The sequence below is a fragment of the Coregonus clupeaformis genome, chromosome 9 (assembly GCF_020615455.1).
Source record: "Coregonus clupeaformis isolate EN_2021a chromosome 9, ASM2061545v1, whole genome shotgun sequence".
Lineage (NCBI taxonomy): Eukaryota > Metazoa > Chordata > Actinopteri > Salmoniformes > Salmonidae > Coregonus > Coregonus clupeaformis.
The window spans coordinates 7,316,610-7,460,788 of NC_059200.1; the positions used below are offsets into that span (position 1 = coordinate 7,316,610).

At 43.1% G+C, this 144,179-nt stretch overlaps 3 protein-coding genes across 6 annotated transcripts; all 3 read left to right on the forward strand.

Moving 5' to 3' along the window:
* The first annotated feature begins 29,893 nt into the window (after positions 1-29,893).
* On the forward strand, positions 29,894-89,296 carry LOC121573647 (neurite extension and migration factor-like). Of its 2 annotated transcripts, XM_045222477.1 has the most exons (4): positions 29,894-30,308; positions 80,653-80,727; positions 82,786-82,910; positions 83,968-89,296. In XM_045222477.1, the coding sequence occupies exons 3-4, from the start codon at positions 82,835-82,837 to the stop codon at positions 87,963-87,965; spliced, it is 4,074 nt and encodes a 1,357-aa protein (XP_045078412.1). In that variant the 5' UTR covers positions 29,894-30,308; positions 80,653-80,727; positions 82,786-82,834; the 3' UTR covers positions 87,966-89,296. The 2 variants fall into 2 exon arrangements, with proteins under 2 accessions (XP_045078412.1, XP_041741713.2); XM_041885779.2 differs by lacking the exon at positions 80,653-80,727.
* A 17,831-nt stretch (positions 89,297-107,127) lies between these two features.
* LOC121573648 (ribose-phosphate pyrophosphokinase 1) lies at positions 107,128-117,934 on the forward strand. 2 transcript variants are annotated; one of them, XM_041885781.2, is made up of 7 exons: positions 107,128-107,543; positions 109,586-109,769; positions 111,805-111,903; positions 112,134-112,258; positions 112,597-112,770; positions 112,989-113,148; positions 117,332-117,934. In XM_041885781.2, exons 1-7 carry the CDS (start codon positions 107,422-107,424, stop codon positions 117,422-117,424), a joined length of 957 nt encoding a protein of 318 aa, XP_041741715.1. In that variant the 5' UTR covers positions 107,128-107,421; the 3' UTR covers positions 117,425-117,934. The 2 variants fall into 2 exon arrangements, with proteins under 2 accessions (XP_041741715.1, XP_041741714.1); XM_041885780.2 differs by having other exon boundaries at positions 107,129-107,543; positions 109,586-109,775.
* An 18,876-nt stretch (positions 117,935-136,810) lies between these two features.
* LOC121573649 (zinc finger protein 711) lies at positions 136,811-144,148 on the forward strand. 2 transcript variants are annotated; one of them, XM_041885782.1, is made up of 8 exons: positions 136,811-137,543; positions 139,422-139,519; positions 139,638-140,093; positions 140,881-141,045; positions 141,146-141,283; positions 141,424-141,558; positions 141,699-141,842; positions 141,965-144,148. In XM_041885782.1, exons 2-8 carry the CDS (start codon positions 139,441-139,443, stop codon positions 143,140-143,142), a joined length of 2,295 nt encoding a protein of 764 aa, XP_041741716.1. In that variant the 5' UTR covers positions 136,811-137,543; positions 139,422-139,440; the 3' UTR covers positions 143,143-144,148. The 2 variants fall into 2 exon arrangements, with proteins under 2 accessions (XP_041741716.1, XP_041741717.1); XM_041885783.1 differs by having other exon boundaries at positions 139,425-139,519.
* Positions 144,149-144,179: the final 31 nt, after the last annotated feature.

The following is a 144,179-nucleotide window of genomic DNA, read 5'->3' on the forward strand; positions in this document are numbered from 1 at the left end:
ATTGTAAATCCGGAACTCGGGCCTCTTTCTAGAGCTACGACCTGAAGATCAATGACACATCATGATTCAACCTTGTTTTTTTCAGAGTTCCCAGTTGTCTTGAAAGCACCATAAATCCAGAGAATGCCAGACTTTGACCGCCATGCCACCTTCCTGTTCAAGTGAGCACAGCACAACAAGGTGAGTCCAAAAATGTCTTGTATGCTGCTGCATAAATGATGTAATATGCCAGGGAGATATGTATACTGTAGCTAAGAAAGTAATACTAAGTGTATGTTGTATAGTAAGCTGTTAGTGTGCCTCACCCTAATAATTTGGTCTATTTACCCCTCTTAATTTCGCCTACTGTTCTGACTTGGTGGTGCACATGTAGCCTATAACCTATTTTAGAGAAATGTAATCATCGAATATTGTAAGAGCTTTCATTTTCTGCTTATATGCCCCCTTTATTTATCCTACAGAACACTGTAAGAACGGCCCATGTTCTGAATTCTGTCGCTGTACATTTCAAAAGTGCTAAACAAATAGTTATATTGACTACGTCCGTCCTAACTCGCTCATTAATGTCTTAATCGAAATTACGGATTGCCTCTTACCGCATGTCGTCCCCTTATGCCATAGTTTGTACATCTCAATTGTCAGTAGAAACCACATTTGTTTAAGCAAGTCAGCCATATCAGCTATGTTTTTTTTAAAGGCAGTAAATGAGGCTGAATGAACTGTTTCGCTGCCAGACAAGGCTCCGCTGATAGCCAGGTGTAGCAGTGGTAAAATGTTGGGACTGCTGTATATAGGCCCTAACAGTTTGTGGGCACCATTCTACATTTTAGTCATTTAGCAGACGCTCTTATCCAGAGCGACTTACAGTTAGTGAGTGCATACATTTTCATACTGGCCCCCCGTGGGAATCGAACCCACAACCCTGGCGTTGCAAACGCCATGCTCTACCAACTGAGCTACACAGGACTAGTTCTAGTGCAATTATTGTATTGTTGAGTGTTGTGTAGTGTAGTGGCTTTGCTGGCATGCATCACACTGTTTTTGTTTTGTTTTCCCCACCAAGATTTACATGCTAAAATCGCCACTGTCTGTGTTGAGTTTTGGTGTCCTATCCTCTGTCGCCGGATCATACCGGTCAAACAAAGGTGGTGGCAGCGTCACGCTGGTGGTCTAGCGAGCGTTGTTACAATAGCAACAGTTTAAGATATTATGCAACGCTGAATCATCGATTTCAAGGTGATTCCTATTTATGAAAACATTTCTGGGAAGTCGATGTGTTGGAGTATGCACAAAGCAGATGTATTAACCAAAATGAGGAGGATTTCAATACAACTGAATCAGTTGGTGATTCACATTGAAATCCGAGGCCTTTGAGGACCAACATCATCAACCAGTAGCTTTCCTTTGCTCCACACATTGATCCAAGACCCTTTAATTTTTTTCAAATGTAATTTGAATTAATCATTTAAAAAAAATATTTGCCTTGAATGTGCTAAAGAAATGGGGGACCCCTAAGATGAGCATTCAGTAGGACTAATATATTAATGTATTGTCATCATAAAATAGGATACAAGGGATCTGCACAATATATTTTGTTATCCTCAAACTGTCACTGCAGGTTATCAGAACTGCCAGTTCAGTTCTGTTATTTTTATAAAATATGTCTCATGTGGTTATAGTGAGTGAGGCATCATTGATGAGGAGAGCTCAGTTGCATTGTTCATTCATATGATCTCTCAAGGATATCTGGGAAAAAGGCTGCTCAAAGGAAAGGTTGGTAGCTAGAGGAAAGGTTGGAATGGAGTGCTATTATGTGACAAATTAAATACATTTATAGTTCGCTTAACTCAAGCGGATCCTGCAGCCTCTGCAAACACAATCCTAATTGCAGGTCTAGGTGTTTGACAATTATCGTCTGAGTTGAGGGTGCCCAGTCCAGGGGTTTATTTCCTCTTCTTTCCAGAAGAGGAAGAACTTATCCCAGCCATGAAAGCTGCCAGAGCATGTGGGGACATTGCTTACATCCGCTATGACAGGCTCATTGTCCACCCTCCTTCCCAAAAGCCTGGAAGGGATGAGAAAGCCAAGCCTGTTGGTTCGTAATGTCAACCTCGCAACACACACACAGACTTACACACACCAACTGGTTGATGGACTGCTGAAATTTTTATTTTCTTGCTTTGTTTATTCTTTTCCATATGTCTATCTCTAAGCTACCCAGGAAAGGGCTAAAAATAGCATATATTAATATATGTCGCCTTAGAAACAGTGGCGGTCGGTGACGTTTAAGATGAGGGAGGACAATACTTTTTTATAAGCATGGCCTTATTTCTATTACAGCATATTGGATGACTGTCATTCATATTCCATTCACCCAGCTCAATGTAACATCGATAGGTTTAGGTTACTACATGAGACTCACATTTTCCCTATACCCATCATGAAGTTGCTACAACCTAGCCTATGAATGAAAGTTTACAACGCAGGTGCACAGGTCAAGAGAAAAATTTGAGTAATCGAGGTGACAGACAGTGACACATTCAATACCGCCTTGCACACTCTTGCATCTAGCTGATCTAGGGTGTAATCATTAGTCCAACAGATGCAAATGAGAGTTTCTATTGGACAAATTCAGATATGTTTATCACTGTTTTTTCCGTTTTGCTTCCGTTTAAGAAATGTTCCAGTGCACAACACATCAGCTGTCTGTGACCAGGTGAAAAAACCTTCATATCATAACCGCTAACCGCTACACACAGCCCACATCGTTGTCACCATATTAGCTAACAACATTAGTAATGTCATAGTCAACATAGCTACTAGAACTAACATGTTAGTAAACCTTCTACAATCATGCAGTACAGTCAGCAAGCAGTTTAGCAGTTACACCGGCGGGCTCCGGTTGCAATAAATAAAACCAAAAGCTTACCTTGACTTGAAAGAGTTCCAGTGTTGGATAGCCATAGCCAGCTAGCTAACATAGTATCCCTCTCTGTTTGAGCTGGGTGTTTGAGTAGGCTAAACTAGCTAGCTGCATTCGCTTGCTAAGTCAAAGTGAAAATAAAAAAATACCACTACATATAGCTATCTCTTTCTCACTCTCTATCTCTTGCTTATCCTTCAATTTTAAAGAAATTAATTTGTTCAAAGCTGTTCAACTATTGTATTTTTCTCTCTGCTAGCTAGCTGTAGCTTATGCTTTCAGTATAAATTCATTTTCTCGTCCTTTGATTGGGTGGACAACATGTCATTTAATGCTGCAAGAGCCCTAATAGGTTGGAGGACGTCATCTGGAAGTTGTCATAATCTTATTATTATTTTTTTTCTTTCACCTTTATTTAACCAGGTAAGCCAGTTGAGAACAAGTTCTCATTTACAACTGCGACCTGGCCAAGATAAAGCAAAGCAGTGCAATTAAAAACAACAACAACACAGAGTTACACATGGGATAAAACAAAACATACAGTCAATAACACAATAGAAAATCTATATACAGTGTGTACAAATGTAGTAAGTTATGGAGGTAAGGCAATAAATAGGCCATAGTGCAAAATAATTACAATTTAGTATTAACACTGGAGTGATAGATGTGCAGAAGAAGATGGGCAAATAGAGATACTGGGGTGCAAATGAGCAAAATAAATAACAATATGGGGATGAGATAGTTGGGTGGGCTAATTACAGATGGGCTGTGTACAGGTGCAGTGATCGGTAAGCTGCTCTGACAACTGATGCTTAAAGTTAGTGAGGGAGATAAGAGGCTCCAGCTTCAGAGATTTTTGCAGTTCGTTACAGTCATTAGCAGCAGAGAACTGGAAGGAATGGCGGCCAAAGGAGGTGTTGGCTTTGGGGATGACCCGTGAGATATACCTGCTGGAGCGCATACTACGGGTGGGTGTTGCTATGGTGACCAATGAGCTAAGATAAGGCAGGGATTTGCCTAGCAGTGATTTACAGATGACCTGGAGCCAGTGGGTTTGGCGACGAATATGTAGTGAGGGCCAGCCAACGAGAGCGTACAGCTCACAATGGTGGGTAGTATATGGGGCTTTGGTGACAAAACGGATGGCACTGTGCTAAATCAAGGATCAGTAGGATAGTCAGTTTTACGAGGGCATGTTTGGCAGCATGAGTGAAGGAGGCTTTGTTGCGAAATAGGAAGCCAATTCTAGATTTAACTTTGGATTGGAGATGCTTAATGTGAGTCTGGAAGGAGAGTTTACGGTCTAACCAGACACCTAGGTATTCTAAGTCAGACCCGCCGAGAGTAGTGATTCTAGTCGGGCAGGCGGGTGCAAGCAGCGTTCGATTGAAGAGCATGCATTTAGTTTTACTAGCGTTTAAGAGCAGTTGTAGGCTACGGAAGGAGTGTGTCACGGTTTCGGCCGAGGCTGCCTCTCTTCCTTGTTCGGGAAGGCTTCGGCGTTCGTTGTCTCCGGAATACTAGCTGCCACCGTTGTATGTTTCATGTTCGTTTGCTTTTGTCTGATTGTTTTCACACCTGTTATCATTTAGTGTCATTAGTGTCCTATTTAGTTCTCGTTGTGTTTGTCAGGTGTTGTGTGTTATTGTTTCGTGTACTGTCGTATTTGCTGGTCGTTTGACTATTTCGCTCGGTTGAGCTTACTACTCCACTGCGCTGGAGCGTATTTACGCACCTGTTTTCGTGCGCCTTTATTTTGGTCGCCTACGTGCGTCGTTCCGCCTTCGGGCGAGTTTTCCTGTTTGCCTTATTGGTAATTTTGACTAAAGTCTTTTGGATTATTGACTTCGGTGTCCTTGCGCTTGATTCCACCCATACACCCACCTACAGCCAACCTTGACAGAATAACACACCCAGTATGGAATCAGCAGGAGCCGCTGCAGCCCAGGCGACGCTGGAGGACAGGGTCCTCCAACAAGGCGACCAGATCCAGCAGATGGGGACCGCACTGCAGGAGGTGATCACTACCATCAGAGGCTGGGGAACGCCGCCACCATCACCCTCCCTGCCAGCACCATCGGCGAGTCAGCCCATTCCCCGCACCGGAACCTCGAGAGTCCGACTCTCGCTCCCGAGGGCTTACGATGGGACCGCGGCCGGGTGCCAGGGTTTCCTTCTCCAGGTGGAGCTGTACCTGGCCACCGTGCACCCGGCGCCCTCGGGACATGAGAGCGTGTCCGCCCTGATCTCCTGCCTGTCCGGGAAGGCGTTGGCATGGGCCAACGCGGAGTGGAGGAGGATCGACGCGGACACTATAACCTACGACGAGTTCTCCCGCCGCTTCAAGGCGGTGTTTGACCATCCCCGGAGAGCGCGGCGGGGAGCGTCTGGTCTTCCTCCGGCAGGGGAGGAGGAGTGCCCAGGAGTTCGCTCTCGAATTTCGTACTCTAGCGGCGGATGCAGGGTGGAATGATCGGGCTCTCGTCGATCACTACAGATGTAGTCTACGAGAGGACGTCCGTCGGGAGCTGGCCTGTAGGGACACCAGCCTCACGTTCGACCAGTTGGTCGACATGTCCATCAGGCTGGATAACCTGCTAGCTACCCGCGGACGTCCCGAGGGGGTCCGTCCATTTCACCCTCCAGCGCCTCCGAGCCGTGCCCCATGGAGCTCGGGGCGCTGGCGCTAGAGAGAGGAGGGGTCGGCTTACTAGGGGGTCCATCCCCTGCACCAACTGTGGTCGGGAGGACACACCGCGGCTAGGTGCTGGGGATGGCCTCCTAAGGGAGAGGACGACAGGTCCCGCACTGGGGATTCCTTCCAGGTGAGTAGGCGCCCCACTCACCCAGAGCTCTCTGCTACACATTTCTGTATGCCTGTGAGTTTTCCACAGGTAGCACCTCATTCCCAGCATAAGGCGCTGGTAGATTCAGGCGCGGCTGGGAATTTTATTGATAAGAAGTTTTGTTTAGCTTTAGGGATTCCCCTTCTTCCTGTTGATGTCCCTTTCCCCGTTCATGCCCTAGATAGCCGTCCGTTGGGGGCGGGCTTGATCAGGGAGGTCACTGCGCCACTTAGGATGTGTGCGCAGGGGGTCATCAGGAGATGATTCAGCTATTTCTGATTGCCTCTCCTGCGTATCCGGTGGTGCTGGGCCTGCCCTGGTTGAGTACCCATAACCCATCTATTTCGTGGCAGGAGAGGGCTCTGATGGAGTGGTCTGCCCAGTGTGTGGGTAGATGTTTAGGCGTTTCCGTAGGGGCTACCTCGGTGGAGAGTCCAAACCAGGTGCCCGCATTGCACATTCCCCTGAGTATGGGGATTTGGCTATTGCGTTTAGTAAGTCGAGGGCGACGCAGTTGCCGCCCCATAGGCAGGGAGATTGTGCGATAGACCTCCAGGCAGGAGCTGCGCTCCCGCTGAGTCATGTGTATCCTCTGTCTCAGGAGGAGAAGAAAGCTATGGAGACTTACATAGACGAATCTCTGAGACAAGGATACATACGGCCTTCCACTTCCCCTGCGTCCTCGAAGTTTCTTTTTGTGAAGAAGAAGGATGGTGGTTTGCGCCCGTGCATCGATTACCGTGGTCTCAATCAGATCACGGTGAAGTATAGTTATCCACTCCCGCTGATTGCGACCATGACTGAGTCCTTGCATGGGGCGCGTTTCTTCACGAAATTAGATCTCAGGAGCGCGTACAACTTGGTGCGCATCAGGGGGGCGATGAATGGAAGACAGCCTTTAGTACCACCTCGGGCCATTACGAGTATCTTGTCATGCCATACGGGTTGATGAACGCTCCGTCAGTTTTCCAATCATTCGTGGATGAGATCTTCAGGGACATGCAGGGGCAGGGGGTCGTTGTGTACATTGATGACATTCTCGTGTACTCGCCTACCCGTGTCGAGCATGTGGCCCTGGTGCGCAGAGTGTTGCGGAGGCTGGTGGAGCACGACCTGTATGTTAAGGCAGAGAAGTGTCTGTTTTTCCAGGAGTCGGTCTCCTTTTTGGGGTATCAGTTGTCTGCGTCAGGGGTGAAGATGGAGGTAGACCGTGTGTCGGCCGTGCGTAATTGGCAAACACCAACCACTGTGAAGGAGGTGCAGCAGTTTTTGGGGTTTGCGAATTACTACCGGAGGTTTATCCGGGGTTTTGGACAGGTGGCAGCTCCCATCACGTCTCTCCTGAAGGGGGGTCCGGTGCGTCTGCAGTGGTCGGCCGAGGCGGACAGGGCGTTTGGGAGGCTGAAGGACCTGTTTACCTCGGCTCCGGTGCTGGCGCATCCGGATCCCTCTTTACCATTTCAGGTAGAGGTTGACGCGTCTGAGGCCGGTATAGGAGCCGTGCTTTCACAACGGTCAGGTGCGCCACCTAAACTCCGCCCCTGTGCTTTTTATTCAAAAAAGCTCAGTCCGGCGGAGCGAAACTATGACATAGGGGACAGGGAGCTGTTAGCCGTGGTACAGGCCCTAAAGGTGTGGAGGCACTGGCTTGAGGGGGCTCAACACCCTTTCCTCATTTTGACGGACCACCGTAACCTGGAGTACATCCAGGCAGCGAGGAGGCTAAACCCTCGGCAGGCTAGATGGAGTATGTTTTTGACCCGGTTTACGTTTAAGATCACGTACATCCCTGGGTCCCAGAACGGTAAGGCAGATGCGCTGTCTCGGCGGTATGACACGGAGGAGAGGTCCGTGGAGCCCACTCCCCATACTGCCGGAGTCGTGTCTGGTGGCACCGGTAGTGTGGGAGGTCGATGCTGAGCTCGAGCGGGCGTTACGCACCGACCCTAGTCCGCCACAGTGCCCGGAGGGTCGGAAGTACGTTCCGCTCGAGGTTCGGGATCGATTGATCTATTGGGCTCACACGTCACCTCCTCTGGACATCCGGGTATCGGCCGGACAGTGCACTGTCTTAGTACCAAGTACTGGTGGCCCACGTTGGCAAGGGATGTGAGGGTTTATGTTTCCTCCTGCTCGGTGTGCGCCCAGTGTAAGGCGCCTAGACATCTGCCTAGGGGTAAGTTACTACCCCTGCCCGTGCCACAACGACCATGGTCCCACCTCTCGGTGGATTTCCTTACTGACCTTCCTCCGTCACAGGGGAATACCACTATACTGGTCGTTGTGGACCGGTTTTCTAAGGCCTGTCGTTTGCTCCCCATGCCGGGCCTTCCTACCGCCCCTGCAAACTGCCGAAGCCTTATTCACCCATGTGTTCCGGCACTCACGGGGTACCCGAGGATATTGTGTCTGATCGAGGTCCCCAATTTACCTCCAGAGTCTGGAGGGCCTTTATGGAGCGGTTGGGGGTCTCGGTGAGCCTCACCTCGGGTTACCACCCGGAGAGTAATGGGCAGGTGGAACGTGTAAACCAGGATGTGGGTAGGTTTCTAAGAACATACTGCCAGGACCGGCCGGAGGAGTGGGCAAGGTACGTTCCCTGGGCCGAAATGGCCCAGAATTCCCTCACGCCATTCCTCCACTAACCTAACCCCTTTCCAATGTGTGTTAGGTTACCAGCCGGTTCTGGCACCCTGGCAGCAGAGCCAGATCGAGGCTCCTGCGGTGGATGAGTGGGCGAGGCGCTCGGAGGAGACATGGAACGCTGCACACGTCCACCTGCAGCGGGCCCTCCGACGTCATAAGGCGAGCGCCGATCTCCACCGCAGTGAGGGACCGGTGTACGCACCTGGTGATCGAGTCTGGCTCTCTACCAGAAACCTGCCCCTCCGCCTGCCCTGTCAGAAGCTGGGTCGGCGGTTTGTAGGGCCATTTAAAGTCCTGGGAAGGTTGAACGAGGTGTATTATAAATTACAGCTACCTGTTGAATATAAAAGTATTAACCCCTCGTTCCATGTGTCCCTTCTCAGGCCGGTGGTAGCTGGCCCACTCCAGGAAAGTGAGATCAGGGAGACTCCTCCGCCCCCATTGGACATCGAGGGGGCACCGGCGTACTCCGTGAGGTCCATCTTGGATTCGAGACGTCGGATGGGGGTCTCCAGTATCTGGTGGAGTGGGAGGGTGCGGTCCGGAGGAGCGGTGCTGGGTGCCGAGGAGAGACATTTTGGACCCGTCTCTCCTGACGGAATTCCATCGTGGGCACCCGACGCACCCTGCTCCGCGTCCTCCGGGTCGTCCCCGAGGCCGGAGTCGGTGCACGTCTGGAGCCGCGCGTCAAGGGGGGGGCACTGTCACGGTTTCGGCCGAGGCTGCCTCTCTTCCTTGTTCGGGAAGGCTTCGGCGTTCGTTGTCTCCGGAATACTAGCTGCCACCGTTGTATGTTTCATGTTCGTTTGCTTTTGTCTGATTGTTTTCACACCTGTTATCATTTAGTGTCATTAGTGTCCTATTTAGTTCTCGTTGTGTTTGTCAGGTGTTGTGTGTTATTGTTTCGTGTACTGTCGTATTTGCTGGTCGTTTGACTATTTCGCTCGGTTGAGCTTACTACTCCACTGCGCTGGAGCGTATTTACGCACCTGTTTTCGTGCGCCTTTATTTTGGTCGCCTACGTGCGTCGTTCCGCCTTCGGGCGAGTTTTCCTGTTTGCCTTATTGGTAATTTTGACTAAAGTCTTTTGGATTATTGACTTCGGTGTCCTTGCGCTTGATTCCACCCATACACCCACCTACAGCCAACCTTGACAGAGTGTTGTATGGCATGGTCGAAAAGCCTTGGCCAGGTCGATGAAGACGGCTGCACAGTACTGTCCTTTATCGATCGCGGTTATAATATCGTTTAGGACCTTTAGCGTGGCTGAGGTGCACACATGACCAGCTCGGAAACCAGGTTGCATAGCGGAGAAGGTACGGTGGGATTCGAAATGGACGGTGATCTGTTTAACTTGGCTTTCAAATACTTTCGAAAGGCAGGGCAGGATGGATATAGGTCTGTAACAGTTTGGATCTAGTGTGTCACCCCCTTTGAAGAGGGGGATGACTGCGGCAGCTTTCCAATCTCTGGGGATCTCAGATGATACGAAAGAGAGGTTGAACAGGCTAGTAATAGGGGTTGCTACAATTTCGGCGGCTAATTTTAGAAAAAAAGGTTCCAGATGATCTAGCCCAGCTGATTTGTAGGAGTTCAGATTTTGCAGCTCTTTCAGAACATCAGCTATCTGAATTTGGGTGAAGGAGAAGAGGGGGGGGGGTTATGGGCAAGTTGCAGTGGGGAGGGGGGGGGCAGCAGGGGGGCAGAGTTGGTGGCCGGGGTAGGGGTAGCCAGGTGGAAAGCATGGCCAGCCATAGCAAAATGTTTATTGAAATTCTCGATTATCGTAGATTTATTGGTAGTGACAGTGTTTCCTAGCCTCAGTGCAGTGGGCAGCTGGGAGGAGGTGCTCTTATTCTCCATGGACTTTACAGTGTCCCAAAACTTTTTGGAGTTAGTGCTACAGGATGCAAATTTCTGTTTGAAAAAGCTAGCCTTTGCTTTCCTAACTGATTGTGTATATTGGTTCCTGACTTCCCTGAAAAGTTGCATATCGCGGGGGCTGTTTCGATGCTAATGCAGTACGCCACAGGATGTTTTTGTGCTGGTCAAGGGCAGTCAAGTCTGGGGTGAACCAGGGGCTATATCTGTTCTTAGTTCTGAATTTTTTGCACGGGGCATGGTTATTTAAGATGGAGAGAAAAGCACTTTTAAAGAACAACCAGGCATCCTCTACTGACGGAATGAGGTCAATATCCATCCAGGATACCCGGGCCAGGTCAATTAGAAAGGCCTGCTCGCTGAAGTGTTTTAGGGAGCGTTTGATAGTGATGAGGGGTGGTCGTTTGACCGCGGACCCATTACGGACGCAGGCAATGAGGCAGTGATCGCTGAGATCCTGGTTGAAGACAGCAGAGGTGTATTTAGAGGGTAACTTAGTCAGGATGATATCTATGAGGGTGCCCATGTTTACGGATTTAGGGTGGCACGGATTGGTAGGTTCCTTAATAATTTGTGTGAGATTGAGGGCATCTAGTTTAGATTGTAGGACGGCCGGGGTGTTAAGCATATCCTAGTTTAGGTCACCAAGCAGTACGAACTCTGAGGATAGATGGGGGGCAATCAATTCACATATGGTGTCCAGGGCTCAGCTGGGGGCTGAGGGGGGTTTGTAGCAAGTGGCAACAGTGATAGACTTATTTCTGGAGAGGTGGATTTTTAGAAGTAGAAGCTCAAACTGTTTGGGCACAGACCTGGATAGTATGATACAGTAGATTGCAACTCCGCCCCCTTTGGCAATTCTATCTAAACGGAAAATGTTGTAGTTGGGGATGGAAATGTCAGAGTTTTTGGTGGTCTTCATAAGCCAGGATTCAGACACTGTTAGAACATCAGGGTTGGCGGAGTGTGCTAACGCAGTGAGTAAATCAAACTTAGGGAGGAGGCTTCTGATGTTAACATGCAAAAAAACAAGGCTTTTACGGTTACAGAAGTCAACAAATGATAGCGCCTGTGGAGTAGGTGATACTGGGGGCTACAGGGCCTGGGTTAACCTCTACATCACCAGAGGAACAGAGGAGGAGTAGAATAAGGATACGGCTAAAGGCTTTAAGAACTGGTCTTCTAGTGCGTTGGGTACAGAGAATAAAAGGGACAGATTTCCGGGAGTTGTAGAATAGATTCAGGGCATTATGTACAGACAAGGATATGGAAGGATATGAGTACAGTGGAGGTAAACCTAAGCGTTGGGTAACGATGAAAGAGATGGCATCACCGGAGGCACCGATTGAGCCGGTCTCCGCGTGTATGGGGGGTGGGACAAAGGAGCTCTCTGAGGCTGGTTGAGCGGGACTGGGGGCTCTACAGTGAAATTGTATAATAAGAACTAACCGGAACAGCAATAGGCAAGGCATATTGACATGGGAGAGAAGCATAAAGCAATCACAGGTGTTATTCGAGAGAGCTAAGACAACGAAAATTAATGTGTAAATCTATGGAAGGGGGTGAGAACCATAAGCCTCCTAGGTTTTGTATTGAAGTCAATGTACCCAGAGGAGGACGGAAACTAGCTGTCCTCCGGCTACACCCTGGTGCTACCCTACAATGCTGTTGAGGCTACTGTCGACCTTCATTGCAAAACAGTGTGTTTTAATCAATTATTTGGTGACGTGAATATATTTAGTATATAGTTTTATACTTTTTTTTGTATATACTTTATACATTTTTATTAAATTCACTGAAGAGGATGGTCCTCCCCCTCTCAGGAGCCTCCACTGCTTAGAAATAAGGTTAATGAAATCAACAACTTGCTAACGTCAGATAACATTCATATACAGTGCCTTCAGAAAGTATTCACACTCCTTGACTTTTTCCACATTTTGTTGTTACAGCCTGAATTTAAAATACATTAAATTGAGATTTTGTCACTGGCCTACACACAATACCCCATAATGTCAAAGTGGAATTATGTTTTTAGAAATGTTTTCTAATTAATTAAAAATGAAAAGCTGAAATGTCTTGAGTCAATAACTATTCAACCCCTTTGTTATGGTAAGTCTAAATACACTGAACACAAATAGAAATGGTTGCATGTTGCTTTTCTAAGATTTTACTGAGTTACAGTTCACATAAGGAAATAAGTCAATTGAAATAATTTCATTAGGCCCTAATCTAGGGATTTCACATGACTGGGAATACAGATATGCATCTGTTGGCCAAAGATACCTTTAAATAAAAGTAGGGGCGTGGATCAGAAAACCAGTCAGTATCTGGTGTGACCACCATTTTCCTCATGCAGCGCGACACATCTCCTTCGCATAGCGTTGATCAGGCTGTTGATTGTGGCCTGTGGAATGTTGTCCCACTCCTCTTCAATGGCTTTGCAAAGTTGCTGGATATTGGCGTGAACTGGAACACGCTGTCGTACACGTCGATCCAGAGCATCCCAAATATGCTCAATGGGTAACATTTTTGGTGAGTATGCAGGCCATGGAAGAACTGGGATATTTTCAGCTTCCAGGAATTGGGTACAGATCCTTGCGACATGGGGCTGTGCATTATCATGCTGAAACATGAGGTGATGGCGGCCGATGAATGTCATGACAATGGGCCTCAGGATCTCGTCACTGTATCTCTGTGCATTCAAATTGCCATCGATAAAATGCAATTGGGTTCGTTGTCCGTAGCTTATGCCTGCCCATACCATAACCCCACCGCCACCATGGGGCACTCTGTTCACAACGTTGACATCAACAAACTGCTCGCCCACATGATGCCATACGTCTGCCATCTGCCCAGTACAGTTGAAACCGGGATTCATCCGTGAAGAGCACACTTCTCCAGCGTGCCAGTGGCCATCGAAGGTAAGCATCTGAAGTCCGTTACAACGCCAAACTGCAATAAGGTCAAGACCCTGGTGAGGATGACGAGCACGCAGATGAGCTTCCCTGAGATTGTTTCTGACAGTTTGTGCAGAAATTCTTCGGTAGTGCAAACCCACAGTTTCATCAGCTGTCTGGGTGGCTGGTCTCAGATGATCCCGCAGGTGAAGAAGCGGGATGTGGAGGTCCTGGGCTGGCGTGATTACATGTGGTCTGCGGTTGTGAGGCCGGTTGGATGTACTACCAAATTCTCTAAAACGACGTTGGAGGCAGCTTATGGTAGAGAAATGAACTTTCAGTTCTCTGGCAACAGCTCTGGTGGACATTCCTGCACTCAGCATGCCAAATGCACGCTCCCTCAACTTGAGACATCTGTGGCATTGTGTTGTGTGACAAAACTGCACATTTTACAGTGGCCTTTTATTGTCCTCAGCACAAGGTGCACCTGTGTAATGATCATGCATGTCAAGAAGCTGATTAAACAGCCACACCTGTCAGTTGGATTGATTATCTTTGCAAATGAGAAATGCTCACTAACAGGGATGTAAACTAATTTGTGTACAACATTTTAGAGAAATAAGCTTTTTGTGAGAATGGAAAAGGTCTGGGATCTTTTATTTCAGCTCATAAAACATGGGACCAACACTTTACGTGGGTCCAGAGTGTTTGTGTCTCAGGTGAAGAGGGTGGATCTGATCTCCATCACCTAGGACTTGACATAGATTGAATAGATTAATTAAATCTCACATTGTTGTACATTTTTGCTCAATCTTGCATGCTTTCTCATACATCTGTAACTGTATATGCATTCGTAAATCAGGTCCTTTCTTGAGTTGGGCTCTGGGATGGAACAAACGTTGAGCATCTGATTTTATGGTTGATTGTGGAGGAAAGGGGTTGAGTGTGTTAGAGTGTGCGTGTGTGTTTATCCCACATCTGTTGCAAGAGGGGTAAGGATGTTAGGGAGAATATAGGATGAACCACAATAATTATTTGCTAAAATAATAATTGCTTGTCAAAAATGTAATGTAATACAATGGCAATCCGGGTTATAGGTTAAAATCCTACACATGAACTGCTGACATTATTACGCATATTAATTGATAATGCTGGAAAATAAGATATGCAAGATATTTGAATAGATATATATTTTTTAATAGATATATAGAGTTGAAGTCGGAAGTTTACATACACCTTAGCCAAATACATTTAAACACAGTTTTTCACAATTCCTGACATTTAATCCTAGTAAAAATTCCCTGTCTTAGGTCAGTTAGGATCACCACTTTATTTTAAGAATGTGAAATGTCAGAATAATAGTAGAGAGAATGATTTATTTCAGCTTTTATTTCTTTCATCACATTCCCAGTGGGTCAGAAGTTTACATACACTCAATTAGTATTTGGTAGCATTGCCTTTAAATTGTTTAACTTGAGTCAAACGTTTCAGGTAGCCTTCCACAAGCTTCCCACAATAAGTTGGGTGAAATTTTGGCCCATTCCTCGTGACAGAGCTGGTGTAACTGAGTCAGGTTTGTAGGCCTCCTTGCTCGCACACGCTTTTTCAGTTCTGCCCACAAATGTTCTATAGGATTGAGGTCAGGGCTTTGTGATGGCCACTCCAATACCTTGACTTTGTTGTCCTTAAGCCATTTTGCCACAACTTTGGAAGTATGCTTGGGGTCATAGTCCATTTGGAAGATCCATTTGCGACCAAGCTTTAACGTCATGACTGCTGTCTTGAGATGTTGCTTCAATATATCCACATAATTTTCCTTCCTCATGATGCCATCTATTTTGTGAAGTGCACCAGTCCCTCCTGCAGCAAAGCACCCCCACAGCATGATGCTGCCATGCTTCACGGTTGGGATGGTGTTCTTCGGCTTCCAAGCATTCCCCTTTTTCCTCCAAACATAATGATGGTCATTATGGCCAAACAATTCTATTTTTGTTTCATCAGACCAGAGGACAGTTCTCCAAAAAGTACGATCTTTGTCCCCATGTGCAGTTGCAAACCGTAGTCTGGCTTTTTTATGGCAGTTTTGGAGCATTAGCTTCTTCCTTGCTGAGCGGCCTTTCAGGTTATGTCGATATAGGACTCATTTTACTGTGGATATAGATACTTTTGTACCTGTTTCCTCCAGCATCTTCACAAGGTCCTTTGCTGTTGTTCTGGGATTGATTTGCACTTTTCGCACCAAAGTACGTTCATCTCTAGGAGACAGAACGTGTCTCCTTCCTGAGCGGTATGACGGCTGCGTGGTCCCATGGTGGGAGATTATAATACCATTTTAAATAGCTCAATGGACCGTAAAGGAAATCACACTACAAACAATCCCCCTCGTGCTCTTAAGGAAATCATGAATGTCATGGATACATTAGGACTAGTAGATATATGGAGGCTTAGATATCCTGATCTAGTGAGATATACAAGGCGGAGACTCAATCAAGCTGGTCGTCTTGACTTCTTTCTTATGTCATTCTTGTTGCCACCAAAAGTTTAACAAGTGTTGATAGGGGACAGAATGCGGTCGGTCCATCATATAATTGGCATATACATTACTCTTATTGAATTTCCACGTGGGAGAGGATATTGGAAATGTAATCAAAGCCTATTGGATGATAACTTGTTTTTAACTAGGACAGAGGAATTCATAACAGATTTTTTCCGACATAACATAGGTACAGCAAATCCCCTTATTGTATGGGACACCTTTAAATGTGCCTTTAGAGGCCATGCAATTCAGTACTCATCTCGAAAACAAAAGCAATTTAGGTCAAAAGAGTCCATACTAACAAAGGAAATAGAAGGTTCTAACAGAACAGATATATAGCAATAAAAACTGTAACATAGAGGCTCAGAATAAATTAGAGGAAAAACAAAAAGAAATGGAGAAACTTATTCAAGAAAGATTGTGTAATATATTATAAAAATAAAGCAAACTGGATGGAATATGGGGAAAAATGCACCAAATTATTTTTAAATATTCAGCATAGGAATGCTACCAAAAAGAATTTACTGAAACTGGTTACAAATGACGGAGTCAACCATGATTCACCAAATGATATTTTGAAGGAGGAAACAAAGTACTTAAAGCATATGTTTTCGTTTCAGTCACTTCCATCTCCTCTAACTGAAGCTAATTGTAGAGATTTCTTTTCTATTGATAATATAAAATTAACAGCCATACAGAAAGACTCATGTGAAGGTGAAATTACATTAAATATTTTAAGTCCAGGAAAACTCCAGGGTTGGGTGGCATACCAGTCGAGGTATACCAAACCTTTTTTTGATATACTCAGAGGACCGTTGTTAACATGTTTTAACCACTCCTATGTAAATGGTAGATTATCAGACACTCAAGAAGAAGGTCTGATTTAATTATTACTGAAACAGGATTCAAGTGGAAAATACAAAGATCCAGTCCATAAAAAATATTGGAGGCCCCTTACACTTCAGTGTTGTGATGCAAAAATTCTAGCAAAATGTATAGCTCATAGAATTAAAAAGGTATTGTCGGACATTATTCATTCTAATCAGACAGGTTTTTTACATGGAAGATACATTGGAGATAATATAAGGCAAGTACTGGAAACAATAGGACACTATGAAATATCTGGGAAACCAGGCCTGCTATTCATAGCAGACTTCAAAAAGGCATTTGATAAAGTACGACTGGGGTTTATATATAAATGCCTGGAGCATTTCAATTTTGGAGAATCTCTTATAAAATGAGTTAAAATCATGTATAGTAACCCTAGGTGTAAAATAGTAAATAATGGCTATTTCTCAGAAGGTTTTAAACTGTCGAGGAGTGAAACAAGGTTGTCCACTATCGGCATATCTATTTATTATGGCCATCGAGATGTTAGCTATTAAAATCAGATCCAACAATAATATCAAAGGATTAGAAATCCAGGGCTTAAAAACAAAGGTGTCATTGTACGCTGATGATTCATGTTTTTGTTTAAACCCACAACTAGAATCCCTCCACAACCTCATAGAGGATCTAGATACAGTGGGGGAAAAAAGTATTTAGTCAGCCACCAATTGTGCAAGTTCTCCCACTTAAAATGATGAGAGAGGCCTGTAATTTCATCATAGGTACACGTCAACTATGACAGACAAAATGAGGAAAAAAAATCCAGAAAATCACATTGTAGAATTTTTTATGAATTTATTTGCAAATTATGGTGGAAAATAAGTATTTGGTCAATAACAAAAGTTTCTCAATACTTTGTTATATACCCTTTGTTGGCAATGACACAGGTCAAACGTTTTCTGTAAGTCTTCACAAGGTTTTCACACACTGTTGCTGGTATTTTGGCCCATTCCTCCATGCAGATCTCCTCTAGAGCAGTGATGTTTTGGGGCTGTCGCTGGGCAACACGGACTTTCAACTCCCTCCAAAGATTTTCTATGGGGGTTGAGATCTGGAGACTGGCTAGGCCACTCCAGGACCTTGAAATGCTTCTTACAAAGCCACTCCTTCGTTGCCCGGGCGGTGTGTTTGGGATCATTGTCATGCTGAAAGACCCAGCCACGTTTCATCTTCAATGCCCTTGCTGATGGAAGGAGGTTTTCACTCAAAATCTCACGATACATGGCCCCATTCATTCTTTCCTTTACACGGATCAGTCGTCCTGGTCCCTTTGCAGAAAAACAGTCCCAAAGCATGATGTTTCCACCCCCATGCTTCACAGTAGGTATGGTGTTCTTTGGATGCAACTCAGCATTCTTTGTCCTCCAAACACGACGAGTTGAGTTTTTACCAAAAAGTTATATTTTGGTTTCATCTGACCATATGACATTCTCCCAATCCTCTTCTGGATCATCCAAATGCACTCTAGCAAACTTCAGACGGGCCTGGACATGTACTGGCTTAAGCAGAGGGACACGTCTGGCACTGCAGGATTTGAGTCCCTGGCGGCGTAGTGTGTTACTGATGGTAGGCTTTGTTACTTTGGTCCCAGCTCTCTGCAGGTCATTCACTAGGTCCCCCCGTGTGGTTCTGGGATTGTGATCATTTTGACCCCACGGGGTGAGATCTTGCGTGGAGCCCCAGATCGAGGGAGATTATCAGTGGTCTTGTATGTCTTCCATTTCCTAATAATTGCTCCCACAGTTGATTTCTTCAAACCAAGCTGCTTACCTATTGCAGATTCAGTCTTCCCAGCCTGGTGCAGGTCTACAATTTTATTTCTGGTGTCCTTTGACAGCTCTTTGGTCTTGGCCATAGTGGAGTTTGGAGTGTGACTGTTTGAGGTTGTGGACAGGTGTCTTTTATACTGATAACAAGTTCAAACAGGTGCCATTAATACAGGTAACGAGTGGAGGACAGAGGAGCCTCTTAAAGAAGAAGTTACAGGTCTGTGAGAGCCAGAAATCTTGCTTGTTTGTAGGTGACCAAATACTTATTTTCCACCATAATTTGCAAATAAATTTATTAAAAATCCTACAATGTGATTTTCTGGATTTTTTTTCTCAATTTGTCTGTCATAGTTGACGTGTACCTATGATGAAAATTACAGGCCTCTCTCATCTTTTTAAGTGGGAGAACTTGCACAATTGGTGGCTGACTAAATACTTTTTTCCCCCACTGTATAGGTTATAGGTTGAGAGCTTTTGTGAAAGAGCACAGTTAGAAAGATATGGCATATAGAAGCAAACCGGATGGACATCATGAAAATGATCGGAGAGGTTGAGGGTAGAGGAAGTTCAGGAGTAAAAACAAACAAAATAGAATTATTGTAAAATTGACTGTGTCCATAAAATGTATATAGTATGTATAAGCTGGAAGTGGAGGCCTAAGCATTGTTGTTCACTAGTTTACTCCAATTAGGGAAGGGGTGGTGGGGTTGGAAAATAATAAAGGTTTTTTTTTTTTTTTTAAGGAAATGTGAGGGGAAAAAAGTATTTGATCCCCTGCTGATTTTGTACGTTTGCCCACTGACAAAGACATGATCAGTCTATAATTTGAATGGTAGGTTTATTTGAACAGTGAGAGACAGAATAACAACAAAATAATCCAGAAAAACGCATGTCAAAACTGTTATAAATTGATTTGCATTTTAATGAGGGAAATAAGTATTTGACCCCTCTGCAAAACATGACTTAGTACTTGGTGGCAAAACCCTTGTTGGCAATCGCAGAGGTCAGACGTTTCTTGTAGTTGGCCACCAGGTTTGCACACATCTCAGGAGGGATTTTGTTCCACTCCTCTTTGCAGATCTTCTCCAAGTCATTAAGGTTTCGAGGCTGACGTTTGGCAACTCGAACCTTCAGCTCCCTCCACAGATTTTCTATGGGATTAAGGTCTGGAGACTGGCTAGGCCACTCCAGGACCGTAATGTGCTTCTTCTTGAGCCACTCCTTTGTTGCCTTGGCCGTGTGTTTTGGGTCATTGTCATGCTGGAATACCCATCCATGACCCATTTTCAATGCCCTGGCTGAGGGAAGGAGGTTCTCACCCATGATTTGACGGTACATGGCCCCGTCCATCGTCCCTTTGATGCAGTGAAGTTGTCCTGTCCCCTTAGCAGAAAAACACCCCCAAAGCATAATGTTTCCACCTCCATGTTTGACGGTGGGGATGGTGTTCTTGGGGTCATAGGCAGCATTCCTCCTCCTCCAAACACGGCGAGTTGAGTTGATGCCAAAGAGCTCGATTTTGGTCTCATCTGACCACAACACTTTGACCCAGTTCTCCTCTGAATCATTCAGATGTTCATTGGCAAACTTCAGATGGGCCTGTATATGTGCTTTCTTGAGCAGGGGGACCTTGCGGGTGCTGCAGGATTTCAGTCCTTCACGGCGTAGTGTGTTACCAATTGTTTTCTTGGTGACTATGGTCCCAGTTGCCTAGAGATCATTGACAAGATCCTCCTGTGTAGTTCTGGGCTGATTCCTCACCGTTCTCATTATCATTGCAACTCCACGAGGTGAGATCTTGCATGGAACCCCAGGCCGAGGGAGATTGACAGGTCTTTTGTGTTTCTTCCATTTGCGAATAATCGCACCAGCTGTTGTCACCTTCTCACCAAGCTGCTTGGCGATGGTCTTGTAGCCAACAATCTTGTCCCTGACATCCTTGGAGAGCTCTTTGTTCTTGGCCATGGTGGAGTGTTTGGAATCTGATTGATTGATTGCTTCTGTGGACAGGTGTCTTTTTATACAGGTAACAAAATGAGATTAGGAGCACTCCCTTTAAGACTGTGCTCCTAATCTCAGCTCGTTACCTGTATAAAAGACACCTGGGAGCCAGAAATCTTTCTGATTGAGAGGGGGTCAAATACTTATTTACCTCATTAAAATGCAAATCAATTTATAACATTTTTGACATGCGTTTGTCTGGATTTTGTTGTTGTTACTCTGTTTCTCACTGTTCAAATAAACCTACCATTAAAATTATAGACTGATCATTTCTTTGTCAGTGGACAAACGTACAAAATCAGCAGGGGATCAAATACTTTTTTCCCTCACTGTATGTATGTATGTATGTATATATGTACAGTGGGGAGAACAAGTATTTGATACACTGCTGATTTTGCAGGTTTTCCTACTTACAAAGCATGTAGAGGTCTGTAATTTTTATCATATGTAAACTTCAACTGTGAGAGACGGAATCTAAAACAAAAATCCAGAAAATCACATTGTATGATTTTTAAGTAATTAATTTGCATTTTATTGCATGACATACAGTGGGGGAAAAAAGTATTTAGTCAGCCACCAATTGTGCAAGTTCTCCTACTTAAAAAGATGAGAGAGGCCTGTAATTTTCATCATAGGTACACGTCAACTATGACAGACAAATTGAGATTTTTTTTTCCAGAAAATCACATTGTAGGATTTTTAATGAATTTATTTGCAAATTATGGTGGAAAATAAGTATTTGGTCACCTACAAACAAGCAAGATTTCTGGCTCTCACAGACCTGTAACTTCTTCTTTAAGAGGCTCCTCTGTCCTCCACTCGTTACCTGTATTAATGGCACCTGTTTGAACTTGTTATCAGTATAAAAGACACCTGTCCACAACCTCAAACAGTCACACTCCAAACTCCACTATGGCCAAGACCAAAGAGCTGTCAAAGGACACCAGAAACAAAATTGTAGACCTGCACCAGGCTGGGAAGACTGAATCTGCAATAGGTAAGCAGCTTGGTTAGAAGAAATCAACTGTGGGAGCAATTATTAGGAAATGGAAGACATACAAGACCACTGATAATCTCCCCTCGATCTGGGGCTCCACACAAGATCTCACCCCTTGGGGTCAAAATGATCACAAGAACGGTGAGCAAAAATCCCAGAACCACACGGGGGGGACCTAGTGAATGACCTGCAGAGAGCTGGGACCAAAGTAACAAAGCCTACCATCAGTAACACACTACGCCGCCAGGGACTCAAATCCTGCAGTGCAAGACGTGTCCCCCTGCTTAAGCCAGTACATGTCCAGGCCCGTCTGAAGTTTGCTAGAGTGCATTTGGATGATCCAGAAGAGGATTGGGAGAATGTCATATGGTCAGATTTGGAGGACAAAGAATGCTGAGTTGCATCCAAAGAACACCATACCTACTGTGAAGCATGGGGGTGGAAACATCATGCTTTGGGGCTGTTTTTCTGCAAAGGGACCAGGACGACTGATCCGTGTAAAGGAAAGAATGAATGGGGCCATGTATCGTGAGATTTTGAGTGAAAACCTCCTTCCATCAGCAAGGGCATTGAAGATGAAACGTGGCTGGGTCTTTCAGCATGACAATGATCCCAAACACACCGCCCGGGCAACGAAGGAGTGGCTTCGTAAGAAGCATTTCAAGGTCCTGGAGTGGCCTAGCCAGTCTCCAGATCTCAACCCCATAGAAAATGTTTGGAGGGGAGTTGAAAGTCCGTGTTGCCCAGCGACAGCCCCAAAACATCACTGCTCTAGAGGAGATCTGCATGGAGGAATGGGCCAAAATACCAGCAACAGTGTGTGAAAACCTTGTGAAGACTTACAGAAAACGTTTGACCTGTGTCATTGCCAACAAAGGGTATATAACAAAGTATTGAGAAACTTTTGTTATTGACCAAATAGTTATTTTCCACCATAATTTGCAAATAAATTCATAAAAATCCTACAATGTGATTTTCTGGAGAAAAAAAATCTCATTTTGTCTGTCATAGTTGACGTGTACCTATGATGAAAATTACAGGCCTCTCTCATCTTTTTTAAGTGGGAGAACATGCACAATTGGTGGCTGACTAAATACTTTTTTCCCCCCACTGTAAGTATTTGATCACCTACCAACCAGTAAGAATTCCGGCTCTCACAGACCTGTTAGTTTTTCTTTAAGAAGCCCTCCTGTTCTCCACTCATTACCTGTATTAACTGCACCTGTTTGAACTCGTTACCTGTATAAAAGACACCTGTCCACACACTCAATCAAACAGACTCCAACCTCTCCACAATGGCCAAGACCAGAGAGCTGTGTAAGGACATCAGGATAAAATTGTAGACCTGCACAAGGCTGGGATGGGCTACAGGACAATAGGCAAGCAGCTTGGTGAGAAGGCAACAACTGTTGGCGCAATTATTAGAAAATGGAAGAAGTTCAAGATGACGGTCAATCACCCTCGGTCTGGGGCTCCATGCAAGATCTCACCTCGTGGGGCATCAATGATCATGAGGAAGGTGAGGGATCAGCCCAGAACTACACGGCAGGACCTGGTCAATGACCTGAAGAGAGCTGGGACCACAGTCTCAAAGAAAACCATTAGTAACACACTATGCCGTCATGGATTAAAATCCTGCAGCGCACGCAAGGTCCCCCTGCTCAAACCAGCGTATGTCCAGGCCTGTCTGAAGTTTGCCAATGACCATCTGGATGATCCAGAGGAGGAATTGGAGAAGGTCATGTGGTCTGATGAGACAAAAATAGAGCTTTTTGGTCTAAACTCCACTCGCCGTGTTTGGAGGAAGAAGAAGGATGAGTACAACCCCAAGAATACCATCCCAACCGTGAAGCATGGAGGTGGAAACAACATTCTTTGAGGATGCTTTTCTGCAAAGGGGACAGGACGACTGCACCGTATTGAGGGGAGGATGGATGGAGCCATGTATCGTGAGATCTTGGCCAACAACCTCCTTCCCTCAGTATGAGCATTGAAGATGGGTCGTGGCTGGGTCTTCCAGCATGACAACGACCCGAAACACACAGCCAGGGCAACTAAGGAGTGGCTCCGTAAGAAGCATCTCAAGGTCCTGGAGTGGCCTAGCCAGTCTCCAGACCTGAACCCAATAGAATATCTTTGGAGGGAGCTGAAAGTCCGTATTGCCCAGCGACAGCCCCGAAACCTGAAGGATCTGGAGAAGGTCTGTATGGAGGAGTGGGCCAGCATCCCTGCTGCAGTGTGCAAACCTGGTCAAGACCTACAGGAAACGTATGATCTCTGTAATTGCAAACAAAGGTTTCTGTACCAAATATTAAGTTCTGCTTTTCTGATGTATCAAATACTTATGTCATGCAATAAAATGCAAATTAACTACTTAAAAATCATACAATGTGATTTTCTGGATTTTTGTTTTAGATTCCGTCTCTCACAGTTGAAGTGTACCTATGATAAAAATGACAGACCTCTACATGCTTTGTAAGTAGGAAAACCTGCAAAATTGGCAGTGTATCAAATACTTGTTCTCCCCACTGTATGTATATATGTATGTATGTGTGTGTATATATATATATATATATATATATATATATATATATATATATATATATGCGAGCAAAAAAACATATGGGGGATTGGAAGTGATGCAGACAATTACATTGATGGAAGTTACAATCTATCTGCAATATTAAAGCTGATCTACCCCCTAAAAATATATATAAATATATAAAAAATATATATATATATAAAAAAAACACTTTACATGTTGCGTTTATATTTTTGTTCAGTATATGTTCAGGAGTAGAAATGTGCTTAACAAGTCACATAATAGGTTGCATGGACTCACTCTGTGCAATAATAGTGTTTAACGTGATTTTTGAATGACTACCTCATCTCTGGACCCCACACATCTGTAAGGTACCTCAGTCGAGCAGCGAATTTCAAACACAGATTCAACCACAAAGACCAGGGAGGTTTTCCAATGCCTCGCAAAGAAGGGCACCTATTTGTAGATGGCTAAAAATAATGGCCCCCTGTGGGAATCGAACACACAACCCTGGCATTGCAAGCGCTATGCTCTACCAACTGAGCTACATGGGGCCCATGTTATGAGTATGCTTGTCATCGGCAAGGACTACAGATTTTTTTAGGATAAAAAGAAACAGAATACAGCTAAGCACAGGCAAAATCCTAGAGGAAAACCTGGTTCAGTCTGCTTTCCAAATGACACTGGGAGACAAATTCACCTTTCAGCAGGACAATAACCTAAAACACAAGGCCAAATATACACTGGAGTTGCTTACCAAGACGACATTGAATGTTCCTGAGTGGCCTAGTTACAGTTTTGACTTAAATCAGCTTGAAAGTCTGTGGCAAGACTTAAAAATGGCTGTCTAGCAATAATCAACAACCAACTTGACAGAGCTTTAAGAAAAAAAGAAAGGAAAAAAAGTGCTAATATTGTACAATCCAGGTGTGCAAAGCTCTTAGAGACTAATCCAGAAAGACTCCCAGCTCTAATCGCTGCCAAAGGTGATTCTAACCGGTATTGAAAAATACATATTTAATCCATTTTGAATTTTAACACAACAAAATGTGGATTAAGTCTCGGAAGCACTGTATTAGCCATTTCTGAGACTGAGATCTTTTTTGATACAGCAGTACCAATACAAGGATATACTGTAACATCTACAGAAGAGATAGGAATGCCTATGGGGGAGGTGTTGCTGTATATGTTCAGAGCCATATCCCTGTAATATGTAGAGAAGATCTCATCTCATGTCGTGTTATTAAAGTGTTGTGGTTGCAGGTTCACCTGCCTCATCTAAAGCCAATTATTGTAGGGTGTTTCTACAGGACACCAACTGCTAACAGTCAGTATCTATATAATGTGTGTGAAATGCTTGATAGTGTGTGTGATGTTAACAGAGGTCAATTTTTTGGGTGACCTGAACATTGACTGGTTAGCAACTAACTGTCCTAACTGTCCTCTCAAGCTTCTGACTGTGAGTAATGCCTGTAATATGACCCTGGTTATCACTCAACCAACTAGAGTGCATACCAATAGTGTTGGATCTGTGACATCCACTTGTATTGATCATATCTTCACTAATGCTGCAGAGCGTTGCTCCAAAGCGATATCAGTTCCCATTGGCTGTAGTTTCCATAACATTGTGGCAATAACAAGGAAAGCCAACGTGCCAAAGGTTGGGCCTAAAGTAATTTATAAGAGATCATACAAAATGTGTTCTCTTTTGTTGAAGTAAAAAATGTATGTTTGTCTGATGTGTATGAGGAAGTGAATCCAGATGCAGCACCGGAAGTATTTGTAAAATTATTCATGCCAATTGTTGACAAGCATGCACCTGCTAAGAAATTAACTGTGAGAACTGTTAGAGCCCTCTGGATTGATGATGAATTGAAAAATGGTATGGTTTAAATGAATGATGCAAAAGAGGTAGCAAACAAGTCAGGCTGCTCAGCTGATTGGTTGACATACTGTAAATTGAGATTTTCTTTACTAAACTTGAAATAAAAAAGAAATTACATGACCAAACCAAGATAAATGACATTAAACACATTGGAAAAAGACTTTGGAGTACCTTAAATGATATCATGGGCAGAAAACCCAATTAATCTCCAACGTTCATTAAAGTAGGTCATTTATAATAAAACCATTTGATATTGGCAATTATTTCAATGACTATTTCACTAGTAAAGTGGAAAAACTCAGAAGTGAAATGACAACATCGAACAGTGAACCATCATATTTTTGTATAAAATATCTATTAATGAAAGAGAAGAATTGCTGTTTTGAATTTGGTCATGTTCATGTGGGAGAGGTGGAAAAACGATTGGTTTCCATCAATAATGATAAGCCACCAGTTATAGACAACCTTGATGGGAAACTATTGAGAATGGTAGCAGACTGTATTACCACTCCTATTTCTTATATATTTTACCAAACCCTAAAGGAGTGTGTGTGTCCACAGGCGTGGAAGGAAACTTAAGTAATTCCACTGCCTAAAAATAGTAAAGCACCCTTTGCTGGCTCGAACAGCTGCCCTATCAGTTTGCTACCTGTTCTTAGTAAACTGAGGGAGAGAATTGTGTTTGACCAAATACAATGCTATTTTTCAGAGAACAAGTTAACTACTGACTTTCAGCATGCATATAGAGAAGGGCACTTAACTTGTACTGCACTGACTCAGATGACAGATGATTGGTTAAAAGAAATTGATAATAAGACGATAGTTGAAGCTGTATTGTTAGATTTCAGTGCAGCCTTTGATGCTATTGTTCATGAATTGTTATTGAAGAAACTCACTTGCTATGGCTTTACATCACCTGCCATCACATGGTTGGAGACTTATTTATCCAATAGAACCAAGTGTTCTTCAATGGAAGTTTCTCAGATATGTACAGTGCGGTGTCCCTCAGGTCAGTAGCCATGGGCTGTTACTATTTTATATTTTTTGCAAATGATTTGCCACTGGTCTTACACAAAGCTAGAATGACTATGTATACAGATGATTCCACACTCTACATGTCAGCGCCGAAAACCAGAGAGCTCCCTGAAATTCGAAATAAGGAGTCAGTATCAGAATGGGTGATTTAATAATAAACTGGTCTTAAATACATCTAAAACTAAAAGCATTGTATTTGGTTCAAAACATAATCTAAGACCTAACTTCAGCTGGAGTTGTGTATAAAGGGTGTGACCATTGAGCAAGTTAAGGAAGCTAAACTCTTAGGTATAACATTGGATGGGCAATTATCATGGTCAAGTCATATTGACAAAGTTGTGGTGAAGATGGGGAGGGGTATGTCTGTGTGTAAAAATATGTTCTGCGTTGTTGACACATCAACTGTACTAGTTGTTCAGGCTCTGGTCTTGTCCCATCTTGATTACTGTCCAGTAATATGATCAACTGCAGCAAAGAAAGAACTAGCAAAGCTGCAGCTGGCTCAAAACAGAGCAGCAGACTTTGCCCTTAACTGCACATATAGAATTAAAATCAACAACATGCATGCCAGTCTTTCCTGGTTGAGGGTTGACGAAAGATTAACTGCTTCTTCTAGTTTTTATGAGAAGTATTACTGTAGTGAAAATACCGGCTTTTCTGCATAATAAAATAACATTCAGCTCAGACACCCATACTGTACATACCCCACAAGACATTCCGCCAGGGGTCTCTTCACAGTCCCCAAGTCCAAAACGGGGGATATATTCAGTCATATATCGGTCCGATAATACAGGACTAGTAAAGTCCCAGTGCGCTACTTTTTTTAAGTACTTTTTTTTACCCCTTTCTCTCCCCAATTCCGTGATATCCAATTGGTAGTTACAGTCTTGTCCCATCGCTGCAACTCCCGTACGGACTCGGGAGAGGCAAAGGTCGAGAGCCATGCGTCCTCTGAAATACGACCCTGCCAAGCCACACTGCTTCTTGGCACTCTGCTCGCTTAACCCGGAAGCCAGCCGCACCAATGTGTCGGCGGAAACACCGTACAACTGGCGACCGAAGTCAGCGTGCATGCGCCCGACCACCAGTGCACTACTTTTATGAAAAAATAAAACGTTCATTGTTTTTTTTTAATATATACAGTACCAGTCAAAGGTTTGGACACACCTACTCATTCAAGGGTTTTTCTTAATTTTTTACTATTTTCTACATTGTAGAATAATAGTGAAGACATCAAAACTATGAAATAATGCATATGGAATCATTTAGTGACCAAAAAAGTGTTAAGATGCCAAGAGTGTGCAGAGCTGTCATCAAGGCAAAGGGTAGCTACTTTGAAGAATCTCAAATATAAAATATATTTTGATTTGTTTATCCCTTTTTTGGTTACTACATGATTCCATATGTGTTATTTCATAGTTTTGATGTCTTCACTATTATTCTACAATGTAGAAAATAGTAAAAATAAAGAAAAACCCTTGAATGAGTAGGTGTGTCCAAACTTTTGACTGGTACTGTATATATTTTTTTATTCCTGATATTTCAGGGGTGCTACAGCAACCTCAGCACCCCTACTTCCCTCAGCTATGGGTAAAGCTATAATAAATACACTGAACAAAAATATAAGCACAACATGTAAAGTGTTGGTCCCATGTTTCATGAACTAAAATAAAAGATCCCAGAAAATCTCCATATGCACAAAAAGCTTATTTCTCTCAAATTATTTATCTCAAACATCCCTGTTAGTGAGCATTTCTCCTTTGCCAAGATAATCCAACCACCTGGCAGGTGTGGCATATCAAGAAGCTAATTAAACAGCATGATCATTACACAGGTGCACCTTGTGCTGGGGACCAAAAAAGGTCATTCTAAAATGTGCAGTTGTGTCACACAACACAATGCCACAGATGTCTCAAGTTTTGAGCGAGCGTGCAATTGGCATGCTGACGGCAGGAATGTCCACCAGAACTGTTGCCAGATAATTTAATGTTAATTTCTCTACCATAAGCCTCCTCCAATGTAATTTTAGAGAATTTGACAGTACGTCCAACCGGCCTCACAACCGCAGACCACATGTATGGCGTTGTGTGGGCGAGCGGTTTGTTGATGTCAACGTTGTGAACGGAGTGCCCCGTGGTGGTGGGGTTATGGTATGGGCAGGCATAAGCTACGGACAACCAACACAATTGCATTTTATCAGTGGCAATTTGAATGCACAGAGATACCATGACGAGATCCTGAGGCCCATTGTCGTGCCATTCGTCCACGGCCATCACCTCATGTGTCAGCATAATATTGCACGGCCCCATGTCGCAAGGATCTGTACACAATTCCTAGAAGCTGAAAATGGCCCAGTTCTTCCATGGCTTGCATGCTCACCAGACATGTCACCAATTGAGCATGTTTGGGATGCTCTGGATCGACATGTACGACAGCATGTTCCAGTTCCTGCCAATATCCAGCAACTTCGCACAGACATTGAAGAGGAGTGGGACAACATTCCACAGGCCACAATCAACAGCCTGATCAACTCTATGCGAAGGACATGTCGTGCTGCATGAGGCAAATGGTGGTCACACCAGATACTGACTGGTTTGCTGATCCATGCCCCTACCATTTTTTTAAAGGTATCTGTGACCAACAGGTGCATATCTGTATTCCCAGTCATGTGAAATCTATAGATTAGGGCCTAATGAATTTATTTCAATTGACTGATTTCCTTATATGAACTGTAACTCAGTAAAATATTTGAAATTGTTTCATGTTACGTTTATATTTTTGTTCAGTATATAATCCATCCAATTTATAAAGGCCAAAAACTAGGCTCCGGGTTTACCTAAATATAAATTGTAAGAGAACAGAGCTCTGCTTGTCAATTAAAGTGTCAACTCGAGTGATGAAATTGTAATAGCTAATTTCCTTGAGAACCAAACTGCACATGTTAAACTGGGCGCGTCAACGATGGAGATGCGCGGTCCCGGGTGAAATTTGTGGGCGCGCTCTTTATGGCACGTCGCAAAAGAGGGGGAGCAAACTGGCACGAGCCTGCCGTCGTTGTCAGGGACGGGGTGCATCTGTGGAAAAAAAAGATAGGACATAACAATAGCATTATCCGGTATCGGTGTACATTAATCCAGGGAGCGTCATAGGAAACGAACACGACCATGGCGCTCCTTTATATAACATAATGTACACGACACATGGAATGGCCAATATATTTTTTGGTTTCCTGGATTACGAAGAAGAGTGTAGAATAAAATGGAGTGGTAGGGGGGCAGAGGCGCGCTGTCTCCATCATAGGGAGGCGCGTCCACCTGCTGATACAGGGAGTCCGGGCTTGGGAAAAACATGGTGAGGTCGCAGTCGCTGCATTGAGGAGAAGATACAGTTTCCATCTGTCAAATAAACAACTGTAAATGGAATGCTGGCGACGGGAAAAGCGCAGCCCGTGTGAAAAGAGAGGTAAGTTAAATGTTGTACAATGACGAATATGGTTTTCTCAGTGCAGGGCAACACACTCGCATAAAGAATATGCAACGTCAAATAGCCTACAATTTCTTCATATGGCTGCATTCGAGAGAAAAGGGGGGAGGGTATTTCATGTATCACATTATATCAACATTCATCTGTTGTGTTTGTGTATTTAAGAATGTATTTAATTTAATACAGTTACTTCACTTTTAAACTGTGCAGGAAACCAATTGTCATAAAATGCATTGAAAGGCAACATTCCTTATTAACAAAAAAGTGATACCCTACATTGGAGCATTAGAGGTACAGCAAACTGCTCCCCATATCCCATCCCCCAAAACACACAGACACACAACACACAACACACAGGCAATATGAGAATTGTCAGTCCAGGTCCTGGACAACCTTTGCACCTAAACAAGGTGCTTAAACTTGAACATTTGACTGAATAATGTGCCTTTAGCATGAAATCATCCATTGCTCTGTGCTCCCAGATTCATTTATTTTCAGCACTGAGTTCCCAGCTTTTCATCTTTCCCTGTGGTTAGATGTTGTGTTCAATTTCTGTTCACATTTGTATGTGACATAAGGTCAGACCTGTCCAACTCGCATAAATACACTCTTGGTGTTTACAAAAAGGACACAAAAATAAAAAGTCTCAACATTATTGTTATTACAGTATTATTATAATTGTAAGGTTTCATCTCTATCCTACTTCTCACATGGATGGCAATAACATATATGGAGCTCTGTGCCAAATTGAAGGGATAGATCAACTAAATCATTCACCCTCTTTCCAGAATAATGCCTGGTAAAGGTATCCTTCACAGGTGGTTGTCCCTAAGAGGCAGAGTTGAACTCAACAACATTCCTTTGTGAAAGGGCTGGGGAATTGTTTATCAAGCTTAATTATGTACAAGTGTTAATTTTAAATTGAAGGTCAATTTTTTTGGTTTAGTGTTTTGGAAAATACAGTAGATAAGAGGACCAAATAAACCCTCTTCATTTAGCCCAGTGTCCCCAATAATAGGCACTTAACATCCTTTAATTTGATCAGGTCTGTATATCAGCTCAAGCAGGGTTCCTGCTAAAGGCTACCCATCCCAGTGCCAGACCTACTAAGTTTCCTTTACTGTCCCAAGGTGTTGCTGGGTTGCCCCAGGTCGCTCCGTTGATGCAATAAGGTACTAAAGTGGTTTTGAAGAAATATGCTGTTTTTATCCCCTTGCATTAATTCCTCAGTCCTTTCCTGGGACTGGTAATTTAGTTGGCCCATCCCATCTCGCCTATTATGTTTGAAAGTGAATAGGATTACGCATGTTCAGGGTGAGACAACAACAATCCTCTTAATGTAGTCCTCTGTGCCTCAGTTCTATGGGTTTTGTCTTCCTTACTTCAGCAGCCCAAGGTTCTCAGCGAGAACTAGAGAGAGAGCAGGTCCTTGAAGGCTGGGCTGCACACAGAACTGCATTGTGTTTATCTGAAAGTAGTGCCAGAGAGGGAGGAGCGAGGCTGCCTGGGAGGTTGGGTGAAAGGTTGTACCAATACCTGGGCAGATGTCACACTGATTAACACATTTCAGTCTTCTATATAGGAGCCGGTATGTATGGTATGAACCTGTATTTCCCACCTGTAAAAATGACCATACAGAGCATGAACAGACATGTTTTCATATGATTTAACCTGTTGAATAGTGGGCAAATGGTATTGTGCCTGGTTGTCAGTCATTCATTCACTCAGAGTGAACCCCCTCCCCCCCTCAGTACTGCATTGTTGCGGTGACTGTGGCGCTGCTTGGCGTCGGAGGGAGTGGAGGTAGCATGCTGTAATTAACAGAAAGGTAACGACCCTGTGAGATGGGTGGCTCAGACCTTTTTGATTACTTTCATGACTGCAGGGAAAGAGTCTGAGCTGAGCTTCCTCTCTAGTGGGACAGACAGACATTAGAGCAGAGCAGAGTGCTGAGATCTTTAGCTGCCCATGCTTGGCCTGTTACATTCACAATGTTCCTAACCTCTATCCTCCTCACTGGCAGGCAGATACAAACACCAACCCCACTGCTGTGGTCCTGGAGGACTCTTGTCTGTTTTTATCATTTGGGCTGTTGTCTGTTTCTCTATGTCAGATTATGAAGGAACAATTGCTGTATTTCTTTATTGAAAAATACCATCTGTGAGACTTTTTCATAGGGTATTATACACTGAGTATACAAAACATTAAGAACACCTGCTCTTTCCATTACATAGATTATCCAGGTGAATGTTATGATCCCTTATTAATGTCACTTGTTAAACACTTCAATCAGTGTAGATGAAGGAGAGGAGACAGGTTAAAGAAATATTTTTAAGCCTTGAGACATGGATTGTGTATGTGTGCCATTCAGAGGGTGAATGGGCAAGACAAAAGATTGAAGTGCCTTTGAACAGGGTATGGTATTAGGTGCCAGGCATAGCGGTTTGTGTCAAGAACTGCAACGGGTTTTTGACGCTCAACAGTTTCGTGTGTGGATCAAGAATGGTCCACCACCCAAAGGACATCCAGCCAACTTGACACAACTGTGGGAAGCATTGGAGTTAACATAGGCCAGCATCCCTGTAGAACGCGTTCGACACCTTGTAGAGTCCATGCCACTACGAATTGAGGTTGTTCTGAGGGCAAAAGGGGGAGTGTAACTCAATATTAGGAAGATATTCCTAATGTTAGGTATACTCAGTTTATATGGACATAATTTAAATATATATATATATACAGTGGGGGAAAAAGTATTTAGTCAGCCACCAATTGTGCAAGTTCTCCCACTTAAAAAGATGAGAGAGGCCTGTAATTTTCATCATAGGTACACGTCAACTATGACAGACAAATTGAGAGAGAAAAAATCCAGAAAATCACATTGTAGGATTTTTAATGAATTTATTTGCAAATTATGGTGGAAAATAAGTATTTGGTCAATAAAAGTTTCTCAATACTTTGTTATATACCCTTTGTTGGCAATGACACAGGTCAAACGTTTTCTGTAAGTCTTCACAAGGTTTTCACACACTGTTGCTGGTATTTTGGCCCATTCCTCCATGCAGATCTCCTCTAGAGCAGTGATGTTTTGGGGCTGTCGCTGGGCAACACGGACTTTCAACTCCCCTCCAAAGATTTTCTATGGGGTTGAGATCTGGAGACTGGCTAGGCCACTCCAGGACCTTGAAATGCTTCTTACGAAGCCACTCCTTCGTTGCCCGGGTGGTGTGTTTGGGATCATTGTCATGCTGAAAGACCCAGCCACATTTCATCTTCAATGCCCTTGCTGATGGAAGGAGGTTTTCACTCAAAATCTCACGATACATGGCCCCATTCATTCTTTCCTTTACACGGATCAGTCGTCCTGGTCCCTTTGCAGAAAAACAGCCCCAAAGCATGATGTTTCCACCCCCATGCTTCACAGTAGGTATGGTGTTCTTTGGATGCAACTCAGCATTCTTTGTCCTCCAAACACGACGAGTTGAGTTTTTACCAAACAGTTCTATTTTGGTTTCATCTGACCATATGACATTCTCCCAATCCTCTTCTGGATCATCCAAATGCACTCTAGCAAACTTCAGACGGGCCTGGACATGTACTGGCTTAAGCAGGGGGACACGTCTAGCACTGCAGGATTTGAGTCCCTGGCGGCGTAGTGTGTTACTGATGGTAGGCTTTGTTACTTTGGTCCCAGCTCTCTGCAGGTCATTCACTAGGTCCCCCTGTGTGGTTCTGGGATTTTTGCTCACCGTTCTTGTGATCATTTTGACCCCACGGGGTGAGATCTTGCGTGGAGCCCCAGATCGAGGGAGATTATCAGTAGTTTTGTATGTCTTCCATTTCCTAATAATTGCTCCCACAGTTGATTTCTTCAAACCAAGCTGCTTACCTATTGTAGATTCAGTCTTCCCAGCCTGGTGCAGGTCTACAATTTTGTTTCTGGTGTCCTTTGACAGCTCTTTGGTCTTGGCCATAGTGGAGTTTGGAGTGTGACTGTTTGAGGTTGTGGACAGGTGTATTTTATACTGATAACAAGTTCAAACAGGTGCCATTAATACAGGTAACGAGTGGAGGACAGAGGAGCCTCTTAAAGAAGAAGTTACAGGTCTGTGAGAGCCAGAAATCTTGCTTGTTTGTAGGTGACCAAATACTTATTTTCCACCATAATTTGCAAATAAACTCATTAAAAATCCTACAATGTGATTTTCTGGAGAAAAAAAATCTCATTTTGTCTGTCATAGTTGACGTGTACCTATGATGAAAATTACAGGCCTCTCTCATCTTTTTAAGTGGGAGAACTTGCACATTTGGTGGCTGACTAAATACTTTTTTCCCCCACTGTAGCGTTTTCCTTGATGGCCAAAAAGCTCAATTTTAGTCTCATCTGACCAGAGTACCTTCTTCCATATGTTTGGGGAGTCTCCCACATGGCTTTTGGCGAACACCAAACGTGTTTGCTTATTTGTTTCTTTAAGCAATGGCTTTTTTCTGGCCACTCCGTAATGCCCAGCTCTGTGGAGTGTACGGCTTAAAGTGGTTCTATGGACAGATACTCCAATCTCCGCTGTGGAGCTTTGCAGCTCCTTCAGGGTTATCTTTGGTCTCTTTGTTGCCTGTCTGATTAATGCCCTCCTTGCCTGGTCCGTGAGTTTTGGTGGGTGGCCCTCTCTTGGCAGGTTTGTTGTGGTGCCATATTCTTTCAATTTTTAAATAATGGATTTAATGGTGCTCCGTGGGATGTTCAAAGTTTCTGATATTTTTTTATAACCCAACCCTGATCTGTATTTCTCCACAACTTTGTCCCTGACCTGTTTGGAGAGCTCCTTGGTCTTCATGGTGCTGTTTCTTGGTGGTGCCCCTTGCTTAGTGGTGTTGCAGACTCTGGGGCCTTTCAGAACAGGTGTATATATACTGAGATCATGTGACACTTAGATTGCACACAGATGGCCTTTATTTAACTAATTATGTGACTTCTGAAGGTAATTCGTTGCACCAGATCTTATTTAGGGGCACGCACCACTTTTCCGTTATTTATTTTTTAGAATTCTTTGAAACATATTTTTTTTTCATTTCACTTCACCAATTTGGACTATTTTGTGTATGTCCATTACATGAAATCCAAATAAAAATCCATTTAAATTACAGGTTGTAATGCCACAAAATAGGAAAAACGCCAAGGGGGATAAATACTTTTGCAAGGCACTGTGTATATATATATATATACAGTACCAGTCAAACATTTGGACACACCTACTCATTCAAGGGTTTTTCTTAATTTTTACTATTTTCTATATTGTAGAGTAATAGTGAAGACATCAAAATTATGAAATAAAACATATGGAATCATGTAATAACCAACAAAGTGTTAATCAAATCAAAATATATTTTATATTTGAGATTCTTCAAAGTAGCCACCCTTTGCCTTGATGACAGCTTTGCACATTCTTGTCATTCTCTCAACCAGCTTCACCTGGAATGCTTTTCCAACAGTCTTGAAGGAATTCCCACATATGCTGAGGACTTATTGGCTGCTTTTCCTTCACTCTGCGATCCAACTCATCCCAAACCATCTCAATTGGGTTGAGGTCTGGTGATTGTGAAGGCCAGGTCATCTGATACAGCACCATCACTCTCCTTCTTGGTCAAATAGCCCTTACACAGCCTGGAGGTTTGTTGGGTCATTGTCCTGTTGAAAAACAAATGATAGTCCCACTAAGCGCAAACCAGATAGGATGGCGTATCTCTGCAGTATGCTGTCTAGAATAGTCTAGAATGTCAATTGAATGCTGTAGCGTTAAGATTTCCCTTCACTGGAATTAAGACCATTTTTCCTCCTCCACCAAACTTTACAGTTGGCACTATGCATTGGGGCAGGTAGCGTTCTCCTGGCATCCGCCAAACCCAGATTCGTCCGTCGGACTGCCAGACGGTGAAACGTGACTAATCTCAGAGAACGCGTTTCCACTGCTCCAGAGTCCAATGGCGGCGAGCTTTACACCACTCCAGCCGACGCTTGGCATTGTGCATGGTGACCTTAGGCTTGTATGCGGCTGCTCGGCCATGGAAACCCATTTCATGAAGCTCAAGACAAACTGTTATTGTGCCTACTTTGCATCCAGAGGCAGTTTGGAACTCGGTAGTGAGTGTTGCAACCGAGGAGAGACGATTTTTACGTGCTACGCGCTTCAGCGCTCGTCGGTCCCATTCTGTGAGCTAGTGTGGCCTACTACTTCGCGGCTGAGCCGTTGCTGCTCCTAGACATTTCCACTTCACAATAACAGCACTTACAGTTGACTGGAGCAGCTCTAGCAAGGCAGAAATTTGACGAACTGACTTGTTGGAAAGGTAGCATCCTATGACGGTGCCACTTTGAAAGTCACTGAGCTCTTCAGTAAGGCCATTCTACTGCCAATGCTTGTCTATGGAGATTGCATGGCTGTGTGCTTGATTTTATACACCTGTCAGCAACGGGTGTGGCTGAAATAGCCGAAACCACTAATTTGAAGGGGTGTCCACATACTTCTGTACATATAGTGTACCTGCATCTGATGGACATGGTACTTTCAAGACAACTGGGAACTCGAAAACAAGAGTTTCCGACTTGGAATTCTGAGTTGGATGACCGTTCAAAACAATTCTTCCCAGTCGGATCAAGTTTTTAATCAGATTTTCCAGATTTACGAGTTCCCAGTTGTTTTGAACACTACATTAGTCTCAGTGGAGGTAGGGAGAGAGCCACAGAGGGTCCCCCTCTCACGGTCCCTGTTCTCCTTCCTTTCCTCTGAGTCGCACCGCATCTGCCTTAGTCATGCACCAATTCATGTTGTTCCTATGACCAGAGAAAGTTAAATATTCCTCTATGTAGACACGACGAGCTGCTAATAATAATAGAAATGCAGGGCTATTGATACACTTGGCTACTCATTCATTGCAGAGTGAGTGGAAGTACAGTACCAGTCAAAAGTTTGGACACACCTACTCGTTCCAGGGGTTTTCTTTATTTTTAGTATTTTCTACATTGTGGAATAAAAGTGAAGACATCAAAACTATGAATTAACAAATATGGAATCATGTAGTAACCAAAAAAGTGTTAAACAAATCAAAATATATTTTCTATTTGAGATTCTTCAAAAAGCCACCCTTTGCCTTGATAACAGCTTTGCACACTCTTGGCATTCTCTCAACCAGCTTCATGGGGTAGTCATCTGGAATGCATTTCAATTAACAGGTGTGCCTTCTTAAAAGTTAATTTGTGGAATTTCTTTCCTTCTTAATGCGTTTGAGCCAATCAGTTGTGTTGTGACAAGGTAGGGGGGTATACAGAAGATAGCCCTATTTGGTAAAAGGTCAAGTCCATATTATGGCAAGAACAGCTCAAATAAGCAAAGAGAAACGACAGTCCATCATTACTTTAAGACATGAAGGTCAGTCAATACGGAACATTTCAAGAACTTTGAAGGTTTCTTCAAGTGCAGTCACAAAACTCATTAAGCCCTATGATGAAACTGGCTCTCATGAGGAGCGCCACAGGAATGGAAAACCAGAGTTACCTCTGCTGCAGAGGATAAGCTCATTAGAGTTATCAGCCTCAGAAATTGCAGCCCAAATAAATGCTTCACAGAGTTCAAGTAACAGACACATCTCAACATCAACTGTTCAGAGGGAGACTGTGTGAATCAGGCCTTCATGGTTGAATTGCTGCAAAGAAACCACTGCTAAAGGACACCAATAATAAGAAGAGACTTGCTTGGGCCAAGAAACATGGGCAATGGACATTAGACCGGTGGAAATTTGTCCCTTGGTCTGGAGTCCAAATTGGAGATTTTTGGTTCCAACCGCCGTGGCTTTGTGAGACGCGGTGTGGGTGAACGGATGAACTCTGCATGTGTATTTCACACCGTAAAGCATGGAGGAGGAGTTGTTATGGTGTGGGGGTGCTTTGCTGGTGACACTGTCTGTGATTCATTTAGAATTCAAGGCACACTTAACCAGCATGGCTACCACAGCATTCTGCAGTGATACGCCATCCCATCTGGTTCGCGCTTAGTGGGACATTTGTTTTTCAACAGGACAATGACCCAACACACCTCCAGGCTGTGTAAGGGCTATTTTACCAAGAAGCAGAGTGATGGAGTGCTGCATTAAATGACCTGGCCTCCACAATCCCCTGACCTCAACCCAATTGAGATGGTTTGGGATGAGTCGGACCACAGAGTGAAGGAAAAGCAGCCAACAAGTGCTCAGCATATGTGGGAACTCCTTCAAGACTGTTGGAAAAGCATTCCAGGTGAAGCTGGTTGAGAGAATGCCAAGAGTGTGCAAAGCTGTCATCAAGGCAAAGGGTGGCTATTTGAAGAATCTCAAATATAAAATATATTTTGATTTGTTTAACACTTTTTTGGTTACTACATCATTCCATATGTGTTATTTCATAGTTTTGATGTCTTCACTATTATTCTACAATGTAGAAAATAGTACAAATAAAGAAAAACCCTTGAATGAGTAGGTGTCTCCAAACGTTTGACTGGTGCTCTATGTAGAAGCACATTTGATGTTTTGTAATAGTGTTGAATAAAAACTTAAACATTAACTCACTTTTTCTGTATTCTTTGACAGTCTCTCTGTGGTCATGGTTTTAAAAGTTATTACATCTTAGGTAGGCTAGTATCAAACATTATTGTGGCCGGGAAGCTCTGTATGCACAGTGATTTGAGCTATCCGATTGGCCACCTCATTAGGCAAACTCGATTTAGCCACAGATCTCCCGGTCCGACTGGTAGGCGGAGTTTGTCTTTCCAGACAAATGAAATGGTTCAAAATAGGAACACTTTGCTTACCCGGTGCGCAGGGCTTCTGAATCAAGTGCACCTACCGTTGTCACCTTTATCGTTGGCTTTTCTACAGAAATATTTGGTGATCGACTAGGAATGCCTGGAAGATCGACCAGTCGATCGACCAGTTGGCAACAACTGACTTAGAAGTTAAATCATGGGGACTTTTTTTATTTTACCCACTGGCAGAGCATATGCTTTCACCAAATTGACTGGAGTTTCATGATTTTTATTTCTGGGGGTGGATTATCCCTTTTAATGTTTTATATACTCAGTGTGTATTCATAAGGCATAAATGTGACCGACTGGCTCGATTCGGTCTTGTAACCTCACTTTTGAGAAAATGGCCTTTGAATGTTTTGGTACACCTACTGGAGAGCTCTTCTTTGTCTACACCCATTCAGCATCGTTCACACCCTCTTAAGCTTTAGCCCCGCCCATCTCTTTAAGGATTCACATGTGAGGCCATGTACTAAACAACCAAAGATTTCAAGACTAAAGGCTGGTTTATACTACGGGTGTGTTCATAAATTGGAGTGCCAGAGTGTGCTCTGGGTGTTCGTAAACTCAGAGCGTTGTCAGATTGTCCATTCGTATATTCAGAGCGTTTCGCTCTTGGAGTGTTCAAAGCACATACTGGACGCTCTGGCCGAGGACTAGGGTTGATACGATTGTTCTGTCCTAACAACAGCTATCAAGCACCCAAGCTAACTGGCTAACGATGGCTAGCTTGCTAGCTACTTCCAGACACAAATGAGAGAACAGCTCACTCTGACCATTTTACTCGCCCTAGCAGAGCTGGTTAGGCAGTTTTAATGTTCTCCAGAGCATTGGTGACTGCAACTGTGCTGCTGGCAACAATTGAATTACGCTTTTTTGCCAACGTTTACTGACACCGGCAATATTCAACGGGTGTTGAGTGTTCGTAAATTTGTCAGTTATTCTGCGCTCTGGCACACTCAGACAAGAGTGCTCTGAAATTAGAGTAGATAGCAAGAGCGAATTTACCAGCTATGTCTATCAACATTTGTCGCAGTGATATCATGAACATTCTATTGAAATGGTTACTTGCAAAGTGGAGTCTTTTGTTAAGACATGTAGCTAGCTAGCTAAACAATGAACCATAATCCCAACTCATGACGTTACTACCCTGCATCAATCTGCAGGTAGCTAATCAACCAGGTTCAATGTTTGCTAGCTAACATTAGGCTATAACTAGCAAAGCAAATGGCTTTGCGATACGAATAATATTACTACACAGATCATACATGTAATGTTAGCTAGCTAGCTAACAGTACACTTTAACTTGAAATGAAAACGACTTTCTGACAAAATTAGAAACGTGTAATATCTGAAAATGTAGCTTGCTAGACTATCTTACCCGTATACATGGATGGACACTTCTACCTCTCTGTCACGGATGCCATGGTTGCCCTTAGTATGAAGATGTAATCCAGAGACCGGTGTTTTCTCCATCTCCTTAGCTATCATACTCTAATTCCACTGATTTCAAAACTCGGTCCTCCAGAAAGTGGAGAGCAACACTTATGCAGTTCTACTACAATATATATATTTTTAAGCTGCGTTAGAAAGGATTACCTACACATACTGACTAGCTCAAATAGACAGAAGCATGCTACATGGCAGACCAATCCGAACTCATCTCTCGGCATGTCCAGACCACTCATTACCTCAGCCAATCATGGCTAGCGGGAAGGTTGCTGTCTTTTTCTGTGGCTAAACCAACTAGGCTCGTAATTTAACAATTTTATTCGTATTTACAGATGGCATACAAGTTTGTTATTAAGGTAGATTAAAGTTCACATGTTCCAGAAGGCATTTCTGCCCAAAAACTCATTTAAAAAAAATAGTTTACGTTCAAATGGCTCTTCTGTGAAGTAGTGACGCGTGACAAACACCTAGTTTTCTGACACAAGTCACAAATATGGCACACACACTCTAAAAAGAACAGATTTTTGTAGATTTCCTAAGGCCTCAAAGCATTAGAGAGTTAGTAGCAGTGAAGACAGTTGTTGCATCTCTCCCTTTAGAAAAAACATATTTATTCTCTCAGCTCCACCCTTATTTGCTAAATAACCTGTTACTAATGTCTCTTAGCTGAGGACTCATGCACGTTTCTATTATTAACAAATATGTGACTAATGGCTTTGATTCACAATGAGATTGAGGGAGAAGGTGTTGGTATTGTAGGCTGAGTACATGTTGGCATTGTGGGCTGCTGCAGAATGTCAGGCTGCCCGTCAGAGGTCTTTCTGTAAAGAGGCCCTGGTGCCGTCGTTGTAGGAGCATGCACTCAGAGAGGATTGGCAAAGGCAGGTCCTGGTGAAAGCAGCAGCACAGAGGAATGACAGGAGGCTTTTGTGTTCCTCTCCCCCCTTGAAAATGGAGCCTCCAGTTTAATGCACTAGAGCTGTGTAGGGGGAGGAGTCGTTCTAACAGCCATTAATGACCTGGGTCATCAGAAAAGTTCCTCCTTGCATTCAGATGAAAAAAAAACATTTATATTTTGATAGGGCCCAAGTTTTCTGAGGTACGGCAGTTGTTATGTCCTGTCTCTCACAATCAGATACCTCAAAATATCGGTTAACCTCTCAGGTCAACCTCTCAGTAAATGATCATACTCTCCAGTCTCTCAGAGACAGTGTTTCCTCAATTACATGTTGTATTGATACAGTGCATTCGGAAAGTATTCAGACCCCTTGACCTTTTCCACATTTTGTTACGTTACAGCCTTATTCTAAAATTGATTGAAAAAATTGTTTTCCTCATCAATCTACACACAATACCCCATAATGACAAAGCAAAAACAGTAAAAAAAAAAAAAAATTGCAAATTACCACTGTTGATATAACAAAGTAAAAAGGTTTTAAGATCCAACGAAAAGTACAGTATCACAGAATCATTGTGTTTGTGCAGTGTTATTTGTGTGTGTGTGTGTGCATGTGTATTCCTCCCATTTACTCAAAATATTTCCCATATGAGTCCTTTGTGTAATTTCTAACCCCCATTTTAACCCCCATAAATGAAGAGGTTGCTCTTCTGTTTGCTTTCACCTGAGCCTGGCTATGCTATTCCCTTCATACATAGTGAATGGGTACAATGATACACATCACAGGGCCTATGAATGATAAACTTTAGGGAAATGAACCCTCTGTGTCAGTCAGCAGGCCTGGATTTGCATACCAATACATGCTAATTTCTAGGATCAACAAAGGGTCAAAGGAAGTAGTATACGTTTTTATCTCACATGAATGTTATTTCACATTGCCTTTTAGTCCTTTTCAGCTACACTGAACAAAAATATAAAGCAACATGTAAAGTGTTGGTCCCATGTTTCATGAGCTGAAATAAAAGATCCCCAAAATTTTCCATACGTACAAAACCTTATTTCTCTCAAATGTTGTGCACAAATTTGTTTACATCCCTGTTAGTGAGCATTTCCCGTTTGCATAACACTTTTAATGAGGATTAACTAATATTCCTAAAATTCCTTTCTCCAGCCTTGTGGACATACAGTACAATCGAACCATGGTACACAATACATCGTTATTCAGATAAATCTTCAAGGCTTGAAAAAGAATAATGACTTTCAGCTGGTTTTCCCTTCTTCCATAACTCCTTGTCTGGGGGGATTGTCTAATCCATCTAGTTTCAGTCTTAAGCATGGCTCTAATGCTGGATAAATATTAATCACATTTTTAATAAAAGGAGTTTGCTGAAGGAGCTGCTGTCAGGCCCGTCCATCAGTAGAAGCGGATGCACCTCCTCGGAGAGAGGACCGGCCCTGGCCCTGCCCTGCTCAAATCAATGGCTGTTTACTAGGCTTTGTACTGCCCTGCCCTTGGTCTGCTCAGCGTTATCTATATTGCCCACTCTTTATTTAGCTCCTTCATTTTTGTTTGGGGCGACGACGAGAGAAATCAAACAAAGACCTCACACAAAACAGTGCGGTGGGAATTAGAGGAGCTATAATATTGAACAACAGTTATTGTTGTCCCCAGTCTGAGCTTGAGGTACAGTACTATTATGGGAGTCTTTACCATTCCAATGTACAGATGATTCTGTAGATGCCAAATGCTTCTCATCTCCTCCTCTCACTATGCTACTGACTGCAGTTATGTCAGCACGTCATCACACCTAATATAAGTTAGAAAATGTTCTGTAGCATTTTGAGCCTCTTTGTCCATCAGCATATTGTTCTCTAGATAGAGCACTGAGCAGTAATAGCTTATAGCGCTCCAAGATCTCCAAGATCTTCTGAGGATAGGTGGTTTGATAGGATATGAAAATGGAACTGAAAAGGAATTCAGTTAGATGGAAAACCTAAAGCTCTAGCTTCACACATTCTGTTCCTTCCTCTCTGCATCCTCTGAGCTTTTGACCCACTGCGTCTCTCATTCTCTCTCTCTCTCTCTCTTTCTCTCACACTCACACACACACCAGCTCACTGGCATTTGGGCTGAGTGACAGAGCAGCCCATCGGTACAGTAATTGGTATTCAGAAGGGCAGCTGGGATGCACGCCTCGCAGACAGAGGGGGAATTTAGTCAATACACTGCTTCATTAGAGCTGTGAGTCACCACGCCATGCTTCATTTGTTTGTATTTGTCCAGTACTCTATCAAGAGAAACCAACACCTCCTCCTATGCAACCTGCCTAACCCCACACTAACCTCTGATTGGTGGTTAACTGGTCCCCTGCTCATTATTTACCCAGGAAGATATTTACTGTGGTACAGCGATTGAGAGGTGGCATCAATATGCTCACAGTTACACATCCACACCAGAGCTGTACTGTATGTCCTTTGGATTGTATACGTCAGAATGGCAGTTTATCTCAGGATACATCTCATCCTGAGTCAGAGGCCTTAAACCCTTGAGTCTAGGATGATATTTAATCTCTTACAACAAATATGTTTAATTCATCCCAATATTTTCAGGCTACTGGGTGCTGAATATGTTACAATAGGATAAAGTGGGAGTATTCGGCTTCAGGAAAGAAATTGAAATGTATGAATGAAGGAGGACCTAACGACTTTATTGTGTGTGTTTTTTTCAGCATACTTATATCTCTGGTTATTGAACAATGGTAATCAAACCAAAGTACTGTCAACCAATAGTGAATTGTTCACAACACTATCTGAAATATTAGTGTTTAATTTACGTTAAGCGCTAGAGCAAGCCAGATGGCTTATTATGATTTTGGTGCTTTTATTCTTTCAGTTATTGGATTTTTTTGTAGACTTGTATGCTAAATAAACATAATTATTAAACAAGATTAACAAAGTAAACAGATTTTAAGATCCAACAAAAAGTAATGTATCACAGAATCATTGTGTTTGTGCAGTGTTATTTGTGTGTGTGTGTGTGTGCATGTGTATTCCTCCCATTTACTCAAAATATTTCCCATATTTACATTTACATTTACGTCATTTAGCAGACGCTCTTATCCAGAGCGACTTACAAATTGGTGCATTCACCTTATAGCCAGTGGGATAACCACTTTAAAAAAAAATGTTTTGGGTGGGGTGGGGTAAGGTGGGGGTTAGAAGGATTACTTTATCCTATCCCAGGTGTTACTTAAAGAGGTGGGGTTTCAAATGTCTCCGGAAGGTGGTGAGTGACTCCGCTGTCCTGGCGTCGTGAGGGAGCTTGTTCCACCATTGGGGTGCCAGAGCAGCGAACAGTTTTGACTGGGCTGAGCGGGAACTGTGCTTCAGCAGAGGTAGGGGAGCCAGCAGGCCAGAGGTGGATGAACGCAATGCCCTTGTTTGGGTGTAGGGACTGATCAGAGCCTGAAGGTACGGAGGTGCCGTTCCCCTCACAGCTCCGTAGGCAAGCACCATGGTCTTGTAGCAGATGCTTCAAGTGGAAGCCAGTGTAGTGTAGTGTGCGGAGGAGCGGGGTGACGTGAGAGAACTTGGGAAGATTGAACACCAGACGGGCTGCGGCATTCTGGATGAGTTGTAGGGGTTTAATGGCACAGGCAGGGAGCCCAGCCAACAGTGAGTTGCAGTAATCCAGACGGGAGATGACAAGTGCCTGGATTAGGACCTGTGCCGCTTCCTGTGTAAGGCAGGGTCGTACTCTCCGAATGTTGTAGAGCATGAACCTACAGGATCGGGTCACCGCCTTGATGTTAGCGGAGAACGACAGGGTGTTGTCCAGGGTCACGCCAAGGTTCTTCGCACTCTGGGAGGAGGACACAACGGAGTTGTCAACCGTGATGGCGAGATCATGGAACGGGCAGTCCTTCCCCGGGAGGAAGAGCAGCTTCCTCTTGCCAAGGTTCAGCTTGAGGTGGTGATCCGTCATCCATACTGATATGTCTGCCAGACATGCAGAGATGCGATTCGCCACCTGGTTATCAGAAGGGGGAAAGGAGAAGATTAGTTGTGTGTCGTCTGCGTAGCAATGATAGGAGAGGCCATGTGAGGATATGACAGAGCCAAGTGACTTGGTGTATAGCGAGAATAGGAGAGGGCCTAGAACTGAGCCCTGGGGGACACCAGTGGTGAGAGCACGTGGTGCAGAAACAGCTTCTCGCCACGCCACTTGGTAGGAGCGACCGGTCAGGTAGGACGCAATCCAAGAGTGAGCCGCGCCGGAGATGCCCAGCTCGGAGAGGGTGGAGAGGAGGATCTGATGGTTCAAGAGGAGAGAGAGTTAGCTTTAGCAGTGCGGAGAGCCTCCGTGACACAGAGAAGAGCAGTCTCAGTTGAATGACCAGTCTTGAAACCTGACTGGTTTGGATCAAGAAGGTCATTCTGAGAGAGATAGCAAGAGAGTTGGATAAAGACGGCACGCTCAATAGTTTTGGAGAGAAAAGAAAGAAGGGATACTGGTCTGTAGTTGTTGACATCAGAGGGATCGAGTGTTGGTTTTTTGAGAAGGGGTGCAACTCTCGCTCTCTTGAAGACGGAAGGGACATAGTCAGCGGTCAAGGATGAGTTGATCAGCGAGGTGAGGTAAGGGAGAAGGTCACCGGAGATGGTCTGTAGAAGAGAGGAGGGGATAGGGTCAAGCGGGCAGGTTGTTGGGCGACCGGCCGTCACAAGTCGCAAGATTTTATCTGGAGAGAGAGGGGAGAAAGAAGTCAAAGCATAGGGTAGGGCAGTGTGAGCAGGACCAGCAGTGTCATTTGACTTAACAAACGAGGATTGGATGTCGTCAACCTTCTTTTCAAAATGGTTGACGAAGTCATCCACAGAGAGGGAGGGGGGGATTCAGCAGGGAGGAGAAGGTGGCAAAGAGCTTCCTAGGGTTAGAGGCAGATGCTTGGAATTTAGAGTGGTAGAAAGTGGCCTTAGCAGCAGAAACAGATGAAGAAAATGTAGAGAGGAGGGAGTGAAAAGATGCCAGGTCCGCAGGGAGTCTAGTTTTCCTCCATTTCCGCTCGGCTGCCCGGAGCCCTGTTCTGTGCCACGGAGCTGGAGGGGAGGACCGAGCCGGCCGGGAGGATAGGGGACATAGAGAGTCAAAGGATGCAGAAAGGGAGGAGAGGAGGGTTGAGGAGGCAGAATCAGGAGATTGGAGGGAGAAGGCTTGAGCAGAGGGAAGAGATGATAGGATGGAAGAGGAGAGAGTAGCGGGAGAGAGAGAGCGAAGGTTGCGACGGCGCATTACCATCTGAGTAGGGGCAGAGTGAGTAGTGTTGGAGGAGAGCGAGAGAGAAAAGGATACAAAGTAGTGGTCGGAGACATGGAGGGGAGTTGCAGTGAGATTAGTAGAAGAACAGCATCTAGTAAAGATGAGGTCAAGCGTATTGCCTGCCTTGTGAGTAGGGGGGGATGGTGAGAGGGTGAGGTCAAAAGAGGAGAGGAGTGGAAAGAAGGAGGCAGAGAGAAATGAGTCAAAGGTAGACGTAGGGAGGTTGAAGTCCCCCAGAACTGTGAGGGGTGAGCCATCCTCAGGAAAGGAACTTATCAAGGCGTCAAGCTCATTGATGAACTCTCCAAGGGAACCTGGAGGGCGATAGATGACAAGGATATTAAGCTTAAATGGGCTAGTGACTGTGACAGCATGGAATTCAAATGAGGAGATAGACAGATGGGTCAGGGGAAAGATAGAGAATGTCCATTTGGGAGAGATGAGGATTCCTGTGCCACCACCCCGCTGACCAGATGCTCTCGGGGTATGCGAGAACACATGGTCAGACGAGGAGAGAGCAGTAGGAGTAGCAGTGTTTTCAGTGGTAATCCATGTTTCCGTCAGCGCCAAGAAGTCGAGGGACTGAAGGGTAGTATAGGCTGAGATGAACTCTGCCTTGTTGGCAGCAGAACGGCAGTTCCAGAGGCTGCCTGAGACCTGGAACTCCACGTGGGTGGTGCGTGCAGTGACCACCAGGTTAGAGAGGCAGCAGCCACGCGGTGTGAGGCGTTTGTATAGCCTGTGCGGAGAGGAGAGAACAGGGATAGACAGAGGCATAGTTGACAGGCTGCAGAAAATGTCTACAATAATGCAAAGGAGATCGGAATGAAATTAACTAAACATCTGGGAAAGGAGAGAGCGGGGCCTCCCTCACCACAACACCCAAATATAACTCTCCCAACTTCCACCTCAGAAACTATAATTGGTGTAAACTACAGCGGTTCAATGTTTTCTAGGAATAGACTAACTTAGTTTATTCAGCTAGCTAACTAGGTACAGTATTCTTCCGTGAAAATCGTCCAGGGCACCTAGTCATAAGACGCCACTGCCAGCTAGCATGCCGGACTCCAACAACACGGTTTAGCACCAATACTCGGCCACAACAAACCACCAGTGTGTCAACACGCCAAGCAGATCGTTCGTGTCCGTGTCTAACGTTGTGGGTTAGTCCCGACAGCTTGAGCGAGTCCGTCGTCAACTTATTCAGCCAGTTAGTTAGCTAGAATAGTTAGCATACTAGCTAGCCATTGCTTTCAGACAAAGAAGAAACCCCTCCTTTCATGGCACGAACACACAGAGAGAGCAAAACTAACGTTAACTAGTCACCCATGTCCCGACACAAATGTAGGTTATGACTTACCCCTAGAAGCTACTGTTAGCTAGCCAAGTGCAAAGCTAGCCACTGAATTGACTCAGCCAGTTCGCGTCTGTTCGCTAGGTCGTTCCAGCTATTGTTTACTAGTTGCTATCCAGGTAGCAACAAGCTAGCTACATTTCAAGCACAGTAGCCACTTACTACCTAACGTTAACGGTTCAGACAATGAGGTTAGAAAACAGCTGAATGGTAGGCAATTATTGTATGTAATTATTGTAGGCAGCCAGCTGGCGTAATTACAGGCACTCTCAGGCGTGAAACAACTATACCGTTGCTAATAGTTGCCAGTAGCTACCCGCTAGGTAGTGGGTTAGCCAGCTAGCTTCGTGCTTCACCGGGCTCAGCCGAATACAATACTAACCTACAATAATTACATACAACAACCCACGATAACTACCTACAATACCTAACTACAATCTAAATACATAGTTTAAGCCTTACTCGACAAAGCCCAAACTATGTATAAAGCCAAGCTTACCCGACGACCTCACCCGACAACCTCCTCCTGCAAGAGGATCCTTTGTGTAATTTCTAACCCCCATTTTAACCCCCATAAATGAAGAGGTTGCTCTTCTGTTTGCTTTCACCTGAGCCTGGCTATGCTATTCCCTTCATACATAGTGAATGGGTACAATGATACACATCACAGGGCCTATGAATGATAAACTTTAGGGAAATGAACCCTCTGTGTCAGTCAGCAGGCCTGGATTTGCATACCAATAAATGCTAATTTCTAGGATCAACAAAGGGTCAAAAGAAGTAGTATACGTTTTTATCTCACATGAATGCCATCATACATCAACTAAAGTCTTTTTCACATTGCCTTTTAGTCCTTTTCAGCTACACTGAACAAAAATATAAAGCAACATGTAAAGTGTTGGTCCCAGGTTTCATGAGCTGAAATAAAAGATCCCGGAAAAATCCATACATACAAAACCTTATTTCTCTCAAATTTTGTGCACAAATTTGTTTACATCCCTGTTAGTGAGCATTTCCCCTTTTTCAAGATCTACCTGACAGGTGTGGCATATCAATATGCTGATTAAACAGCATCATCATTACACAGGTGCACCTTGTGCTAGGGACAATAAAAGGCCACTCTAAAATGTGCAGTTTTGTCACACAATACAATGCCACAGATGTCTCAAGTTTTGAGAGAGCAAGCAGTTGGCATGCTGACTGCAGGAATGTCCACCAGAGCTGTTTCCAGATAATTTAATATTAATTTCTCTACCATAAGCCGCCTCCAACGTCGTTTTAAAGAGTTTGGCAGTATGTCCAACCAGCCTCACAACCGCAGACCACGTGTATGGCGTCGTGTGAGCGAGCGGTTTGCTGATGTGAACATTGTGAACAGAGTGCCCCATGGTGGCGGTGGGGTTATGGTATGGGCAGGCATAAGCTACGGACAACGAACACAATTGCATTTTATCGATGGCAATTTAAATGCACAGAGATACCGTGACGAGATCCTGAAGCCCATTGTCGTGCCATTCGTCCGCCGCCATCACTTCATGTTTCAGCATGATGATGCACAACCCTATGTCGCAAGGATCTGTACACAATTCCTGGAAGCTGAAAATGTCCTAGCTCTTCCATGGCCTGCATTCTCACCAGAAATGTCACCGATTGAGCATGTTTGGGATGCTCTGGATCGACATGTACGACAGCGTGTTCCAGTTCCCGCCAATATCCAGCAACTTCCCACAGCCATTGAAGAGGAGTGGGACAACATTCCACAGGCCACAATCAACAGCCTGATCAACGCTATGCGAAGGAGATGAGGCAAATGGTGGTCACACCAGATACTAACTCGTTATCTGATCCACGCCCCTACCTTTTTTTTAAAGGTATCTGTGACCAACAGTCATGTGAAATCCATAGATTAGGGCCTAATGAATTTATTTTAATTGACTGATTTCTTAATATGAACTGTAACTCAGTAAAATCTTTGAAATTGTTGCATGTTCTGTTTATATTTTTGTTCAGTGTATTAGTCCTTTTCACATTGGCCTCCTGAAAACATATTTTGAAAACTCTACATACTAAAGATACACTCTAAACTGGATAAAGTGGCGAGTTCATTTGTGATAGACATATCTCATTGTGTGGAGTTGTTTTTATTTCCATCATTTGTGGCATCAGGCACCCCAGAATGAAGTCTTTGTGCTTTATAATGGAAAAGTTATCACATTTGTGACTGTAAAAGGAAAAACTAATTTCAAAAGCCCTGGGATGAGGGCCGTTTGCATGTTAATGAGCATATTGAGCTTTTGCTCCTTTGTTACAGTCACCATGTTTTTCCTTCTTGTGTCCTCTGGTTTGATCTGAAATAAAATGATAATCATACGCATGATGACAAATAAGTTGTGACAACGGAGGACAAAGAGATATGCAGTCACCAGCAATTCTGTTTTTGCTTGTTTTTTTTGTGTTTTTTTTCTTGCACTGAAAATGTGGGAGGAATATAATTCATTTCTTCAATGATGTACAAAATGTACACAATACATGAAGGCCTAAATTATATACTATATTAGATTATACTCTAATAATGCATTGCATTCAGTATATTTCATAAGAGGTTCACTTATTGCTCATTCGTCTTTTAAGTTTGACGTGCTGTCTAATGATTTGGAGTGAAACATAAGAGGAAGCTGATGAATGGGAGAATGAAAGGGCAGGTCAGCCAGCAATGTTGACAGTTCTCTTCAAGACACAATCTAACACCCAACATTGGTCAGAGTGATAACGAATGGCATCCTTCCACTATGTGTGTATTAGGTTTGTTTGTGTGCTGGAGGTGTTATTGACTGTAATAAGGAAGGGCTCCTCCTGTTTACTGCAGAGGCTCCTCTTATCATGTAGCTGTACTCCTTCCCAGTTCCCACATGAATGAAGAGGGAGAAAACATGCTCAACCATCACATCTCCAGTTCTACCCAGGACATCTCCTATATGGGCTGTATCGCGCAATCGGCATGCAACCCCTCTACTTCTCTGTTCTTTTGCCCCCTTTCTGTCACACACCCCTCCCCCCACTCCCCCTCCTTAGCCCCACTCCACCCACCTCCTTACCCGCCCCACTCTGTTTGAGATGTGGCCTTTCTGTGTAAGTGGAGGGGGTTAGTGGAGGGGGTTGTATGGGTGCAGAGAGGAGAGGCTGAATCTCAATTAGCTCGAGTTTTCGACTCTCATTACAGCAGCACAAATGGGCCAAAGAGTCTTGAACTACAAGAGACAACATACAGGAAAAACAGGACCAGAATATGTCACATTTTGTGGATTCGTTGGTTGAATGTATTTGTTAGTTACTCTAAAATAAAATATATTTAGCATCCTTGAATAACCTTTATTGCTCCATAGGTTCTCTCTCTAAATTAATATCTAAAAGGCAGAAATAATGTACACTACCAGTCAAAAGTTTGGACACACCTACTCATTCAAGGGTTTTTCTTTATTTTTACAATTTTTTACATTGTAGAATAATAGTGAAGACCTCAACACTATGAAATAACACATATGGAATCATATAGTAACCAACATTTTAAAAAACTAATCAAAATATATTTTATATTTGAGATTCTTCAAATAGCCACCCTTTGCCTTGATGACAGCTTTGCACACTCTTGGCATTCTCTCAGCCAGCTTCATGAGATAGTCACCTGGAATGCATTTCAATTAACAGGTGTGCCTTCTTAAAAGTTAATTTGTGGAATTTCTTTCCTTCTTAATGCGTTTGAGCCAATCAGTTGTGTTGTGACAAGGTAGGGGGGGTATACAGAAGATAGCCCTATTTGGTAAAAGACCAAGTCCATATTATGGCAAGAACAGCTCAAATAAGCAAAGAGAACAGTCCATCATTACTTTAAGACATGAAGGTCAGTCAATACGGAACATTTCAAGAATATTGAACGTTTCTTCAAGTGCAGTCGCAAAAACCATCAAGTATATTGATATATTAACCATCATATCGAAGTAAACTTGGAGTCACGCGATGATATGTTGTGTGGTCCTCCCACTACGACTCGGGAAATAATGCAGTTTATTAGGATACAGATTAAATAAGTTATGATGAACTTCACAAGGTGGTGAAAGTGCATGTAGTGATTGATGCTCCTTTCCAATAAATATCGAGCGTCTTATTCTGGAGACATGATGATCGATGCTTAGCTGCCTTTTGACAATAATCATCTCATCATGTAGGCTATCCTACCCACACTGCCAGCTGTTGGCTAGAGCGCACATGCCAAGACCAGAGTGGGCACATTCGCAATATAACGCAACATTTCTTTTTTTACATAACCAACAGTAGAGTTGATAATGCAATGGAAACCCATTTAACTTGTATTCTTTATTTTGTACGTGGAAATTTAACTGCAAAAGTTTTTTTTATGTGCACTAAGTCATCACGCACAACCTTTTATCCGCAACAGGTCAATTTGATGGAAACACATCTCTAGTGGGAAAATGTGCATATTGTTTTTATTTGGATTTTAGAATATTCGCATGAAAATCTGTCGCCAATTGGATGGAAACCTAGCTACTGCCAGTGTTAAATTGTCACACCCTGACCTGTAGAACTCTAGTTAGTTTGGTCAGGGTGTGCATGTTTAGTTCTATGTTGTTGTATATCTATGTTTAGAGTCTAGTTGTTATATTTCTATGTTTGGCCGGGTGTGATTCCCAATCAGAGGCAGCTGTCGCTCGTTGTCTCTGATTGGGGATCATACTTAGGCAGCCAGTTTTCCTGCCTGGGTTGTGGGATATTGTTTGTGTTTTTGGCTTGTTTGTGTATAGCCTTCTGACGTCACGTTTCGTTGCCTTTTGTTGTTTTGTACGTGTTTATCCAGTTTAATAAACATGTTCGCATACCATGCTGCACCTTGGTCTGACCCGTCTCTCAACGATCGTGACAGAAGATCCCACCAAAGACGGACCAAGCAGCGTGCCCAGGAGCAGCAGACACCCTGGACACAGGTGGGGAAGTCATTTTGGACTTGGGAGGAGATATTGGCAGGTAAAGGACCCTGGGCGGAGGAGGAGGCCCAGGCAGGAGAGGAACACAGAAGGCGCTGGCCGAGGAGGAAGCCCGAGAGACAGCCCCAATAATTTTTTTTTGGGGGGGGCTAAATGGGTGGTCGGGGATCGATAGAGAAGAGCCCCGACCACTGCACTCGTGGGGGCTCAAGGAGGAGTCCTCACTGGAGGAGGATTGGGCGCGGAGAGTAAAGGACTGGTACAGACGTAGAACTCCAGCGCCGGTTCCCAGTCCGGTACGCCTCGTGCCTGTTTCTCGCACCAAGCCAGTGGTGCGTGCTCCCAGTCCGGTAAGGTCTGTGCCTGTTTCTCGCACCAAGCCAGTGGTGCGTGCTCCCAGTCCGGTAAGGTCCGTGCGTGCTCCTCGCACCAAGCCAGTGGTGCGTGTTCCCAGTCCGGTACGGCCCGTGCCTGCTCCACGCACCAAACCAGTGGTGCATGTCTCCAGTCCGGCATGGCCCGTACCTGCTCCTCGCACCAAACCAGTGGTGCGTGTCGCCAGCCCGGTACGCCCCATACCTGCTCCCCGCACCAGGCCAGTGGTGCGTGTTCCCAGTCCGGTACGGCCCGTACCTGCTCCTCGCACCAAACCAGTGTTGCCAGCCCGGTACGCCCCGTACCTGCTCCCCGCACCAGGCCAGTGGTGCGTGTTCCCAGTCCGGCCCGGCCCGTTCCTGCTCCTCGCACCAGACCTGTGGTGCGTGTCTCCAGGCCGGCCCGGCCCGTTCCTGCTCCTCGCACCAGACCAGTGGTGCGTGTTCCCAGGCCGGCCCAGCCCGTGCCTGCTCCTCGCACCAAGCCAGTGGTCCGTTTTCCCAGTCCGGCACGGCCCGTGCCCGTTCCACCGGTGCCTGGTTCAGCACCGGTCAGCTGCTCCACTCCGGAGTCAGAGCAGTCCGCTCCACCGGGATCCAGTTCAGCTCCGGTCAGCGGCTCCACTCCGGGTCCAGAAGTCAGCCCCTCTCCAGGTTCGGAGTCTCCCACACCAGGGTCCAGACAGGGATCGGTGCATCGTGGGAGGACTGAGAGTGGCAGCTCCGCGTTGAGGTCCAGGGGTGCAACGCGGAGGCAGTAAGGGAGAAGACGTCACGCCCGGAGCTGCCACCGAGGCTGGAAGCCCACCTGGATCCTCCCCTGTTAAGTCAGGTTTGTGCGGCCAGAGTCCGCACCTTTGGGGGGTACTGTCACGCCCTGACCTCTAGAACTCTAGTTAGTTTGGTCAGGGTGTGCATGTTTAGTTCTATGTTGTTGTATATCTATGTTTAGAGTCTAGTTGTTATATTTCTATGTTTGGCCGGGTGTGATTCCCAATCAGAGGCAGCTGTCGCTCGTTGTCTCTGATTGGGGATCATACTTAGGCAGCCAGTTTTCCTGCCTGGGTTGTGGGATCTTGTTTGGCTTGTTTGTGTATAGCCTTCTGACGTCACGTTTCGTTGTTTTGTACGTGTTTATCCAGTTTAATAAACATGTTCGCATACCACGCTGCACTTTGGTCTGACCCGTCTCTCAACGATCGTGACATAAATTTAACACTTTCCAGTGTCTATACGGGTCCACACTTTGAAATTAATACACTGCTTAGTGTAAAGGCTTATTTTCATATTTCCCAGAGTACCTTGCCTTTCTGGTGAATTGTAGCATTACCCCCATGACTGTATTTGTTAGTGACAGAGACATGGTTGTTGCAGTCTTTTTTTTTTTGTCCTTTGGCTTTCACCAAGTGAGATCCTAAGCAAATATGTAATCATTAACCTTTAATTATTCAACACAATATAAGTATTTTATAAGGCGTTATTTTGAGGTCCTGAAACTCATGGTTTTCAGGCCTGCAAGTCGCATTATACTGGCTTGCAAAGTGAAGTGTAATTCCTATTGGAATCCAGCCACAGTGAGGATATCTAACATTTGGCATTTTTATTCACCCCTAACCTGCATTCAGAATGACTGCCGGGTTGGGAAGTCTTAAGATATGAGACTATATAAACTGGAACAACCATTTCAGTAACAGGTGCAATAAGTCCAAGTAACAGATTGGATTCGTTTAGAATTATTTTTTATTTATTTGAGTAGCATAAGATTAATGAATCCAGGGTTTCCCAAACTCGGTCCTTGGGCCCCCCCAAATGATAGTTTCAGATTTCAATATTTTAACATGTGTAGGGCCCTATAAAATCTGTTGTATTTTTTGCCTGATTCTGTTTAGTTTTTCCCAAATTCCATTTCTGTTTTTCAGGTGTTCGCTTTTAAAATCAAACTTTTTAAATAGAAAAACAACAAAATTGGATGTAAGTCCACAACAATGCTTAAACCACATCAGGAGACCAGTTCTGAGGTCAGGGAAAAATATAAGACATTTGGGTGTAGTTACCCTTTAATGCAAGTGCAAACCAGCAAGAGACTGTTGTTTGGTTAGCAATGTTTCTGTAGCGCTCATGTGATTGCAGAGTTTGCAAAACAAATGGCCACTGGATTGACGCAAATAATAATGATATCATTCTGCCAGGTATGCATAGGCTACTTTGTAGTTAACATTAATTTAGACCGTTTTTTGGAAAGCCTTTCCTTCTCTACCAGAAGAAGGAAATAATTAGCATCATCGCTAATGGCTACACAAAGTGTAGACATATGTGCGCACCGCACACACAGACAGGGGCATTCCTGTGCCGTTTAAGAAAGTTGCAGGAAAATAAGAATCACTGATTCATTTTGTTCATGTCTTATGTCTAACTTGCAATACAAATTAATGTATTTTCGAATAAGTTCAATACACTAGTTGATTTCCTACTAATAAGTTCAGTACATTTTTGAATATTGTTGAATTCCATTTTAATATCTGGATTCCGTGATTCCCTCCGCGTTCTCTGCAATGCAGATTTTATAGGACCCTACATGTGTTTATCTTATCTTGGCCAATCCATCCAATCATCATTGCACATGCTTCTATGCTTTTAGCCAACCTTATGTTAGCTAGTTCATTTGGCTTGCTTTATCATATGCAAATGCCTTGTGTTCATTCTCCTAAAGTGGGATGCATGTGGACCACCAACCAAGTGCTTTCTAGTTGATCTGCTGAGATGTTTTTAGATGCGGCCCCTCTCTTTTGTTCTCGCTGACTGTGCACCGTTCTGGACCAGTCGGCCATGTGGAGTTCCCGATCTGTCACTTAGGGTCCCATATGCAGTCAGTCTGCCACAGCAGTCTTTGCCAGACATGAACATTTTGGATGGATGCAGGGCTGTCTGGTCATACAGAGGATGGGTAGTTGAAATAGCCTATGCCGGTGTCGGATCTTAATTTGACCCATTTATTCGCAGGAGTAAAATAATCCTGCAGCAGGAGGATTTTATTATATAAATATAATTTCTAATGGGAAATTAGTTTTGATAGGCTACACAGTAGGCTATAGTTTACGTGTGAGATCTAGTGAGAGAAAGAGAACTGCGAGTTTTCAGTGAATTTATGTAAATCACGAGGCTCATTTGAATTTCCTGCTGCGCAGGAAATTTCTCTACGACAACATAGTGATCAAATTAAGATACAACATATGTACATGAGGTATTCCTGGAGCTAGATTTGAGACTAAAAGTCCAACCGTATTGGGATGAGTATAACTTCAGCGAGTGTTTTCCCTGTGCTGTGTTTTCCTTCCAGAAGTCAGTGGTTGAATTGACAGCTGAGGGTGGATGCATTTGACTGCACTGTTAAGACCGCATTTCTTTTTGTGTGTTGCTTTGTTTCTGCTGGGCAGGCGTTCCAAATCTAGTACACCATGCTTGGAGGGGGCGGGGGGTGTCTATTGGAGCACCAACTATTTGCTTCCAACAAAGACAGTGGGCAAAATATAGTCTGTCAGGATTTAAATGTGCTTCAATCGTCACCAAAACATATCGACTAGCCTACATCCCATTTCCAAGCAACCTTTGTTTCTCTGCTTCCTTTTCTGACATCTCTCAGGATATTTTATCCAGTATTTATTTGAGGGCTCTTAAATGATTTAATGTCTCGGAAGTAGCTCTTCAATTCTATGAAGTTTGAATCCAGCGAATCTCTCGGTCAGTCTTATTCAATGACAACATGATTGCAGTCAGAAAGCTAAGTAGCCAGTGCATTACTAGACTATTTCAGCTAGCCTGCATGCATAAACAGCCCAACATCAGAAAGGGAAAGCAGTTGCAGTTGCAGCTTTGGTATTTCCCCAGGAGAATACATAAGTGTAATTGGATATTTTTCACTGTGTCTCCACCCTGAGCAGGATCACAAAGAAAATATGCTGTGTATGGAAGAGTACAACAGCAATTTGATCTCTCTCTCTCTCTTGGTCTATCTCTGGGCAAGATAACTTTGCAATTAGGGATAGTTCGAAATGTACTGGGGTGGGGGGGCTAGTCCAAAATAGGGGCTGTTGTTTAACTTTATTTTTTGCTTTGGGGGAGGCTTGTGTGATTTTTTTATTGGGCACAGGGGAGGGTAGTGCATTTTTTCAGAGGTTTACATTCCCCATTTTACAGATTATACTACATAATTCTTTCATATAGCCAAATCCCCTCTTCTACTTGCATGTGCCTCCCCTATCAAGGGGTTTTGGTACATAAGCAGCACGTGAATTTCAAGTTTGGGGAAGATAATTTTCACCATAAAAATGCACCTACATGCATAATCGCATTTGCAGTCACTTTTGATTATGGTGTTTTCCCACATTCGTTTGTGCTTATAGCTTACTGCCATGTGCGCATTGCTGCGCTTATAATGTGAAGAAATAGCCTAATAGTTTATCAACATTTAAAGCTAAACGTTCTGATCTGTTGCGTTAGCCACATTGCGTAAAAAAGTTTTTTTGATGCTAGTGGTTGTATTAATTTGGGATCTATCGCATCCCACAAATGTCCCAGACTATGTTTGGAATATTTATTTCTCGCACAGAATAGAATAGGTCAACCTTTGTACTATGGGGGATAGTAGCACTCCGGGCCAAGGGCACAACGGCCACTGGCCGCAAAAGGCATGGATTTTTTTAGGGTGCATTATGGCCACACAAAGGGGATGCCGCCGTGTAATTCTATTATCAAGTGCTTGTCAAATTGTGAATGAGAGACTGATGAAGTGTGTACAGCCTGCCCAAAAAACTAAGCAGAGCTCATGCCTTTCAAGCGACATTTTTCAAATCATCATTAGAGTCGCATCATGCAGGCTTACAATGTATTAAAAATCTAAACATATAGCCCAACGTTTGTAGAACAACTCAAGTTACATTAATAACTCTAAATTAAGCATATAGGAGTATCTATTTATTTGTTAACCATTCAACACAGAATAGCCGCATGTGCGCGCACTCCCTCAAATTGTTTGGAGAAAATATATTTTCTATTTTATTCAGTATGTTCAGTTGTATTCTTCATACTATAAAATAATATAAAATAATGCCACGAAATTCTAAGCAAATCTTGTCTGCTAAATTAACTAGTGTAGCCCACAGCCATTTGGCATAGCCAGATCAGGACCTAACATAAGGACAACTCAGAGTATGCTATTCTGTTCCTCTGAAATAGACTACATTTTCTTCATATCATGCTTCTTTAGACCTGTCTAAAATAAATATTGGATTTATTGTGAAGGTGTAGGCTATATTACATGGATGTATTAGACTTCTTAAAATGTAGATGTTCCAAAGGTTTGCATCAGTGGCTTGTAGGCTATGTGTGGAAGCCAGGAGATGCTAAATGTGTTTATGTTAATTATAATAATATGCCATTTAGCAGACGCTTTTATCCAAAGCGACTTACAGTCATGCGTGCATACATTTTTGTGTATGGGTGGTTCCCAGGGATCGAACCCACTACCTTGGCGTTACAAGCGCCGTGCTCTACCAGCTGAGCTACAGAGGACCACAGTTATTTGCTTGACAATCACCGGCTGACGAAATTTCGTGACCGCCACAGCATTAATCATACCACACATAAAATCATTCAAATCTGCACCAATTTTCTATATAAATCCACAAGAACATAGAGGTAGCTGATAGGCAGTGGAGAGGCCAGGTGCGTCATTGCGCATGAAAAAGCTGTCAAGACATGAGACACGCAGCTCAAATAGCTCCCTTATTTATCTTGTTTAGGCCATACACATTTCATTTACTATATAACGGATGCCCCTCTTCACATTTCTCAAAATAGTAAAAAATTAAATAATAAATAGTGATTCATTTAATTCATATGACACGATTATATTTTTAAACTATTATTTTTGATGGATTGCATGGTGCGCTTCAGGGTTCGGTTCAATCTCGGTGAATTGAATCATGGGAATCAAAATAATAATTTGTGAATCGCAAACAGTAAAATGATTTGTTTTGCTGCAAAACTCATTTTGTATATACTTTAAGTTGATCTGGACATTATCTTTATGGGACATTGCAACGGCTCTTATCGGCTCTATAAAATCTGCGATGCATGCTGAAACAGTCATTTTCAAAAATGTTCCTCTAAAACCTTCCCAATTAAATGTTGACTGCAAAGTAGGCCTAGCTGACAGAATGATATCATGATGATTTGTATCAGTCGGGTGCACATTTGTTTTGCATACTCTGCCATCACATGTGCAGTACAGAAACCTGACAGAAACACTGAAAGCCTAACACCAATGTACTGTGACTAAAACCCAGCTGGGACATGCTTTCAATAGTGCTCTCCAACACCTGACACCAATATAGTGGATTAGGGGGGGACTCAGACCCTAGTCCCTGTGACTGTCATTCCCGAAAATTACATTGTCACAATCATCGCTATATGAGCCATGGTGAGGGTGTCTGGTAGCCTAGCGGTTAAGAGCATTGGGCCAGTAACTGAAGGTTCTCCCAAATGACAAAATATTCCTACCAAGTGGGTTAACCCTATTGGCACGATGCATAGGGTGTTTGCCTTTCACGCCAGTGACCCGGTTTCACTTTCCTGTCCTCTCGTTTGCTACATTGGTGTTAGAACGCAAGGCTCGGACGTGTTACGGGGCTTAGTAGTCGAAGCACAGGGACGTGCCTACAAGTATTTGGGGGTGCAGTGTAACAAACCTCGCTATATGAGCCACGTTACAATTCCCAGCAAGTGGGTTAACCCTTTTGGCATGATGCGTAGGGTCTTTCAGGCCAGCGAGTAATATTCCCTGCCCCACCGATCGCTATAATACCAAAAGCCTAAAATCTCTTGGTGAGGTCGCTAGGTGATTTACAAAGGTTGTTTAGTATTATTATTATTATTATTATTTTATTTTTTGCTGGCTCGCCTCACTTTTCTAAAAAATAAATCCGTTACACAGTTAATTAAATTTGTATGGCCTTGGGGACAATTATCCTAGACTAGCCTACAACACCACAATGCAACTAATATTTGCATTATTGTTTTCAAGTGAGTACAATTGAGTACAATTCCACTCTAGGCTGTAAACTGCAGTAAAAATGTCATTCTAATAATGGTGCAAATGCCCTGTTATTTGAATGTTTCATTTCATTTGGACCAGTTGTGGGTATACTCTCGACATATTATAGAAAGGCCCAGTACAGGACAGTCTGGCTGTATTTTTACTTCTGATACTGACCGCTTTCTGTTGCAGATCATCATTCTCCCAAGTCATCCTATATAGTGTAGTCACATAGGCCTATGCTCCCAGCAGGCCCAGTTATTCAGGTAAGCTTAACTCGCATTCTGCCTCCTTTCCAATCCGAGAGGCTATTCCTCAGTGGTGTAAAGTACTTAAGTAAAAATACTTTAAAGTACTACTTAAGTAATCTTTTGGTGTATATGTACTTTACTTCACTACATTCCTAAAGAAAATTATGTACTTTTTACTCCATACATATTCCCTGACACCCAAAAGTACTTGTTACATTTTGAATGCTTAGCAGGACAGGAAAATGATCAAATTCACACACTTATCAAGAGAACATCCCTGGTCATCCCTACTGCCTCTGATCTGACGGACTCACTAAACACATGCTTAGTTTGTAAATTATGTCTGAGTGTTGGAGCGTGCCCCTGGCTATCCGTAAATAAAAATAAACAAGAAAATGATGCCGTCTGGTTTGCTTAATATATGGAATTTGAAATGATTTATACTTTTACTTTTAATTTTGATACTTAAGTATATTTTATCAATTACATTTACTTTTGATACTTAAGTATATTTCAAGCCAAGTACTTTTAGACTTTTACTCAAGTAGTATTTTACTGGGTGACTTTACATTTTACTTGAGTCATTTTCTATTAAGGTATCTTTACTTTTACTCAAGTATGACAATTTGGTACTTTTTCCACCACTGCTATTCCTTGACCTAGATCCTAACACTTCAGTATAGGCTAAATATTTGTCATTTAACTTTAAAATGTATTACCTTTTATGTGTGCCATAAACACAACTAGTCACAATGCTTTAATCTGATTAGGCTACTTCAAAAGTCTGCTGTAGGCTACCTGCGCACGTTCATCCACTCCACTCTAATATAATTACAGCATCCAAACTGCGCACAAAAGTTTAATGACATTTGGAGTTCGTCAAGCCAAGCCTTCGATACTGAGTAGGGAGGGATGTATTTTCTGTTTGTCGAGATTTACATACTCTATTTGATGGTGGCATTTAAATCGCAAACCATGATGAAGCGCTCAAAGTCGGTAATCGGTATGCAGTTATGCCTTGCTTATTGGTTGTGTGTGGTGCATTGGCACAGAAACCTTCTGGCCTGTAGCCCTTTGTGGCATCGACAGTGCCACAAAACCATGCTAAAGTTGTCAAGTCGATATCCACGTTTATAAACACAGGGTTGCTACAATTATTGTTATTTGTGGTGGTAATACATTTTGTTGTATTAACTTTATGAGGGGGAGGGTGTGCAATTTATTTTACAGTACAAGAGGACCTTCAGTTGGTCCAGCTCCCCCCCAGTAAATGTCTAACTGTCCCTTAGGGCTGGGCGATATATACAATTAATTTGAATTAATGTTTTAGGGCAATGTTCCAAATGCCTGTATCGCAAGATTTTTTATGTAATTTTTTATGAGCGTTCTGTCTTTTTGTTCTTGTCTCCTTCGCTCCTTCTGTACTGTCTGCACTGTGCACCTTCCCACTCGCACACAGACACCAAGCCCCTCCCCCTGCCACTCACAACAACAACGATGAAAGATAACTTCTTCCTCTCTGACAAGAAGCAGTTGAATCTCGCTATATTCAAGGTTTGGTCCAACAGAATCGGTCATATGACCACCGAAACGCTGAAACATTATTTTACTGTAATCGACGAAAACGTAACCTTTCTAACGATACCCTTTTTATGTCTCCAACTCCCAAAAATGTATGCTCAGTTTCTGTCGCACGCAACATTGCAGTACCACACACTGCTAGCAGCATTTTAGCCACATACTTTTTTTATTTAAATTTAGTATACATATATTTTTTTGGGTCATTTAGCAGACGCTCTTATCCAGAGCGACTTACAGGAGCAATTAGGGTTAAGTGCCTTGCTCAAGGGCACATCGACAGATTTTTCACCTAGTCGGCTCGGGGATTAGAACCAGCAACCTTTCAAATACTGGCACAACGCTCTTAACCACTAAGCTACCTGCCGCCCATGTGTTAGCTGTCTAGTCTGTGTTTTATAAATGTGCAATGAGCATAAAAAGACACATTTGAATTGGCAACTTTTTCTCATTCTGAGAAATAAGCATCCTAAAACTAGAACCGCTTGGCCTTTCAGCCTACAAGTATCCACTAGAGAACGTTGCCAGGCGTCGCCTTTAGCATATGCATATCAACCCACAAGGTGCGCAAACATAAGCACCAACGCTTGATAAATAGTGCATAAACTATTGTAAAGGATTAATTGCATGAAGAAATATTCATGGAAATACACAATACATACAAAAGTATGTGGACTCCCCTTCAAATTAGTGGATTCGGCTATTTCAGCCACACCCGTTGCTGACAAGTGTATAAAATCGAGCACACCGCCATGCAATCTCCATAGACAAACATTGGCAGTAGAATGTCCTTACTGAAGAGCTCAGTGACTTTCAACGTGGCACCGTCATAGGATGCCACCTTTCCAACAAGTCAGTTCATCAAATTTCTGCCCTGCTAAAGCTGTCCCTGTCAACTGGTCCTCTGTAGCTCAGCTGGTAGAGCACGGCGCTTGTAACGCCAAGGTAGTGGGTTCGATCCCCGGGACCACCCATACACAAAAGAATGTATGCACGCATGACTGTAAGTCGCTTTGGATAAAAGCGTCTGCTAAATGGCATATTATTATTATTAACTGTAAGTGCTTGTGAAGTTGAAACGTCTAAGAGCAACAACGGCTCAGCCGCGAAGTGGTAGGCCACACAAACTCACAGAACGGGACGAGTGCTGAAGCGCGTAGTGCGTACAAATCGTCTGTCCTCGGTTGCAACACTCACTACCGAGTTCCAAACTGCCTCTGGAAGCAACGTCAGCACAATAACTGTTCATCTGGAGCTTCATGAAATGGGTTTCCATGGCCGAGCAGCCGCACACAAGCCTAAGATCAACATGCGCAATGCCAAGCGTAGGCTGGAGTGGTGTAAAGCTCGCCGCCATTGGAATCTGGAGCAGTGGAAACGCGTTCTCTGGAGTGATGAATCACGCTTCACCGTCTGGCAGTCCGACGGACAAATCTGGGTTTGGGGGATGCCAGGAGAACGCTACCTGCCCCAATGCATAGTGCAAACTGTAAAGTTTGGTGCAGGAGGTATAATGGTCTGGGGCTGTTTTTCATAGTTCGGGCTAGGCCCCTTAGTTCCAGTGAAGGGAAATCTTAACGCTACAGCATACAATTACATTCTAGACAATTCTGTGCTTCCAGATTTGTGGCAACAGTTTGGGGAAGGCCCTTTCCTGTTTCAACATGACAATGCCCCCGTGCACAAAGCGAGGTCCATACACAAATGGTTTGTCGAGATCGGTGTGGAAGAATATGACTGGCCTGCACAGAGCCCTGACCTCAACCCCATTGAACAGCTTTGGGATGAATTGGAACGCAGACTGCGAGCCAAGCCTAATCGCCCAACATTAGTGCCCGACCTCACTAATGCTCTTGTGGCTGAATGGAAGCATGTCCCCGCAGCAATGTTCCAACATCTAGTGGAATCCCTTCCCAGAAGAGTGGAGGCTGTTGTAGCAGCAAAAGGGGGACAAACTCCATATGAATGCCCATGATTTTGGAATGAGATGTTCGACGAGCAGGTGTCCACATACTTTTGGTAATGTAGTGTATATCAAAATATTTTAAAAAACATCAATAGTTATTTGTTTAGATAGAGTCAAGGATATGTTTTGTATAATTCTACAAAGTCCTAGAAAAGACGTAGGCCTATAGCCTATTTTCTTTCCCCTTAAAATAAAAACTTTACAGTGGAATCCATTTGATCAACTTTATTTGTAGATTCGATTAGTAATTGAGTTATAGTAATTAATATAGTCCAGTTACAGCTTCTTTTGACAAAGTAGAAACAAAAAAGATAATAATAATATAACCAGCCAGGTTCACAGGTGAAATTATTTGCCATATTCCTACAAAAGCACCAGTGCATGAACAATTGTAAAGGATGAATTGCATAAATAAATATTAGTGGAAATATATTAATGACAAAATATAAAAACAGTCATTTGTTGATTGTATCAGACACTGTATTGTGCTCTTATATGGGTGCCTTTACGCATGAATCAATCTCGTCTTCTCTTTATGCTTCGGCTCCACAGTCAGCATACAGCTTCGGGGCTTTGGGTGAGCAAGCCCCACAAACAAATCGGTTGCCCTGCACACAGTTTTCATGGGCCTTGTTTCGTGTTCCACCTGCCGCAGGTGTCTCATAATCTCTCTGAAGCGATTGCGTGGCATGGTCTCTCTGAAAAAGTCCACCCCATACCTATCAGACCAAAAAGACTCCACATCTATGCTCTTTCTGCCATATGCCTCGCGAAAGTTGCAAAGAAAAAGCCATATCTCAGACTGGCCAATAAAAATAAAAGATTAAGATGGGCAGTCTGAAATATGGATTTTTCTTTGCAACTCTGCCTTAGAAGGTCAGCATCCCGGAGTCGCCTCTTCACTGTTGACGTTGAGACTGGTGTTTTGCGGGTACTATTTAATGAAGCTGCCAGTTGAGGACCTGTGATGTGTCTGTTTCTCAAACTAGACACTAATGTATTTGTACTCTTGCTCAGTTGTGCACCGGGGCCTCCCACTCCTCTTTCTATTCTGGTTAGAGCCAGTTTGCTCTGTTCTGTGAAGGGAGTAGTACACAGTGTTGTACGAGATCTTCAGTTTCTTGGCAATTTCTCACATGGAATAGCCTTCATTTCTCAGAACAAGAATAGACTGACAAGTTTCAGAAGAAAGTTATTTGTTTCTGGTCATTGTGATCCTGTAATCGAACCCACAATTGCTGATGCTCCAGATACTCAACTAGTCTCAAGAAGGCCAGTTGTATTGCTTCTTTAATCAGCACAACAGTTTTCAGCTGTGCTAACATAATTGCAAAAGGGTTTTCTAATGATCAAGTAGCCTTTTAAAATGATAAACTTGGATTAGCAAACACAACGTGCCATTGGAACACAGGACTGATGGTTGCTGATAATGGGCCTCTGTACGCCTATGTAGATATTCCATAAAAAATCACCCATTTCCAGCAACAATAGCCATTTACAACATTAACAATGTCTACACTGTATTTCTGATCAATTTGATGTTCTTTTAATGGGAAAAAAATGCTTTTCTTTCGAAAACAAGGACATTTCTAAGTGACCCCAAACTTTTTAACGGTAGTGTACAAGAGTGCAATAAATGCTTTGAGTTCATCCATAGACATGTCCCAGGTATTGTTTCTGTGCGCATGACCAACAGTACAATATATGATGTGCTGCAACATCTGCATGTCACATAAACTCGTCACTCTTTTCTACCCAAACCATGCCTCCCTCCCAGACTCCTGTCTCACCGTGCCAGTTGGGATCACCTTCTCAGTTGACTCTGTTCTGGTTTTTCTGCGGCGAGGCTCAGGCATCGGAGGCGGAGGCTCGAAGTCAACATCAGAATCAGATGAAGACTCTTCATCATCAACGTCTATTTCAAGCTCAATATCTGATCAGACTACAACTCATGTCAATTCTGTAGCATTTGCAATGCTGTCAATGCATCCATTCATTTGGTTCGGCTTGCCATTGTGAACTACACACATTGTATGTTGTACTCAGTGTCTGATTTGACTCTCCGAGGGGAAATTATATACAATTTCCAGCCTTTCATCATAAAATAATTAGACTGCCCACAATTCTTCATCATCATTACACTATTGTTCTAAATTCAATCATCCTCTTCACCCTCATCATTCAGATCAATCAAATTCAATCACCCTCCTCATCATTCAGTTCATGCAACACGTCACATGCACCATTATCAGTTTCTATCTGGATCTATCGCCCATTCATCCAATGACGACAGAATAGCATATTTTAATTTCAATTTTATTATGTTACTAGTTTTTGCTTAGTAGCCAGAGCAATGCTGCTGAATGCATGGACAGCACGGATATTCTTTGGAAAAGTGAAATTTGGAAATAGAGCTGCACCTCTTGAATTTTGAGAGTTGTTTGACAAATGTAAGTGTCATAGAAACTGCAGAATATGCTCTTTCTTAAACACAACATGTATAGTGTTGGTCCCATGTTTCATAAGCTGAAATAAAAGATTCCAGAATTTTTCCATACGCATAAAAAGCTTATTTCTCTCATTTTGTGCACAAATTTGTTTACATCCCTTTTAGTGAGCATTTCTCCTTTGCCAAGATAATCCATCCACCTGGCAGGTGTAGCATATCTAGAAACTGATTAAACAGCATGATCATTACGCAGGTGCACCTTATGCTGGGGACAATAAAAGGTCACTCTAAAATGTGCAGTTTTGTCACACAACACAATGCCACAGATGTCTCAAGTTTTGAGGGAGTGTGCAATTGGCATGCTGACTGCAGGAATGTCCACCAGAGCTGTTGCCAGATAATTGAATGTTAATTTCTCTACCATAAGCTGCCTCCAACGTCATTTTAGAGAATTTGGCAGTACGTCCAACCAGCCTCACAACCGCACACCACGTGTAACCACGTCAGCCCAGAACCTCCACATCTGGCTTCTTCACCTGCGGGATCGTCTGAGACCAGCCACCCGGACAGTTGATGAAACTGAGGAGTATTTTGTTCTGTATTAAAGCGCTTTTGTGGGGAAAAACTCATTCTGATATATAGAAATCTAAATGTTTTACCTGCATGTGATTCTGAAGAAGGATTTGATAAAGTGATGCTCCTTTCCTGGCATCTGTCAATTACAAGATGTGCCCATGTACAATTTCACAACTGATAGGCCTAATATTGTCACTCATCAGATTATTGTCAATGTAATCTTGTCTATAGGCTAACTCTTATTATGTGTGAAATTAGTTTTGGTATAGTTTAGGTGTAGTTTCGATGGGCCGGCTGTGCAGGCTGATGTTTAGCATTATTCTAAAAGCCTACTGCAACATGTAGCATGTTTTTGTTTCCCTTACAATACATTTGATTAGTAATTGAGTTATAGTAAATACAACAGTCCCATAACAGCCTCTTTTTACAAAGTAAAACGTAAAAGAGAATGGTATCAACCCGCAAGGCCCACGGTCAAATTATTTGCTGCTGATAAATAGGCATAACACAAACTCATCATTACACTATTGTCTTTCTAAATTAAATCAACCTCTTCACCCTCCTTATCATTCAGTTAGGTCTGAAGTAAGGTGCACAATTATCGCCCATTCATCCATTTGTTATTCATTCAGTGTGGCGAGAGAGACGCATTAACGCCTGTCTGGGTACCAACGTCCTACAGCACATTGTCTTGGTGGGTTAAGTTGGGAATAGGTGTGAAAAAAACAGGTAAAAAGGCTCTAAATACTTTTCTGTTTGTGATTTCAAAATTCTGACAAATGAGCAGTGTAAAATACAAACATTTAGGAAAAGCAATGGAAGGAGCAGGACATGTGGTCCTCTGTAGCTCAATTGGTAGAGCATGGCGCTTGTAACGCCAGGGTAGTGGGTTCGATCCCCGGGACCACCCATATGTAAAAAATATGCACGCATGACTGTAAGTTGCTTTGGATAAAAGTATCTGCTAAATGGCATATTATTATTATTATAGCTTTTTTTTTGGGGGGGCAGATTTTTTGCTGTTGTTGCAAAATCAAACATCAGTGGCTGTTGGCCTATGGCGGTTCTAGTGTTAACCAGATAGGCCACTTGATTTCAATATCTTAACAAAGTGAACAGGCTATGTTGTTCAAACAGTTGGAGACTGATAGAAGGGTGTATTCATAACAGTTAAACTGTTCTACCTTGTTAGCAAGAAAATGGATCCAAGTTGGCTAGACTTTAAATATAAAGATTAGCTGGCTACTTACTAGCATGTGGGCTTGTGCTTGAGAGATTGTTTGAGACCTGTGTTCATTTTCTATAATGCCTGCTACAAGAAGTTGGTCATTATTAGTGGATGTGCATTGTGCATGGTTCTGGTTAAATTTGTAACAAGAAATGTATTTTCATAGACTTGAAAGCCAGATCAGTGATTATTGCAAAAAGCAGGTTAAACTATTTTTGATTACATTAATAGTGGATATTATGGTTGTGGATTTCTTATACACTGCTCAAAAAAATAAAGGGAACACTTAAACAACACAATGTAACTCCAAGTCAATCACACTTCTGTGAAATCAAACTGTCCACTTAGGAAGCAACACTGATTGACAATACATTTCACATGCTGTTGTGCAAATGGAATAGACAACAGGTGGAAATTATAGGAAATTAGCAAGACACCCCCAATAAAGGAGTGGTTCTGCAGGTGGTGACCACAGACCACTTCTCAGTTCCTATGCTTCCTGGCTGATGTTTTGGTCACTTTTGAATGCTGGCGGTGCTTTCACTCTAGTGGTAGCATGAGACGGAGTCTACAACCCACACAAGTGGCTCAGGTAGTGCAGCTCATCCAGGATGGCACATCAATGCGAGCTGTGGCAAGACGGTTTGCTGTGTCTGTCAGCGTAGTGTCCAGAGCATGGAGGCGCTACCAGGAGACAGGCCAGTACATCAGGAGACGTGGAGGAGGCCTTGGGAGGGCAACAACCCAGCAGCAGGACCTCTACCTCCGCCTTTGTGCAAGAAGGAGCAGGAGGAGCACTGCCAGAGCCCTGCAAAATGACCTCCAGCAGGCCACAAATCTGCATGTGTCTGCTCAAACGGTCAGAAACAGACTCCATGAGGGTGGTATGAGGGCCCGACGTCCACAGGTGGGGGGTTGTGCTTACAGCCCAACACCGTGCAGGACGTTTAGCATTTGCCAGAGAACACCAAGATTGGCAAATTCGCCACTGGTGCCCTGTGCTCTTCACAGATGAAAGCAGGTTCACACTGAGCACATGTGACAGACACCGTGGAGAACGTTCTGCTGCCTGCAACATCCTCCAGCATGACCGGTTTGGCGGTGGGTCAGTCATGGTGTGGGGTGGCATTTCTTTGGGGGGCCGCACAGCCCTCCATGTGCTCGCCAGAGGTAGCCTGACTGCCATAAGGTACCGAGATGAGATCCTCAGACCCCTTGTGAGACCATATGCTGGTGTGGTTGGCCCTGGGTTCCTCCTAATGCAAAACAATGTTAGACCTCATGTGGCTGGAGTGTGTCAGCAATTCCTGCAAGAGGAAGGCATTGATGCTATGGACTGGCCCGCCCGTTCCCCAGACCTGAATCCAATTGAGCACATCTGGGACATCATGTCTCGCTCCATCCACCAACGCCACGTTGCACCACAGACTTTCCAGGAGTTGGCGGATGCTTTAGTCCAGGTCTGGGAGGAGATTCCTCAGGAGACCCTCCGCCACCTCATCAGGAGCATGCCCAGGCGTTGTAGGGAGGTCATACAGGCACGTGGAGGCCACACACACTACTGAGCCTCATTTTGACTTGTTTTAAGGACATTACATCAAAGTTGGATCAGCCTGTAGTGTGGTTTCCACTTTAATTTTGAGTGTGACTCCAAATCCAGACCTCCATGGGTTGATAAATTTGATTTCCATTGATAATTTTTGTGTGATTTTGTTGTCAGCACATTCAACTATGTAAAGAAAAAAGTATTTAATAACATTATTTCATTCATTCAGATCTAGGATGTGTTATTTTAGTGTTCCCTTTATTTTTTTGAGCAGTGTATTTCACCTAGGTATAATTGTACATGCAGTGTATTAACCTTTAATTCTGCAACAAAGCTTATTTAGAGAGAACGTTTAAAAAAAATCTATATATACAGTGCATTTGGAAACTATTCCTTTCCATTTTCCCACATTTTGTTACTTTACAACCGTATTCTAAAATGGATTAAATACACATAATACCCCATAATGACGAAGCGAAAACAGGTTTGTATAAATTTTTGCAAATTAAAAGAAATTATTTAAAAAATACCTTATTTACATTAGTATTCAGACCCTTTACAATGAGACTCGAAATTGAGCTCAGGTGCATCCTGTTTCCTTTGATCATCCTTGAGATGTTTCTACAACTTGATTGGAGTCCACCTGTGGTAAATTCAATTGATTGGACATGATTTAAAAAGGCACACACCTGTCTATATTAGGTCCCACAGTTGAGAGTGCATGTCAGAAACAACCAAGCCATGAGGTCGAAGGTATTGTCCATAGATCTCCGAGACAGGATTGTGTCGATGCACAGATCTGGGGAAGGGTACCAAAACATTTCTGTAGCATTGAAGGCCCCCAAGAACACAGTGGCCTCCATCATTCTTAAATGGAAGAAGTTTGTAACCACCAAGACTCTTTCTAAAGCTGGCCGCCTGGCCAAATCGCAATCGGGGGAGAAGGGCCTTGGTCAGGGAGGTGACCAAGAACCCGATGGTCACGCTGACAGAGCTCCTCTGTGGAGATGGGAGAACCTTCCAGAAGGACAGCACTCCACCAATCAGTAGAGTGGTAGAGTGGCCAGACGGAAGCCACTCCTCAGTAAAAGGCACATGACAGTCCGCTTGGAGTTTGCCAAAGGGCTCTAAAGGACTCTCAGACCATGAGAAACAAGATTCGCTGAGTCTATAACCAAGATTGAACTTTTTGACCTGAATGCCAAGCGTCACTTCTAGAAGAAACCTGGCACAATCCCTACGGTGAAGCATGGTGGTGGCAGCGTCATGCTGTGGGGATGTTTTTCAGCGGCAGGGACTGGGAGACTAGTCAGGATCGAGGGAAAGATGAACGGAGCAAAGTACAGAGAGATCCTTGATGAAAACCTGCTCCAGAGCGCTCAGGACCTCAGACTGGGGCGAAGGTTCACCTTCCAACAGGACAACGACCCTAAGCCAAGACAACGCAGGATTGGCTTCGGGACAAGTCTCTGAATGTCCTTGAGTGGCCCAGCCAGAGCCCGGACTTGAACCTGATCTAACATCTCTGGAGAGAGTTTAAAAGACAGGTAACAAGCTGATATTAGGAGCACTCCCTTTAAGAGTGTGCTCCTAATCTCAGCTCGTTCCTTGTATAAGACACCTGTCCACAGAGGCAATCAATCAATCAGATTCCAAACTCTCCACCATGGCCAAGACCAAAGAGCCCTCCAAGGATGTCAGAGACAAGATTGTAGACCTACACAAGGCTGGAATGGGCTACAAGACCATTGCCAAGCAGCTTGGTTTTGCCACCAAGTACTAAGTCATGTTTTGCAGAGGGGTCAAATACTTATTTCCCTTATTAAAATGCAAATCAATTTATAACAATTTTGACATGCGTTTTTCTGGATTTTTTTGTTGTTATTCTGTCTCTCACTGTTCAAATAAACCAACCATTAAAATTATAGACTGATCATGTCTTTGTCAGTGGGCAAACGTACAAAATCAGCAGGGGATCAAATACTTTTTTCCCTCACTGTATCTTTGTTCGCCAGTGCATATTAGCAGTAGGCTATCTCGACACAGAGCTCACTCTTGAGTATAGCGTTGTCGAATCATTCTGACTTTGTAACGGCAGTCAAACAAAAGTCAAATTACCAAAGTTGATAAACTTGCTAGATAACCTCTTTCAATGAATGACAGAATATCTCCTATATTTAGCAAAATCAAGTTGGTGATTATAGAGATAGCAGATCAGCTCAAGAATAACGGGGAGATTAAGTGGAAATTTCAAGGTATCTTAACGGGGACCAACTCTGTTTAAAAACATATCCATATCTACTCTCATACCGTTTGTTGATCACACATTCTCTACTGAAGGTCTCATATGGGCAGCAAGTACGAGGCAGCGCAGAGAAGCTGGGGAAATGTTATAGCAGGATTTTGATATGCATAGGCGAGAGACGTGCTTTGATAATGGGAGAGAGGAGTCAGGATTTTGAGTATCAGTGGGATTGGGACTGGACAGGAAAATAGCCGAGGCTATAGGACAGGAGATCTAATTTTCCCTCATGCCTCTGAATTGTTAACAGACTTCATGTCTGTGACAGAGATGCCTATGTAGTGAATTGTGCATAGGCCTATGAAATTTGTGACTGAAGATTCACAATGACTGCTCGAAGAGGCACACGTTCTTTTCTAGACTATACTGTAGAGCTTTCTTGTAGGGTTTATTAACTGCATTCGGTTTGCGTGTGCAGTCCGGCAGTGTCAATTATGCATGCGATTTGAATTAATGGCGATTTTGTGTGAAGTACAGTGCATTCGTAAAGTATTCAGACCCCTTGACTTTTTCCACATTTTGTTAAGTTAAACCCTTATTCTAAAATTGATTAAATTGTTGAATTTCCTCATCAATCTACACACAATACCCCATAATGACAAAGCAAAAACAGATTTGTTATAAAGTTTTGCAAATGTATTAAAAGTAAAAAACTGAAATATCACATTTACATAAGTATTCAGACCCTTTACTCAGTACTTTGTTGAAGCACCTTTGGCAGAGTTTGGTGAGTTTCTCCCATTCTTCTCTGCAGATCCTCTCAAACGCTGTCAGGTTGGCTTGGGAGCGTCGCTGCACAGCTATTTTCAGGTCTCACCAGAGATGTTTGATCGGGTTCAAGTCCGGGCTCTGACTGGGCCACTCAAGGACATTCAGAGACATGTCCCGAAGCCACTCCTGCGTTGTCTTGGCTGTGTGCTTAGGGTCTTTGTCCTGTTGGAAGGTGAACCTTCGCCCCAGTCTGAGGTCCTGAGCAGCTTTTCATCAAGGATCTCTATGTACTTTGCTCCATTCATCTTTCTCTCGAGTCTGACTAGTCTCCCAGTCCCTGCCGCTGAAATACATCCCCACAGCATGATGCTGCCACCACCATTCTTCACCGTAGGGATGGTGCCAGGTTTCCTCCAGATGTGACGCTTGGCATTCAGGCCACAGAGTTCAATCTTGGTTTCATCAGACCAGAGAATCTTGTTTCTCATGGCCTGAGTCCTTTAGGTGCCTTGGCAAACTCCAAGTGGGCTGTCATGTGCCTATTACTGAGGAGTGGCTTCAATCTGGCCACTCTACCATAAAGGCCTGATTGGTGGAGTGCTGCAGAGATGGTTGTCCTTCTGGAAGGTTCTCCCATCTCCACTGAGGAACTCTGGAGCTCATTCAGAGTGACCATCGGGTTCTTGGTCACCTCCCTAACCAAGGCTCTTCTCCCCCGATTGCTCAGTTTGGCCAGGTGGCCAGCTTTAGGAAGAGTCTTGGTGGTTACAAACTTCTTCCATTTAAGAATGATGGAGGCCACTGTGTTCTTGGGGACCTTCAATGCTGCAGAAATGTTTTGGTACCCTTCCCCAGACCTGTGCCTCGACACAATCCTGTCTCTGAGCTCTACGGACAATTCCTTCAACCTCATGGCTTGGTTTTTGCTCTGACATGCACTGTCAACTGTGGGACCTTATATAGCCAGATGTGTGCCTTTCCAAATCATGTCCAATCAATTGAATTTACCACAGATGGACTCCAACCCAATTGTAGAAACATCTCAAGGATGGAAATTGGAAACATTATCATAGCAAAGGGTCTGAATACTTATGTAAATAAGGTATTTCTGTTTTTTATTTGTAATACATTTGCAAACATTTTTAAAAACCTTTTTTCGCTTTGTCATTATGGGGTATTGTGTGTAGATTGATGAGGAAACAAATTAATTTAATCAATTTTAGAATAAGGCTGTAACGTAACAAAATGTGAAAAAAATCAAGGGGTCTGAATACTTTCCAAATGCACTGTAAATACGCTAGGCTAAAGGCTTCCATGCAACAACCTGTTTGGATAATGTGCCATTTATTTATTTTTGCTAATATGATGCTGCACATGTGTATTTTGGAATTGCATTAGTGCCGACATTGGAGAAATTGTTAGTAATTTCCAGGGTCTTGTCATTTTATTTTTTCTGGAAATATTAAGTGTTCCCGAGGACAGTCCCGGGATCCTGGTTACCCATGCTAATCCCTAGTGGCTGGTGCTCCCTCCTATCCAGCCGTCTGTGGAGTTTTGTTTAATTATATTCTGTTTAATTTTTTACTGTCTTCATGCCTCAGTAGTGGAATCACTTGGGAAGCCTTTCATATCCCAACTCTGTGCTGTCCTGATGGCTGTCAGTGTAATAGTATGTGAGGTGGATTATGGCGTTATTTCCCTGGAGTGAAAATACGATTCTTGCATCAGTCAGTCAGTGCCTTCCCAGCCTGCATCTTAACACTTTGGAGTTAAGCTTTGTCAGGATGCCCTCCTCCACCGGAATTCTGAATCACTTCTACCTCCCACCTACAGCTACTGTATATGTGCTATACAGCAGCGGTTCCCAAACTTTTCCAAACCGGAGACCACCAAATGCTTGAGGACCACCATTCACGAACTCGCTGAGGTTTCTGTACATAAAATATATTGCCGGTCAAATTTGGAGTCCATTTTATCAGTGAATGCAACAACAATAATAATATTATTATTATTGTAAACCATTTGCATTGTGAAAAATGTAAAAGTGCTTATAATACTGTTAATACTCCCACTTGTTATTATTTTTGGAAGAAAACTTTTTTTTTTTAAATACGGCTAGACCACCTGCAGTACCCCAGATTGAAAACCAGACGCACTCTTGCACACATAATTTGTGTATATACAGGTAGTACTCTAAGTGTGACTGTCAATTTGAGTCTGCGCGGGTAGTCCATCCATCATGCAAATAGATTAAATGAATCAGGATATGATGCAAGACAGAAGGGACAAGCCAGATATAGTCGTCTGTATGCTCAAAGTAATGGTATAGGTAGGGGTAATAAATAACCAATAAAAAGCATAAAACATTATTTCCTCCTCAGTACCTCCAGTTTTCCACTGCAGGTTTTCCACCTCTGCAACCTACCTGTCTACTCTGTATTTACAGTACAAGCTTGCTTCTCGCCCAGATGGTCTTTGAAATCCTGTAGTACCCCTGTTCAATAAAAATGTGTGCTGCCCTTTCTTCTAAGCTGCTTGTGTCTAGTCACAATAAGGTGCTATTATGGATTTACTGATTAGAGCTTCTCTTATCAGAATTTATGAATATATGATATGAAAAAAAGCAGCTCCCCCTTGGCCTTGATAATCCTCCTGATATGTATGGAAGGTTTGATTATCATAGTTTCTTTTTTTAATTCTAAGAAATCCCCAGTCCTGTTTGCTATTTAACTGTTTCCCCCCTTTATCCTGCAATCTGCTGTATATCTGAAGGGTGAAACCTTTTCTCTGTTAATTACATAAATTAGATGAATACATCAGCAAGTTACTCCAACATTACTATGAATTAAAACACTACACTATTGGAATGGCTTCTAAATTGAAGTCATGGACAACGATGGTAACAGTGGTGCTGCTGGATGTCGTTATTTGTGTTTAATTTCAAAGCCATAAGTGTTTACATTTACATTGTATCCAGAGCGACTTACAGTTAGTGTATTCATCTTAAGAGAGCTAGGTGGGACAACCACATATCACAGTCATTGTAAGTACATTTTTCCTCAATAAAGTAGCTATCAGCAAAGTCAGAGCTAGTAAGGGGGGCTAGCTAGTTTGTCCTCATCTCCCAGGACAAATTAGGTAGGTAACATTCATGTACTGGGAGATGAACATTCGGTTGTTATTTTATCTGACATGCATATGGACCTCTTTTTAGCTGGTTCTTTGTAGAATTTTACCCAGAGTCGTACAAAATCTTGTGTTTCTCTACTCTGATGATTAATCCACAGATAAAAAGGGAAACCTAGTTAGTTTTTAAGTTAGTTATATTTGATTAATCTATCCTCATTCGTCTTTCAAGCATCTACGTGGGTTTGTATCTTTGTGATAACCAATAAGGAGGGGACTTGCAGCACGTGGAGCGTCTCAAATAGAACCAAGTTCTATTTTAGCACCTGGCTCGTTGACGCGCCCGAGTAGTTTGGATGAAATGATGGAATAACATGTATGTGTACATTTATTTTACAATGCTCGTGCATGCAATGTGGCCGGTCTAGTCAGGGTGTTACTATACTGTACGTGGCCTGAAGTAAATTATCCAATAATCAACATTTCAGGAGATGTGTTTTTATTCACTTGCTCAGCAGCTAAGTAAGAACACACTGTTTTTCCTCATTTTTCTCAATATGGCTTCAAGCAAAGGAATGAGTGCATGCAGAGTGCAGTATAATGTATGTAATAGAGTAAAATATACAGTAACTATGCCGTGGCTGACATAGTGCTCAGTCTGACAGAGGTATAGTATACTGATGAACAATGATTACTTTCATCTGAGAGCAGTGATACTTGGAGATGACAGGAAAATACATGATTTAATCATACAGTATGAAATATGCTTCATAAGAATGTTTGTTAAAATATTATTGATGTATACTTTGATGTTGAAGATCAGTTGTATCTTGCAAACAAAACTTTGTATGATTTTGAAAGTTGAATGTTGAAAACTTACCATTTGCTATAACATCACCATACTCCTGTAATGGGATACTGCTATACCCTACTACAAACCCATAGCATTTCATTATTTTAAGTGAAACTGGTCAACCATACGTTATGTTTGCTATGTTGTAGCCTAGCACCACCATATGGCATGTCTTTCAGAAAGTCTTCTGTAGTTAAAACATAGTACAAAGAGTAACCATGTCAAATTTCAAGAAAATCTGATTTCTGGTTCATATGAAATTGTGATTTCAGTGTTTTATCTGGGAAGTCAGTTGTTCCTCCTGAGAAGAAAGGCACAGAGCAGTGTCAGTGTGTGTCACAGATCCTCCCATTTAGAGCCCTGACTGCAGCAGATGGATCAGGTGATGTGGATGTAATTGTGGACTTGTACAAGTGAAAGTGATTCTCCTGCATTTGCAGTGACCCCTTCTGAGTAGAGAGAGAGCTCTGATAACCTGGGCCTTCATTTCAGATGATAGGACCTGTTTTCCTTTTCTCTGCATACATAAATTATAATTTTTTAAATTAATTGAATGTGCCTGACAAGGGTCTGATAACCACAGATGCTACTCCATGCCAGTAATGGATTCAAGTCTGGCAGTTATACTTTCACACATTTGTCATCTTGGGCCCGCCAGGTGTTGTTTTTAGTTGTAAAAAGATGCTGAGCATCTCCCGCTGAAGATAATGTTTCATATCTCTGAAAACTCTCCCTATACTACTCTGTTTCCAGTAGTCTCTCTCTACGCAGTGCTGAGATAAGACAATTCTGCGGTTAAGATTTTCATACCTCTTCCCAATGACTCATAGTGATAACTTAGAGTAGACTAGAGTCTTTTCAGTCAAATTAGTGCACAGTGGTAGTCAGAGACCCATGGCCAGGGTAAGACAGACAGAGAACCATGGCCAGGTTAACAGGGTTGGTTATGTTTCCACTTGACACTGCAGAAATATGTATTCGATGTTTCTGTATTCCTATTGGTTGGTTGAATTTACATATCAATAAGGTGTTATGCTATTGGTCATGCTTGCAGATAGTGGGAGATCGCGAACGTAAATTCTTCCCAGTCTGATATTGACATGCAAGCGGTAGGTCACGTTCTGAAATACTATATTCTACAATGTGTACGAGTTCACTACGTACATGTCCTGATGTGTATACAGTGCCTTCAGAAAGTATTCACACCCCTTAACTTTTTCCACATTTTCTGGTGTTAAAGCCAGAATTTAAAATGGATTAAATAGAGATTTTTTTTGTCACTGGCCTACACACAATAATACCCCATAATGTCAAAGTGGAATTAGGTTTTTCGAAATATTTACAAATGTATTACAAATGAAAAGTAAGAACAATAAGTATTACATCCCTTTGTTATGTGAAGCCTAAATAAATTCAGGAGTAAAAATTGACTTAGCAAGTCACAAAATAAGTTGCATGGACTCACTCTGTGTGCAATAATAGTGTTTAACATGATTTTTTGAATGACTACCTCATCTCTGTACCCCACACATACAATTATCTGTAAGGTCCCTCAGTCGAGAAGTGAATTTCAAACACAGATTCAACCACAAAGACCAAGGAGGTTTTCCAATGCCTCGCAAAGAAGGGCACCTATTGGTAGATGCGTAATTTCTTTTTAAAGCAGACATTGAATATCTCCTTGAGCATGGTGAAGTTATTAATTACATTTTGGATGGTATATCAATACACCCAGTCACTACAAAGATACAGGCGTCCTTCCTAACTCAGTGTCCGGAGAGGAAGGAAACCGCTCAGGAATTTCACCATGAGGCCAATGGTGACGTTAAAACTGTTACAGAGTTTAATGGTTACTCCACAATACTAACCTAATTGACAGAGTGAAAAGAAGGAAGCCTGGACAGAATAAAAAATATTCCAAAACATGCATCCTGTTTGCTAAAAGGCACTAAAGTAATACTTCAAAAAAATTTGCCAAAGCAATTCAGTTTTTGTCCTGAAAGCAAAGTGTTATGTTTGGGGCAAATCCAATACAACACATTACTGAGTACCACTCTCTGTAAGGTTCTGTATTTATTTTCTTAGTCAACCTTGTGTTCTTGAACGTAGCCCTGTTTCTTTGTGTTCTTGAACGTAGCCCTGTCTTTCATTTTTGTTCATTGAGGTCCTCTGTAGCTCAATTGGTAGAGCATGGCGCTTGTAACGCCAGGGTAGTGGGTTCGATCCCCGGGACCACCCATATGTAAAAATGTATGCACACATGACTGTAAGTCGCTTTGGATAAAAGCGTCTGCTAAATGGCATATTATATTATTTCACCTGTGTTAGTTACTCACCTGGTCTCATCAGCTCCTTATTTAGTTCATTCTGTTTGTGCCTTGTGAGGTATTGTTCGGTTTGTCTCCACTAAGCCTTTTCCTAGCTCGTTTGTGAGAACAAGTTATAGTCTTCAGTCCTAGTTTTGTTTCACCTGCCTGTTTGCCTACCTGTGACCACGATTCCTGCCTTCTGCGAAGGCGAAATAAACACCTGCCGCGCTCTGCGCGTGAATCTACACCTTTTTCTCCCTGAGTATTCATTACACTCTCCATATTTTATTCATAGTGTTGGCTGCATCATGTTATGGGTATACTTGTTATCGTTAAGGACTGGGACGTTTTTCAGGATAAAAAATAAACGGAATGGAGCTAAGCACAGGCAAAATCCTAGAGGAAAACCTGGTTCAGTCTGCTTTCCACTAGACACTGGGAGATGAATATGAATTCACCTTTCAGCAGGACAATAACCTGAAACACAAGGCCAAATCTACACTGGAATTGCTTACCAAGAGGACAGTGAATGTTCCTGAGTGGCCGAGTTACAGTTTTGACATAAATCTGCTTGAAAATCTATGGCAAGACATGAAAATGGTTGTCTAGTAATGATCAACAACCAATTTGACAGAGCTTGAAGAATTTTGAAAATAATAATGGTCAAATGTTGCACAATCCAGGCGTGGAAAGCTCTTAGAGACTTACCCAGAAAGACTCACAGCTGTAATCGCTGCCAAAGGTGATTCTAACATGTATTGACTCAAGGGGTTGAATACTTATCTAATCAAAATATATTTGTGTTTTATTTTTCATAAATGTTTTACAAATGTTAGAATTTTTCTTCCACATTGACATTACAGAGTATTTTGTGAAGATCATTGTCAAAAAATGACAATTAAAGCCAGTTTAATCCCACTTTGTAACTGTGGAAAAAGTCAAGCGGTGTGAATACTTTCTGAAGGCATATGTGTAGAGTACCTGTTAGATATTGGGGTTATCCTGGGATGTGCTTTTGTATGTTATTGCTGTAAGAGCGAATTAGCTATCATGCTCGAGATGTAGTGGTCGCATTAGTCTCTGCTAATTCATAGTTATTTCCTTGCTAACAGATAAATCATGAAACTACAGCCATCAGCATACTGTTGTCCTGCACATCTAATGGCCTTCCTTGTGTCTGTCGTCAGGTACTTACATTTATTGTATTTTGTACTATTTTTGTCATGGTTATGATGTTTGATTACAAAATACCCATTCTGATAATGAATGCAAGCAATGAATCACGAATCTACAGCCATCAACATACTGTTGTCCTGCACATTTAATGGGCTTCCCTGTGTCTATCCTCAGAACAAACATCAATCAACTTGGCCCGCTGGCTGGGTATTCCTTTCTTTAAAATCACAACGCAAGAGAGTTACGATATACGATCACATCTATTAAACTTGTGTCGAGACCAGTCTTCTTGTCTACGCTGGACATCTGTTGCACCAGGTTAACAAAGAGACCCATGGTCAGGTTAACACAGAGACTCATGGTCAGGTTAACACCGAGACCCATGGACAGGTTAACACAGAGACCCATGGTCAGGTTAACACAGAGACCCATGGTCAGGTTAACACAGAGACCCATGGTCAGGTTAACACCGAGACCCATGGACAGGTTAACACAGAGACCCATGGTCAGGTTAACACCGAGACCCATGGCCAGGTTAACACAGAGACCCATGGCCAGCCCACTGGCATAAACGTCAGTTCAGCGTCTATTTTTGTTGTCAACTAACATGAATTCAACGTGAAATCATCATGACATTGGATTTAGGTTGGGTAAAAATAAACTAAATTCCCTTACGCTGATGACATTTTGCAATTTCAATCAGTTTTCTACGTTGATTCAACGTCATCACATTTAATTTCTTGGGTTGAAATGATGTGGAAACAACATTGATTCAACCAGTTTTTGCCCAGTGGGAGGTTAACACAGAGACCTATGGCCAGGTTAACACATAGACCTATGGCCAGGTTAGCACAGAGAGAGAACCATGGCCAGGTTAACACAGAGAGAGAATCATGGCCAGATTAACACATAGACCTATGGCCAGGTTAGCACAGAGAGAGAACCATGGCCAGGTTTACACATAGACCTATGGCCAGGTTAGCACAGAGAGAGAATCATGGCCAGGTTAACACATATACCCATGGCTGGTCAGGTTAACACAGAGACCCATGGCTGGTCAGGTTAACACACAAAAACCATGGCCAGGTTAACACAGAGAGCCCAGGCCAGGTTAAAACAGAGAACAATGGCCAGGTTAACACAGAGAGCCCAGGCCAGGTTAACACAAAGACCCATGGTTGGCCAGGTTAACACAGAGACCCAGGTTAATTACACAGAGACAGAGACCCAGTCCAGGTTACCTGCATCGTTCCAGCTGGCAGTGAGTCAACACTGCACTGGCAGAAAGTCTTGTTTAATGCGGCTCACAAACTTTTGTCGCAAATGGCTCCAGGAGATGAAACAGCATGGCTTAATAAGGTGTTAAATTGGACATGATCATTGGACAGAAGGCTAATTTTATGCAACCTCTTATTGCTTCTTCTCCATCTTCATTAATCTGGCCATTTGTTTTTGCTCCCTAGCTGGGGGAGGAGGACGGGAGTGTGAAAGCGTGAACAGTAGAGTTAGAAAGCTAAGAAAATGGAATATGGTACAGAAATAGGATTTTGTTGGTGTGATTTTATACTATTGTTACTTCTGACATTTGCTTAGAGCAATTCTCATAAAGCAAGCAAGTTATTGAGGAGTTTTGAGACTTGAGAAATGCTTGATTAAAGCAATCTACAAAAGGCCAGGAGGATTTGCCTGCAATTTGCATACAGCCTGACAAGCAGGTGTTGAAAAGCCTACTAGATACAATATATGTGAGTCTCCTATATTGCTACCCAATATCCCTTGATAGCCCATAGATTGGGACAGATATTTAGGGGGAACAAAGAATAGAATCTTGGGCAAAAATACATGGTATTGAGGAGAAATATAGTAACACGTTTTTAGTTCATACATAAAATCCAGATTCCCTAGCATCTTTTGAAGCCTGTCATACGTTGTAGTTGACAAAGACGAGGGTCAACAAAGATTTGCGTGACAGTGTATATTGTTATGATGACATAATAAGCCTTTTTCTTTTGTCAGCACCAGTGTTTATTTTAATTTTTTCCTGTGTCTCTTTCTCTGTGTTTCTGCAGGTTGGATAGTGGCAATAGTGTAAGGGACAAGTAGAACCAAGCTAAATTGATGGATGTTTTTCAAGAACCCAACTTTGCTGTGCTGGCTCCAAACCTGGAACAGATCAACAAAGAGGATGAGAACGGTAAAGACATGTGTATGTTGCTTTGCTAGAAACACTATACTTGAATCAAAAAAATTATGGACACACCAAGATGTAATTCCTCACCACAGGTGTATATCAACACTTATAGATGATAATTTATCATATCGTACTGTATGTTTTAGCATTTTAAAATATGTTTTTATTAAGGAACAGAGGGAATGCTGCTACATTATCACAGTACATTATGTCCTGCTGGTTACAAGGAGGCACAGAGTTCTTAAATGGAACAAGATGCTATGCATTGTTTTCACCTCCTCTGCTATTTAGTTTGCCTGTGACCTTCACAGAACTGAAAGGCAAGAAGCCACAGCCTTGTTATTTAGTGACCTTAACTTTTGCTGCATCTGAATGGATGAGCAATGTTTCAATGCTCAGAGACGGTCCAATGTGTGGAATGTTTTCCTCAATTTTTTACTTCTGAAAGTACTTATCATCCTTTCCCACCCCTAACGACCCTGAATGTCAAAGGGGGAAGACCACTCACAAAGACGAGGGGAAAAGGTTATTACCTTTGTCATTCCTTCCATACATCCTATAAATACATGAATCAGAGTAAGAGAAGAGGCAGAGCAGAGGTCTTATTTAAGAGTGAAAAATAGGCTAATTACATATTTCCACTATAATTGTCCCATTACTTTCTATTGGGTATTTTATTCTCAATGTATTCTTATCACAAATTATAAAGCACAAGAAACACAATGATGAGAAAATGATGAGCATTTCATTTTCCTCAATAAAAAGCAGAATTCACCTTTTCAGCTTGAATTATATATATTATTCCTTGTCTTTGTACAAAATGATTACTTTGTGCAGCCTGTTTGAAAAAACATGACCTGTGCATTTGATCAACTGTAAGAGAGACTAGGAACATACATTGAGCTGAAAATGAAAAATAATTAAAGATAGGAAATAGTAGAGTATATTAAAATGTCCTCTCATATAGGACAGTATATTAAAGTACTCTCACATTGTCCATCAGTGAGTTCACTGGTGAATTAGTTGATATCTGATATCATCTCTCTGTTCTGCTCTACAGAATCACACATCCAGAACAGTAATCTGAAGCCAGACAGCACCGCCATCCCACCTACAGCCAATCAACCAAAAGGAGGCCATGAGTGTGAGAGGACCTCACTGAGCCCATCCTCACCCCTCAGCCCAACAGAGACCCCTGAGCCCAGTATCACCACCACTACCACTGATGACTCCTCTTCCACCCACGCTATCTCCCTCACCTCCTCTTGCACCACCAAAGAGGTGAGTCCCTGGGCTCTTCCAGAGGACTGTAGTAACAAGGCAGCTTTCACAATAATGGAGATAGGGAGTGTATCGGCCCTGTCTGGAGGGGACTGCCTCATGCCACAAAGCCGCACATGCCTGGGCTGTTTCATCGAGACCAAGGACGCTACAGAGCCTGAGCCAGGGCTGGACCTGGGCCAGGACTATGACCCATGTCCTGTCTCCTGTCCTGACATGGCCATGCAGTGCATGAGTTCTGGGGATGGTATCCGCTACGGGGATCAGCTGCTCTCCGACCAGCTCCTCAGCTACCCAGAGCACAAGGTCAGGGCAGAGGAGAAGACAGATGATGAGAAGTCAGCGGAGGACAGCGACTCGGAGGACGCCACGTCGAAGAGTATCTACGAAGGCCTGCTCCTTGACAAGTGCAACGGTGAGGAGGCTCTGCTGGCCAACTCCAGCCAGGACTGGGGCTGCTTTGAGTCCTTTATCAGCGAGAGTAAGATCGAGCTGCTGGACCTGTGCTCTAAGAACGAGCTCTCTGTCAACCTCTTCTCAGAAGAGGACGTAGACAACTATATGTTTGATGATGAGGACGAGGACTCCACCCTGGGCAGTGACGTGTGCTCGCTGAAGATCCGCTACGAGTCCTTCCAGGACAACATCCGAGAAAAGACCAATGCCATTCAGGAGGAAACCCAGTTCAACTTCTTCCCAAGTGTCGTGGCCAAAAAGGAGGGCGAAGGAGCAGTGAAGAAGGGAGCTGAAGGGCCGCAGGTGAAGGGAGAGATAGTTGAAGTCTGGGCGGCTGGAGAAAAGGTTGACAAAAACAACAGCAGCAGCTCTGCTGAAGTGACCCCGAATGTCAGTCCAGAGAGCAGCTACCTGTTTGACTTCAACAATTCCACAGTCGACTCTGGAGAGTACAGCGATGACAGCTCCTGTACTGGATCCTCCCTTGACACCTGCCAGACTAAACAGAAACACTGCTTCCTCTCCAGGGAGAACTCCAGCTCCTCTAGCCAGCTGAGCTATGGGCTGAGGTCCAAGAGAAAAGTCAGATACAGCGATGACTATCTGTACGACGTGGACTCTATCGAGAGTGAGAGGAACACAGAGAAAAAAGACAAGCAGACGGTGGGTCCAAAGAAAGAGGAGGATGATGACTGGTGTCCAAAGAAGAGGAGAAAATCCTCACGAAAAGAGCCTCCGGTGATAATCAAATACATCATCATAAACCGATTTAAAGGGGAGAAGCACATGTTAGTAAAGCTTGGCAAAATTGACACATCAGAGACAACAGTAAGCTTAAGTAAGGACTTAGTTCATAAGTACCAGAGAATGGCCCCTCTGAAAGATTACTGGCAAAAGAGGCGGCAGGAAATGCAGGAGCAGCGCATGCTGGCTGCTGGTGATAAAAACACATTTCCAAATGGCTGCAGGCGTTCCCTTAATTCGAGCCTGACAAAACGAAAATACAGGATTGCAAATAGAGTCCGGATTCAAAGAATTCACGCTGTAAAGCTTTCGCCAAACCACACCGATCACAAGCAAGAGGTGGGCGCAGCTGAGGATGAGGCTGCCTGTACAGATATGGAATCTATATCAACAACGACCTCCGACTGTGCTGCTAGATTAGACCAAGGCAGTGTGACAGGAAAAAGCAGATTGCTAGAGAGGGAGGGGAAAATACTTGGGAATAAGAATGTGCAAATAAGGAAGTTTAAAAGCGAGGCCAGACTGAGGTTGAAAAAAATGAAAGAGGCTCAGCAGGAGGATGGTAAAACTGTGATACACCTACAAGAGGTTGGCCCACTATCCCCAAATCGGAACCCTGACATAGTTTACTCCACCGCAGGCAGCCCCCAGCTTTGTGATGACTCCACTGTCAGTGTCGACCCCAATGAAAAGTCAATTTTTATACCAGCCCCCTGCTCCCCTTCCAGTACAATGACCCATCCTGTAAATGTGAATAGTGGTCTACATGTCATCCCTGGAGGCTACCTGCAGACATTACTAGATGCCTCCGACTCATCCAGTAACACTGGGCTGACATATTACTCCCAGCAGCATCAGCAGCATCCCCGACAGCAGTTTCCTCATGGCCTCTCCCAGGAAGAGAATCCATTCACTAACCTACAGCTGGCCCAGAGCTGTGTTCTATCCCCTCCCTCAGAGTCCGAGCTCCAACAATCCCCCTCTAACTGCTCCAATCAGATGGAGCCAAACTTCACTCACACATCATGGCAGTCTGGAGGTGAACAGTTACCATTTACACCTGATATTCCACCTGAATCTGCTGGTTTTTCCAGCACAATCTCTTTGCCAATGACAAACAACTTGTCATTGTCAGGATATAGTCAAGTCAATGTAGATGGCAACAGACTGCTGTATGATAAGGCATATTTGCCTGAGGAGCCACCAGGACTAGACTCAGGTCTACAGGTCAGCCAGTCAGCTGAAGAGGAACAGGTGCAGTTCCATAGAGTCACTCTAAACACAGAGAATGGCAGGCTGGCCAGCTATGACTCTATGAGTTCACTGTCTGCCACCTCCAGCAGCTACAGCTCTATGAGTCTCAAGTCCTGTGAGAAGGAGAGTGAAGAGGATGTGAACGAGAACTTCTTGGCCCACTGCAGTCCCAAACTGGTGATCCAGCAAAGTACGGATGAAATCACTCCCCTCAGGGAGTCCACAGACCTACTGGACATCTCCAACTTCACCCCCGATAAGTTCAGGCACTCGCCGCTGTCAGAGATGTCGCCACCCGACACACCAAATCTCTCCCCACAGGTGATGGGGACAGAAATTAGAGAAAGCCTAGGAAAGGCCAGGGAGTTTCAGGGAGAGACAGGAGACATGACTCTCTCAGCTACACCTGATGGGACTAAGTGGGACTGTAATGTCCTGCCACAACAAAATCATGATGGCAGAGCGATAAACAATCATCAGTTCCAGTTCCATACTTTCAATGACAATGATGGCACAGGTAAGATTGATGGCATGGACGTCTTTGATGAGCAGGCCGAATCCATCGGAGGTCGAACTAAAGGTCCCAAGTCAAAAAGGAAAACAACCAGCAAACAGAAAACCAAGGGTCCAAGGGCCCCCAAGACAGAGAAGAACAAAGCCCCTAGACAGAATTCTAGTTCATCCAAAAAGCTAAAAGCCCTGCTTGATGCAAAGGCGAATGCAAAAGGTGAAGAAAGTGAAGGCCTTTTTGGACTGTCAGAAGACTGGCCTTTACTGGAGGAGCACGGTGGGGGCTGGGCAGACGGCAACAACAACAGTCCTGTGGATGACGACCAGCGAGAGTTTGAAGAGCCCTCCAACATCCTGTCCAACATAGCCTCTGGGATGGCAGAGGTCCAGAGGTTTATGAAGGTGTCCATCGAGCCACTGTGGGACCCCATGTCTGGACTCTGTCAGCCTCCAGATGCCAACAGCCTTAAAACTAAGACACTTAAAATCCTGGCGGGAACGACAGCTAATGTCAGGAAAAAGGGTGGTTATGCCACCTCCCCTGTGGTAGGAAGGGGCAGGAAGGCAACTGGCATGGGAGCCAAAAACCAAGCCAAGTTAATTCCTTCAAACCCCTTCTTCCCCCCTCTCATGCTAGACTGCAACATATTCAACAAGTCCAGCCTCGGTATACCTGGCATCTGTGGGCCCGCACACAAAAAAATGTACCGTCACAAAACCGGTGCCAAATTTGCTCGAGACGAAAACAATACAGGGAAGCGGGACTCGAGCAAGAACACAGCTCTGATGGCCTCTTATGAGAAACTGAGGTAATATTTTCTACCAGTGGCTGCAAAATATGTCCCACTCACTCTATTTCCTCCCGCCCCTTGCTCAGTTCCCTGGGTTCCCTTACTGCTCTCCCTTTTTGACTTAAATCCAAGTGTTGCATGGCAAGGACATTAATCCTGACTACCCCACCTGCATATTTTACCCTAAATAGAGCCGAAATAACTTGCATGTAAGATTTTATTTGTTCCTGAGAAACTACCTATTGAGTGATTGATTGTCTTCAGCTTGACCGGGTTTTCAAACTACCGTGGCTACATTTTGTTTCTGACTGCTGCTTGATTCACCTTTCTTGGTCTTTGTTACTTTAGGTTTGACTTTTGTATAATAAGAAAGATTGCCTTGAAACTGTTTTGAAAATAATTTTTGTGATTCTTAATGGTTTGCTTTGTTTTTTCATTTCTCCATTTCATCAGAACAGCTTGCCCCACCTTAATAATGTCCAAATTCAGTCTATGGCTCTAAAATCACAGTTCAAAAGTTGTCCGTCCTTACATTCAGACGGTGGTTTCCTTCAGTGTAAGAAGAGAGAGTGGAGTGAGTCATAAGGGAACAATTACAGTAGGCCTATCCTATCATTACTGATATCACCCAGCCATTCCATTTGTGGATGTTTCACTGGTGTTGGAGAACTGTATCGCTGTTCTCCTGGGAACCAGACTTTTCATACTAAAAAAGGGGACTTTTTTGTATTAACAATAAGACGAATTTATCAAACTGTCCTAATTGTATTAATATCTTTAAATGGTATTATTTGTCATTGGCTTATTGCCAAGGTTTGGGGAGAGTTGGTGGGAGAGTAAGTGGATTAAGTACCCAAAATTGCAATTTGTTAATGCTATTGTACAGAGACATATGCACTATTTGTAGAATAATTATAATGTTGAAAATTGAATTAATGTGCCAAATGTTGATCAAGTACCTGTATAAACATTTTATATCTGTATGTATATTGGCTGTTTCATGTTCTTTTTGTTACGGTTGTGGGGTGTGGGTTATGGACTGTGGTGGCCGGTCGACATTCCAGAGATCTTACACTTGGGATCCATTCCATTTGCCAAGCACCTGCAGCTGACAGTGATACACCTTTTACCAAAATGCAAATGACTGTCTTTTCTTTCATACATTCTTTTGAAATTATTGCCATCTGAACTCAAAATCAACAGCCAGCATGGCGATACTGAGAAGGGGATTAAATATGCTCTAACAGGTTAGTTAAATCTAGAGCTTCGTACTACAAGGTTCTATCTGCATTTTTGTCAAAATGTAGTTATTGACATAGCCTTGATCTGTTCAATGTTCTCTACCTATACTCTAAATACCCCAATTCATGTTGTTAAGTTCAAAAGAATACAAGAAAAAAATTGCTGACACCATTCAAACCAATGAGGGTTCGGAACTTTGAAGCCAATTATCTCACAATCATATTTTTGCAGATAGAACCTTATAGTCCCAAGCGCTTGAAATCTTGAGGTTTGCATTTGTACTATACTCAAGATTAGCACACTAATTATTGTAATCTCATGCATTCACCTACCACTGCACTAACATGGAGCTCTATATTAGATTTCTACAATTTATTTCAACTGACAAATTGATACTATCCATCAGAGATCGATATTTATTGTGAAGACCTTTGTTTCTCGAAACCCCCTTTCCCCTCCATCTTCTCCAAGTTGCCAGGCTAGCCATTGAGACGGGGGATCAGGACAGGTGTCACCACCAGCTGGTGTGGCGCAAACTGCCTTTTATCATCCCTGCCCATTGTCAATTGAATGTACTGTACTTCCTCTCCAACAAGAGTTGTATATGATGTACCACTGTTGAGCTGCCTCGGGAAGGTGCTTGAAAGCAAATTAATTTACAGGTAATTGAAAAAAGGATGAAGAAATCCTCTGTTATTTATGAATGTATTAGATACTGTTATGTTTGATGTAGCCTAATTCCGCCATGATTTTGACATTAATAGAAATTATGTTTTGCCTTTTTTGTTGAAAATAATATTGAGCTTTATAAATATTGTCAGAGTTGTTGCCAGAGGGATTCCAAAATAACTCTTGACGTCCTCGATGAATCTTGTATATTTTTCAGTGTGCTGATTTGTAAAATATTTTCTATGTGTATATTTTTCTTAGAAAGTGCTGTGAAGTATTTGTGAGTGTGGATACTCTTTTTTCACCTTTACAGGCAGTGAAAGGGATGCATAATGACATGCCTCTGGTTTTAAAAACCAAAAATAACAAACATGACAAAAAAACTACAAAAAAGGAGAGGGGAAAACACTGGAAAAAAAGCTGTAACATTTTGTCGGAAGTTTTGTAATCAGACCAATCTTGTTGTGGGAGTGCAGTGCTACTGTGTAAAAAGTATGATCAAACAAAAAGAAAAACTGAAATAAAGACATGTTTGTGATTTTATTGCTGTTTTATAGATTTTCATGTAAATCATTCTAGGATTATTTTGTTTTGTTGTAACTGTTGCAAAGGTTTAAATATTTGTGGACACGCCTGTATGGTGACAATGTAATATTGGTAACTTGCTGAGTTTTGTAATAATGTTTATGGAATAAATATAAAATAAAAATGAGCTTTTGATTGCTGCTTTCAGATGAGGTCTCCATTTTCTTCTCTGTAGGGACTGTATTGGCCTCTTTCTGAAAATGTATACAGTCCTTATGTTGCATGCATCTTGAAGATTTCAAGAAGTGTTGAAAGATTTATTGTAGTCCGTGCATGTGTTTGCATGTCTGAAAATAGATTAATTCCCAGGACTCCACAAAATGCTAAACATGTTACTTCATATACTTTTTCTTTTCAGATATTTGCTTTGATGAATAGGCACGTGTTTAGAGAGACTACAATCTATCTACTCCAGTGGCGTGTATTCATGGATGCCAAGGGAAGCCAGGCTTCCCCAAAAAATTTACACAAACAAAAAAAAGACATATAAAAGAGGCTGAATGTATCTCACCAGAGAAAGCATCTGAGCGAGTGAAACAGCGCCCCTCTGTCTCTGTATGTGTAGCCCATCTATCTGATGCTGTCTGGTCAAAAATAGTATAACATTGTTGCTGCCTGTAGCATTGAATGCAAGGGAAGCCAGCGAGCATTTGGCCTCGCTTGATAATTTTAAAAAATAAGATAATAGCCAGTCAACGTTGAGCTAAACTGAGTGAGCGCAACTGTGAATGGTCCTGGTGCACCAAAAAAAAGTGTCAAGGGAAGCCAGTTTGGATTTGGCTTCACACCAATCACATCACATCAAAAGCCAAACGTCATTGACAGAAAACTTGAATTGTTGCATTTCGTTGTGTTGTTGTCCTCTGGTGACTAGCTAGCTAGCTAAAATTGACCCTTTCCTAAATTAGCCATGGATGGAGATAGGGATTTGGACTTGTGGTTTTACTCAATTCTCCGTACTGGCCAATGATTACAATGGCGATTCTGATCCATGAAAGAGAGGAGGATGGCATTGGCGTTTCTCTACAAGTAGGGTGAGTCAACATGTTTTTTCTACTTACACACACACACACACAGAAATCAGTACCATAGACAGCCACATGATATTTAGCTTACGTTGATTGGACTAAGTTGTTTTGGGAATCTTTTAGTTGTCACTGAATTAGACTAAGCATAGGTGATTTGATGATTTTGAAATGTTTAAGTTGAAATGGTGCTGGAATAGTGAAGGCAGCTCCTGATTTCTTGGCGACTTGCGGCAACTCTCCGGTGTTCTAAATCAATAGTTGTTTAGTAGTGCTGGAAACATCAACTTCATTGACCAACTGTTTGTTACATGCAATATGCTTTGTGGACTCCACCGGACAGATGTTGCTCTCTGGTTTTGTGATGAAACAAAGGTGTGGTTGAATTTGTTCTACCACTGTGTCTTCTTATTGTCTTGGCCTTAGGCTTATATATCACGGTGGCAACAAGGCATATATGAATTAACAGGTTATAGAGCAAACAACGCAATTATCACAACACTTAGGTTGTAATATGGTTTTTTCCCCCTGGCTTGGCTTCCCCAGTGATTTTACCCACGCACCGCTACTGATCTACTCTAGATTCGGTCTTACATGGACCGGTCAAACTAGTGGCCTAATTATCATCAGGTTTTTGTGAAAAGTGTTACGTTTGAAATAGCTGGATCCATTTTTTTATCCTTTATGGCATAAACTATTCCTATGTTATGTTTAGTGGTTAGGCACAACGAACGCACAACCGATAGAGCTCGTAGTCCAGCAGATGGCATTATTCAATCTTTTTCTCTTTATGAGAAATAGTTCAAACTATCCTGGTGTATTGCTAGGCCTTGTAACACATGGTTTGCATGGATTATACATTGCACAATAGGTATGTTCATATATTTTTCTTATCCACTGCTGCACACATTTGAATTAAATAACAGCGAAATAGGAATGTGTGTGAATGTTGACTGCGACAACAAAATTCCAACCAAATTAAAAATATGATGTTGTTTATCTATTGTTTATGGTAACAGGCTAACCCAAGGTCAGCATGCTCAGTAATTGAGTGAGAGGAGTAAGAATATCTACCACTGAGAGGAAGACAACTGAATATTTATTAAATGTAACCTGGGGAGGAGGTGAGACAAAGCACAGCTATGGAAATACACAGGGTGCATTCTACAACTCTAGTTGTATCCTCCCTTTTTCCTCAAGGTAAGGAGGGGTGGAAAAGTCTCAAGGGAAAAGAGAGACTTACACATAGAGAACTTTTCCACTAGGAGGCATGGATGGAGGAGATAGAATATGTGCAAACAAGGGTTTTCATTTGGAATGTAGTGATTAGACAGCTTCTGACAGCATTTTGGCCTATGCAGATCAATACACTTCTAGGCCAAGGGCTTCACATTTTTTTGTTTAGCTGTTATCCCTTTTCCTAACAGTTCACACAATTTACAGAATTTTCACTAGCTTGACACACTTTGACATACCTTTGTTTGGTTTTAGTCAGTAATAGTCTCCGGTTTTCTCTTGATTGTGTCCCCGTCATCTTGTCATTCTTCAGCACCGTTGTGGAGTACAACGGCTGGGCAGGTACCTTATTTTGTGCAGAGGGAGTGAGCTTCCATCTCACTTTGTTCATGGTGCTGGACAGACTTATTTTCTTTGCAAGCAACTTGTTTGCCAATGACATTGAAGTGAAGAAATTGTCTATGGTGACATTTCTCCCCTTGGCAATGTAAGGTTCCACAAGCCTCATCACCACATTCTCCAACACTTGCTCACCTGTTGCCCGATGTTGATTTTTTCCAGATATTGAAAGCCGTTCAGTATGTACAATTATGCACACTCACTGTGAAGCCAACTCCAAGTAGGCCAGAGTAGACGGATAAGACTGCTTTGATTCGGTGGACTGATATAGGGTACACACCATTTTAAGATTATAATTAGAATGGATCAATACAATAGAATGGCCCTGTTCTTCATTCACAATTGGTGATGACATAATTATGCATCGTTTGCTTCTCCTCGCTCATCAACTCACCCTTTCTCCCCATCTGTTGTTATATGTGTGAAATTAGTTTTGGTATAGTTTAGGTTCAGTTTCGAGGCAATTATCGGGGTGATTATCAGTTGGGCTCTGCACTTTCAATTGTCGGAAGAAGGAGCGAAGCAGGCCCTATTGTCGGGAGAAGGAGGGGCAACAGGGGAAACCATACAAAATGGCATGCCCTCCTAAAACCGGTTATAACACCAGTTCTGTTTGTGATATTAAGATTTTAACACCAACAGTGTGTTATATAGACTTATTTAGGAAAAGTCAAGGACGGAGGGGGGCATGACTTAAAAAATGACAGAGTAAGAAAATGTTTAATCATGAGCAGTCAAAATGACTGCTTTAGTGGTTCTAGTGTCCCCAAAGCACACACATCCCTTGGTCGCTCCTCTTTTCAGTTCGCTGCAGCTAACGACTGGAACGAGCTGAAATAAACACTCAAACTGGACAGTTTTATCTCCCTCTCTACATTCAAGACTCGATCATGGACAATCTTACTGACACTTGTGGCTGCTTCACGTGATGTATTGTTGTCTCTACCTTTTTGCCCTTTGTGCTGATGTCTGTGCCTAACAATGTTTGTACCATGTCTTGTGCTGCTACCATGTTGTGCTGCTGCCATGTTGTGTTGCTACTGTGTTGTTGTCATGTTGTGTTGCTACCATGCCGTGTTGTCATGTGTTGCTGCCATGTTGTGTTGTTGTCTTAGGTCTCTATGTAGTGTTGTGGTGTCTCTCTTGTTGTGATGTATGTTTTGTCCCCCCAAAAAATATGAATCACAGCCCCCGTTCCCGCAGGAGGCCTTTTGCGTCTTGGTAGGCCATCATTGTAAATAAGAATTTGTTCTTAATTGACTTGCCTAGTTAAATAAATACAACAATTAAAAAGGCAGAAATAGGCTATACAATTTCTGTGACAATCAGCCTACTTCTCTGAATGTATACAGGTGTAGGATCTTAATTTGATCACCCTGTTTTGCAGGAAATGTCCTGCACAGCAGGAAATGCAAACTGGTAGTGTATTTAAGGTTTAAAAAAGGCTTCTAAAGATTGTAATTTCCACTTTAAAATGTCAGACTTGATTTGCCCCAACTAAAAATGTATCAAATCTTACAAAATGTAAATTAATTATAATCCACACAATAATTCACATTTCCTATTGCTGCAGGATTCTTTTCCTGCTGTGAGAAAATTCTCTAATTAAGATCCTACATCTGTACATACCCCTTATGGGGGCGGGGTTGATGATCAATGATATGGAACCAGTCTAATATTATTTGGTTACTGATCCCACACTCACTCACTCACACACTCACACACACACTCACACACTCACACACACACACACTCACACACCCACACACACATACACACACACACACACACACACACATACACACGACAGGACCATTCACACAGTTCAGTCACTCAGCCCTATCCAAGTCTGTATCTCTCTAACCCTGCTGTACCCTACTGTGCTGAGACAACATGACTCTAGAACAGTTTTACACTATTTTACAAATGGAATGCTCAGTGATTATCTCTCTCTTTCTCAATTCAATTAAATTAAATTCAAAGCGGCTTTATTGGCATGGGAAACATATGATAACATTGCCAGAGCAAGTGGAATAAACAATCACAAATGAACAGTTAACCCTCCCTCTCACTCTCCCGTTCCCTCTCCCTCTCCCTCTCTCTCTCTTGACAATCCTCACAGTTCACTCACAGATGGTATGTAGGCTGGTTGGTGGCACCTGCAGGCCTGTTTGAGGGACAACTGGACAGAACATATTAGAATTCTTAGACTTAAGCTGAGACCCTCCTCTCCTTCCCCGTCCTTCAAGGAAAGACCATTCTTTACACTTCCTGTTAGGCATGATGCTCTCAAAGTGTCTCTCTCCATTTCTCTCATGTCGTGTGGTATTATCTCTCGCTCTCTTTCTCTCCAGGATACATTAGGGGAATTCAATTTTTAAATTTGCTTCAAGTGTGTTTTTTACTGAAAGTTGACATATGGCACTTTTATGGAAGGATGTGGGTGTGGGGGGAGAGAGTGACACATGTTTTGTTGTTTTGGCTCTGTACTCCAGAACTTTGGATTTGAAATGATACAATGACTATGAGGTTCAAGTGCAGACTGTCAGCTTTAATTTGAAGGTATTTTAGTGGTGGCTATTCAGCAGCCTGATGGTCTGGGGGTAGAAGCTATTGGCCAGTCTTAGTTTTAGCCATGAAAGTAGAACAAGGGCTTAAATGCCAGAATCTCGTAGTATCCCCTTAGCAGTACTCCTTCTGCAAGTGATATTAAATGTTTTTGGTATATGATGCCAGTGTGAAACAAAGATGAATATGTAAAAGGCTCCTGTTATTTTGTTTGAACCATCCCATGTTTGTGCCATTCAATGTAATATATTTATTTACTTTAAACGCAAACAGATACAGGCAACCTTAGCAAAACATACATGGACTTCAAATTTGAAATAAACACAGAGTATACCAAACATCAGAACAGCCTCAATTTGTCTGGCCATGGACTCTACAAGGTGTCGAAAGCATTCCACAGGGACATGTTGACTCCAATGCTTCCCACAGTTGTGTCAAGTTGGCTCCATGCAAGATCTCACCTCGTGGAGTTGCAATGATCATGAGAACGGTGAGGAATCAGCCCAGAACTACACGGGAGGATCTTGTCAACGATCTCAAGGCAGCTGGGACCATAGTCACCAAGAAAACAATTGGTAACACACTACGCCGTGAAGGACTGAAATCCTGCAGCACCCGCAAGGTCCCCCTGCTCAAGAAAGCACATAGACAGGCCCGTCTGAAGTTTGCCAATAAACATCTGAATGATTCAGAGGAGAACTGGGTGAAAGTGTTGTGGTCAGATGAGACCAAAATCAAGCTCTTTGGCATCAACTCAACTCGCCGTGTTTGGAGGAGGAGGAATGCTGCCCATGACCCCAAGAACACCATCCCCACCGTCAAACATGGAGGTGGAAACATTATGCTTTGGGGATGTTTTTCTGCTAAGGGGACAGGACAACTTCACCTCATCAAAGGGACGATGGATGGGGCCATGTACCGTCAAATCTTGGGGGAGAACCTCCTTCCCTCAGCAAGGGCATTGAAAATGGGTCGTGGATGGGTATTCCAGCATGACAACGACCCAAAACACATGGCCAAGGCAACAAAGGAGTGGCTCAAGAAGAAGCACATTAAGGTCATGGAGTGGCCTAGCCAGTCTCCAGACCTTAATCCCATAGAAAATCTGTGGAGGGAGCTGAAGGTTCGAGTTGCCAAATGTCAGCCTCGAAACCTTAATGACTTGGAGAAGATCTGCAAAGAGGAGTGGGACAAAATCCCTCCTGAGATGTGTGCAAACCTGGTGGCCAACTACAAGAAACGTCTGACCTCTGTGATTGCCAACAAGGGTTTTGCCACCAAGTACTAAGTCATGTTTTGCAGAGGGGTCAAATACTTATTTCCCTCATTAAAATGCAAATCAATTTATAACATTTTTGACATGCGTTTTTCTGGATTTTTTTGTTGTTATTCTGTTTCTCACTGTTCAAATAAACCTACCATTAAAATTATAGACTGATCATTTCTTTGTCAGTGGGCAAACGTACAGCATCAGCAGGGGATGAAATACTTTTTTCCCTCACTGTACATATGTAACAGTGTTGCTTCCGTCCCTCTCCTCGCCTTGAACCAGGGACCCTCTGCACACATCGACAACAGTCACACTCAAAGCACCGTTACCCGTCGCTCCACAAAAGCCGCGGCCCTTGCAGAGCAAGGGAAACAACTACTTCAAGGTCTCAGAGCGAGTGACGTTACCGATTGAAATGCTACTAGCGCGCACCGCTAAATAGTTAGCCATTTCACACCGGTTACACATACATATAAATCAGTGACTCTGTTAGTTCCCCCTTCTGTTTGAGCGAAAACATTTGTTTTCTTGCTGGGGAATGTAACAGTATGTACTATAACTTTTACTGACTTTACAAATTGTCTTGACAAACTTAGATTATAATAGTTGGTTAGGGTGCTCATATGTGCTGATTTGTGCAATCTTCAGCAGTCAGGAACAACTCATGATCATACAGTATGTGTAATAAACAAGGAATTGGATGAGTGCTTTAATATCACCATACACTTTAAGAGCAGTTTTCCCCCAGTACTGTGCCTATACTGCATATGGGCCTACTGTTTATAATTTTTTTTACTAATGATGTAATGCTACCTAGCACATTTTTATGTTTCTCCACTATCAACGGTTGTGTGATGCTGCTTCTTGAAAGAACAATAAATGTACTGAACAAAAATATAAATGCAAAATGCAACAATTTGAACGATTTTACTGAGTTACAATTCATATAAGGAAATCAGTCAATTGAAATGAATTCATTAGGCCCTAATCTATGGATTTCACATGACTGGGAATGCAGATATGCATATGTTGGTCACAGGGGTGTGGATCAGAAAACCAGTTAGTATCTGGTGTGGCCACCATTTACTCAGGCTGTTGATTGTGGCCTGTGGAATGTTGACCCAATCCTCTTCAAGACCCTGGTGAGGACGACAAGCACACAGATGATCTTCCCTGAGACGGTTTCTAAAGGTTTGAGCAGAAATGTTTCGGTTGTGCAAACCCACAGTTTCATCAGCTGTCCGAGTGGCTGGTCTCAGACGATCCCACAGGGGAAGTAGCCGGATGTGGAGGTCCTGGGTTGGCATGGTTACACATGGTCTGCTGTTGTGAGGCCGGTTTAACGTCTATAAAACGACGTTGGAAGTGGCTTATGGTAGAGGAATGAACATTCAATTATCTGGCAACAGCTTTGATGGACATTCCTGCAGTCAGCATGCCAATTGCACGCTCCCTCAAAACTTCAGACATCTGTGGCATTGTGTGACAAAACTGCACATTTTATAGTGGCCTTTTATTGTCCCCAGCACAAGGTGCACCTGTTTAATGATAATGCTGTTTAATCAGCTTCTTGATATGCCACACCTGTCAGGTGGATGGATTATCTTGGCAAAGGAGAAATGCTCGCTAACAGGGATGTAAACAAATTTGTGCCAAAAAAATTTGAGAGAAATAAGCTTTTTGTGCATATGGAACATTTCTGGGATATTTAATTTCAGGTCTAGAAACATGGGACCAACACTTCACATATTGCATTCATATTTTTGTTCAGTGTATGTTAAAACCAGGAAAATCTGGAGAGGTCCCTGCAGATTACAGAAGTTTAATAAATTGCGACAATAAAATAACACTCATAAGCAACAGAATGGCAAAAGTATTACCAGACTTGATATATGTTAATTAAACAGGGTTTATTAAAAATAGACACTTACAAACCAATACAAGAACATGTTTCAGTATAATACAATATGCTAAGAAACAAGATGTAGATTTATCAATAATGGATGTTGATGCCAAAAAGGCTTTCGACCGTCTTGAATGGCCTTTTCTATTTTTAAAACTTTGGAAGCCTTCAACTTTCCAGCTGAAATAATACATTTCATAAAAATATTATGTAAATATCCTAAAGCAAAAATATACACAAATAATACATTATCTGATTAAATTGCTTTAGAAAGGGCACGAGACAGGGATGTTCTCCCTCTTTTTTATTTATTTAGCAGACGCTCTTATCCAGAGCGACTTACAGGAGCAACTGGGGTTAAGTGCCTTTCTCAAGAGCACATTGACAGATTTTTCACCTAGTCAGCTCGGGGATTAGAACCAGCGGCCTTTCGGTTACTGGCACAACGCTCTTAACCACTAAGCTACCTGCCACCATATTGAACCATTTGCAGAAAGAATTAGACAGGAGCCAAGCGTAACAGGTATCGGTATTGGTAAACATGACTATAAACTAAACGTATTTGCCAACGATCTCTTGATATACCTGACTAATATTTTCAGAATACTCTACAATCTCAGGATATAAAATGAACATGGAAAAAACTGAAATAATGGTAAGGTGAAAAATAATAACTCATGATCTACAGCAATCCTTTAAGTGGACTGCAAAAAATGGTCAAATATACAAATATAATGGGATCCAAAAAATCTAGCTTTATTTATACAGCACATTTCAGACATGAAATGCAACGAAATGTGCTTCACAAAACAAAAATATATACAGCACCAGTCAAATGTTTGGAGACACCTACTCATTCAAGTGTTTTTCTTTATTTGTACTATTTTTTACATTGTAGAATAATAGTGAAGACATCAAAACTATGAAATAACACATATGGAATCATGTAGTAAACAGAAAAGTGTTAAACAAATCAAAATATATTTGAGATTTGAGATTCTTCAAATTGCCACCCTTTGCCTTGATGACAACTTTGCACACTCTTGGCATTCTATCAACCAGCTTCACCTGGAATGCTTTTCCAACAGTCTTGAAGGAGTTCCCACATATGCTTAGCACTTGATGGCTGCTTTTCCTTCACTCTGCCGTCCGACTCATCCCAAACCATCTCAATTGGGTTGAGGTCGGGGGATTGTGGAGGCCAGGTCATCTGATGCAGCACTCCATCACTCTCCTTCTTGGTAAAATAGCCCTTACACAGCCTGGAGGTGTGTTGGGTCATTGTCCTGTTGAAAAACAAATGATAGTCTCACTAAGCCCAAACCAGATGGGATGGCCTTTTGCTGCAGAATACTGTGGTAGCCATGCTGGTTAAGTGTACCTTGAATTCTAAATAAATCACAGACAGTGTCACCAGCAAAGCACCCCCACACCATAACACCTCCTCCTCCATGCGTTACGGTGGGAACTACACATGCGGAGATCATCCATTCACCCACAATGCGTCTCACAAAGACACGGCGGTTGGAACCAAAAATCTCCAATTTGGACTCCAGACCAAAGGACAAATGTCCACTGGTCTAATGTCCATTGCTCTTGTTTTTTGGTCCAAGCAGGTCTCTTCTTATTATTGGTGTCCTTTAGTAGTGGTTTCTTTGCAGCAATTTGACCATGAAGGCCTGATTCACACAGTCCCTTCTGAACAGTTGATGTTGAGATGTGTCTGTGACTTGAATTCTGTGAAGCATTTATTTGGGCTGCAATTTCTGAAGAACTTTAAAAGTTCTTGAAATGTTCTGTATTGACTGACCTTCATGTCTTAAAGTAATGATGGACTGTCGTTTCTCTTTGCTTATTTGAGCTGTTCTTGCCATAAAATGGACTTGGTCTTTTACCAAATAGGGCTATCTTCTGTATTTTTATTTTATTTTTATGACTGTCCTTAGTACAACTGTCTTACCCCAACATAAATCCAAACAAAAAATATTAACCCATTCTTTATTTTTGTTGTCATGTAATTATTTGCATTGCTCGTACCAACTGAGCCATACTGTATGTTTAAATTGTGTCCTTGCATCCAAAGTCCAGATAGAGTAAAATGTATTGTTAATGTTGGTATATTTTTCTTGCAGATTACATTCTGTAAGCAGTAGTAGCCCACACATGCATATTTATTTTACTCCTAATGTATGGTCACTGACCACGTTTACATGCGCACAGTATTCCGGATAGTAGCTCATATACCACTTCAGGTCTTATTCAGGATAAGCTGTTTACATGCACCTTTGATATCCCGCTCATGAGTATCCCTGTAACCATGAATAAACAGAATATTCCTCATTTAAATTCAAATGGGTTAAATGGAATAGTAACTAAAGTTTGGACACTGACTGTAGGCCTACAGGTTGGTAGCCTACTTATTTAAGTGATTTGTTTGACAATCAGATGAAACATCATCACACAACACCCCATGATATGTGAACTGAGCCTGCGCAGACCGCAAAAAACAACAGTAACGGGATAAGATGTTTACTTACCACAGTATCCCATCTTAGATTAGCATATCCCAGGCATCTTATTCGGGTTCTCACAACCAGGATACTAGCTTTTTCGGGTTATTGTAAACGGGATATGATGTTTATATGCGTCAACTCAAAAACAGAATACTTGAGTATCCCGAATAATAACGGGATATTGGTGTGCCTGTAAACGTGGTCACTGTCTTTATTCTCATTACTTAAAGGGCTGTGAAATCATTGAACACAATATATGTTGGGATGCAAACCAGTAATATGAATCACTGTGGCGGATGTAGGATCTTCTGGGTCTTTCCCAGTCATAAGGACAGAAACCTGCAGCAATGCACCTCACTGAAGACCACTACTGAATTGGGATATGGTGGAAGAACATCAGGGAAGTTTGTGGTGCAGTGGGGCCTAGTAGAACAGAATGCAGCCCTTCTCACTCAGTAGCCTTCTGGAGGCAGGCACAAAGCTAGGCCTCTCTTGGTTCTCATTGGCAAAGGCCGTGTCTTGCACCTTGATGGTAGGAAGGTGCACTGGTCGAACCTTAGGGTACTAAAACCCATAATTAGGGTACTGAAACAAATAGCAGAATGGAATTACACAGCACTCAGGTTAGGGTTGAGATTTCATGTCAGACTCTCCAATAACACTTTTCCCAACATGTTATACCCCAAAGATTGTTAATTAACCCTTTATAAGATGACATGTCTTGTATTATTATGATAGGGTACTAAAACCCATAGCCAAAAGGCTTGAAACAGAACAAACAAATCACTGGGAATTGCTGGTTACACAGAACTCAGGTTAGGGTTGAGATTTCATGTCAGACTCTCCAATACCAATTTTCCCAACATTATACACCCCAAAGACTTTTAATTAACCCTTTTTAAGCTGATATGATTTATATTATAATGACAGCACACCTAACATCTTAGGCGAATGGGTCAAAACTGCCCAATTTTTTCAATAACGACAAGTTACAATGGAGTGTGCGATTCTGTGTCAGTCTTTCCACACTACTTTATTATTTAATCAAGTTACACATACACTGAACAACAATATAAACACAACATATAAAGTGTTGGTCCCATGTTTCATGAGCTGAAATAAAAGATCCCAGAAATGTTCCATATGCACAAAAAGCATATTTCTCTAAAATGTTTCTCTAAAATGTCTCTAAAATGTGTATACATTCCTGTTAGTGAGCATTTCTCCTTTGGCAAGATAATCCATCCACCTGACAGGTGTGGCATATCAAGAAGCTGATTAAACAGCATGATCATTACACAGGTGCACCTTGTGCTGGGGACAATAAAAGGCCACAACACAATGCCACAGATGTCTCATTATGAGGGAGCGTGCATTTGGCATGCTGACTGCAGGAATGTCCGCCAGAGCTGTTGCCAGAGAATTTAATGTTAATTTCTCTACCATAAGCTGCCTTCCACGTCATTGTATAGAATTTGGCAGTACATCCAACCTGCCTCTCAACTGCAGACCAAGTGAATGGCATTGTGTGGGCGAGCGGTTTGCTGATGTCAACTTTTTAAACAGAGTGACCCATGGTGGCGGTGGGGTTACGGTATGGGCAGGCATAAGCTACGGACAACAAACACAATTGTATTTTATCGATGTCAATTTGAATGCATAGAAATACCGTGACGAGATCCGAGGCCCATTGTGAAGCCCATTTTTTTGAAGGTATCTGTGACCAACAGATGCATCTCTGTATTCCCAGTCATGTGAAATACTTAGACTAGTGCCTAATACATTTATTTCAATTGACTGATTTCCTTATATGAACTGTAACTCAGTCAAATCTTTGAAATTGTTGCATATTGCATTTATATTTTTGTTCTGTATAGATTGACTACACTGAACTCAGTTTGTGCTGATATTAGTACAATTATAATGACAGCACACCTAACAGCCCAATTCTCATGGTATAGAGCAGACTGACCACTACATTTGAATATACAGTCGTGGTCAAAAGTTTTGAGAATGACACAAGTATTGGTCTTCACAAAGTTTGCTGCTTCAGTGTTTTTAGATATTTTTGTCAGATGTTACTATGGTATACTGAAGTTTAATTACAAGCATTCCATTAGTGTCAAAGGCTTTTATTGACAATTACATTAAGTTTATGCAAAGAGTCAATATTTGCAGTGTTTACCCTTCTTTTTCAAGACCTCTGCAATCTGCCCTGGCATGCTGTCAATTAACTTCTGGGGGTCAATCTTGCATAATCAATGCTTGGAGTTTGTCAGAATTTGAGGGTTTTTGTTTGTCCACCCGCCTCTTGAGGATTGACCACAAGTTCTCAATGGGATTAAGGTCTGGGGAGTTTCCTGGCCATGGACCCAAAATGTCGATGTTTTGTTCCCCGAGCAACTTAGTTATCACTTTTGCCTTATGGCAAGGTGCTCCATCATGCTGGAAAAGGCATTGTTCGTCACCAAACTGTTCTTGGATGGTTGGGAGAAGTTGCTCTCTGAGGATGTGTTAGTACCATTCTTTATTCATGGCTGTGTTCTTAGGCAAAATTGTGAGTGAGCCCACTCCCTTGACTGAAAAGCAACCCCACATATGAATGGTCTCAGGATGCTTTACTGTTGGCATGACACAGGACTGATGGTAGCGCTCACCTTGTCTTCTCCGGACAAGCTTTTTTCCGGATGCTCCAAACAATCAGAAAGGGGATTCATCAGAGAAAATGACTTTACCCCAGTCCTCAGCAGTCCAATCCCTGTGCCTTTTGCAGAATATCAGTGTGTCCCTGATGTTTTTCCTGGAGAGAAGTGGCTTCCTCGCTGCCATTCTTGACACCAGGCCATCCTCCAAAAGTCTTCGCCTCACTGTGCGTGCAGATGCACTCACACCTGCCTGCTGCCATTCCTGAGCAAGCTCTACACTGGTGGTGCCCCGATCCCACAGCTGAATCAACTTTAGGAGACGGTCCTGGCGCTTGCTGGACTTTCTTGGGCGCCCTGAAGCCTTCTTCACAACAATTGAACCTCTCTCCTTGAAGTTCTTGATGATCCAATAAATGGTTGATTTAGGTGCAATCTTACTAGCAGCAATATCCTTGCCTGAGAAGCCCTTTTTGTGCAAAGCAACGATGACGGCACGTGTTTCCTTGCATGTAACCATGGTTAACAGAGGAAGAACAATGATTTCAAGCACCACCCTCCTTTTAAAGTGTCCAGTCTGTTATTCTACCTCAATCAGCATGACAGAGTGATCTCCAGCCTTGTCCTCGTCAACACTCTCACCTGTGTTAACGAGAGAATCACTGACATGATGTCAGCTGGTCCTTTTGTGGCAGGGCTGAAATGCAGTGGAATTTTTTGGGGGGGATTAAGTTCATTTTCATGGCAAAGAGGGATTTTGCAATTAATTGCAATTCATCTGATCACTCTTCATAACATTCTGGAGTATATGCAAATTGCCATCATAAAAACTGAGGTAGCAGACTTTGTGAAAATTACAGTGAGGGAAAAAAGTATTTGATCCCATGCTGATATTTGTGACATTCTCAAAACTTTTGACCACGACTGTACTACATGAGAGACCTTTGGCAGGAGGAATGCAGGATTGAAGGGGGGAGAAGGAGGAATGCAATTACAAACACTGAAGGCATGTTAGTTTGCACTTTGCTCCATTTGTTACCTGCAGTCTTGCGAGAAATATATACTGAACAAAAATATAAACACAACATGCAACAATTTCAATAATTTTTCTGAGTTAAAGTTAATTTAAGGAAATCAGTCATTAGGCCCTAATCTATGGATTTCACATGGCTGGGCAAACACAAACACAGGACATTGAATGCTACCTGAATTGACTCAGAAAATGTACATAAGTAGGCCTACAGTATCACAGCGAAGTCAAACAAGTGTGTGTGTTAGTCAGATTTTCCAGTGTCCACAGCAACACTATTGATTATTCTCTACCCCCAGTTCATGTGGTGTGTACTATGGTCTTAGCCATGTTCTCACTAAGCCTCATCTTTTCTCTTTCTCTGTCTCCCCTTCCGGAGGGCCTGAGGCTTTAGGACCACGACTGTGGACACCCTGGCCTGACACCTGGATGTGCCTGGCCCAATCCCACCTGGCCCCCCGCTACCTCCTAAATTCCTGTTGCTGCCTCCACTGGTTATTTTTCCCCCTCAAGTCACTCACTCCCCACACACCCAGAAATGTGAATTCCATTACTTAACACAACGTCTTTATGAAAAGCCATCTGACCATAGGGCTTTGAAGTGTTAGTACTTTCTCTATAGTCATTATGGATATTGTTTGAGCCTACTGGCCATTAATACTGGTATAGCGCTTTCCTTATTGAAATGGTGAATAAAGGAAGACTATGCTTTAATTTTCAATTAAGACACAATGAAGACATTGTTAGAGATTTAATGTATGCTTTTATGTGGTATGTATCTCTGTATTACAGCAAGTCAAATAAAGATTAGTGCAAACTGGAAGTGTGACTTCTTTCCCCAATGATTTCCTAAGGCTTATGGATCTTGTCAGTTATCAGTTATTCCATATCAAGGCTAGATGGGGCTGAATGGCAACAACTGCAATGCAACTAATTATTCTCATTGGTTCAGTCTGTTGAATATTCCATCAATGAAAATATGGTATTCTTGGTGAATTCATGTTTTATTAAACCTTCAAAAGGGACACGCACCTACACAATAATGGAAGTTTATCAAACAAAGTCATTGACAGGAAAAGTAATTTACTACATAAATTGTAGTCGCAGCCTCTCCCCTTCATTTGCTTAACTGGGGGAATGGGATGGAGAAATGGTTTACTATAGGCAGGGTGGGGCTCAACAGGTTCCATGCACCCAAAGGGCACCCTATTCCCTGTAACTTCTCCCTGTATAATGCACTACTTTTGACCAGAGCCCTATGGGCCTTGGTCAAAATTAGTGCCCTATGTATAGGGAATAGGGTACCATTTGGGACACAATTCTTTTCCATCTGTTGATGAAGCCACCTGAAGTCAATGGCTGCATATCAATTGTCCATCCCTCTCCTCATGGATATTCAATCATTGGATAGGTGTAAGCATTGGCTTGAGCTACTTTACACCATTATTAAATCCCTGAGATGAGAAGAAATGTGCAAGTCCACACTTTGGGAGAAGGACAATGGATATGCAGCCAATGTTAATGGTCACACAACTTTGAGTCATTAGTAAAAAAATAATAATAAAGGGTATTCTATAAAAGGGGAAATAATTGACACAAGTTGTTGCAGCAATGGATGCAGAGTATATGTTAATTATGGACTTTGAGAAAATGGCGGTAAACAGCTTCACACTCAGGCAGAAAACGGAATGTTCTATTCTCAGCCAGGCCCATCTGTTCAAAGAAAACACCATTTAATGATATCTTTATTTGTATTTCTAATGTATTGCAAACACAGGTTGTAACCAGATGATCACAATAATTTAGGTAGTAAACGATGCCCCCCTCTGGTATGTTCTGTTGCGAACAGTTTGGGACTCGTTGTTGTTTCCCTGTTTAGGACTAGTACTCAAAGATATTTTACTTATTAAGTCAAAAACGAAATTAACTGCAATACATTGGTCTCAAATATACTAGCATAGCTACACAGAACCATGGCAGACCCATAGCAAAATGACAGGCTTTTCACCATAAAACGTGTCCCAGTGCAACATGCTTAGCTCTGCCCACTGGGGCGTGGCTTACGGAGCGCTATCTGAAGTAAACGCTCCTATCGTATTTCAACAGATCGAGTTATCTCACCACACCGCCAGGGTAAAGCGCAAACTTTCCCCGTCATCAATTTAGGCACCAGGCGTGTCCATATATCAGCACGATATAATAAGGGTAGCCCTGCTGCCCAACGACCTATAGAAAAAAAAAATTTCACCATCGCATGCTCTCCTCCCTGGCTGTTGTGGGTTCGCTAAAGAGGAGCTAGCTAGCGAACAGTTGTTGTTTTTTTGCTTGTTAGCCTTGTATTTATGTAGCTGCGGGAGTTGTTTGGTTACTTCAATTGTATCCCTCGTAGGTCCAAAATGCCTAACATAAAGATATTCAGCGGCAGCTCTCATCCGGACCTTGGCCAGAAAATTGTCGATCGCCTGGGACTTGAACTGGGGAAGGTTGTAACCAAAAAATTCAGCAATCAGGAGACATGGTAGGTTGTGCTTAAGCAATTCGTATATTTTGCTGAATACCAGTTATATAGCAAGCTAACGTTAGTTATTTTTACAAATGTGTGAATGTTGTAGGAATGTTTGCTAACGTTAAATAACTGAGAGTTTAAAGTTAGCCCACATGGCCAATTGAAAGTGCGAGTGAGTGGTCGTTGTTGTTAGCTAAGATTAGTTTACCATAAACCTGGCATTGGAGTTTAACGGTGGTTGGCATCCACAAACATGTACCAGTAGTATCTAGTTAGTTTAACTAGTGTTGGCAATTTTATGTTGACCATCAAATGAGATTGGGTAAGGGCAGGAGGCCTCGAACTTCAACTCCCAAAAACCGTTTGGAATGGGATGTCATTTCAATGACCTTTCAGGGGTCGTCACACTAGTTACCACAGCACAAAGTCAAACCCCGCCTATTTCTAAAATGTATCTTCTTAAAATTTGATTTTAAACACTGCTAACCTTACATTAAGACCAAACAGCAAGTTTTTTTGTTTTCATGAATTTGTACGATATAGCCGATTTTGACGTTGTGACTGTGCTATCTAGTGGAAACTCTTTCATGGCCCTTTACATGTATAAATAGCTAGCTAGTTAGCTGAGATGGCTAGTTAACGTTAACCTTCTCTCATTCAAACATACTTCACAGTGAATCCCATACCATTCATTGTCCCTCACGTGTGGATACTATGCGCTCCTTATACATGGGAGATGCCGCGTTCACGTGCTATTCGGAACTAGGTAACGCGGACATTTCCGATTTGTTAAATGGGTGAACGCATCACGTGTATAAATGCAACCAGTTAGCAAGTGTGACATTTCCGAGTTTCTTAGTTCCGTTCCGACTACAACGTGAACGCGGCATGAGACAAGCCATCATGGTGACGTCTCCTTTATTCAGGTTGACTGTTGGTGCTTTCAAGACAACTGGGAACTCCGGGGAAGAAGAAAAAAACTGTCAAATCATGACATCTGTGATCTTCAGGTTGGAAAGTAGCAGCTCTAGAAAGATGCCGCATTCAAAACAACTGGAAACTCGAAAAAAAAATGAGGTCAAATCATGACGTCTGTGATCTTCATGTCGGAAATTCTGAGCTCTAGAAAGAGGCCCGAGTTTCCGAGTTGGATGACCGTTAAAATCTATTTATCCCAGTCGTAGCTCGTTTTTTCCCCAGAGTTCCCAGTTTTGAACGAACTGAAGTCGGAGATTTCCGAGTTCCCAGTTTTGAACGCCGCAAGAGGCCAGAGTTTCCGAGTTGGATAACCATTAAATGGTTTTCCCCCAGTCTGAGTTAGTTTTTTCCGAGTTCCAGTTGTATTGAACGCTCGAAAGTCGTAGATTTCAGAGTTCCCAGTTGTTTTGAAAGGGCATTTGGCTAGCTTACTTTACATACTCCAAGTAGTGGTTAGCTTTTTTGCTTCAGTGACTTCTAGCCAATTTGTCAGGCTAAAAGTTTCTCAGTTTATTACTCTACTTCCTTTTGATGCTAGCACCCCAACTGACCCTCTAGTAGGTGTAGTTGGTAGGCTATGTGCTCTGTATGTGCTCTGTTGCAACAAATTATTTCAGTCTTATCAAACCAATTTAAATTGTCTTTTCATACAACCATATTACTACTTTTGAGTTGTGCTGTTTTGTTTTTATTAGTGTTATAAAATGATCCTGTTTGACAGTAGTCATTATGGGACTTGCTTACTTATTGCAGGGTATAAGTAGCAGGTGCCTTTGACATGTGAAAAGGAAACTGTTTATCTGGAGGTTTGTAATAGCGCTCATCCTGAGCATTGACATCCATAGGGTTCTTCAATCTGTTTCTTTTTCAAGTTATGTTGTTGGTATAATGTTAGATCACAGAATAGTTGGTAGAGCAGAAATGTATGACTGTGAATATACGGAACATTCATTCATTGAGTGTTGTGTCCATTGACCTGGAAGCTCATGATGCTATGATCTTAATGTTCTCTACCTGTTATGGTCCTGTCACCATGTATAGTCTACTGGCTGACACCGCATGATTTACTCCTGCAGCGTGGAGATCGGGGAGAGTGTCAGAGGAGAGGATGTCTACATTGTCCAGAGTGGTTGTGGTGAGATTAACGATAACTTAATGGAGCTCCTCATCATGATCAATGCCTGTAAGATTGCCTCTGCCTCACGAGTCACGGCTGTCATCCCCTGTTTCCCATATGCAAGACAAGACAAGAAGGACAAGGTGGGGGTGAGGGAAACTTAAATAGTTTGTCTATTCACAGCACCAACACACTACACCAGGGGTTCCCAAACTTTTTTTGGCCCACGACCCCATTTTGATATCTAAAAATTATCACGACCCCAACCATGTGAAAGAAAAATTGTAATTAACAGCCAATTTTGACTTTTTTTTGTTTGTTGGGGCAATGGCAGTCAATTGAAAAACATTCTAACACTATTTCTGATTGTTTTCTCAACTCATCATCACATACTTTTAATGTGGGGCTTTGACAGTCAATTACAAATTAGTCTGACATAATGTCTCTTATATCTCCACCACTAATGAGATGGGTGTGCTTGATGCATGGTACGTCAGAGTTTCTCAAAGTCAGGGGGCGTGGTCAAAAGTACGCACCTCATCTCTGCTGTCACATCCACCCTGGATCGATATTTGGTTTTAATGCAGATGAGAGAACTTAATGCAGCTTCACACTGATATGAGCTGGCAAAGAGTACCATGAGTTTTAATGCTCAGAGGGAGACTTCAGGCAATGCCCTTGGAGTCAGGAACCAAAACTCCTCCGTAGTGACCCATGAATACGTTGTCTGCAGCATTCGGTCACATGACCGCTTGATCAGCTGTTCGATTTCACTTACTGGCATGTCAACTGAGCCAGGATCAGTCAAACGGATTGGAAAGTAGGTCAGAAAGTGCTCTTCCAAGCGTTGGAGGTGAGCAGCCATCACTCAAGGGGGACACTTACTGATGCTGTTTTCTGTTAGAAACATGCACAGCCGAGGGAAGGGGTCATGGTTCACTTTTGAAAGACTCTCCCAATAAGAATTATTTTAGCTGAATCCACTGATTTGGTCACTCATCTGTAGAATGTTTTTGTATTTCCCCTGCATGCTTGCATTCAGTTTGTTCAGTTTCCCAAATATGTCTGTTACATAGGCAAGGAGACTGTTTCTTTTCATTACACAGAATGTCCTTTAATTTTTTTTACATCCATTGTGAATGACAACAGTTCTTCTCAATGTGAAAAATCTTTCCAACACTCCCTCTCGATTAACCACCAAGCCTCGGTGTGAAATAGAACATTGTCATGCTCTGATCCCATATCTCCACATAGGTTTGCGAACAGGCGTGTGCGCAGTGGATGTAGTTTACAATCGAAGTTACCTGCTGCAGTATATCTCTGAGTTCTGTGCTCAGCTCTTTTGCCGCCAGTTGCTCTCGGTGTATCCATATGGCAGAGGGAGACTCATTCATAACTAGAGTGCAGAGGCTTGCCCCGCCATAGATTGAACCCCATATGTGCAAAAGCCCACCATTCGAGCACATGGAATCTGTTTTTTGTCAATATAGCCACGCAGCACACTGAACATCCCCTGTGCCGTTTTATGCTCTTGAATCGTGAGACAGAGCAATATGTCCTCGTGAATAGCATTCCCCGACATGTGTAGCGAACAAAAGTCAATGCATGGGCATCTCGGCCCTCACAGCTAACGTCCATTTGGAGAGCATAAGCTGGGGAGTTTGAGTCGTTCAGTCAGTTTCCTTTTGATTGCTAGCAATAGCATACATTTTTAGTTTAACAGTGTTAAAGGTATTGATGTGAGTTTCTGCGCCTCTGCCTCCCCACACATTGTTTTCACCATATCAATTGTGGCCGGTAATTTCAAAGTCTCTGCAATAGTGTGCGGTTTCATAGCGTAGCGGGCCTAGCCATTCACCGTCGGAATGAAGTTCTCCCGTGACCCCATTTTAATATCAGGAGACCTCACATGGGGTCGCGACCCCTGGTTTGGGAACTGCTGCTCTCAACTATCCATATCAATCAGTCAGTATTTGATTGATCTCAACAAATATTTGACTGCTTTTCAGAAACGCCCTATTGGTCGAACCACTTTGGTTGATTTGGAATATAACTGACAAAGCTAATTCAGAAAGGAGATTGGTCTTCCTCTGTTTATTTTTTTTGAATTGCAGTGGCTCAATGGTCCTTCTTCAGGCTTTGTATGAATATAGAGGTTAACAATGTTCTTTTTCACAGAGTCGGGCACCCATCTCTGCAAAGCTGGTGGCCAACATGTTGTCAGTGTCAGGAGCCGATCACATAATCACCATGGACCTGCACGCCTCGCAGATACAGGTGAGCATTCTGGCACATTATTTGTCTCATTCCATCAGTATATTGCAGTCACTAGTGTAGGATTCACAAGTCAAATGTACAAACTATTCCTTAGACTATACTTGTGTTACATACTATAGTGAGCCACATGACATTTTCTCAGAAAAGCTGTTGCAAGTAAGGCAGTTTGAGGACACTGACCTAATGATCCTGTATCTTATCATGGGTTTGCTCGCTTTATGCCTCTGTAGGGGTTCTTTGATATCCCTGTGGACAATCTATACGCTGAGCCAGCTGTGCTGAAATGGATCAAAGAGAACATCAATGAGTGGAAGAATTGCACCATTGTGTCTCCTGATGCCGGAGGAGCCAAAAGGTAAAGCAGGGACCAATGGGCCTGGAGATTCTTCATCAATACAAAGGGTCAAAAAGGACAGATTTTAGTTGTTAGAAATATCAGCATTGTTGAAAGGATGATGGTGGATCAATTCATTACTTTCACCTTGTTCATTATTACAACCATTTAGTTGTATATGCAACCATCTTTTTGATACTGTCATTACAGTGCATGTGTTTGTAATTTGGGATTAATCATAGAATTATAAACCTGTTTCTTATAATATATTCCCTTCCTCCCCATAGATGTAAATTGTAATGTGATGTAACTTTGAGGAATAATTATTAACCTCACCAATCAGTGGATTCCCCATGCAGGGTCACCTCTATAGCAGACAGGCTGAATGTGGACTTCGCGCTCATCCACAAAGAGAGAAAGAAGGCTAACGAGGTGGACCGCATGGTCCTGGTGGGGGACGTGAAAGACAGAGTGGCCATCTTGGTTGATGACATGGCAGACACCTGCGGCACCATCTGCCATGCTGCAGATAAGTGAGTCACTACTGTGTTTTAGCTGCATACATCATTACAGAGCAGAGACTGAATATTCAATCTTTAAATGTACAACAAATACGACGAGCTATTACATCTGTTTAGGGAACAGTCTCTGAAAATGAAAATTTGTTGATGGCAAGGTTGTTTACAAACAAAGGGGGGGATTATTCAACCTATTTTAGTTTTCTTTTTCTTTTTTCCTTCTGGATATCCAGGCTCGTCTCTGCTGGAGCGACAAAGGTCTACGCTATCCTGACCCATGGGATCTTTTCAGGCCCTGCCATCACTCGCATTAACAACGCCTGTTTTGAGGCTGTGGTTGTCACGAATACCATCCCTCAGGAGGACAAGATGAAACACTGTACAAAAATACAGGTCAGAATAGGGCTGGGCGATATTTTATATATGCTTTGTTGTACAATTAAAGGTAAAATACACTGCATTTCAAACAGTCAGCAATAATCTAATGAATTCAGGGCTTGTGAAATTATACCTAGGCTAAAATATAAGCCTTCCACAACCATAAGAACCACTAATAATTAGTGCTGAGCGACTAACTGAAATGTAGTTTTCTTGTTTTTAAACAACTAATTGACAGACGTTGGATCAATTATTTTAATTCCATTTCATTAGGTTTTTTCCTGTGAGTTCAATGCGCACGTTGCACAGTTTCTCTACAGATACATCAGATACATCCTGAACTGTGTGATGTTCCCAACAGGCCAATATTCTACACAGTTTAGCGCATAAAACGTGGTAATTAACTACAATGACCATAATCCATTGCGCATCTACTTGTCCGGTCTGTTTATTTTACGCCTGCTACAGATGCGTTTCTTTTACGCCTGCTACGGAAGAGACAAGAATGTGCGATCGTGAGGAATATAGAGAGCAGCTGCGTGAGGTATCTGTACCTGATCAGTGATTGATAGTTGGCATTCAGCAGTCATTCAATCAATCAATCAATGCCTGGCTATGAAAAGCCAAGTGACATTTACTCCTGATATACTGACCTGTTGCAACCTCTGGCCTTAATGGCCATGTACTGTTATAATCTCCACCCGGCACAGCCAGAAGAGGACTGGCCACCCCTCAGAGCCTGGTTCCTCTCTAGGTTTCTGCCTTTCTAGGGAGTTTTTCCTAGCCACCGTGCTTCTACATCTGCATTGCTTGCTGTTTGGGGTTTTAGGCTGGGTTTCTGTATAGCACTTTGTGACATCTGCTGATTGTAAAAAGGTTTTATAAATACATTTGATTGATTGGCAGTCATAAAAGTATGCCATATTTACTTTGAAGAACTACAAAATAGTGCTAGACAGCATAGGCAGCAGCTCTATAGAGATGACTCGGAATGAAAAAGTCATCAAATAAAATAAATGTAATATACACAACTGAAATATGTTATTAAAGTCATGTGAATAAATGATGGTTAATACCATTGTGGGACTTTAATTGTATTCTGTGTTACAGCATTCAATCGAAAAACTGATTATTTTGTAATAATCTAACAGAAACCGAACTGACCTTGAAGCACTAATCGCTCAGCACTACTAATTATTTAATAATTTATCAAAATAGTTTAACTTGCTTTTTTTTGCAATAATCACTGATCTTGCTTTCAAGTCTGAAAATGCCCTTTTGTTACAAATTTAACCAGAACCATGCATAATGCACATTCCCTAATAATGACCAACTTAGCAGGCATTATAGAAAATTATCACAGGCCTCATAAACATCTCTCAAGCACAAGTCCACGTGCTAGTGAGTAGCCAGCTAATCTTTATATTTAAAGTCTAGCCAATTTGGATCTATTTGCTTGCTAACAAGGTAGAACAGTTGAATAATTAACACACCCTTCTGTCAGTCTCCAAATGTTTGAACAGCATGCTAGACTGTCCACTTTGTTCAGATGTTGAAATCAAGTGGCCTACCTTATTTGTCAGAATGAGAACAGGTTGCCAATTCCTTATATAATTGTTGTTTAGGCTCATTGCACATTTTATAAAGGACTAACCAGCTAATATAAGTATGTGGCTAAAATGCTGCTAGCGGTTTCTGTGCGTGACAGAAACTGAGCATTCATTTTCCAGAATCAATGTTCATTGATACGCCTGTTTTAGTAGTGTCTGCTCTTCGCACAATTTGAAGAGGTTAAGTTCTCGTCTATTACAGTAAAATAATGTCTCAATGTGTTTCGGTGTCCATATGACCGATATTTATGTTGGACCAAACCTCAAATGTAAATGGCAAGTTGAAACCACTTGTCAGAGAGAAGGTGATCTTTCATCTTTGTTGTTGTGCGTGGCAGGGGGAGGGGCTGTGTTTGTGTGTGAGAGAATAGGAATGTGCACCGTCGCAGAAGAAGTGAAGGAGATGAGACCAAAAAGATTATTGTGATATAGGCATTTGGAATATCGCGCTAAAACATTAATTTGATATATCGCCCAACCCTAGTGTTTTACTTGTTGTTGCAGGGTTGTAGGTCACTTGGGGAATTTCAACATTCCATTATTTTCTAAAATAATTTAATTGTAGTTCATTTTCTGAACTGTGAGAAATTCACTGAAAGTTGCTGAAGTTTGGACAAATGTTTTGCTTTCACAAATAACAGATCACATGACACCAGCACAGAGCACACATACCAACCTCCCTCCACCCCATAGCAACTTTTTTAAACAATGTCCAATGAATAGCTAAGCAGTAGGCTGTCAACAATCTTCATTTCCATGGCTTAGCATGTTGCCTTAACTTCAGTCTCTGCTTGATTAATTCTTACTGTGTATCGCATTGTCCTCACTCTTTACTGTGCTGAAACTATGCTACAGTGCCTTCGGAAAGTATTCAGACCACTTTACTTATTCCACATTTTGTTACGTTACAGCCTTATTCTAAAATGGATTGAAAAGATCTACACACAATACCCCATAATGACAGCAAAAACTGGTTTTTAGAAATGTTTGCACATGTATTAAATAAAAACCAGAAATACCTTATTTACATAATTATTCAGACAGTTTGCTATAAGACTTGAAATTGAGGTCAGGTGCATCCTGTTTCCATTGATCATCCATTGATCATCCTTGATGTTTCTACATCTCCACCTGTGGTAAATGTAATTGATTGGACATGATTTGGAAAGGCACACACCTGTCTATATAAGGTCCCACAGTTGACGGTGCATGTCAGAGCAAAAACCAAGCTATTAGGTCGAAGGAATTGTCCGTAGAGCTCCGAGACAGAATTGTGTTGCGGCACAGATCTGGGGAAGGGTACCAAAAACATTTCTGCAACATTGAAGGTCCCCAAGAACACAGTGGCCTCCATCATTCTTAAATAGAAGAAGTTTGGAGCCGCCAAGACTCTTCCTAGAGCTGGCCGCCCAGCCAAACTGAACAATCGGGGGAGAAGGGCCTTGGTCAGGGAGGTAACCAAGAACCTGATGGTCACTCTGACAGAGCTCTAGAGTTCCTCTGTGGAGATGGGAGAACGTTCCAGAAGGACAACCATCTCTGCAGCACTCCACCAATCAGGCCTTTATGGTAGAGTGGCCAGACGGAATCCACTCCTCAGTAAAAGGCACATGACAGCCCGCTTGGAGTTTGCCAAAAGGCACCTAACGACCATGAGAAACAAGATTCTTGTCTGATGAAACCAAGATTGAACTCTTTGGCCTGAATTCCAAGCGTCACGTCTGGAGGACACCTGGCACCATCCCTATGGTGAAGCATGGTGGTGGCAGCATCATGCTGTGAGGATGTTGTTCAGCAGCAGGGACTGGGAGACTAGTCAGGATCGAGGCAAAGATGAACGGAGCAAAGTACAGAGATCCTTGATGAAAACCTGCTACAGAGCGCTCAGGACCTCAGACTGGGGTGAAGGTTCACCTTCCAACAGGAGAACGACCCAAAGCTCACAGCCAAGACAACGTAGGAGTGGCTTCGGGACTAGTCTCTGAATGTCCTTGAGTGGCCCGGCCAGAGCACGGACTTGAACCCGGTCGAACATCTCTGGAGAGACCTGAAAATAGCTGTGCAGCAACGCTCCCCATCCAACCTGACAGAGCTTGAGAGGATCTGCAGAGAAGAATGGGAGAAACTCCCCAAATACAGGTGTGCCAAGCTTGTCGCGTCGTACCCAAGAAGACTTGCGGCTGTAATCGCTGCCAACGGTGCTTCAACAATGTACTGAGTAAAGGGTCTGAATACTTATGTAAATATATTACATTAATTTTTGTAAAAATGTCTAAACCTGTTTTTGCTTTGTCATTATGGGGTATTGTGTGTAGATAAGGGAAATATGAAATGTAATCAATTTTAGAATACGGCTGTAACGTAACAAAATGTGGAAAAAGTCAAGGGGTCTGAATACTTTCCGACTGCACTGTGTGTGTGTGTGTGTATGTATGTATGTATGTATGTATGTATGTATACAAACATACACACTGGTGTTTAGTTGACCAATTGTATTTTCTTTGGCATTTTGAAGTTATCTGTGGGGGAAATATTCAATAAGTCTGGGTGAGATTTTGGTTTGTTAATTAGTTTTCTCATCCTTTCAGGTTATTGACATCTCAATGATCCTGGCAGAGGCTATTCGCCGGACACACAACGGAGAGTCTGTGTCGTATCTCTTCAGCCATGTTCCCTTGTAACATCCCACGAGCAGCCACACCCCACCCTTTCCCCCCGGTGAACCTGTACCAAAGGAGGGATGTCTGGAGCACCATCATCACAGCCCATCCATTCATTCCCCATGTCAAGAGAAGGGATGGAAGTAGTTAGTAAATACTCCTACTGTGTGGTAGCCTACTTTTTCCAATATTCTGTTAGTGCACTGGTGATCAACAGGTTTAACCTTTTGACTTCACTTGGTGTAATAATATGCCAGGATGTTTCATATAAGCATTGTCTATTGTCAGATTGAAAGCTCTAGTTTACATTGCTGCTGATGCCCCATTTGAGAGAAACTTTCACTCCAAGATGGCTGGTTCTGTTTTATGAGCTTGTTTTTTTTTTTGTTACTGATATTTTTTTGTATTAGGGGGACTTGGGCCTCCTTGAAAAGTGAGGCTACCCACTTGCATTTCCAAGACAGTATATTTTATTTTACGAGAAAGGTGCTTTTGACACAGTTGTTCAAGAATAAAGCATTGTGTACTGTTTACATCCTTGCTTTAGTTAGGCTAGTCTTTAGTTGTTTTTATGCTAAATAAGCTTGTTTTTCACGCTATATTCTAGGATGCGTGCGTGCGCCGTTCACAATTCCGTTCAAAAGTGACCTTAATTCTATGCCTTGGTGTGTTGATACCATGATTTAAATATTTTTTGCATGGTTTTATGTAATTGAAATCAAAACATCACTTGCTGTGCGCACACAGTGTACAAAACATTAGGAACACCGTTGCCCGTTCGAAGGCACTTAAAAATGTTGGTCTTTCCCAGTCACTATATGAATGGCACCCATACACAATCCATGTCTCAAGGCTTAAAAAAACGTAAACCTGTCTCCTCCCCTTCAGCTACACTGATTTGAGGTGGATTTAACAGCTGATATTAATAAGGGATCATAGCTTTCACCTGGTCAGTATGTCACAGGTGTCAAACTCATTCGATGGAGGGCCAAGTGTCAGCGGGTTTTTGCTCCTCACTTGTACTTGATTGATGAAATACGGTCACTAATTGGTAAGGAACTCCCCACACCTGGTTGTCCGGGTTTCGCCTCTGTAGGCCGTCATTGTAAATAAGAATTTGTTCTTAACTGACTTGCCTAGTTAAATAAAGGTTAAATAAAAACTTGAAAGCAAAAAACAAAAACCTGCAGAAGCTAGGCCCTCCATGGAATGAGTTTGATACCCCTTGTCTATGTCATGGAAAGAGCAGTTGTTCCTAATGTTTTATACACTCCGTGTATACCTAATGAATGTGTCGTCACATCTTTCATCTTTTATTCATCAAGCAATAAGGCCTTTAATGCATGGAGCCTCTAATGTAGCTGTCACATCAATTTAGCTTTACTAACCCAAGTGGTTTTGCGATGTATTGGAAAGTTCAAATTATTAAAGTAACTTCAGCGCTCAAACTCGGGAAGCCTTCGTGCACTCGCCGCGTGGGGTAGCATGCACCCCTTCAACTTCAGTTCAGTCCTCGTCCATTTCGAAAACGATGGCTTGCGCAGCTCAAAAGCCTGCGTATGTGTAAGGCCTGCTTCAGCAATATTTTTTCATTTTTTGAGTATAAAGTATTGTCAGCCCTATAACTCTCAAACACTGCTGTATCTGCTTCAATAACCGGTAAGAGCAATACACTGCAAGGCCATTATACCCCAGAATCAAATCTGTATGATGTTTTTACTGTTTAAATTAGTCTGATTTTGAGCTGAAACTATAGCTCCCTTTAAAACAGCCAACTCTTAAGAAAGACGCGTCTGTAGATTGATCTGAGGATCCTTGTTGCTTTAAGTGTAAAATTTGCAGAATTTAATATTGCTCCCATGATATGACAAATCCTGCCCTCCACAACATGGATACTTGAAATGAATGTATTGGGTTATGATCTTGGAACAATAAAATGATATCTGGAACTTTGAATCGTTTTCTTTATTTGTTATGTATGTTTTTTTTATATATATATGCAATTCAAAGTAACATGATTGGGGAACTTGTCAGTCAGCAGAGGGCTCAGTCTAAAGTTCCTGTTATGTTCATATGTATGTATTATTATATTCCTTTGTATAATAAAACATTTCCTTTGGGGTAGATGCATCATACAAAAACAGCGCATGCCAACCACAAAGTAATGAGAGTAAAGTAAGGTGTCCACAGCAGCCGTAGTACTAGGGCGGTAGTAGCCTAACTGGCGCTATTGACAAATATAAAAAATGATTGGAACAATCAGTAAGGAGGAGGGGGGATTGTCTAATTCGGCCGTTGGCTAACCCCGGTTGTCTACCGTTATCAACTGGCCTTGTGTGGTGAGTAGTATCAAATAATCGCAATCAAACAAAAACACATTGTACATATACAACGTGTAGCTAGCCAAACCGGTCATGCTGGAGGATGTTGCAGGCAGCAGAACGTTCTTCACGGCGTCTCCAGACTCTGTCACGTCTGTCACGTGCTCAGTGTGAACCTCCTTTCATCTGTGAAGAGCACAGTGCGCCATTGGCGAATTTGCCAATCTTGGTGTTCTCTGGCAAATGCCAAACATCCTGCACGGTATTGGGCTGTAAGCACAACCCCCACCTGTGGACGTCGGGCCCTCATACAACCCTCATGGAGTCTGTTTCTGACCGTTTGAGCAGACACATGCACATTTGTGGCCTGCTGGAGGTCATTTTGCAGGGCTCTGGCAGGGCTCCTCCTGCTCCTCCTTGCACAAAGGCGGAGGTAGCGGTCCTGCTGCTGGGTTGTTGCCCTCCTACGGCCTCCTCCACGACTCCTGATGTACTGGCCTGTCTCCTGGTAGCGCCTCCATGCTCTGGACACTACGCTGACAGACACAGCAAACCTTCTTGCCACAGCTCGCATTGATGTGCCATCCTGGATGAGCTGCACTACCTGAGCCACTTGTGTGGGTTGTAGACTCCGTCTCATGCTACCACTAGAGTGAAAGCACCGCCAGCATTCAAAAGTGACCAAAACATCAGCCAGGAAGCATAGGAACTGAGAAGTGGTCTGTGGTCACCACCTGCAGAACCACTCCTTTATTGGGGGTGTCTTGCTAATTGCCTATAATTTCCACCTGTTGTCTATTCCATTTGCACAACAGCATGTGACATTTATTGTCAATCAGTGTTGCTTCCTAAGTGGACAGTTTGATTTCACAGAAGTGTGATTGACTTGGAGCTACATTGTGTTGTTTAAGTGTTCCCTTAATTTTTTTGGAGCAGTGTATATATATATATATATATATACACAGTACCAGTCAAAAGTTTGGACACACCTACTCATTCAAGGGTTTTTCTTTATTGTAGAATAATAGTGAAGACATCAAAACTATGAAATAACACATGGAATCATGAAGTAACCAAAAAAGTGTTAAACAAATCAAAATATATTTTATATTTGAGATTCTTCAAATAGCCACCCTTTGCCTTGATGACAGCTTTGCACACTTGGCATTCGCTCAACCAGCTTCACCTGGAATGCTTTTCCAACAGTCTTGAAGGAGTTCCCACATGTGCTGAGCACTCGTTGGCTGCTTTTCCTTCACTCTTCCGTCCAACTCATCATTTGAAGAATCTCAAATATAAAATATTTTTTGATTTGTTTAACACTTTTTTGGTTACTACATGATCCCATATGTGTTATTTCATAGTTTTGATGTCTTCACTATTATAGGTGTTCTATATATATAGTTAAATTCACGGTTAAGTCAGAACTCTAGCAACCGTTAACTTCTTAGCTAACTAGTAATTTCAGTCTTAGGGTATGTTGTTGAAATGTAGTAGATAAGCAAGCTATATGAATAAATCTAGAAGATGGTTAAAACCCCTTCATATCCTTAACTGGGTTATTTCAAAATGTCTAGACGTGGTGGTTTTATTAGAGGTCACCACCATCTGATCTGCTAGGCCAGAACAGTAAGGGTGCATGGCCGAGGTCAAGTATGATGAGTGACTGTGTGGGTGTGACCTGACCTCCTGTGTGATGGCTAGCAAGTCATTACTCATCACTTATGACTGCAGGTGTCACCAAGTCTGATCCTCTGATTTTCTTTGGTTTGCTTCAGAGGCAGCTTGTCAGACTCTTTAATCCACATAAGAACCTGGCACTGTGCTTTAAAGCCATCCAAGCTCGCTGTTGAGTCTCTCCTGCTGCAAATCTGGGTCAGTACACAAGAGTGTAGTGGATGAATACAGTGGCTCTACATTTTTAGAGTTGCTCTGGACGTTGATAATATCGGGTTTACTTGATGTCACTTTTAGATTAATTTTCTGAATTCAGTTTATAATTCAGCTGGAGCTTTTTATTTTTCAGTGTGGTCATCTGGTCAAGTAGTGCTGTTGTTCAATCAGTGAAAAGAAAAGAACGCTGCAGAATTGGAGAAAGGTTGAGGCCAGACACAGGGATGGAGCAGGAGATTGCTGCACTAGAGCTGGCAGAAGTGCGCAATTTACATGAATTAGTGCGGAGACTGGAAATTCTAAATGAAGCTCTAAGCGAGAGGAGAAGAAATATCAACACCAACAACCAGGTTCTCTCTGGTGGGCTCATCAGCTGTCCCTCTTTGCTGGAGGAAAGTCAAAATGTCTGTGATTTGCTGGACCCTGAACCACTGGAGGTCAACGGAGGAGATGGTATATCTCCACCTCCTCTTGAAAGCCCAAGAGATACACTAGTGGGGCAGGATGGACACATATATGATGGCTGTCATACACACTTGCCCCACAGTGACATATTGGAGGAGACACACTGGCAGGGATGCATGGGGTCAGAGGAGCTGGTGGACAGGGACACAGAGAAGAGAGCAGAGCAGTCTGCTCTCGACCTGGTGGACCTCCTGGACCTAGAGGAGGGCTGTGATGTGGAGAATGAAGTGAGCTGGTAGGTACCTGCACTTTCTGATAAAACTCTGAACTGTGTATACTGTCAATAATTTGCAGCATCACTATTTAAGGCTATTCTAAATCATTGCAGCAACATTTTTGTCCATGTATTCCTTTTCAAACCACCTGCTTTTTTAATACCTCAATCGCTTAGTTATAATTCAGAGTGCTTAAAGTGATGCGCCAGAACTTTTGTATAATTTCAGCCAGTAGTTTTGAAAGTGGTGCTCACGAGCCAAAACGGTCCCTGTTTTTTTGTGTACTACGTCATCCAATTGTGTACTACATCATCCAATTCGTATGATATGTTATGAATCCAATTTGTACAATATGTAACAAATTTGTTGTGTTTAAGATCCTGGACTGCATCTTTAATCAGAATCCAATAACATAGTCTCTCATTCGTTCTTAGGTTATATGAGTCACCCAATAAACAGGCATCTGTTGAGAGAAGCGATGAGTCACCTATAAAGTGGTGCAGACAGGTTTTGGACAACCCCAGCCCTGAAACAGAGGTGGCATGTCACACACTAATTAATATCCTGGACCAAAGTAAGTACTGCACAGTATATTACATTTACATCATTTAGCAGACGCTCTTATCCAGAGTGACTTACAAATTGGTGCATTCAACTTATGATAGCAAGTGGGACACATTGCTTTATACTATTCCAGGTATTCCTTAAAGAGGTAGGGTTTCAAGTGTCTCCGGAAGGTGGTCAGTGACTCTGCTGTCCTGGCGTCGTGGGGGAGCTTGTTCCACCATTGGGGTGCCAGAGCAGCAAAAAGCTTTGACTGGGCTGAGCGGGAACTGTGCTTCTGTAGAGGTAGGGGTGGATGAACGTAGTGCCCTCGTTTGGGTGTACGGTCTGATCAGAGCCTGAAGGTAAGGAGGTGCCGTTCCCCTCACAGCTCCATAAGCGAGCACCATGGTCTTGTAGTAGATGCGAGCCTCAACTGGAAGCCAGTGGAGTGTGCGGAGGAGCGGGGTGACATGAGAGAACTTGGGAAGGTCGAACACCAGACGGGCTGCGGCGTTCTGGATAAGTTGTAGGGGTTTAATGGCACAGGCAGGGAGCCCAGCCAACAGCGAGTTGCAGTAATCCAGATGGGAGATGACAAGTGCCTGGATTAGGACCTGTGCCGCTTTCTGTGTAAGGTAGGATCGTACTCTGCGAATGTTGTAGAGCATGAACCTGCAGGATCGGATCACCGCTTTGATGTTAGCAGAGAATGACAGGGTGTTGTCCAGGGTCACGCCAAGGCTCTTTGCACTCTGGGAGGAGGACACAATGGAGTTGTCAACCGTGATGGCGAGATCATGGAGCGGGCAGTCCTTCCCAGGGAGGAAGAGCAGCTCCGTCTTGCCGAGGTTCAGCTTGAGGTGGTTATCCGACATCCACACTGATATGTCTGCCAGACATGCAGAGAAGTGATTCGCCAACTGGTTATCAGAAGGGGGAAAGGAGAAAATGTATTGTGTGTCGTCTGCGTAGCAATGATAGGAGAGACCATGTGAGGATATGACAGAGCCAAGTGATTTGGTGTATAGAGAGAATAGGAGAGGGCCTAGAACTGAGCCCTGGGGGACACCAGTGGTGAGAGCACGTGGTGCAGAGACAGATTCTCGCCATGCCACCTGGTAGGAGCGACCTGTCAGGTAGGATGCAATCCAAGAGTGAGCAGCGCCAGAGATGCCCAATTCGGAGAAGGTGGAGAGGAGGATCTGATGGTTCACAGTATCAAAGGCAGCGGATAGGTCTAGAAGGATAAGAGCAGAGGAGAGAGAGTTAGCTTTAGCAGTGCGGAGAGCCTCCGTGACACAGAGAAGAGCAGTCTCAGTTGAATGACCATTCTTGAAACCTGGCTGGTTTGGATCAAGAAGGTAATTCTGAGAGAGATAGCAGGAGAGTTGGCTAGAGAAAAAGAAAGAAGGGATACTGGTCTGTAGTTGTTGACATCAGAGGGATCGAGTGTTGGTTTTTTGAGAAGGGGTGCAACTCTCGCTCTCTTGAAGACGGAAGGGACATGGCCAGCGGTCAAGGATGAGTTGATGAGCGAGGTGAGGTAAGGGAGAAGGTCTCCGGAAATGGTCTGGAGAAGAGAGGAGGGGATAGGGTCAAGCGGGCAGGTTGTCGGCCGGCCGTCACAAGTCGCAAGATTTCATCTGGAGAGAGAGGGGAGAAAGAAGTCAAAGCATAGGGTAGGGCAGTGTGAGCAGGACCAGCGGTGTCATTTGACTTAATAAATGAGGATCGGATGTCGTCAACTTTCTTTTCAAAATGGTTGACAAACTCATCCACAGAGAGGGAGGAGGGAGGGGGAGGAGGAGGAGGATTCAGCAGGGAGGAGAAGGTGGCAAAGAGCTTCCTAGGGTTAGAGGCAGAGGCTTGAAATTTAGAGTGGTAGAAAGTGGCTTTAGCAGCGGAAACAGAGGAAGAGAATGTAGAGATAGACAGATGGGTCAGGGGAAAAAGAGAGAATGTCCACTTTGGAGAGATGAGGATTCCTGTGCCACCGCCACGCTGACCAGATGCTCTCGGGGTATGCGAGAACACATGGTTAGACGAGGAAAGAGCAGTAGGAGTAGCAGTGTTTTCTGTGGTAATCCATGTTTCCGTCAGCGCCAAGAAGTCGAGGGACTGGAGGGTAGCATAGGCTGAGATGAACTCTGCCTTGTTGGCCGCAGAACGGCAGTTCCAGAGGCTGCCAGAGACCTGGAACTCCACGTGGGTCGTGCGCGCAGGGACCACCAGATTAGAGTGGCAACAGCCACGTGGTGTGAAGCGTTTGTATGGCCTGTGCAGAGAGGAGAGAACAGGGATAGACAGACACATAGTTGACAGGCTACAGAGAAAGGCTACAATAATGCAAAGGAGATCGGAATGAAATGAACTAAACATCTGGGAAAGCGAAAGAGCGGGGCCTCCCTCACTTACGTTTCACTGAAACACTCAAATATAACTCTCCCAACTTCCACTTTAGAAATTATAATTGTTGTAAACTACAGCGGTTCAATGTTTCTACGAATAGACTCTAACTTAGTTTATTCAGCTAGCTAACTTGGTACACCGAATCATATGACGCCAAAGCCAACTAGCATGCCAGCCTCCAATAACACGGTTTAGCACCAATACTCGGTTACAACAAACCACCAGTGTGTTAACACGCCAAGCAGATCATTTGTGTCCGTGTCTAACGTTGTGTAAAGTTTTGGGGTAGTTTTGACAGTTTGAGTGAGTACGTCGTCAAGTTATTCAGCCAGTTAGTTAGCTAGAATAGTTAGCATGCTAGCTAGCCATTGCTCTCTGCCAACGAACTAACCCCTCCTCCCACGGCATGAACACACAGAGAGCCAAGCTAACGTTAGCTAGTCACCCATGTCCCGAATTCCCTTGAATGACTCTGGTTACCAGTATGTAAAAAACAAAACAAAAATAAATGTAGGTTATAGCTTACCCTTAGTAGCTACTGTTAGCCAGTTAAGTGCAAAGCTAGCCACTGAATCGATTCAGCCAGTTCGCGTCTGTCCCAACGGAGAGAAAGCGTCTCCAAATATTAACGCTAGGTCATTCCAGCTATTGTTTAGTTAGCTATCCAGGTAGCTACATTTCGAGTACAGTAGCTACTAATTACCTAACGTTAACGCTTTAGATAATGAGGTTAGAAAAACAGCTGAATGGTAGGTAGCTAGCTGGCATAATTACAGGTACTCTTAAGCGTGGAATAACATTGGAAACAACTATCCACAGTTGCTAATAGTTACCAGTAGCTACCCGCTAGCTAGCTAACATTATTGTTCCAGGTAGTGAGTTAGCTAGCCTCGTGCTTCACCAGGCTCAGCCGAATACAATACTTAACTACAATAATTACCTACAATAACCTACAATAACTACATAGATAAACTACCTACAATACCTAACTACAATACATTTACATTTACATTTTAGTCATTTAGCAGACGCTCTTATCCAGAGCGACTTACAGGAGCAATTAGGGTTAAGTGCCTTGCTCAAGGGCACATTAACGTCATTTAGCAGACGCTCTTAGCCAGAGCGACTCACAAATTGGTGCGTTCACCCTATAGCCAGTGGGATAACCACTTTACAATTGGGGGGGTAGAAGGATTCCTTTATCCTATCCCAGGTATTCCTTAAAGAGGTGGGGTTTCAAATGTCTCCGGAAGGTGGTGAGTGACTCCGCTGTCCTGGCGTCGTGAGGGAGCTTGTTCCACCATTGGGGTGCCAGGGCAGCGAACAGTTTTGACTGGGCTGAGCGGGAACTATGCTTCCGCAGAGGAAGGGGAGCCAGCAGGCCAGAGGTGGATGAGCACAATGCCCTCGTTTGGGTGTAGGGACTGATCAGAGCCTGAAGGTACAGAGGTGCCGTTCCCCTCACTGCTCCATAGGCAAGCACCATGGTCTTGTAGCGGATGCGAGCTTCAACTGGAAGCCAGTGGAGTGTGCGGAGGAGGGGGGTGACGTGAGAGAACTTGGGAAGGTTGAACACCAGACGGGCTGCGGCATTCTGGATGAGTTGTAGGGGTTTAATGGCACAGGCAGGGAGGCCAGCCAACAGCGAGTTGCAGTAGTCCAGACGGGAGATGACAAGTGCCTGGATTAGGACCTGTGCCGCTTCCTGTGTAAGGCAGGGTCGTACTCTCCGAATGTTGTAGAGCATGAACCTGCAGGAGCGGGTCACCGCCTTGATGTTGGCGGAGAACGACAGGGTGTTGTCCAGGGTCACGCCTAGGCTCTTCGCACTCTGGGAGGAGGACACAGCGGAGTTGTCAACCGTGATGGCGAGATCATGGAACGGGCAGTCCTTCCCCGGGAGGAAGAGCAGCTCCGTCTTGCCAGGGTTCAGCTTGAGGTGGTGATCCGTCATCCATACTGATATGTCTGCCAGACATGCAGAGATGCGATTCGCCACCTGGTTATCAGAAGGGGGAAAGGAGAAGATTAGTTGTGTATCGTCAGCGTAGCAATGATAGGAGAGACCATGTGAGGATATGACAGAGCCAAGTGACTTGGTGTATAGGGAGAAAAGGAGAGGGCCTAGAACTGAGCCTTGGGGACACCAGTGGTGAGAGCACGTGGTGCGGAGACAGCTTCTCGCCACGCCACTTGGTAGGAGCGACCGGTCAGGTAGGACGCAATCCAGGAGTGAGCCGCGCCGGAGATGCCCAGCTCGGAGAGGGTGGAGAGGAGGATCTGATGGTTCACAGTGTCAAAGGCAGCAGACAGGTCTAGAAGGACAAGAGCAGAGGAGAGAGAGTTAGCTTTAGCAGTGCGGAGAGTCTCCGTGACACAGAGAAGAGCAGTCTCAGTTGAATGACCAGTCCTGAAACCTGATTGGTTTGGATCAAGAAGGTCATTCTGAGAGAGATAGCAAGAGAGTTGGCTAAAGACGGCACGCTCAATAGTTTTGGAAAGAAAAGAAAGAAGGGATACTGGTCTGTAGTTGTTGACATCAGTGGGGTCGAGTGTTGGTTTTTTGAGAAGGGGAGCAACTCTCGCTCTCTTGAAGACGGAAGGGACATGGCCAGCGGTCAAGGATGAGTTGATCAGCGAGGTGAGGTAGGGGAGAAGGTCACCGGAGATGGTCTGGAGAAGGGAGGAGGGGATGGGGTCAAGCGGGCAGGTTGTTGGGCGGCCTGCAGTCACAAGTCGCAGGATTTTATCTGGAGAGAGAGGGGAGAAAGAAGTCAAAGCATAGGGTAGGGCAGTGTGAGCAGGACCAGCAGTGTCATTAGACTTAACAAACGAGGATCGGATGTCGTCAACCTTCTTTTCAAAGTGGTTGACGAAGTCATCCACAGAGAGAGAGGAGGGGGAGGATTCAGGAGGGAGGAAAATGTGGCAAAGAGCTTCCTAGGGTTAGAGGCAGATGCTTGGAATTTAGAGTGGTAGAAGGTGGCCTTAGCAGCAGAAACAGATGAAGAAAATGTAGAGAGGAGGGAGTGAAAAGATGCCAGGTCGGCAGGGAGTTTAGTTTTCTTCCATTTCCGTCTTCTGTTCTGTGAGCTCGCAGTGAGTCATCAAGCCACGGAGCTGGAGGGGAGGACCGAGCCGGCCGGGAGGATAGGGGACACAGAGAGTCAAAGGATGCAGAAAGGGAGGAGAGGAGGGTTGAGGAGGCAGAATCAGGAGATTGGAGGGAGAAGGATTGAGCAGAAGGAAGAGATGATAGGATGGAAGAGGAGAGAGTAGTGGGAGAGAGAGAGCGAAGGTTGCGGCGGCGCATTACCATCTGTGTAGGGGCAGAGTGAGTAGTGTGGGAGGAGAGCGAGAGAGAAAAGGAAACAAAGTAGTGGTCGGAGACATGGAGGGGAGTTGCAGTGAGATTAGTAGAGGAGCAGCATCTAGTGAAGATGAGGTCAAGCGTATTGCCTGCCTTGTGAGTAGGGGGGACGGTGAGAGGGTGAGGTCAAAAGAGGAGAGGAGTGGAAAGAAGGAGGCAGAGAGAAATGAGTCAAATGTGGACATAGGGAGGTTGAAATCCCCCAAAACTGTGAGGGGTGAGCCATCCTCAGGAAAGGAACTTATCAAGGCGTCAAGCTCATTGATGAACTCTCCAAGGGAACCTGGAGGGCGATAGATGACAAGGATATTAAGCTTAAATGGGCTAGTGACTGTGACAGCATGGAATTCAAATGAGGAGATAGACAGATGGGTTAGGGGAAAAATTGAGAATGTCCACTTGGGAGAGATGAGGATTCCTGTACCACCACCCCTCTGACCAGATGCTCTCGGGGTATGCGAGAACACATGGTCAGACGAGGAGAGAGCAGTAGGAGTAGCAGTGTTTTCAGTGGTGATCCATGTTTCCGTCAGCGCCAGGAAGTCGAGGGACTGGAGGTTGGCATAGGCTGGGATGAAGTCAGCTTTGTTGGCAGCAGAACGGCAGTTCCAGAGGCTGCCTGCGACCTGGAACTCCAGGTGAGGGGGTGCGTGCAGGGACCACCAGGTTAGAGAGGCAGCAGCCGCGCGGGTGTGGTGCGTTTGTGTAGCCTGTGCAGAGAGGAGAGAACAGGGATAGGCAGAGGCATAGTTGACAGGCTGTAGCAAATGGCTACAAAAATGCAGAGGAGATCGGAATGAAATGAGCTAAGCATCTGGGAGAGGAGAGAGCAGGGCCTCCCTCACCAAAAACTTCTACCTCAGAAACTAAAATTGTTTCACTGAACCACCCGGAACAAAAACTCTCCCAACTTCCACCTTTAGAAATCAGAATTGTTGTGAACCACAGCGGTTCAATGTTTAAAGGAATAGACTCAACCCACTTTATTCAGCTAGCTAACTATGACACCATAGCTAACTAGCATGCTAGCATCCAATAACACACAGTTTAACACACAGTTTAGCACCAACACTTGGTCACAACAAACCACCAATAGTGTGTTAACTAGCTAACTAGCATGCTAGCATCCAGTAACACACAGTTTAGCACAAACACTTGGTCACAACAAACCACCAATAGTGTGATAACACACTAAACAGATCATTCGTGTCTGTGTCAAGTTCCTTTCATGACGCAGCAATGATTCAACGTTGGCTAGCTAGGACAAGTATATTGTATTTAGCTACTACAGTACAGTTAGCTGGTCGTGTTGGGTAGCTAGCATTGGCCACTGTGTTGACTTTGTTTGAAGAACGGCTAGCTAGCTAGCTTCGTGCTACACCCGGCACACAATGGCTACTGTGTTGACTCTGACTCTGTTCGAAAAACGGCTAGTTAGCTCGCTTCGTGCTACAGCCGGCACGGCCAAAGACACTGCCAACCTGCAGTAACTACCCACAACAACCCACGATACCTAGCTATGACGCCGTAGCTAACTAGCAAGCTAGCATCCATTAACACACAATTTAGCACCAATACTTGGTTACAACAAACTGCCAAGAGTGTGTTAGCACACTAAACCTGCAGTAACTACCCACAACAACCCACGATACCTAGCTATGACGCTCGTAGCTAACTAGCAAGCTAGCATCCATTAACACACAATTTAGCACCAATACTTGGTTACAACAAACTGCCAAGAGTGTGTTAGCACACTAAACAGATAATTCATGTCCGTGTCTAGTTCCTTTCATAACGCATAACGCAGCAAAAATTAAACGTTGGGTAGCAGCACATTAACATTGGAAACAGCTCTCCACCGTTGCTAATCGTTACCAGTAGCTACCCGCTAGCTAGCTAGCCTCGTGCTTCGATACTAACCTACAATTACCTACGGAAACCTACAATAACAACAATACTAACCTATGATAAATACAATACCTAACTACAACTAACTACCTACCTACGATCTAATACATGGTTAAGCTTTACTCAACACCATATGAGAAGCTTACCTCCTGCTTACCTCCAGCTAGAGAAAAACACAACCTACCTACCTACAATCTAAACACATGGTTTAATCTTTACTCGACACCATATGAGCCAAGCTTACCTCCCGCCAGAGAGAGACACAACCTCACCCGTCGCTGTCCAAGTCACACACTCATCTTAGTCTGTATGATAAAAAAAGTAATAATAAATACATTCGGCCTCAGCAACAATTAATTGAATAATTCAATGGATGTTTTGTGCAAAAAGGTGATGACTAAAGTGTCTTATAAGGAATTTTCTAATCTGTCCGTCAATGGAAATTGTCTTTCTCTCACTCAAATTGACACAGACTAAAATTGGCCAATTGGTCGTGTCTATGCTTTATCATCCTGAACAGGTAGCTTCTATTAATTACATTTCCCTCTTCTTTCCCTAAGAGACGAGATGGAGGAGTATCTTTAGCAGTCGCTTCCACAGACATCCTGTAGCCTTTCCTGACACTGGCTATCTTTGCATGGGCTCACCTTCCACTTTGTACCACCGATCAACTAACAGAAGTCAACAAACCAACAAACATAACAGCTCAGGTAGGGTACGATCTGGATAAAATAATTCCCAATTCGTAAAACTGTTCTCTCCCCAGGGTGCCTGTACATGTAGTACACTGCATTCGGAAAGTCTTCAGACCCTTGGACTTTTTCCACATTTTGTTACGTTACAGCCTTATTCTAAAATTGCTTAAATAAAACATTTTCCTCATCAATTTACACACAATACCCCATAATGACAAAGTGAAAATTTTAGCAAATGTATTACAAATAAAATACAGAAATAGCTTATTTACATCAGTATTCAGACCCTTTGCTTTGAGACTCAAAATTGAGCTCAGGTGCATCCTGTTTCCATTGATCATTTACATTTACATTTTAGTCATTTAGCAGACGCTCTTATCCAGAGCGACTTACAGTTAGTGCATACATTATTTTTCATACTGGCCCCCCGTGGGAATCGAACCCACAACCCTAGCGTTGCAAACGCCATGCTCTACCAACTGAGCTACATCCCTGCCGGCCATTCCCTCCCCTACCCTGGGCCAATTGTGCGCCGCCCCATGGGTCTCCCGGTCGCGGCCGGCAACGACAGAGCCTGGATTCGAACCAGGATCTTTAGTGGCACAGCTAGCACTGCGATGCAGTGCCTTAGACCACTGCGCCACTCGGGAGGCCTTGAGCTGTTTCTACAACTTGATTGGAGTCCACCTCTGGTAAATTCAATTGATTGGACATGATTTGGAAAGGCACACACCTGTCTATATTAGGTCCCAGGGTTGACAGTGCATGTCAGAGCAAAAATCAAGCCATGAATTGTCCGTAGAGCTCCGAGACTGGATTGTGTCGATGCACAGATCTGGGGAAGGGTTCCAAAAAATTTCTGCAGCATTGAAGGTCCCCAAGAACACAGTGGCCTCCATAATTCTTAAATGGAAGAAGTTTAGAACCACCAACACTCTTCCAAGAGCTGGCCGCCCGGCCAAACTGAGCAATCGGGGGAGAAGGGCCTTGGTCAGGGAGGTGACCAAGAACCCGATGGTCACTCTGACAGAGCTCCAGAGTTCCTCTGTGGAAATGGGAGGACCTTCCAGAAGGACAACCATCTCTGTAGCACTCCACCAATCAGGCCTTTATGGTAAAGTGGCCAGACGGAAGCAACTCCTCAGTAAAAGGCCCATACCAGCCCGCTTGGAGTTTGCCAAAAGGCACCTAAAGGACTCTCAGACCATGAGAAACAAGATTCTCTGGTCTGATGAAACCAAGATTGAACTCTTTGGCCTAAATGCCAAGCGTCACGTCTGGAGGAAACCTGGCACCATCCCTACGGAGAATCATGGTGGTGGCAGCATCATGCTGTGGGGATGTTTTTCAATGGCAGGGACTGGGAGACTAGTCAGGATCGAGGGAAAGATGAACGGAGCAAAGTACAGAGAGATCCTTGATGAAAACCTGCTCCAGAGCGCTCAGGCCCTCAGACTGGGGCAAAGGTTCCCCTTCCAACAGGACAACGACCCTAATTACACAGCCTAAACAACGCAGGAGTGGATTCGGGACAAGTCTCTGAATGTCCTTGAGTGGCCCAGCCAGAGCCCAGACTTGAGCCTGACCGAACATCTCTGGAGAGACCTGAAAATAGCTGTGCAGCGACGCTCCCCATCCAACCTGACAGAGCTTGAGAGGATCTGCAGAGAAGAATGGGAGAAACTCCCCAAATACAGGTGTGCCAAGCTTGTAGCATCATACCAAAGAAGACTCAAGGCTGTAATCGCTACCAAAGGTGCTTCAACAAAGTACTGAGTAAAGGCTCTGAATACTTATGTACAGTGAGGGAAAAAAGTATTTGATCCCCTGCTGATTTTGTACGTTTGCCAACTGACAAAGAAATGATCAGTCTATAATTTAATGGTAGGTTTATTTGAACAGTGAGAGACAGAATAACAACAAAAAGATCCAGAAAAACGCATGTCAAAAATGTTATAAATTGATTTGCATTTTAATGAGGGAAATCATTATTTGACCCCTCTGCAAAACATGACTTAGTACTTGGTGGCAAAACCCTTGTTGGCAATCACAGAGGTCAGACGTTTCTTGTAGATGGCCACCAGGTTTGCACACATCTCAGGAGGGATTTTGTCCCACTCCTCTTTGCAGATCTTCTCCAAGTCATTAAGGTTTCGAGGTTGACGTTTGGCAACTCGAACCTTCAGCTCCCTCCACAGATTTTCTATGGGATTAAGGTCTGGAGACTGGCTAGGCCACTCCAGGACCTTAATGTGCTTCTTCTTGAGCCACTCCTTTGTTGCCTTGGCCATGTGTTTTGGGTCATTGTCATGATGGAATCCCCATACACGACCCATTTTCAATGCCCTGGCTGAGGGAGGGAGGTTCTCACCCATGATTTGACGGTACATGGCCCTGTCCATCGTCCCTTTGATGCGGTGAAATTGTCCTGTCCCCTTAGCAGAAAAACACCCCCAAAGCATAATGTTTCCACCTCCATGTTTGACGGTGGGGATGGTGTTCTTGGGGTCATAGGCAGCATTCCTCCTCCTCCAAACACGGCGAGTTGAGTTGATGCCAAAGAGCTCGATTTTGGTCTCATCTGACCACAACACTTTCACCCAGTTCTCCTCTGAATCATTCAGATGTTCATTGGCAAACTTCAGACGGGCATGTATATGTGCTTTCTTGAGCAGGGGGACCTTGCGGGTGCTGCAGGATTTCAGTCCTTCACGGCGTAGTGTGTTACCAATTGTTTTCTTGGTGACTATGGTCCCAGCTGCCTTGAGATCATTGACAAGATCCTCCCGTGTAGTTCTGGGCTGATTCCTCACCGTTCTCATGATCATTGCAACTCCACGAGGTTAGATCTTGCTTGGAGCCACAGGCCAAGGGAGATTGACAGTTATTTTGTGTTTCTTCAATTTGCGAATAATCGCACCAACTGTTGTCACCTTCTCACCAAGCTGCTTGGCGATGGTCTTGTAGCCCATTCCAGCCTTGTGTAGGTCTACAATCTTGTGCCTGACATCCTTGGAGAGCTCTTTGGTCTTGGCCATGGTGGAGAGTTTGGAATCTGATTGATTGCTTCTTTGGACAGGTGTCTTTTATACAAGTAACAAGCTGAGATTAGGATCACTCCCTTTAAGAGTGTGCTCCTAATCTCAGCTCGTTACCTCTATAAAAGACACCTGGGAGCCAGAAATCTTTCTGATTGAGAGGGGGTCAAATACTTATTTCCCTTATTAAAATGCAAATCAATTTATAACATTTTTGACATGTGTTCTTCTGTATTGTTTTGTTGTTATTCTGTCTCTCACTGTTCAAATAAACCTACCATTAAAATGTAGACTGATCATTTCTTTGTCAGTGGGCAAAAGTACAAAATCAGCAGGGGATCAAATACTTTTTTCCCTCACTGTATATGTGATATTTCCATATTTTTCTTTAAATACATTTGTAACATTTTCTTTTTTTTAACGGTTTTTGCTTTGTCATTATGGGGTATTGTGTGTAGATTTGATGGGGGGGGGGGACAATTTAATCAATTTTAGAATAAGGCTGTAACGTAACAACATGTGGAAAAAGTGAATCTGAATACTTTCCAAATGCACTGTAACTCCCACCGACTAAAATTCCTGATTGTCCTGGTTGTATTTACTTAATGTCTCTATTACCTTGGTATTTCAGATAACAATTATGGTAGTTTACCACCCTGCATGGACGAGAATGAGCCGAGTGTCTCAGATGACTCCATCATCATGGGCTACAGGATGCAGGACCTCACTGACATCCAGATCATGGCTTGCATGCAGGAGGAGAGTGAGTGTGGAAACCCTCTAGTTTTGATTCATACATACTATGCATAATTACTTTACTTGTGAAGAGTGTGTTTGACAGTGTTTTCCTTCTCCCCAGGCTTAAGACAGGACTATGCCTCCATCCCTGGTGCTGCCACACCATTCAGGAGTGTTGGTATATCCATGCTGTCACCTTCTAATTATGGCTACAGTGATCTGGAGTTCGACAAGTATAGTCTGGAGGACACAGTCACATATACACCTCCTCCCAGCCAGCTGCCCTACTACCGGCCCTCCCCATTGGTCAGTCATCAAGATCCATAGCCCAGCCTGGTCACAGCAGCCAGCTGCAAAGGCCTCCCAGTCAGGCCATCATTCAATCTAAGCTGCTTAAACTCACAAAGAGCATAGGTAAAAAGAGCACCTGTATGGAAAGTCCCATTTGACACACAAATTCACATATTGACTTTTACTTGAAAACAAAAACAAATCGACAGAGAATATTCTCTCCACTACCAGTTTAATGTGTGTTTGACCGATTGTATATGTGAAATGGGAGTTGACCCAGATGTATGTTGTTGTTGTTGTAGAGGAGCTGAAAAGCAGCATGCCCAACCAGGATTTACCACCTCCTCGCACCAGCCTCCACTCCCTCCAGGCAGTCAGGAACAGCCGCAACCTGAAGGCTAACGGCCAGCTCCCCACCTCCCGCCTGACCTACCCTGTCGCAGATTCAACCAGGTCTCCACCCGGTGGGTTGGTTTTTAATAGGGAGACGATATACTAAACCATAATGTCTATACACACCATCATATACATATATATTTATATTCCGGACTCTGATATTGCTTGTTCTGATATTTCTTAATTATTTTCCTTTTCGGATTTGTGTGTATTGTTTTTTATTGTTAGGTATTACTGCACTGTTGGAGCTACAAACAGAAGTATTTCACTGCACCTGCGATAACACACCTGCGATAACATCTGCAAAATATGTGTACACAACCAATAAAATGTGATTGCTTCTCAGCAAGCATATAGAAACACATAGGAACTGAATTTTGTACTTGTTTTTATTTCATACACATGGTTAGGCCATAACATTTCCAAACTTCTGATTGCCTCCTAGGTGCGTCTTCAGTCAGGCTTGGGAGTGGTGGCCGATCTTCATTTGTCTCTGCCAAAACATTGAGCTCAAGTGACCCTGCGACTGGAGCAGTACGGCAGTCCCTGAGATAATCATTTCAGGCCTCGTCCATCAGAGGGTTGCAGAGACCCCAGTCCCTCAGCCCCTCTGGTTTGAGGAACCCCTGTCCCGGTAAGGACCTCTCAGTTGGAGAGTACCTGTTAAGTCATGGTCGTGTCTATTTCTCCCCTGGCTTGGGGCAGAATGGGGCCGCCTGCCAATTCCTGTATGTAAAACGGTGTACTCAACGTTCCTCAGTAATCTGTAACAAACTCTCACTCAAAATATTAAAGTACATTAAACAGTAGGTTTGATTTCTGTGCTTTTGAATTGAGTTGTAATTTTCCTTTGCCGATCATACAGTACTGATTTATTTTGTGTGGCTTCACAATCCCTTCCACTGGAACTGGACACATCCCTCCTTTCTCAGTTATAAATGCAAGGTGCTGCTCAATGCTAAATTCCAAACGATCTCCAACAAACAATCTTAATTTGATACAAATGTTTTGATTTGACACATGACTGATACAGTATTTCATTATTAACATAAATATCACAGCAGAGTATCACACAGGCCTCATTTGTAAAACAATTTTATTCTGCATACTACTTTTACCCTGGTTTACATGTACATTTCTTCCTCAATCACTCCAGTACCCCTGCACATTGAAATAATGGTACTGGCACTGCACTGACCTGTATATAAGACCTGTATATAACTGCATCCTCGTGTTTCATTTTTTCTTCTCTCACATTTCACTTGTTTTATTTCTTTATCTATTTTACTATCTCTATTGTGCATTATTGGAAAAGAGCTCAAGTTAAGCACTGTACTGTTTTACACCTGCTTTATCCTGTGCATGTGACAAAAATTGAAACAAGTTATACCACAACATGTTTCAGTTGAAAAGTATAATAATTTAACACTTTGAGGGCAGTTACAGTATTGGGCCCCATTACGTTTTTATTATAGGAGCTCTAACTTCAGATAGTCCTGGCAATTTGTTGCAGAGTGAGCAGTTGTGGTATACAGTTCCACCTATTAGTTAGTAAATACAGACATATGTTTAAGGTTTCTAAACTTTACAATAGTTACATGACGTATGTCTTGTTCTAGAGACAGGGACCAGCTGTTTTGGAATAAAATATTGAAGACCGAGCGCAGTCTACTGCCCCACCCTTCGGAATTATCAGGGAGCTACGTGATTGGTCCAGGCCTGAAAAACAGCCTTCAGGATCTAGACTGTTTTACAGGCCTCGCATTCGCACCATGAGAAATATAACCTAATTTAATAAGAAGACTGCTCGAACCCGAAAAGTGTAATTTAAAAAAGACGGCAGCGACTTTGTTTGGTAAGTATGTATTACATTTAATGCAATATGACGATGGGGCCTTGTCACGAAGGCCTACGGGCCTCCACCTCAGTCGAAAAAAACAACAATGGTAGCTAGCTAGCCAAGCTAACTAACGACATAGCTAGCTCGGACATATAGTATAATTTGTGTTTTCTTTCAGTGTACACTTTCTAAAGTATATAAACAGTTGTGGGTTTACTGCGTTTATTTTACTAATAATATTGATTACAATTGTTGGGAATGCTATTGCTAACTAGTTAGCTCGCTAATTTAGCCGAATGGCACAGAACAGAAAACATTTGCAGAATGTCGCAGAGGGTCAGTATTGCACCCTTGTTGTTGGAGTCTTGAAAAAATGCATAGCTTGGATTTAAATGTGTTGCATGGATTTGATTTATGCTTAACAATCATTCTGCATATTATTCATGCTTTTCCAATATTTTTTGCTAGATTCACCTGCGCGCTCGAGCTATACATCATTGTTGGCGGGGTTCTGTGCCCACAATGTAAACAGAAGCCGCCATATTTATTGCGTCTGGGCGATCTCTCTGCTGTCTGTCAGTGGGTTGTAACTAGATGGAGTACAGCTACGACCGGAAGTCACTTTTCGTAGCAGGTTAGGAGAGCATTTTAGCAAACCTTTTTCCGAACCTTAACCTCATTCTCCTAACCTGCTACGTTAATGATCATAATCTGCTACTTAAAAGTCACCTCCGGTCGTAACAGTATTCCACATAGTCATAACCCAGGATAGGATAATTTACGCCGTTGTGACTAGACGGAGTACAGCACTGACCGGAAGTGACTTTTCGTAGCAAGTTAGGAGAGCATTTTAGCTAACCCTTTTCCTAATTCTCCTAACCTGCCACTTTAATTCTCCTAATCTGCTGCCAAAGTTCTCCAAAAAGTCACTTCCAGTCGTAGCTGTATAACACCTAGTCGAAATTAATTTGCGCAGCAGGTTAGGAGAATTAGGTTAAGTTTAGGAAAAAGGGTTAGGGTTAGCTAAAATGCTCTCTTAACCTGCTACGAAAAGTTAACTTCCAGTCGTAGCCAGACTCCATGTAGGCACAACCCAGTCAGTGGGCTACTGCAAGACTGTGTCAAAGCAGTGCGTGTGAATGTCTAGCCATCCAAATTGGATACTTTCCCGGTCTATCACTGTAACTACAGTGGTTACAAAGTGGCATTGATTTATTACTGTCACCCACAACAAAGTTCAAATTCTAGTACATTAACAAATGAGTCCTGGAGGCATGTTTTTTTTTAAATGTGAAGGCCAGTCATAACACTACTCAACCTATCCAAATGTTGTGTATCACACCTGTGAGAATGTGTGAATATAAACATGATATTGTAGCTTTTTGCTTCCCATTAGATTTAGCAATGCATCATCAACCACATTACTTCTGCATTTATCCGATAGTTGACCCTCTCTCCTTCTACTATAAGACATTATAAAGGCACATTCAATCTTATAAAAAGTAATCAAGCATTATAGCTGTCTGCTTTACAAAAACAATTGTTTTTCAGGACAGATAATATAATTGAAGCTGATGTATTGGCTATGTGCTTTCCTTTTCTCTATTTCAGGCGTCTTCTCCCTTGCTGATAAAAAAAAAAAGCATAACACTTCTGATGGTTTGAGAGCTCAGCATCAAATGTGAATGCTGAAATGCAATGTGTTTTTAATCTTTCAGTCTTAACATTTAGTTGTTTTATGTCAATGTTTATTTAGCATTGATGGTCAGTCTGTTGATTATTTAATTGAGTCAGATGTGTTGACACATTTGTAATGATTTATACATTGACAGAGGTCCTGATTGATCAGATAAAATTAGATCAACTTAATCCTCTCCTCTTTTGTGTTTGTAGCAGACAGGATAAAAAGAGAATGGACCACGGTGGGGGGGTCTTGAACTTTCAGATGCAGGACTCAAAGATGCAACACACAATGATAATGCAGGATTTTGGTATGTCATCTCCATCAATGCAGAGAACTAATACTCCATGGTCTTTTGTTTATTTGACTGTGTCTGTGTATGTTCGAACTGATAAGATGAGTCTAACAGTTCTTCCTGACTTCCCCAGTGGCAGGTATGGGTGGCATGGCCCACATCGACGGTGACCACATTGTGGTGTCTGTGCCAGAGGCGGTGCTGGTGTCAGACGTGGTGACTGATGAGGAGGGCATCACATTTGAGCATGACCTGGGCTCAGAGGTTGTAGAAGGGCCAGACATCTGCTGCAGTGACGACCCTGACGGCATGATCATGACTGAGTCGGTCCTGGGGGCCGAGGTGGCCATCGATGAGGTGCTGGACTCAGACCACCATCAGCATGTGCTGACAGCAGATCTCATAGAGGAATCTGACAGCGTTCCTGACCAGGTGTTTGAGATGGTCACTGAGGAGGTAATGGTCTCCAACTGCAACTCAGAGACATATGTGGAGGAGCAGGAGGAGATGGAAGACTCTGCAGTCACCATCGAGGAGCAGGATGATGAGGATGGGGGGAGTGTCTCTGAGGACTACCTGGTGATCTCCTGTAAGTCGCATACATTTTCTGTTCTTAGAACTACTAGCATTTCATGGTATGGTCTACACCTGTTGTATTCGGCGCATGTGACAAATCAAATTTGATTTGCTCCAACACTCACAGAATGACAGAATAATTTTGCCTCTAATAGGATGAATTGGAGAATGTACACACCCCTACATATTTATTTGGACAGTGATGCTAAAACGATTAATTTAGCTCTATACTCCAGCATTTTGGATTTGATATCAAATATTTTATGAGGCGAAAGTACAGAATGTCACCTTTTATTTGAGGGTATTTTCATACATATCTGTTTTACCGTTTAGAAATGGAAGCACTTTATGTATCTAGTCCCCCCATTTGAAGATTTCCTAAGTATTTTGACAAATTCACTTATAGTGTATTACATTTAGTCTAAAGTTAAGTATTTGGTCCCATATTCCTAGCACGCAATGACTACATCAAGCTTGTGACTCTACAAACTTGTTGTTTGCATTATTTACCATTCATTTCTATTGGCCACAACATAATCCGAAACACAACCAAAACAAACTGCAAATGCATCCAACAAGCTTGATGGAATACTTATGACACCTTCAAATGGAGTGACGAGATACATAAAGTGCTTTAATTTCTAAACGGTAAAACAGATATGTATGAAAATACCTTAAAATAAAGGTGACCTTCTGTACTGTCGCCTCATATGAGTATAGAGCCAAATGAAAAGTTTTAGCTTCACTGTCCAAATAAATACGTACGGGAGTGAACAATGATTATGCTGTTGTTTGTGCAGTGGACGATGTTGGGGAGAAGTTGGACATGGAGGACACGCCCCTGAAGATGGGTTCTGAGGTGATGCCTGAGGAGGATGGCTCCAAAGAGGGCGACTACGACTCTGAGTGCATCAAAGTCTACATCTTCAAGGCAGAGGCTGATGATGATGATGATGTTGACATAGGCAAGGACTGCTATTAATTGGCTTTCTGAAAGTTACGACTTATTTGAACGGTACACCTCTGTTCAGTTTCCCTGATGTCAGACATTTACTGTGAGTGCAGGTGGCACAGAGATTGTAGCTGAGAGTGACTTCCACAACGGTCACGCAGTGCTGGAGACTGGGGGCATTGGCAAGCTGTCTCGAGAGAAGATGGTCTACATGGCAGTGAAAGACCCGTCCCAGGAGGATTCAGAGATCAGTGAGTCCCCTGAATTACCAGCACTTCCTCCTATCCTTTATACCCATCAGATCAAACAATATGTCTGCCTTATTCTTTTTGTCACAATAAGTGGTTGTAGTATTAAATGAAGTGACTACGTTTTGCTTGTCTCTGAGCAGACTGTACTGAGATGGCAAATGAGGTGTACATGGAGGTGATAGTGGGAGAGGAGGATGCCCCTGCCATTCAGGACTCACTGGATGACTCTAGCCACAATAAGAACTTTGGCACCATAGCCTGGGCTGCAGCTTATGGTAAAGCTGACTCCTTTCCTCCATAGACATACTTTCAGTATGGTGTAAGATAGAATTCTACATTTTGATTTTGTTCATATTTTGAGTGTGTTGAATTGGTGGATGTTGTATGGACATAGGCTCAAAATAATTTTCTATAGGTAACAGTCTGGACTCCAGGCTGGAGAACAAGAACAACACAGGGACACATTACCTGAAGATCAGCGACAGCTTGAGTACAAGTAGAGCTCTCAAACAGAAGATCAAGAAAAAGAAGAAGGGAGAGACACGTCAGTGTCAGACAGGTATGGGGTTCTATGTTCATTAAAACCATACATGTTCTAGAAGCTTGCAGAATTTTGTAAGATTTGTTTTTAGCTGTAGTCCTGACAATGCCTGGTCTTTTTGCTTCCACTCTTCTCCCCAGCCGTGATCATTGGTCCAGATGGCCAGCCTCTGACTGTGTACCCCTGTCACATCTGTGGGAAAAAGTTCAGATCACGAGGCTTCCTAAAGATCCACATGAAGAACCACCCAGACCACATGTTCAAGAAGAAGTACCAGTGCACAGACTGTGACTTTACCACCAACAAGAAGGTCAACTTCCACAACCACCTGGAGGGCCACAAGCTCATAGTGAAGAGTGACAGGGTGCCAGAGTTCACTGAGTTCACGCGGCGGTACTGTGTGGAGAGCCCCCTCAGCTCCAACAAGCTCATCCTGCGTGACCAGGAACCCAAGCTGCACCACTGTAAGTACTGTGACTATGAGACAGCCGAGCAGGGCCTGCTCAACCGCCACCTGCTGGCCGTGCACAGCAAGAGCTTTGCCCACGTATGTGTGGAGTGTGCTAAGGGTTTCCGCCACCCCTCGGAGCTCAAGAAGCACATGAGGACCCACACAGGTGAGAAGCCTTACCACTGCCAGCACTGTGAGTTCCGCTGTGCCGACCAGTCCAACCTGAAGACCCACATAAAGAGTAAGCACGGCGCTGAGCTGCCCTTCAAGTGTGGCCACTGCCCACAGGCCTTCCCTGACGAGCGGGAGCTGCAGAGGCACATGGAGATCTTCCAGGGCCACAAGACGCACCAGTGTCCACACTGCGAGCACAAGAGCACCAACTCCAGTGACCTGAAGCGCCACATTATCTCTGTGCACACCAAGGACTTCCCTCACAAGTGTGATGTGTGTGAGAAGGGCTTCCACCGGCCCTCGGAGCTCAAAAAACATGCAGAGACTCACAAAGGTGCCAGGCTGCACCAGTGCCGCCACTGTGACTTCAAGACGCCGGACCCGTTCATACTCAGCCGCCACATCCTGTCCGTCCACACCAAAGACTTGCCATTCAAGTGCAAGCGCTGCCGACGGGGCTTCAGGCATCAGCTGGAACTGAAGAAGCACATGAAGACCCACAGTGGGCGTAAAGTGTACCAGTGCCAGTTCTGTGAGTACAGCTCTTCGGACGCTTCCGGATTCAAACGGCACGTCATATCCATCCACACCAAGGACTATCCCCACCGTTGTGACTACTGCACTAAAGGCTTCCGTAGGCCCTCTGAAAAGAGCCAGCACATTGCGCGGCATCACAAGGATGTTTTAATGTAGAGTTCTACTTCACACACCCTTTCCCCTATTCAGAACAATCCTATTCTCACCCACTATAGAGCAGGGAAATAAAATGGTTTCAATGTGGTAAAGGATGACAATTGTCACATTTTCTTACAACTTTATTAGTTATTTATTAACCTTGTCCTCACATCACCATTAGTACTCAAACCTGGGGTGCTATTCAAACAAACCTCAAGTCAGGCAAGTCCTAAATCAGAACATTGCTGAAAGCACATCTTTTCTCAGTAGTATGCTTGTCGCATGCCTGGATTGTTTGAATAGCACAACACTTGTTATATGCAGTATCAGTGCTAAGATAATGCTGTAATTTGATTGACTGCTGACTGTATTCTCAGTTTGACCTTGGGGTAACTGTTCTCTGACAAGTCATTGTATGATTCCTTTGCACTGTTTTTTGCTAGCAATAAATTGTGAAAATCATGCATTTAAAGACCCAGTTATAAATACAAATGTAAACAGTCATCTGTGTCAATTTTCTCTGTATTCAAAGGGATGGAAAGTCGATGTGTCCATTTTGCTTTGAAATAATCGCTTGTCAAACAATCAGGGGTTTTCATTTTTTCCCATGTTTGCACTGGTAAAATCATCTTGCTCAGAGCCAACCACATCATGTTCACTATCAGGAATGTCTCTCATGCATCAGATAAAATCAGTGTTATCTATTCTCATGTCTCAACTGAAATGTTAGAAGCTCCTGATAAATTGTTCACCTCAACTTATTACTTTCATTCAATCTTCATATTAACTTTTTGCCCTCATTCATTCAGTAATAAAGAATGTACCAACAGGTGGATTTGTGTTAGGATGACAGTGCTTTGCATCTTACATGGGCACCTACTGACATCAAGTCATCCCATGATTGACCTAGAGAGGTGAAATCAAGATTGTATTTTGTTTATTGATTTAGAATGATTAACGTCGGATTTGTGGAAATGTACTTTTTGAAAGAATATCTTTGAGAGTATACAGTGGTGTGAAAAAGTGTTTGCCCCCTTCCTGATTTGTTATTTGTT

Excerpts from the sequence above, each read along its gene's own strand:
- LOC121573649 (XM_041885782.1), top strand. The coding sequence starts at position 139,441 with ATGGACCACGGTGGGGGGGTCTTGAACTTTCAGATGCAGGACTCAAAG. Across the intron at positions 139,520-139,637 it reads AATGATAATGCAGGATTTTG|TGGCAGGTATGGGTGGCATG; the intron begins GTATGTCATCTC and ends TGACTTCCCCAG. Across the intron at positions 141,559-141,698 it reads AGCCTGGGCTGCAGCTTATG|GTAACAGTCTGGACTCCAGG; the intron begins GTAAAGCTGACT and ends AATTTTCTATAG.
- LOC121573647 (XM_045222477.1), top strand. The coding sequence starts at position 82,835 with ATGGATGTTTTTCAAGAACCCAACTTTGCTGTGCTGGCTCCAAACCTG. Across the intron at positions 82,911-83,967 it reads CAACAAAGAGGATGAGAACG|AATCACACATCCAGAACAGT; the intron begins GTAAAGACATGT and ends TCTGCTCTACAG.
- LOC121573648 (XM_041885780.2), top strand. The coding sequence starts at position 107,422 with ATGCCTAACATAAAGATATTCAGCGGCAGCTCTCATCCGGACCTTGGC. Across the intron at positions 112,771-112,988 it reads ATCTGCCATGCTGCAGATAA|GCTCGTCTCTGCTGGAGCGA; the intron begins GTGAGTCACTAC and ends CTGGATATCCAG. Across the intron at positions 113,149-117,331 it reads AACACTGTACAAAAATACAG|GTTATTGACATCTCAATGAT; the intron begins GTCAGAATAGGG and ends TCATCCTTTCAG.